At 47.9% G+C, this 144,179-nt stretch overlaps 1 protein-coding gene across 1 annotated transcript; it reads left to right on the top strand.

Annotated features, from left to right (window-relative positions):
* Positions 1-74,797: 74,797 nt before the first annotated feature.
* On the top strand, positions 74,798-136,980 carry LOC144805455 (uncharacterized). The gene is made up of 2 exons (XM_078672006.1): positions 74,798-74,815; positions 132,894-136,980. Exon 2 carries the CDS (start codon positions 133,606-133,608, stop codon positions 134,845-134,847), a length of 1,242 nt encoding a protein of 413 aa, XP_078528132.1. The 5' UTR covers positions 74,798-74,815; positions 132,894-133,605; the 3' UTR covers positions 134,848-136,980.
* The last annotated feature ends 7,199 nt before the right edge of the window (positions 136,981-144,179 follow it).

Raw genomic sequence — 144,179 nt, 5'->3', positions numbered from 1 at the left:
GAGTCTGACCCCGGACCACAGTTTTGTATGCCTCCCATAAAGAAACAGGGGAGGACACCGGCCCTACATTTTCGGCACAGTAGAGATCCATACACTTAACCACTTCCGTACCAATGTTGGGGTTGCGAAGATGCCATGGATTAATTGGAGCGACCCAACCCCCGGACTCTAGCCGCACGTCAACAGTGAGCCAGAGTGGGGAGTGGTCTGAGATCCCTCTAGCCAAATGCCTAATTTCCCTCACAGAGACCATCTGTGCCGCTGGTACAAGTATGTAATCGAGTCTCAAGAGACTACCATGCGCTCCCAAATAGAAGTTATACTGGAGCTGTCCAGGGTGCAGCTGCCTCCAACAATCCGCTAAACCCAACGTGTACAAAAAATTCCCCAGCCATAGCTGCGACGTGGGGAGGGTTCTGCGAGGGCTACGATCCTCTTCCCCACTGACAACTGAATTAAAATCGCCACCCACTACCAACAGACCATCGGGGAGCCCCAGGATCACCCCGCCCAAATCAGAAAACGTGGTGGATTCTAGACCAGGGGGAACATACACAGACAAAATGGAGATCGTCTTCCCCTCCCAACGGCCCACAACAGCGGCATAGCGGCCCCTATCATCCAAAACCATGTAATCTATTTCGAGGGGGAGGGAGTTTCTAACCAGGATGCCCGCCCCCTCGACCCAGTAGTAAAGCCAGAGTGGGCCACCAAACGGTAGCCCCGTCTATTCAACGCATGGCACGTATTTCCTACGAGATGAGTCTCCTGGAGTAAAACGATATCCGGGGAGTGTCGCTTCAAATACTGCAAAACTATCCCCCGTTTTATCCTATCCCGAGACCATTAACGTTCCAGCTCAGCACCCTCAGCCCCCTACCCCCCATCCCAGAAATGAACAAACAGTCCCCCCCCGCCACGAAACAGGCACATAGGATAAAATACCGACCAAATCGTAGCCTCGAAACAAACAAACAAGAAAAGACCCCTCCACCACCCCCCAAGAACCCCTCAACACACATCCCCCCACCCTGCACCCCTGCGGTAGACCAAAAAGCCACCCCAACTTGCAGTGTGCCTGTCGCTCCATTTAACTAACCTACAAGAAGAGAGAGAAAGAAGTCCCCTGAGGAGGAAGAGTCCCAAATCCCCCCCACCATACAAACATAGCTATCACAGAGCCACTGCAGAGCGTCCATAAACTGGCTCGCCGGCGCAGACTCACTACTCCTGTTCTTCCAAGCCGCCCTCGGCGCCCCTCGAACTCTCCGGGCTGGCACGGTGCGTCGTCAAAGTGTCCAACCAGTCACTGGCCACTTCAGGGCGGTCGAAAAAGAATGTACGTTTGTTATGTTCAATCCTCAGGCGGGCCGGAAAAAGCATGGCGTACTTCAATCCCATGTCCCTGAGATGTCTTTTCACCCCCGTAAAGCCCATACGTTGCTTCTTTACCACCTGTGTAAAGTCCGGGTAAAAACTGATCGACACATTCTCAAACTTAGTGGGACCATTGGCACGCGAGGCCTGCAGGATAGCGTCTCTGTCTCGGAAATTAAAAATCCTGGCTATTATAGGCCTCGGAGCGGCTCCAAGCTTGGGCTTCCCACCTGGAATTCTATGAGCACGTTCCACCGCAAAAAGATTACTAAGACCCTTTGGTGCCAAATGGTTCCGAACTAGGTCTTCCACCAGAAGATCCGCAGGCACGTCTGTGGAGTTCTCCGGAACACCTACGATGCGAATGTTGTTGCGCCTGGCCCGGCTCTCGAAATCATCCAGCCGACGGGCAAACAAGTCTCCGGCCGTTCGAAGATTGCGGACCTCGGCTTGGAGATCCGAGACGACCGAAGTCAGGCTTGCGGTCTTGATGTCCAGGGATTTGACCCGCTCATTGGTTTTCCCCAAGTCCGTCCTGATAAGGTTGACCTCGATTGCCACCATGTCTAACTTAGTAGCTAAAGTTTCATACTGCTGGCCCATAGCAGTCCGGACACTGGCAATGGCGCCCATAACATCCTGTAAAGTCGGATCCTCAGTCGCGGGAGGACCGTCACCGGTCTCCTCAGGGATCTTGCTTGCTCGGCCTGGGGATCCCTTCGGGCGAGTAAAGCGATCTATGGTCTGAGAGTGGGCAACCCCTCCTCGGTTCGGGCCTCTGGTGTTGCGCTTCTCGGCATCCGCCCTGCCCGCCATGATGGGCAACGAGCTCCGGCGGGACCTTTGGGATCTGGTCAGAATGATTCCCTCCGTGGCAGGCCTGCAGAGTCGAGAGGTCGAGGATCAACGGCCAGTGTGGGATTGACGACTAGACCAGGGCAGCAGTGTCGATCAGCAGCGAGTCGGCGCCAACAATGACCAAGAGCGAAACCGAAAGTACCACAGGGGCAGCGGAAGTATCTCTCAGCCGTTGTTGTTCACTTGCCACCTGGGTACCTCGGAAACTCAAGCCCCCGGATAGCCTTCGATACAGGCCCCTTCCCCCCTTTCTTGTGAATCACCACAGTTATGGAAGACTTTCATGATTCTGGAACCACACCAAGAGTCATTACGATGGAAAATAACGCTGTTAAAGACCCTGAAGCACTGAACGTCTGAAGTGGCTATCCCTGATCTCCTCTGAATCCATGCAATAACGCTTAGTGAAGGTGTGGAGGAGGGAAGCCCATGTTACCGCACAGTAAATCTCAGCCACAGGAACACCCCTGACAAGTGCTGATGCAGAGGACTCTGCTCTTGGGGACTGAGCGCAGATTCTCTCAGTCAGTTCCTTTGTGAGGCACAAGATGATGCAATGACATAAGGTCCTCTTCTGGGCAGAGGTGCCCTTCTTGCAGCCTCTACAGTCCACACCTAGGGTCAATATAAAAATAGACTTCCTTTTGGGGCTCTTACTGATATGATCATGCCCTTACGTGCCCGCATTGCTGCTCTGCTATTTGTGCTGCTGCCTGGGCCCTTGTTGGGATATTGTGGCACCACCACAGGACTCCGTATTATTTCTTCTCTGCTCCTGAACACGGACCGCGGACTGCCTGGACTCCATCTCCCACAGGGCAGTGCGATCTCGCGTGAGGAGCAGCGCCAGCCAGCCACCGGGTCCATAAAACTCTCTGGGGGGATCCAACAGCGCGGGACGCGCGTGGGCCAAGGGCGGGCCCGTCCTTGCCCGTCGAAGCCCGGAGGAGGCTGGGCTCGGCCCCCCCTCTAACAAGTGGCCCTACATTATACCACCTCTATAACGACCTTCAGGTACAGATTTTAATTATAACTTTCTGTTGATTCGTGTGAAGCGGGATTGGTACTTAACGTCGTGGTGGAGTGATTATCTGACGCATTAATAACGAGGGAAGAATCATTACTATGCCATGAGATAGAACTAACAGGGAGGCGGCTGTCTCTAGACCCCCTATCTCATTCAAGGCGAACGTCATTAGGATTACATAATCCAGCAGGTATCTCCCAAAACTTAACCCAATCCTGCTCATCACCTCATAACTTGGGGACTGTACCAGTGGTCTCGGATTTGTTGGCCCTTGTACATGATGAGCCGCCAGCACTACAAATGGATATCTCTAACGGGCCAAGCATAGCCTCTAGAACCCGGACTTCCAATTCTTCTATTGGGGGCACAAAGGCTAAGCCGAGGGCAAAGGCATCCGTGAACCGTAAGAAGGGTAAGGGTCCATCAAAACAAAAACTTCAAAAGGAATCCGAGTGTGACTCCCAGACCAATACAGCGGTAAAGAGTTGCTCTGTAAGTACTCAGACCATGGATGTTTCATTGTCTACGCAATTCTGCCCAAGGAGGACGGCACAGCCATTAATGCCATTAATATGACAGTATTGGACACTGCCCTTGGTCGGATCAGGGAATCTAGAGACAAAAATGTTGCTTCATTGGGCAGCCGTTTAAAGCTTCTGGAAGGTACATTGATTGATTTGTCTGGGTGCCTGGAGTCTTGTTCCATTTCCGTGATCTCTTTGGTGCCCAGTGAGGGGCAGAGCTCTGGCAATGCCCCATACCATCAACTTTCACTATCGGCCTCGGCCACATCAGAGAAACTGCTGGCAATGACCCTGGCGATCGAGGAACTTTTGAGAAAAATACAGGGTGTAGGCACAAATAACATACCGCCCAGTTGCTTAGGGTGTCTAGGGAGCACATCAAATGGTGGAAATATAGCCAACCCCCATATGGCGGACATCTCACAACCAGCCGTGCAATCTGGGAGGGGTGTTGGACATATGAGTCATTTTAATTTAGATTATAATAAAGCGCCATCTGATATAGCACCCGTTATTAACCAAAGACTGCCCAACCCGGAGATCACATATAGGGTAAGGGGCAGGGTAAATGAAGAAGGCCTGACCTTGAATCTACCTCCAGAAGCCACACCATATACAATAATATTGGCAAATGTACCACAATCCACGTCCAAATCAATTGAATCCTGGGAGACTTTACATAATAAGTCTCTTTGCACGCTCTGGTTTAATTGGCTTAACTGATGCCCTATTTAGCGAACTTAAAATGGCAAGGAGAGTGGGGTGGGTGGGGAAATGTGATAAGAGGCTCCCGGGTGATTGCATAGTCCTCACTTTTAAAACACCAAGTTTAACACAAGAAATTTTGAGCCTACAGGGTTCCCTCTATGTGACCAATCATGGAATAAATGTACTCCCGTTGGGTTACTTGTATCCCCCCACTAACTACCTCCGACACGCAGGACAGGAGATGCAACTCCCAGCCCATTTCATGAATAACATTCACCACACTCAATTTAGCATACCTTTGACTAATAGATTTGAGGCCCTTTCTTCCCTGGATGATAACGATTGACTCAGTAACATTAATAGCAATAGGGTACAATGTCAATCAATAAGAACAATCTCGCAATGTACAGCTTTACTTTTAAATACTGAACAACCCGACATTAGGGCAAGAAACGCCGCTAATCATTGTAACAACTGTAATACTCTGAGTGAAATAACTCAGTCGAAGGCCAGCATTTCTTATAGTGAAACACCAAATAGCTCTGGTGGCCCCAACGTAGTCCCTGCCCCCACTGATTGTATATCACAGTCTGGACCTAGAATGAAAGAAATAGAGATCCTGTTCTGGAATGTGGCAGGTCTATAGGCTAAACTGTCTAATGCTGCCTGGCTGGAATTCATCCATAATTTTGACATTAAAAGTATTTAAGAAACTTGGTCTGATAACATCTTACATATTAATGGTTTTAAGACATTTTCCAGTTCAGCGCTGCCATCAAGTAAGGGAAGGAATAAGGGCGGCCTTTGCATCTATGTGTCTTACAGGTTAAATGCTCACAAGATAGACCTCATGAAGTCTAAAATCTATTATCAGGTGTTAAAAATCAACTTAGATAAAAAGTATTATTTAGTCTTGTCAAATTATTATAATAATATGCCCATTGCGGATACATGACAAATCTTGATGCATTTGCAGAGAGATTTGGACAAGACCCAAAGAAGTTCTGGTAAAGACTACTGTATAATCTGGGGCGGGGATTTTAATTGTGGACCGTGCCCATATATCGAGGGAGATGTTTGTGGTGTAGATCCAGATGATGCAAATGATGCGTCCCATTTCTTGCACACTGCTTCTGGAGATTCATTTAATTTGCTAAAATATTCTATGGATTTGGGATTTGCAAATAGTGTGTGTTCGTCCCTAATTCCTTTTAATAGTCCCTTTAACGGAGGTGGCTTGTTTTCAGCCATAGACCATATACTGGTATCAAATAGATATGCGGACAGAATACACAATTACATCCTGTTGCTTTTAGCGATCATTAACCGATTAGCGTCCTTTTAAAACTCCCTGCCAAAGCATTAACAAGTAAAACATTGGCAACACACCTGGCAGGAGATGTTGCTATTGATAGACAAAATGGTTAGACAGTCAAATGGGCGGCTGTCAACCAATCTGAACTTTGTACGCACCTCTTAACCATCTGCAAAGATGATTTTACAGCTTATCTCGACATAAACACTAACAAAACAGATATTCCTAGTTCTTTTGGGAAAACAATTCAGACTATACAAAACAGACTACGGGCAAAAAGTAAGAAATGGGCTGACAAGAGAAGCGGTTGGTTTGTTGCCAAATGTTCCCAAACCCATGCAGCCTTGATAACCTCCTTACATAAACCCATAAAAGATCGAGCAGATATAAAAAGGGCAAGATTAGCCTATAAGATATCTCTTAAGGAACGCAAGGCAAACATAAAGTCCGAATTATGGCAAGATCTAAAACGAGCATCAGCCTTGAAAGAAACAAAAGGTTTCTGGAAGGCAGTGAATGCCCCTTTCCTTGCCTCGGGTAACCTGCCTATTATCGAAATAGAGGAGGATAAATGGGTGTCCCATTTTTCTGGCCTTTATAATAATCAGGTGGATCCGCAAAACGAGGCGGCCATACGTTTAATCCCTCCAAACCATCTTCCTATTGAAATCGACTTTGATGCCCAGGATGTAATCTTGGCCATCAATGAAAGTATGGAGGGCAAAGCCCTAGGCTCCAATAGCATACCAGTGGACTTATTTAAATCAGATCCACTGCAATGGGGACCCCTGTTAGCCCTGGTCTTAAAAGCTTGCTTGACCCTGGAATTTACAGCCACTTGGACGGAATCGATACTGGTCCCTATTTACAAGAAGGGCAATCGTGACGATCCGTCCTGCAATAGACCAATCTCATTACTAGATTCTTTTGCAAAGGTGGCTGGGCGTGTTGTTTTAAACTGCCTCCAGTTATGGGCAGAGGAAAACTGTATCATTTCAGAATTACAGTATGCCTTCCTGCCAAGGTGTGGGAACCACCGCACAATGCTTAAACCTGAACTTACTGGTTGGAAAGTATTTAAAGGCTAAAAGGGGGAATTTATTTTTATGCTTTGTTGATTTGAGTTCAGCCTTTGACTGTGTTAACCATCAGAAGCTATGGAGCATTTTAGACGCCATGGGGGTTGATCAACTCATTCTTAACTTTTTAAAACAGTCTTATTTACATGCTAGGGCCCGGGTGCTCTATGGAAGGGGTGGTGAACTCAGTAGGACCCTATCGGTAAAGAAGTGGGTGAGGCAGGGGTGCGTGTTGGCACCCCTCCTGTTCACTCTTTATATTAATAACATGGGAGCAAAATTAAGTAATGATTGTCAGGACTTGCCATGCATAAACGGATGGCCAATAAGAGCTTTATTATATGCAGATGATGCCGTCCTATTGGCTCGTACCCCCATTGGCCTACAAAATGTAATTACCAGATTTTCTGCCTATATGCTAGATCTTGACCTTCGTGATGTGGAAAAGTAAATTTTGCCATGTTCTGTGTCCCTACGTGTTCCCCATCTTATGTTATATGTGCATGATTAATATGCATATGTATTCCCTTATGATCGATTAAAGACGCAATTCTAGTTGTGTCCAACTTTAGTATGTCAAGTTTCCAGTTCTCGTGAAAGCTACGAGTATTAGGCCTATGTAAAGCTATGTTGCCACGTTTCACAGTGTGCACGTTAATTCAGAATAAAGTCCCCGTTTCTAGGCCTCAAAAGGGCCCGGACACCAGATTCAGCTCCTGTTTTCTGAACCCTCGCTGAGGAGCGATACAGCCCCCACCTGCATCCCTGACCCTTCACTTACTTCCTGCCTCACAGTGCCCGGCTCGGCCTGGCTCTGCCTGCCAGTCTGCCAAGAGTATGTTATGATTCTAGTTATCAGTCCAGCCCTCCTTCTCTGCATTCCTAAGCTACTGAATCGCATCAATAGTTTCAGTCATGGTCTAGCCTTTACGTCTCCATGTAAGAGAAATACTGTATTAATGGTCATTTAATATTCCTCAACACGCACTACATGTAGAATAATGCATGCACCAGTCTTAGAGTCTGTTAGCCTTTGCCCTGATAACTTTTGGATTCTATCAACATGTTCTCTAAACATCAGATACTAGATAGTGTTTAGGTTCATGTCGCCCTGACACTCCAGACTATAGTCTCCTCTTCTAGCACAGAAGTCATAGCCCCCAGTTCCTCCTAGTAACACGTCATTGCCAGCTTGCGCGCACCACTAGGTCAGAGGTCCCGGCTCCTTAGGTAGCCCCCTCCATGTTTCCGCCCCATTCATGACATATTCTGTTACGTTTACATCACATGTCTATGTACACGCCTCTTGTTACACCTACTTTATGCCTTATCTTTCGCGACTGCTACGAACTCCGCCCACTGCTACGCCTACTGTATTAACTGTAATGCAATTGTTTAGCTATAAATATTGTGCACTGTTATTAAAAGTTAGCGCGCTCATCCCAGATCCTGCCCCGGCAGCTGCCGGGCCCTGCCATCCTATTCCCGTGCAGGTTGTCCTGTTGCTGTCCTTTATGCTGTATTAAAACCTGCAAACTCCAGCTACCTCGAATCTTGACTCTTATTTATTGAGCTATCTGTTATTGTACATCCTGAAAAATAGATCCGGTAATTAATTATTTATTTACCACATAATGGCGCCCGAATAGGGACTTGCCCTTTCCCCACGCGCCGGAGAAGCCACGCAAGCCCCCTGATCCTCTGCAGTCGTGACGGAATCATCCTGCGCAGTGGCAGATATTTCTGCTTCAAGTATCCCTCAGGCCCACGGAGGAGACGGAGGTTGCGGTCCAGCATCCAGATGAGGCGGTGGAGGAACGCGGCGAGTCCCGACCAGAGCCCAAGCCGAGAGTCCAAGGTCCGAGGTATCCGGAGGCCCACCCGTAACTGAAGTCCGAAGTTCGTAGTCCGTCGTCGTAGCAGTCCAGTCCAGTCCGAGGCCTTCCGTTCTTGCTGCCCGGTGAGTACCGTTGCTGGGGTAGTATCTAGACAGGGTCAATTAATTTGTCTCTGGTCCGTGGGTTTGGGTACGCAAATCCAACACGAAGTGTCCACCTAGGTGGATGCGGGTCCTGACGTGTCTCTTTATGAGACCGGTATGTTTCGTACTGTTTCAGCAGTGCATCTAGTAATTCTAGTAAGTTCTAGTCTCGAGAAATTCATGTGTTCCTGTTCTCAAGTATTCCAGGTAATGTTTCTGTCCGAGCTGTTATTTTAAATGTCATTTCAATGTGTTTTCAATGTCGTGGTATGAATGAGTTGTTTCCTCAGTCATTATTGTGTTCATTGTGTATTGTATTGTGTCCAGATCCCAGTTTACGTCATGCCTCTGTTCTCAAAATTACGTCAGTTAAGAACTAGGAAAGGTCTGCTTGAGGAAGCAGTTCCTGTCCCGCCTAGGGACAGTCCAGGTCATTTTATGTATCAAAAGCATGGCATAAGTGCCATATTATATCTAGACTTATGGGTCGAGTACACTAAGGAATTAGAAGAGAAATATAGATGGCCTGTATCAGGCACATGGGATGCCGAGTGCATCATGCGAGTAGAAGAAGCATTATGGAAAAAGAAAGCCAGACAGTCCCAGAAAGATGCCATCGAGTTATGGCGCAAAGAATCTCATAAAAGAACCGAAAAAGAAATCAGAAAGTCAGAATTAAGTAGAGAATCCTCAGAAAGAGCCCAAGAAAGGGAATTAATCGAAATAGGTGAACGAGTTAAAACCGAACAGTCAGACGGACAGAGGAATGCCCTTATTAAGGGTATGTACCCTCTTCTTGCCGAGGGCTTGCCAAAAGCAACCCCGGAGGCATCCAGTAATTTTCCGCCACCCTTAGTTCCGACCAAGCTACGTCACAAACCGACCGCAGCCGATATTTTTCTCTCGTCCTATTTGGACGACACAGTCCCAGAATATGCAAATCCTGTTCCGCCAGCTCCTGTAAATAATGTAAATCCTGCTCCTCCAGTCACCGGGGCACCTGTTACAGCACCTGTTACGGTACCCCAGGTCCAGCCTACATTACAAGTACCCTCTACATCGATCACTCTGCCAGCACGAAGAGTATCAGTCGACGATTCCAGTTTAGGGGCCGCGGGGGGAGGTCCTCCTGGTACCCCGCCGCCACAGAAACGTGTAATATTAGCCGAGTTACATGAACGTGCGTTACAGCGTACGCCCAAACATCAATCCGTTGCAGATATCAGGCGAGCTCTCACTGAATGCCGTTATGATCCAGTCCCAGGTGATGATAGTATGGTTATATATTCATTGCGTGTAAGACGGGTGACCGAGTATTTGGACACCCTACCAAATATGAAAGAAGATCTAGACAGAATATATCGTTTCATTCGTACAGGAACAGACCCAGAAAGTATTGGCGAAATTATGTCTTTAAGGAAAGCTGAGATTCAGTTCATGCTATTAAAGTTTCTAATAAATTGTTTAATAAGGGAACAAGATTACCCGACTAAAGATCCGACCGAAATGAGAGTTCTGACAAAATGGAGTGATCATATAGCCGAGGGAAGACACAAGACACTCAGTAGTATAGAGAGTATGTACAAGAAAATTCGTAAGGAAATAATAAGGTTACACGAACAACGCAAAGAAGCACTAGTAAGCGAGAAAGAAAATGACTCTTCTACCGAAGAGGTAGACGACGAGAATCCTTCCAGAATAGCGTATGTAGGTAGAACTAGACTTTCCGACCGACATTCACGTCTAGACTACAAGAAAACTGTTCCTCCTCCAGCACCAGAACAAGGTTCTCTAGAGCAAGTATTTCAAGCTACCGATCACATTCTGAAATTACGAATCGGTTATAGTGAACTTAGTACCATGCATGAACAAGAACTAGCCCGATCAGCAGTCCGATGGGCTACTGATTCTACCACTTTTCCAGACGAAATAGTGGCACAAATGTTTCTGAAACTGCCCCCAGCCGAGCAACGACTGGTGGGTATGTATATGATCCAGCACCTCATTACACTGTATGAGGGTCAGCATTCTGATCCAGGTCCGTTACATGATGTTCTGAACGAGTTACTCCAGTATAGATGGAAAGGTCTAGGTACCGATTTAATTAGTATCATTCTAGAACAGCGCCACAAATATAGAACGTTTCTAAATCCGTATTTTGTTCACGTCTCACCCCCAGAAAGTAAACCGTTTTACATAGACAGACAGCATCCATTACGAGAAGTGCACCCAGTTAGGACACAGGGTGGTGAAATGCAACAAGTATTTGTTTACACCCCGATTACAAAGATGGAACTCTTAGAGATGAAAAAGTTAATTCCCTGTCACGATAAAGATCCAGCAGGGTTCCACCGTGAATTAAAAGACATGCTCCGTATGGGAGAATACACGTATCCAGATATAATTAAAATGTTAAAAGTCCTGTTGCCTGCGGGCATATATGAAAAACTCAAAGAAAAAGAATGGGAGGTGGGAGAGAAAAAGATAGATTGGGCAGTTCTAGAAGCTGAAGAAAATACACGTGTACCAGGTACCGGTCTAGGAGATAAATGTAAAGAATTACCTGAACTGTTAATACAAGTTTTGCCAAGATTACTAGCCACGAAAAAGGAAGACTGGGATGCAATCTCAGCCTGTAAACAGAAACCAGACGAGGATACTAGTGATTTTTATTCTAGATTCGAGAAATGTTTTAGTATTACCAGTGGTTTGAAGACGAGTAGTGAGTCATACCCTCATCTTTTTGTTACTAAACTAGTCGAGAGTTCAAGTCCACAAGTTAAAAATCGAGTTTTGAAAGTCGAAAGTACCTGGCAAGCTAATACTCCGTCCCAAATGCTTCAGATGCTCCAGTATCACCAGAATAGAATCAGAGAAGAGCAAGAACACGAAAGGAAACGTATGAAAGACACGAAAATGAAAGTATTAGTTGCACAATCTGTTCCTCAAGACAGTCAGAAGAGGGGTCCGAATCAAGCCAGTCATCCTGCAGTTCCCGTTAAAGGGACCTGCAATTATTGTAAACAACCAGGTCATTTTATAAACGAGTGTGCAGTTCTGAAACACAACATAGCTACCGGTAAGACTAAAGAAAGACCACGTCCGCCTAGGCAAGAACAAGTTTCACAGACTTCCCAGTTACCACAGAATGCACAACAGACAGTTACAGTACCGCAGCCTATAGCTGCAACACAGCATGTTACACAGCAAATGTACCAGTATGCACAGTCCGAGTATCCAGAGTATCAGCCGTATTCATGAAACAGCCTAGAGAGGGAGGTAGGCTTGCCTCTCATCGAGATACCTGTAGATCAAGAGGGTCCCTATGTTCACAGTCAAGTATTAGGGAAAGACAGAAAGTTTCTGATTGATACAGGGGCAAGTAGGACTACTATCAGTCATGACGAGGTTCCAGGGGCTCCGCTCTCAGGCTCTAGAAATGTTTCCCTTGGATTTTCAGGAAAGCCTATTGTAAACGAGATATCGAAACTAGTTACTCTAGAAGTAGGTCCATTGTCCCGAACTACTGACCTATTACTTACGAAATCATGTCCAGAAAATCTGTTAGGCATTAAAACACTGAAAGAATTAGGTGCAGTCATTTGCTGCTCCCCAGAAGGAATACGTTTGTTTTTACGTGACTTTAAGGGTCACTATGTATTACGTGATTTTGATCCAAGATTACTGAATGTCCCGCAGCATCTATGGGCACAAGGTCCAACTGATGTTGGTTTTATGCAAATCACACCACATCGTGTGACTCTCAAACCAGGTGTAGTGTTACCACGAATCAGACAGTACAGACTGCCACCTGAGGCTGTAGCAGCCTTATCCAAAATTATTGACGAGCTCATTGTTCAAGGAGTGGTTGTAGAAACTGACTCCAATGTATGTAATTCTCCTATTATTCCAGTCATGAAACGTACTGATCCAAATGCACCTCCAGTATATCGATTAGTGATTGACCTTCGAGAACTTAATAAATGTATCATTCCCCAGTACCCAGTTGTTCCAGATATCTCATCCCTATTGACAGCCATTGATTCTGAAGCTATGTTTTTCACTGTCATAGACCTCAAAAACGCATTTTTCAGTGTCCCCATTCATCCAGATAGCCAGTTCCTTTTCGGATTCTGTTTAAATGGAAGGAGCTATAAATTCACACGAGCTCCTCAAGGTTTCACAGAAAGTCCTAGTATTTACAGTCAAGCACTTAAAAGACAACTAGACAATATTCACATGCCAACTGACACTGCCCTGCTCCAGTATGTCGATGATCTACTGATCACAGCCCGTTCTGAGTGTGACTGCGAGCGTGCGTCACTTACAGTTCTGTATTTCCTAGCCGAGATGGGGCACAAGGTGTCCCCTTCGAAGCTTCAATTCTGTGTCCAGCAAGTGATCTATTTAGGCCACTTACTGTCCAAGAGGGGTAGGCAGTTGACACCTGACCGTATCCAGTTAATAGCGAGTCTTCCTCAGCCCAAGACCCAGAAGGAGGTACGAGCTTTTATCGGCCTCACTTCCTATTGCAGACAATGGATTCCTCAGTATGCATTTCTAGCCAAGCCACTGATACAGTTAACGACACAGGAGGCAGCCGTATCGACTGTCCTCCCTTGGACATCTGAACATACACTTGCTTTTAATGAATTAAAGAAAGCTTTATGCCAAGCACCTGTTCTAGCTACACCGAACTACAGTAAGCCTTTTACACTTTTTGTCACAGAACGTGAAGGTACAGCATTATCTGTTCTCACACAAGATCAAGCAGGACAATACAAGCCTTGTGCTTATTTTTCGAGCACATTAGATCCAGTGGCCCAGGCTCTGCCTGCGTGCCTCAAGTCAGTTGCAGCCACAGCACTAGCTATCAGACAAAGTGATTCCATAGTGTTAGGACACTCTCTGACAGTACAAGTTCCACACTCCGTGGAAGTTCTTTTAAACCGAACACAGACCCAACACTTGACAATTGCACGTTTAACAGGTTATGAATTGACACTGTTCCAGCCACACATAGAAATCAGACGCTGCAACGTTCTAAATCCTGCTACACTGTTACCGTCAGTTTCTTCAAATCCTGCCACACATGACTGTGTGGAAGTTGTTAACACTATGACAAAGCCAAGACAAGACCTGACAGATATTCCGTTACCAGATCCAGACCTGACACTTTATGTGGATGGTTCATGTATGAGAACAAGTACAGGAGAACTAGTAGCCGCGTATGCAGTGACTACTGACACTGAAGTTATAGAGACACACCGTATTGACACCCTGTCCGCTCAAGCAGCAGAGCTAGTCGCTCTGACTCAAGCCTGCATACACGCCAAGAACCTGAAAGTTAATATTTACACAGATTCACGTTATGCATTCGGAGTCGTACACGACTTTGGAGTGCTCTGGCAAGAAAGAGGTTTTATGACTTCTCATGGAACCAAGATTCAGCATGGTCTCCTCATTCAAGCTCTGTTAGAAGCAATACATTTACCGACAGCTATCGCTATCATGAAGTGCAAAGCACATACGAAAGTCACTGACATTATTTCCCAAGGTAATGATCTAGCAGATCGAACAGCCAAGCTCACAGCTCAGACTCCAGACATTCCAGTTAACACGACACAGACACACACTCCAGAACAGACTACATGTATGACAGTTAAGGACCCCACTCAAGATGTCATAGATATCCAGTCACATGCTACTCCCGATGAAATCAAGAAATGGTCCGAACAAGGAGGGGTCCAGACAGATCAGGGATGGTTGACGAAGGGAAAAGCCACATGGTTTCTCCCCGACTCAATGGTTCAAGTCATTATTAATACCGCACATAGTCCTGCACATTTAGGAGAAAAAGCTATGTTAGACAGTATCCAGAACCTTTGGTTTAACAAACACTTACGAGCTGCAGCCAAGCAGAAAGTCCGTACCTGTATGATATGTTGTCAGTTCAATCCAGGTAAAAGTGTCCCGGTGGAACAAGGGGGATTCCAGCCTCCTGACCACCCTTTTGAAGTCCTCCAGATGGATTATATTCAGATGGAGCGATGTCGAGGTTTCAAGTATGTCCTTGTAGTTGTATGCGCTTTGTCCAGGTGGACAGAGGCATATCCAGTTCCAGATTACACAGCCGCGACCACTGCCAAGCAGCTGGTTCGTGAATTTTTCCCTCGTTATGGACTCCCTAGGGTCGTGTATTCAGACAACGGCCAGCCATTCTCATCTGAGTTAATGAAGCATGTTTCCCTTCTGTTAGGGTACCAGTGGAAGTTTCATTGTGTGCGCCATCCTGAAGCAGCAGGTCTCGTAGAGAGACATAACCAGACACTAAAAATCCGCATCGCCAAAGTTTGTAAAGAGAAAGGTGTAGACTGGCTAATAGCTCTGCCAGTCGCCCTATTTTATATGCGCATGGTCGCACATTCCAGATCAGGTCTGTCCCCTTATGAGGTCGTATTCGGCCGCCCCCCGAACATGTGGGGTACACCTAGACCCCGAAGTATTACAGATGTTTCCAGTAATATGCTGACAGATTACCTAGCTTCCTTGATGTCTGCCCTCCACTCTTGTCGTTCACAGGTTGCCGCCGCATTTCCAGACAATACTGAAGTGAAACCGCACAAGGTCATTCCAGGCGACCTCGTGTTGGTTAGGAACTTTGATCGTTCAAGTCCGCTGGAGCCCCGCTGGAAACACCCTCAACTAGTCCTTCTGACCACCCGCACGGCCGTGAAGTTGGAAGGCCGCAAAGGCTGGGTGCACCTGTCTCACGTCAAGAAATTCCATGGATGTCGCATAAAAACATTGGACTGTTCCATTTTTAAGGACTGCCAGAATCTTAAAAACTGCCCTATTCTCAAGGACTGTCCCGCTACAAACTTTGATTCCAAACCTCCCCTGTTAGAGGAAACTCCGCAGCAGGAGTATAAAAGTAAGCTCCGGTCTAGTAAAATAAGTCAGCCAGTTTAATTGTCTAAGTCCCCCTCGGGTGAAACGGTTAGACAGGTTTCTGACATGTATGAGATAGACCCCCATAGTGAGAGAGTTAGTCAAAACTCTATCAGATGTATCGTTATTCTATGTTTTCTTCTATTTTTGAGTTTGATGGTTACCTGCACAAGTTATGCATTGCATTTATGTTTTCCAATTTCTCATGTAAATAAGTTTTCTAATGCTACAGTAGAGCACACATTTAGTGATCTGCCTCCTCACGAGCTATCCTATCGTCTTGCTATGAGAAATAATACGTTTATCCGTATGTTACACTATTCACACCAGACCAGCAATGCCACTAATTGTTGGGTGTGTGGTCGACTCCCCCCTTTCCAGACACCGAAGGGAGTTCTGCCACTCTTTCCTTATCCGTTTTCACATAATGGTTCGTGTGGAGCATGGTCCACGTTAACGTCATCCCCAACAGATATGTCCCTTCTGAATAGTACATGTTTTCCAGACAAGCAAGGTCTCACCCATAGAACAGGGTTAGATCTAGAAAATGAAGTTTATAATTTAGGTAATTATTCTTCGAATTTTATGGTCCTGAATGTTCAGTCTGATACTACTCTAGATTTACCTGCAATTTCAGTACTACCAGTCAAAGGCGAATTATGTGTCCGAAAGAATGGTTCCGCACATGTAGGACATAGTGATTGTACTACTATTGTCAAGTATAGTGACAGTGGGAAATCTATTTTCAAAGCCTCACGTCATTCATATTTTGTTTGTGGTCAGACCGCATATGTTCGTCTGCCCCTCGATTGGGATGGAACCTGTTACATTGCCTTCCTACTGCCACCAGTTTTCCTAGCCCCATCCGATTATCATAGAAACACACATCTAGTACACATTAGACATAGAAGGGAGATCGAGTCCCCAATTGTCGATCAAACTGAAACTGCTCTAGAACAATATCAAGATTTCAATAAAGGATTCTTCTTCTTTATAGGCCCTGTCCAGAATAGTAAGCTAATCCGTAGGTTAACCAGAACCCTTGAAGCAGTAGTGAATGAGACTGCTTCTGCTCTAGGTAACTTAACCGAAGAGCAATCTGCTATGAGATTTGTCGTGCTCCAAAATCGTCTCGTTCTTGACGTCATACTGGCCGATAGAGGAGGAGCATGTAGAGTCATCGGATCTAGTTGCTGCATTTTCATTCCTAATAACGCGCCGTCTGTTTATTCAGCTATAACCAGACTTCATAAAATTGCCCATCAGTTACACCAGAATCCAGGCACCTGGACATGGTCCGGTTGGTTCTGGAGTATAATTTCTGCCTGGGGATGGAAAGTATTGTCATTCCTAGGTATAGCAGTAATGATCGTTTTCAGTTGCTGCCTCTGTTTACAATGTGGCCCTGCGATTTGCGGCATTTGTGCTACATCCTGTATTCCAAGTCCTAGTCCTAAGTCCCGTTCCAAGACAATTCGAGACGAGCAAATGATACTGTATGAAATGATAGATGGTATCATGAATATTGATGTTTCCTGATGGAAACGTAGTGACAAGGAGGGAATGTGGAAAAGTAAATTTTGCCATGTTCTGTGTCCCTACGTGTTCCCCATCTTATGTTATATGTGCATGATTAATATGCATATGTATTCCCTTATGATCGATTAAAGACGCAATTCTAGTTGTGTCCAACTTTAGTATGTCAAGTTTACAGTTCTCGTGAAAGCTACGAGTATTAGGCCTATGTAAAGCTATGTTGCCACGTTTCACAGTGTGCACGTTAATTCAGAATAAAGTCCCCGTTTCTAGGCCTCAAAAGGGCCCGGACACCAGATTCAGCTCCTGTTTTCTGAACCCTCGCTGAGGAGCGATACAGCCCCCACCTGCATCCCTGACCCTTCACTTACTTCCTGCCTCACAGTGCCCGGCTCGGCCTGGCTCTGCCTGCCAGTCTGCCAAGAGTATGTTATGATTCTAGTTATCAGTCCAGCCCTCCTTCTCTGCATTCCTAAGCTACTGAATCGCATCAATAGTTTCAGTCATGGTCTAGCCTTTACGTCTCCATGTAAGAGAAATACTGTAATCATGGTCATTTAATATTCCTCCACACGCACTACATGTAGAATAATGCATGCACCAGTCTTAGAGTCTGTTAGCCTTTGCCCTGATAACTTTTGGATTCTATCAACATGTTCTCTAAACATCAGATACTAGATAGTGTTTAGGTACATGTCGCCCTGACACTCCAGACTATAGTCTCCTCTTCTAGCGCAGAAGTCATAGCCCCCAGTTCCTCCTAGTAACACGTCATTGCCAGCTTGCGCGCACCACTAGGTCAGAGGTCCCGGCTCCTTAGGTAGCCCCCTCCATGTTTCCGCCCCATTCATGACATATTCTGTTACGTTTACATCACATGTCTATGTACACGCCTCTTGTTACACCTACTTTATGCCTTATCTTTCGCGACTGCTACGAACTCCGCCCACTGCTACGCCTACTGTATTAACTGTAATGCAATTGTTTAGCTATAAATATTGTGCACTGTTATTAAAAGTTAGCGCGCTCATCCCAGATCCTGCCCCGGCAGCTGCCGGGCCCTGCCATCCTATTCCCGTGCAGGTTGTCCTGTTGCTGTCCTTTATGCTGTATTAAAACCTGCAAACTCCAGCTACCTCGAATCTTGACTCTTATTTATTGAGCTATCTGTTATTGTATATCCTGAAAAATAGATCCGGTAATTAATTATTTATTTACCACAGTGACAATATAATAAAAAAAAAAAAATGAAATGCTGTAAGCCCAGTACCAAGTGCCTGTGAATTCTTTATTGAAGACAGGAAACTCAAATTCACAGCTCATTTTTCCTACTTGGGCAATGTATTTGAAAAAAGGGGTCTGTGGTCTAAAGCTATTGAATCCAGGAAGTTATTATTTTGTAAAGCCACTGGTGCCATAATTAATTTTGCCAGGAAATTGGGGAGGTGCCCAGTTGCAGATTTAATAACAATCTATAAAGCCAAATGCATTCCTGTTGCCATGTATGGAGCAGGCATCTGGGGTCATGCCAATGCCGAGTGCCTGCAAATAGTTGAAAATAGGTTCCTGAGATATCTTTTAGCTGTACCCAGTAGTACAGCTGCATTCGTATGCCACGCTGAGCTGTGGTTGCCTTATCTCCTAGACTTAATTAAACTGTAGCCCATCTTGTTGTGGCATAAAGTTTGGACTGGCACTTCTACTCGCTTGAACAGGGACCTGATCAATGATTGTCTGTCCCTTGATGGGGCTGATCGAATTTCCTGGTTGACCCATGTTAAACATTTTTTAGAGAGGCAAGGCATTCCTGAATATTTCTCTAACCCTGACAGCTTGAACAATGTTACTAGAAATAGTTTAAAATCACTATGTCTGGACTATTTGGATTCCATTAATCTATCTAGCAACATTGTAAAACCGTCAGTGAGTACACACCAACTACTCTTGACTCAACCAGGAATACAACCATACTTATTAAACACTGCAGGAGCCTATGATAGATTGCTATTGACCTGCCTACGCCTTGGCAGCTTTAACACTAGGGTTACCTTCCCAAAAACTTGTAGTGTAGTTCCTATTATCCCAATAGGCTCTGCGCATTGGAATAATACCTTCAATAGTATAGGCCTAGACCAGACGTTAACTAGGTCTACTACTGTCGATATTAGACTTAAAGTTTTGGGTTTGCCAGCTAGCTCAGAGTTCACTAGAATCTTTCTCGAATAGGCAAGGAGGAGTTGAACCTCCCTGGATAGACAAGAAGGGATTTAGTTTCTGACAACCATAGAACATGACAACTTTGCTCTCCCCTAATCAAGAGTGTATCTCGAGAGTCGTGTGAACAAAAGGCAATTTATTTTACTCAGTCAGTACGTGCATTCTTAGTCTCATCAGATTGTAGAGAAAAGGAAGAGACGGGCGTGTTCAATAAAAGATGTTATTTATTGATCAGTCTCTTTTCTCATACAAGAGAAATGGATCGATATTATTGCAATACTTATAGTTAAGTAAAGTGCATACATTAGAAGCAGAAGTATAAAATAATACTGTAAAAACATTGATATGGTTTCTAAGCCATATGAAGGTTTAAAATGAATAAAATATATTACATACACATATACATTTGACTAAACGTACTCAACTGGTGTTTCTAAATACGCCTACCCCGTGTACCTGACCTAAGCCTAATACGTGGGCGGGAATAGAAAGTTACAGTTTAAGTTAAGTTTGTTTTTGCCAAGTGACTGACTAAAGAATTCTCTGCGAGGGGTTATTCAGTTCTGTACCTGGAATCTTAGGATGAATGAGGGATGGTATCTCTCGTCTCTGGTCTCGATATTCCAGGCTGCCTGCGAGGGCTACCCAGAAACGCCGGAGCTGGATTTCTCGGCAAGAGAAATGGGCAGCTGCTCGTTCTCAGCGCGTCAAGAAGGCGGGGCTGCGCCAGCGGGGTCTGCTCTGCTCTGGGCTTCGGCAAGTCTGGCTGCTCCGTCCTCGTCACCACCACGTGTGTTTGCATAGGGCAATATCGGTAATATTTATACCTTTAAGGTGCCGAGATTGACGTAAGGATGGACATAGATACGTCAATAAAGATGTCATACGACCAGGTCGTTAGCACATTCTTTTGCTGAAGTTCTCGGTGAAATCAAAACAATGGCCGCAGGGTTTTTCCCAGGTTGTCATAGGTTTGATTTGTTATGAGAACTCCGTATGCCTTATCAGGGGCTGGAGGAATATCGCTTGTCTAATTAGATGGCAAGCGTTATGACCTAATCAGATAACACGTTCCTGTGCCGTAGTGTGGCTTTATCAGATAACGGTTCCTGCATCATGGGGGTTTTCTGCCTCATGGGATGACTGCTAGTTAACTTGTTAGTTTGCTAACCAGAATAGGGTCAGGAATAGGGGGATCGATACAGAACCTATAGGAATACATCACACCCACTCCACGCTAACTATGGACATATTTACTAATCTATGCATAGTAAAACATACTGTAGAGTATTGTGTATACCTTACCACCCCAAAATACATAAATGCATTTTGAAATTATCAAATATACGGAAAAATGCAGTCATATGTATAGTATGCACTCAAGCTGTAGAATAATGCTAAAGTAAGCACGCATTTGTATACATTATTGCTATTTGGTATATGAAAATTTACACATGAAATGGCTCTTAATACAGAAAAAAAGTTCGAGACCATTTCATCACAGAATAAAATATTTATGAACATACCAGCGGGCAGCTAATGTCTATAAGCTATCTAAAATTAGAAATCTTAGTTCTCTAAGAATAGTTCTTACTTTAAGCAGAAGATAGTGTCCCGAAAAATATGCAAAAATATTGTGGGGCTGCTGAAAAAACTGCTGTCCGTGAACTGGAGGGAAAATTGTTCATGTGACTTTATTATTAAAGTTGAAGGCCAAATTCAGGGAACGCCGTGTACGAGCTTGCTCAAAAGTCTCTATTTCTGCTCTGGTGAGAACATCATATCATTTAGGCTTTCGAAAAAGTTGTCAACAGCTTCCTGGGAGAGTTCCACTAACTCGGAAATAGGTGTAACCATGCATTCGTGCGCATGATTGTCTCCATTGACATTCTGATTTGGATTTCTGACAGAAGGTCGTACCTGATCGATGCTGCTTTCATCTTGAACTTCACTACCCCTTAATCGTAGTGGTGAAGCTTCCACGAATGCCGTCATCAGGATTGGTAGCCGTTGAGGGCAGCACAAAGCATGAGCCTTTGTTGGACTCAACAATGTTTCTGCATCCATTGGCGCATCCGATTGTAGCGTCAGACAGGTGTCTAACACGCATTCTTCTCCGCATAGCAGGCACCTTAATACAGGTAAAACACATCGTTGCCACATTGGTCGAAATGATAGAAACCAAGTCATGTTCAGGTCTCCAAGCCGGGATAGTCCCAGGATTTTTGATATCCGGTCCCGGTATCCAATGGCTAGGATTGTTTCTTCCCTTGTCGCAGGTGTTCTGTCTGTGACATGGTTTGCCATAACGAAATATAAGGACTAGGAATAGGATTCCTGCAATCAGTCCTAAAATGAGGGGAAGTCCGCCAAAAATCGAATGGACGAAATCTGGAAAAATACCCAGTATGGCTTTGAATGGTGTTAATGCCATCGAAAATACTGTCTTAAATACTTTTGAGACTCCATTGGTATCAGAAATATTTAAGATTTCATTAAGGATTTCTGCGAAATGTATGGGGGAATTAGTTGATAACAATGAATGTATCTCTGCAGTCGTCCTTGCGACTTGGAGATCATACGTTTCTTTTGATGACGTGAGCCTTGTCGGCGTCTGAAGAAGCACTGTTTTCATTCTGCTTAAAGTATCTACTCGAATAGAAGTAATTTTCAAGTTGGGCCATGCCCTTGCCTCCCTGTCTGGAAAGGAGCTGGGTAACAATGAGTGTCCACAGCACTTGACCTTCGCAGTCGTAGTTACGAGATAAGGAGTCCCGGGCATAAGACTACAACATCTGCGATCTACAATTAGAATGTAACTCCCATTATAGAGTCTTTGAAAGAATGGTTCTATCTCTGTTGCAGGTGCGCCTTGCTGGTGACATGAAAGGTTATTTGAGTTCCCTTCACAGGCTCCATGCAAACTAATTCCGTTACACAGAAGTGTACCGCTTAGTGACATTGCACAATTATTGCCACTAAGAAACACTTTCTGTCCTTTATTACTGACACATGCATGTGAATAGGGCAAGTTCCATGTTGTTTTAATGTACCCTTTTCCTAATTGTTCATACATGCCAGCCTGTATATATTTTTGGCAGTATTGAAACCTGAAGGTTGATATTGGAATATTTATTATCCCATGTATTATCCATTCACTGACAGGTCGTTCTGACATTGTCACTGGTAATCTCTCAAGTTTCTCAATGCTCAGGATTGTATAATCAGCCCCCTTCTGTGCCATACTGATTTGTCTATCAGTAAGGTTAAAGATATAGAATAGTGACGTTGTGTTGATTAAACGCCAAGGCACATAGCCTGAACGCAGATTTTGTAACGTCCAGCCAAGCTGTACAATAGAACGCAATTGGGACTGACCGTGTTGTAATAACAGTAAGTCTTGCGATAATATGTCGATTGCTGAAGACACAATGCTGTCCAAAGAAAAAATTCTGGAGGACAGAGTCATTAACCCATTGTCCACTACAGAAAGTGATTTTTCCAAATTAATACGGTCAATTTCCCGTATCCTTTCTGCTGTCTCAGTTTGAGTAACCTTCCAGGCCTCATTGTATGCTGCATATACAGAGGCTGCTATGAAACGCTTCTGACGCTGTTTGCGTGGTCCCATAGTGAAATCACGCAAGTCAGCACCATCAGTAAGTAAAGTTAGGTGTTGCTTAATTTCTGCCAGTGTGGAAGTTTGTAGCCATTGAAGGCATAATTTGCCCACACTGTAGGTGGTTATTATCCCTGGGTGTTTTCTTTGAGGATATCTAGGGTCTGGCCTGGTCATTTTGAACCCCTGTGTTTTGTTCCGGAATCTGTTTTGAAAGTTATTAGTATCTGTGTGCCAGATCAACCACTTTTTCCAATCTGGATGTGTCCTTTTTTAGTTTAATACATAATTTACGTCTATCTCTTAATCCGTAGAGCTATTGCTGTTCATTGTAGGTTTTGGAATAGACGGTTTATTTAAGTTTTTGATTTTGGCTAGGCCAAGACAGGTGGTTTGTTGAACAGTGTCATTTAAAAATATAATTTGTTCTGGGATCATGCAGGCTGTGGTATATAAATAAATAATACCGGATCTAAGTTTTACTGGACATAGCAATAACAGATAGCTCAATAAATAAGAGTCAAGATTCGAGGTAGTAGGAGTTTGCAGGTTTAATACAGCATAAAGGACAGGAACAGGACAACCTGCACGGGAACAGGATGGCAGCGCTGCCGGGGGCAGGATCAGAATCGGCGTAACATTTAATAACAGTGCACAAATATATATACTAAAACAGTTACATTACAATGAATTACAGTAGGCGGAGCAGTGGGTGTGGTCAATAGCAGTCGCGAAAGATAAGGCATAAAAGTGGGTGTAACAGGGGCGTATACATAGACATGTGATGTAAACGTAACAGAATATGTCATAAATGGGGCGGAAACATGGAGGGGGCTACCTAAGGAGCCGGGACCTCTAACCTAATGGTGCGCGCAAACTGACAATGACGTGTCACTAGGAGAAGCTGGGGGCTATGAACTCTGTGCTAGGAGCAGAGACTGAAGTCTTGGAGAGTCAGGGCGACATGTACCTAAACAGTATCTAGTATCTAATGTTTAGAGAACATGTTGATAGAATCCAAAAGTTATCGGGGTAAAGGCTAACAGACTCTAAGACTGGAGCATGCATTATTCTACATGTAGTGCGTGTTGAAGAATATTAAATGACCATTAAATGCAGTATTTCTCTTACATGGAGACGTAAAGGCTAGACAATGACGGAAACTATTGATGCGATTCAGTAGCTTAGGAATGCAGAGAAGGAGGGCTGGACTGATAACTAGAATCATAACATACTCTTGGCAGACTCAGAGGCAGAGCCAGGCTGAGCCGGGCACTGTGAGGCAGGAAGTAAGTGAAGGGTCAGGGATACAGGTGGGGGCTGTATCGCTCCTCAGCGAGGACTCAGAAGACAGGAGCTGAATCTGGTGTCCGGGCCCTTTTGAGGCCTAGAAACGGGGACTTTACAATAAAATAACGTGCACACTGAGAAACGTGGCAACGTAACTTTACATAGGCCTGATACTCGTAGCTTTCACGAGAACTGGAAACTGGCATACTAGTGATGGACACAACTGTAATTGCGTCTTTAATCAAACATGGGGGATACATATGCATATTTAATCATGCACACATAACATAAGATGGAGGACACGTAGGGACACAGAACATGGCAAAATTTACTTTTCCACATTCCCTCCTTGTCACTACGTTTCCATCAGGAAACATCAATATTCATGATACCATCTATCATTTCATACAGTATCATTTGCTCGTCTCGAATTTTCTTGGAACGGGATTTAGGACGGGACTCGGGACTAGGAATACAAGATGTAGCACAAATGCCGCAAATCGCAGGGCCACATTGTAAACAGAGGCAGCAACTGAATATGATCGCTACTGCAATACCTAGAAATGACAATACTTTCCATCCCCAGGCGGAAATTATATTCCAGAACCAACCGGACCATGTCCAGGTGCCTGGATCTTGGTGTAACATATGGGCAATTTTATGGAGTCTGGTAATAGCTGAATAAACAGACGGTGCGTTATTAGGAATGAAAATGCAGCAACTAGATCCGATGACTCTACATGCCCCGCCCCTATCGGCCAGTATGACGTCAAGGACGAGACGATTCTGGAGCACGACAATTCTCATAAAGGATTGTTCTTCGGTTAAGTTACCTAGAGCAGAAGTAGTCTCAATCACTACTGCTTCAAGTGTTCTGGTTAATCTACGTATCAGTTTACTATTCACGACAGTACCTAAGTAGGGGAAGACACCTTTATTGATATCTATGTATTGTTCTAGAGCAGTTTCAGTATAATCGACAATCGGGAGACTTCTCTTGTGTCTAGTATGTACTAGGTGGGAATTCCTATGATAGTCAGGTGGGGCTAGGAAAACTGGTGGCAGTAGGAAGGCAATGTAACATGTACCATCCCAATCAAGGGGCAGACGAACATATGCGGTCTGACCACAAACAAAATAAGATTGACGTGAAGCTTTGAAAATAGATTTCCTACTGTCACTATACTTGACAATAGTAGTACAATCACTATGGCCTACATGTACGGAACCATTATTTCGGACACATAATTCACCTTTGACTGGTAGTACTGACATGGCAGGTAAGTCTGGAGTAGAATCAGACTGAACATTCAGGACCATAAAATTCGAAGAATAATTACCCAAATTATAAACTTCATTTTCTAGATCTAACCCTGTTCTGTGGGGAAGACCTTGCTTGTCTGGGAAACATGTACTGTTCAGAAAAGACATCTGTTGAGGATGACGTTAACGTGGACCATGCTCCACACGAACCATTATGTGAAAATGGATAAGGAAAGAGTGGCAGAACTCCCTTCGGTGTCTGGAAAGGGGGGAGTCGACCACACACCCAACAATTTGTGGCATTGCTGATCTGGTGTGAATAATGTAACATGCGGACAAAAGAATTATTACGCATAGCAAGACGATATGAGAGTTCATGAGGAGGCAGATCACTAAACGTGTGCTCTACTGTAACATTAGCAGACTTATTTACATGAGAAACTGAAAAACACAAATAAAATGCATAACTGGTGCAGGAAATCATAATGCTAAAATATAGCAGAAAACATAAAATAATAGTGCAACTTCTAGAGTTCTCACTAACTCTCTCTCTGTGGGGGTCTATTATATACATGTCAGAAACCGGTCTAACCGTTTCACCTAGGGGAGGACTTAGACAATCAAACTGGCTGACTTATTTTACTAGACCTTAGTTTAAGCTTATACTCCTGTTGCGGAGTTTTCTCTAACAGGGAAGGGTTCGTAGCAATGTCTTTTGCGGGACAGTCCTTAAGAATAGTACTTTGGCAGTCTTTAAGATCCTCGGGAATGTTCTTTGAAACAGGCTTTAGTCCAAAAAATCTTTTCACATGTGACAGGTGGACCCAGCCCTTCCTGCCTTCCAGCTTGACGGCAGTACGGGTGGCCAGGAGGACCTGTCGGGGTTCCTTCCAGCGAGGCTCCAGCGGACTTGAACGATCAAAATTCCGGAAAAGAACCATGGATCCGGGAACGATTTCATGCGGTGCCACCTCGGTATTGTCTGGAAATGCGGCAGCAACCTGTGAACGACAAGAGTTGAGGGCAGACATCAAGGAAGCTAGGTAATCTGTCAGCATATTACTTGAAACATCGGTAATACTTCGAGGTCTAGGTGTACCCCACATGTTAGGGGGGCGGCCGAATACGACCTCATAAGGGGACAGACCTGATCTGGAATGTGCGACCATGCGCATATAAAACAAGGCAACTGGCAGAGCTACTAGCCAGTCCACACCTTTCTCTTTACATACTTTTGCAATTCGGATTTTCAGGGTCTGATTATGTCTCTCTACGAGACCGGCTGCTTCTGGATGGCGTACACAATGGAACTTCCACTGGTACCCTAACAACAGGGAAATATGTTTCATAAGCTCGGATGAGAATGGTTGGCCGTTGTCTGAATACACGACCCTAGGGAGTCCATAACGGGGGAAGAATTCACGAACCAACTGCTTGGCAGTGGTCGCGGCTGTGTAATCTGGGACTGGATATGCTTCTGTCCACCTGGACAAAGCGCATACAACTACGAGGACATACTTGAAACCTCGACATCGCTCCATCTGAATATAATCCATCTGGAGGACTTCAAAAGGGTGGTCAGGAGGCTGGAATCCACCTTGTTCCACCGGAACACTTTTACCTGGGTTAAACTGACAACATATCATACAGGTACGGACTTTCTGCTTGGCTGCAGCTCGTAAATGCTTGTTGAACCAAATGTTCTGGATACTGTCTAACCTAGCTTTTTCTCCTAAATGTGCTGGACTATGTGCGGTATTGATAATGACTTGAACCATAGAATCGGGGAGAAACCATGTGGCTTTACCCTTCGTTACCCATCCCTGATCTGTCTGGACCCCTCCTTGTTCGGACCATTTCTTGATTTCCTCGGGAGTAGCATGTAACTGGATATCTATGACATCTTGAGTGGGGTCCTTAACTGTCATACAGGTAGTCGGATCTGGAGTGTATGTCGGTGTCTTATTAACTGGAATGTCTGGTGTCTGTGCTGTGAGCTTGGCTGTGCGATCTGCTAGATCATTACCTTGGGAAATAGTGTCAGTAGCTTTCGTATGTGCTTTGCATTTCATGATAGCAATAGATGTCGGTAAGTGTATGGCATCTAACAGAGCTTGAATAAGGAGACCATGCTGAATCTTGGTTCCATGAGAAGTCATGAAACCTCTCTCCTGCCAGAGCACTCCGAAGTCGTGTACGACTCCAAATGCGTAACGTGAATCTGTGTAAACATTAACTTTCAGGTTCTTGGCGTGTATGCAGGCTTGTGTCAGAGCAACTAGCTCTGCTGCTTGAGCAGACAAGGTGTCAATACGGTGTGTTTCAATAACTTCAGTGTCAGTAGTCACTGCATACGCGGCTACTAGTTCTCCTGTACTTGTTCTCATACATGAACCATCCACATAAAGTGTCAGGTCGGGATCTGGTAATGGAATATCTGTCAGATCTTGTCTTGGCTTTGTCGTAGTGTTAACTACTTCCACACAGTCATGTGTGGCAGGATTTGAATTAACTGACGGTAACAGTGTAGCAGGATTTAGAACGTTGCAGCGTCTGATTTCTATGTGTGGCTGGAACAGTGTCAATTCATAACCTGTTAAACGTGCAATTGTCAAGTGCTGAGTCTGTGTTCGGTTTAAAAGAACTTCCACGGAGTGTGGAACTTGTACTGTCAAGGAATGTCCTAATACTATGGAATCACTTTGTCTGATAGCTAGTGCTGTGGCTGCAACTGACTTGAGGCACGCAGGCAGAGCCTGGGCTACAGGATCTAGTGTGCTCGAAAAATAAGCACAGGGCTTGTATTGTCCTGCTTGATCTTGTGTGAGAACAGATAATGCTGTACCTTCCCGTTCTGTGACGAAAAGTGTAAAAGGCTTACTGTAGTTCGGTGTAGCTAGAACAGGTGCTTGACATAAAGCTTTCTTTAACTCATTGAAACTAAGTGTATGTTCAGATGTCCAAGGGAGGACAGTCGATACAGCTGCCTCCTGTGTCGTTAACTGTATCAGTGGTTTAGCTAGAAATGCATACTGAGGAATCCATTGTCTGCAATAAGAAGTAAGGCCGATAAAAGCACGTACCTCCTTCTGTGTCTTGGGCTGAGGAAGACTCGCTATTAGCTGGATACGGTCGGGTGTCAACTGCCTACCCCTCTTGGACAGTAAGTGGCCTAAGTAGATCACTTGCTGGACACAGAATTGAAGCTTCGAAGGGGACACCTTGTGCCCCATCTCTGCTAGGAAATACAAGACTGTAAGGGATGCTCGCTCGCAAGCACGTTCAGAACGGGCTGTGATCAGTAGATCATCGACATACTGGAGCAGGGCAGTGTCAGTTGGCATGTGAATATTGTCTAGTTGTCTCTTAAGTGCTTGACTGTAAATACTAGGACTTTCTGTGAAACCTTGAGGAGCTCGTGTAAACATATAGCTCCTTCCATTTAAACAAAATCCGAAAAGGAACTGGCTGTCTGGATGAATGGGGACACTAAAAAATGCGTTCTTGAGGTCTATGACTGAAAAAAATGAGGCTTCAGAATCAATGGCTGTCAATAGGGAAGAGATATCTGGGACAACTGGGTACTGGGGAATAATACATTTGTTAAGCTCTCGAAGGTCAATCACTAATCGATATACTGGGGGTGCATTTGGATCAGTACGTTTCATGACTGGAATGATCGGAGAATTACATACATTGGAGTCAGTTTCTACAACTACTCTTTGAGCGATGAGCTCGTCAATAATTTTGGATAAGGCTGCTACAGCCTCAGGTGGCAATCTGTACTGTCTGATTCGTGGTAACACTACACCTGGCTTGAGAGTCACACGATGGGGTGTGATTTGCATGAAGCCAACATCAGTTGGACCTTGTGCCCATAGATGCTGCGGAACATTAGACAATCTCGGATCAAAATCTCGTAATACATAGTGACCCTTGAAGTCACGTAGGAACAGTCGTATTCCCTCGGGGGAACAGCAAATAACTGCACCTAATTCTTTCAGTGTTTTAATACCTAACAAATTTTCTGGACATGATTTCGTAAGTAACAGATCAGTAGTGCGGGACAATGGACCTACTTCTAGAGTATCTCGTTTACAATAGGCTTTCCTGAAAATCCAAGGGAAACATTTCTAGAGCCTGAGAGCGGAGCCCCTGGAACTTCGGCGTGACTGATGGCGGTCCTACTTGCCCCTGTATCAATCAAAAACTTTCTGTCTTTCCCTAATACTTGACTATGAACATAGGGACCCTCTTGATCTACAGGTATCTCGATGAGAGGCAAGCCTACCTCCCTCTCTAGGCTGTTTCATGAATATGGCTGATACTCTGGATACTCGGACTGTGCATACTGGTACATCTGCTGTGTAACATGCTGTGTTGCAGCAATAGGCTGCGGTGCTGGAACTGTCTGTTGTGCATTCTGTGGCTGAGAAGTCTGTGAAACTTGTTCTTGTCTAGGCGGACGTGGTCTTTCTTTAGTCTTACCGGTAGCTATATTGTGTTTCAGAACTGCACACTCGTTTATAAAATGACCTGGCTGTTTACAATAATTGCAGGTCCCTTTAACGGGAACTGCAGGATGACTGGCTTGATTCGTACCCCTCTTCTGACTGTCTTGAGGAACAGATTGTGCAACCAGTACTTTCATTTTCGTGTCTTTCATACGTTTCCTTTCGTGATCTTGTTCTTCTCTGATTCTATTCTGGTGGTATTGAAGCATCTGTAACATCTGGGACGGGGTATTAGCTTGCCAGGTTCTTTCGACTTTCAAAACTCGATTCTTAACTTGTGGACTTGAATTCTCGACTAATTTAGTAACAAAAAGATGAGGGTATGACTCGCTACTTGTCTTGAGGCCACTGTTGATACTAAAGCATTTCTCGAATCTAGAATAAAAATCACTAGTGTCTTCGTCTTGTTTCTGTTTACAGGCTGAGATTGCATCCCAGTCTTCCTTTTTAGTGGCTAATAATCTTGGCAAAACTTGTATTAACAGTTCTGGTAATTCTTTACATTTCTCTCCTAGACCGGTACCTGGTACTCGTATCTTATCTTCGGCTTCTAGGACTGCCCAATCGATCTTTTTCTCTCCCACCTCCCAATCTTTTTCCTTGAGTTTCTCGTATACCCCTGCGGGCAACAGGACCTTTAACATTTTAATTATATCTGGATACGTGTATTCTCCCATACGGAGCATGTCTTTTAATTCTCGGTGGAACCCTGCTGGATCTTTGTCATGACAGGGAATTAATTTCTTCATCTCTAAGAGTTCCATCTTTGTAATCGGAGTGTAAACAAACACTCATTGCATTTCACCATCTGTTGTCCTAACTGGGTGTACTTCTCGTAACGGATTCTGTCTATCTATGTAAAAGGGTTTACTTTCTGGAGGTGAGACATGAACAAAATGCGGGTTCAAAAACGTTCTATATGTGTGGCGCTGTTCTAGAATGACACTAATTAAATCGGTACCTAAACCTTTCCATCTATACTGGAGTAACTCGTTCAGGACATCGTGTAACGGACCTGGATCAGAATGTTGACCCTCATACAGAGTAATGAGGTGCTGGATCATATACATACCCACCAGTCGTTGCTCGGCTGGGGGCAATTTCAGAAACATTTGTGCCACTATTTCATCTGGAAAAGTGGTAGAATCAGTAATCCATCGGACTGCTGATCGGGCTAGTTCTTGTTCATGCATAGTACTTAACTCACTATAACCGATTCGTGATTTCAGAATGTGATCGGTAGCTTGAAATACTTGTTCCAGAGAACCTTGTTCTGGTGCTGGATGATGTAAAACTGACTTGTGTTCTAGGCGCAAATGGCGATCTGGAAATCTAGATTTTCCTACATACGCTATTCTAGTGGGATTCTCGTCGTCTACCTCTTCAGTAGAGTCATTTTCTTTCTCGCTTACTTGTGCTGCTTTACGTTGTTCGTGTAACTTTAGTATTTCCTTACGAATTTTCTTGTACATACTCTCTATACTACTGATAGTCTTGTGTTTACCCTCGGCTATATTATCACTCCACCTTGTCAGGATTTTCATTTCGGCCGGATCTTTAGTCGGGGAATCTTGTTCTCTTATTAGACAATTAATCAGAAACTTTAATATCATGAGCTGGATCTCAGCTTTCCTTTGAGACATGGCTTCGCCAATACTTTCTGGATCATCCCCTGTACGGATGAAACGATATATTCGGTCTAGATCTCCTTTCATATCTGGTAGGGTGTCTAAATACCCGGTCACCCGTCTTACACGGATGGAATATATTACTGTACTATCATCACCTGCAACTGGATCATAGCGGCATTCAGTGAGAGCTCGTCGGATGTCTGCAACGGACTTATATTTGGGCGTACGCTGTAACGCACATTCATGTAACTCGGCCAACGTTCTACGTTGGTGTGGCGGCGGGGTACCAGGAGGACCTCCTCCTGCGGCCCCTAAACTGGAATCATCGACTGATACTCTTCGTGCTGGCAGAGTGGGAAATTGTAATGTAGGCTGGACCGGGGGTACCGTAGCGGGTACTCCGGTGACTGGAGGAGCAGGATTTACATTATTTACAGGAGCTGGCGGAACAGGATTTGCATATTCTGGGACTGTGTCGTCCAAATAGGACGAGATGAAAATATCAGCTGCGGTCGGTTTGTGACGTAGCTTGGTCGGAACTAATGGTGGCGGAAAATTACTGGATGCCTCCGGGGTCGCTTTTGGCAAGCCCTCGGCAAGAAGAGGATACATACCCTTAATAAGGGCATGCCTCTGTCTGTCTGACTGTTCGGTTTTGACTCGTTCACCTATCTCGATTAGTTCCCTTTCTTGGGCTCGTTCCAAAGATTCTCTACTTAGTTCTGACTTTCTGATTTCTTTTTCGGTTCTTTTATGAGATTCTTTGCGCCATAACTCGATGGCGTCTTTCTGTGACTGTCTGGCTTTCTTTTTCCATAATGCTTCTTCTACTCTCATGATGCACTCGGCATCCCACGTACCTGATACGGGCCATCTATACTTTTCCTCTACCTCTTTGGTATACTCTACCCATAAATCTAGATATAATATGGCACTTATGCCATGCTTTTGATACATAAAATGACCTGGACTGTTCCTAGGCGGGACAGGAACTGCTGCTTCTAGCAGACCTTTTCTGGTTTTTAACTGACGTAGTTTAGAAAATAAGGGCATGACTGAACACGATAATTACTCCACATTCATACCACGACATTAAAATACGTGCAGAACATTTAAAATAACAGTTCGAACAGAATACTACCTGGAATACTGAAAACAGAATACATGAATTTTCTCGAGAAACAGAACTGACTAGAACAGAAACTAGATGCACTGCTAAAACAGTACGAAACTTACCGGTCTCATAAAGAGACACGTCAGGACCCGCATCCACCGAAGTGGACACTTCGTTTTGGGTCTGTGTACCACCAACCCACGGACCAGAGTCAATTAGATTGACCCTGTCTAGATACTACCCCAGCAATGGTACTCACCGGGCAGCAAGAACGGAAGGCCTCGGACTGGACTGGACTGCTTCGACGCCGGACGGACGAACTTCGGACTTCTGTTACGGGTGGGCCTCCGGATACCTCGGACCTTGGACTCTCGGCTTGGGCTCTGGTCGGGACTCGCCGCGTTCCTCCACCGCCTCGTCTGGATGCTGGACCGCCACCTCCGTCTCCTCCGTGGGCCTGAGGGATACTTGAAGCAGAAATATCTGCACGTGCACGGTATGGTTCCGTCACGGCTGCAGAGGGTCAGGGGGCCGGCGTGGCTTCACCGGCGCGTGGGGAAAGGGCAAGTCCCTGTTCGGGCGCCATTATGTGGTATATAAATAAATAATACCGGATCTAAGTTTTACTGGACATATCAATAACAGATAGCTCAATAAATAAGAGTCAAGATTCGAGGTAGTAGGAGTTTGCAGGTTTAATACAGCATAAAGGACAGGAACAGGACAACCTGCACGGGAACAGGATGGCAGCGCTGCCGGGGGCAGGATCAGAATCGGCGTAACATTTAATAACAGTGCACAAATATATATACTAAAACAGTTACATTACAATGAATTACAGTAGGCGGAGCAGTGGGTGTGGTCAATAGCAGTCGCGAAAGATAAGGCATAAAAGTGGGTGTAACAGGGGCGTATACATAGACATGTGATGTAAACGTAACAGAATATGTCATAAATGGGGCGGAAACATGGAGGGGGCTACCTAAGGAGCCGGGACCTCTAACCTAATGGTGCGCGCAAACTGACAATGACGTGTCACTAGGAGAAGCTGGGGGCTATGAACTCTGTGCTAGGAGCAGAGACTGAAGTCTTGGAGAGTCAGGGCGACATGTACCTAAACAGTATCTAGTATCTAATGTTTAGAGAACATGTTGATAGAATCCAAAAGTTATCGGGGTAAAGGCTAACAGACTCTAAGACTGGAGCATGCATTATTCTACATGTAGTGCGTGTTGAAGAATATTAAATGACCATTAAATGCAGTATTTCTCTTACATGGAGACGTAAAGGCTAGACAATGACGGAAACTATTGATGCGATTCAGTAGCTTAGGAATGCAGAGAAGGAGGGCTGGACTGATAACTAGAATCATAACATACTCTTGGCAGACTCAGAGGCAGAGCCAGGCTGAGCCGGGCACTGTGAGGCAGGAAGTAAGTGAAGGGTCAGGGATACAGGTGGGGGCTGTATCGCTCCTCAGCGAGGACTCAGAAGACAGGAGCTGAATCTGGTGTCCGGGCCCTTTTGAGGCCTAGAAACGGGGACTTTACAATAAAATAACGTGCACACTGAGAAACGTGGCAATGTAACTTTACATAGGCCTGATACTCGTAGCTTTCACGAGAACTGGAAACTGGCATACTAGTGATGGACACAACTGTAATTGCGTCTTTAATCAAACATGGGGGATACATATGCATATTTAATCATGCACACATAACATAAGATGGAGGACACGTAGGGACACAGAACATGGCAAAATTTACTTTTCCACAAGGCTCTAAACAAAGATTCTAAGAATGAGTCTGAATATATCAATTTTGTGTTTGTTATAATGGTCTTCGTCCCTGTCTTGTTTGACAATTTGAAATAAAATGTTTCAGCATTACTTATGTTAAAACCAGAAAAGTATGAATATTTGTCGTAAATGGTTCTTGAGCTTCCTTTTGGAGGGGTTGCACAATGTTCCCATTGATTATAATTTAAAACATTTCTAGGTTGTGCAGATCTATGTAAAAAATGGTTACCATAGTGGTTGTAGCAATACATACTATCATAATTTGTAGAACCCTGCAAATAATCATGTTTGGTAAATTTAGCAGACATTAGTAAGTCAGACATCATATTATTAATGCTTTCGAAGTCCCAATCATCAGCAAATGAGCTTGGTTTTACAAAGTCACTCAATGAGATCTTAATTTGGTGTGGATATTTCAGGATTTCAACCGGACCATAGATTTCGTAGTCAGTGTTGTCCCATGCTACCCCACCCGGTATAGGATTGGCTGTGAAGTTGACTGAAGAAGGTTCTCTTTTCTCGACGTGTGAAGATGTGTGTGGTTTGAGGATCAAGTTGATTTTCTGACTTGCTGTGTCCATTTTAGCATATTTTCCCTCAATGAAGCGTCCCAAAGTTAGTATCATGATGAGCCAAAGTATGAGGATAAATGCACCAAAACCCACCCAAAATTCAATCCATGGAGAAATTAGATATGTTTCTTTCAGTTGTTTCAAAAGTTCTTTAGCTTTATCTTTAAAGGTTTTTGATGATGGCTGTGTCTTTGATTCACTGAAGCCTTCAGAGGAATCATCGAAGTTTATGAAGTAGCCGGATGCAGTTCTGTCAATAGTTCCAATTGCTTCAGGATTAATGTTCCTTGCATTATCATTTGGTACTTCATTATAGGTTGGTGTGTCTCTGCTAAATGTTTTTATTTGGGTTTTCAGAGGTCTAAGTTCCATTGCATTGTTGCATAGTCCTTGTTGTTCTTCTGTAGGCGTTTCGAATGTGATTAGCCTCTTTGTTAGGACCTCTGTACTGGTAGCAAACCTTGGTGTTCTGCTACCTATGGGGAGTCCACTTGGCCTACTATTTGTTATCGGCCACATGATTGTGGTTTTACCAGGTCGATGGATACAACTCGGTTCTCCTTTTTACCAGCAAGCGGCGGTAGTACAACTGATCTTGTCCCGTTGACAGACAAGACAGGAACTGCTTTTCTGTAAGAAGGCCCAAATTCCTTCTTTACCGCGATCTTTTCTCTGACTAGATCCCCGACTTTTGGAATCTAGACAGGTCTTGCTGGGACAGGTGGTGGTTCTTCAGTGGTTGTTGGCTGTTGTTTCAACTTTATGTTGCTCAGGTCTTTTCTTGTTTCATTTAAGTCCTGTAAAATAGCCAAACGGTCTTTGATATCAAAGCTTTTTTCCTTCACCACTGAAGTTTGACTGTCAAGGTCAGAGATGAACATCCTAGTTCCAAATAATAATTCGTACGGACTGAATCCCTTCAGAGAATTTCTTGGCAAGTTATTTAGACTACGTTGGACACTTATTAGATGTTTGACCCACCCAGCTCCCGAACCTAATATCCTTTCCGTTATAGATTGCTTTGTGCCTTGGTTTTTTCTTTACACCATCCCGTATCCCTCAGGAAGGAAGTGAGAAGATTCCCGCTGTGCTATGCTCATTTGGCCATGTTTCCCCTCAGGCTGGAAGGCTAGAGTGAAAACAATGATCAAACGTAGCATGCTCTTAGCGTATATGCCATTTAGACTCGCAAATCTTTGTATAACAGTCCAGACGTCAGCCGAGTGCTGGTGATCTACATTATAAGTGGAAACTAGCCTGTATATGTTAATCGCAAGCCTTGCTTTTTACTGTTGATTTTTTCTGGAGTGAAACGACACGGTATTACACCGTTTCTCTCACCACTGCGATTTCTGTTGCAGTTTGGGCAGTTTTTTACAAACATGGTGTGATGCAGGCTCATGCCTGGCCACCAGTACCTTGATTGTAAATCTTCCAGAGAATCTTTTAGTTTGAGGTGTCTGAGACCCTCGCCCATATGTGCGTCTGCGATTAACAAGTTTCTCCTGTCCATGTTTGGAATCACTCTATCCCCCACTCCAGGGATTCGAGCAAAAGGGACGGAGTTTGCATCGATTATGTATGTATAATTGAGTGGATAGTTGATCGGTAGTGCTGAGCAGTCGCCTTTTAATGACGTTTTCACCGCCAGCACTGTTTCACCGTCAATGTATTTTAATGTACGCTTTTTTCGAACTACGGAAGCCGAATTAGTTGCTACCGCTGTGGCTGTTTCAGCCAATGAATTCCCTGCAACGTGAACGCCATCACGCTGATGACTCAGTGAGTGTGTCACGTGAGTCTTTGGTAGTTCTTTTTGTAAAAGAGCTATTTGTTCCCAGAGCAGTTTCTGCTTTATTGTTGCATCTGTGTCATCTTTGTGACCGTTTTGAATCCATGTCTGCAAATCTTTGTTATATGATTTGACGCAGTAATATGAATCGGACACTATAAGTGTCGGGAATTCACGATCCGCATTATCTAGCGCCATTTTCAATGCTATTATTTCAGTCTGTTGTTCTGAATTAGTTTCTACTGAGTGTGTTTTTGTTAATAGAGGTTTTAGTTTACCTCCGCGCCACACTTCTTTTGTAATCTCACATGTGGGGTTGTATGCTTGTTCTCCCCAAACGGAGGGTTGAGCATGTCCGTCTGTATAGAATACACAAGCGTAGTGTCGTAAGGGCAGAATGTCGATTGGATGAGGGAATGTTCTTTCATATTCTAGATTTTTTAATTCCTCTAGTTCTGGATCAAAGTAGTAGTATACTTTGTCCGTTGTGATTGAATTCACCCATTGTATCCATTCCGGATTCAATGTCGTTGTTGGTAAATTACATGGGGTTGTTAATGCCTCAAAGGCTGGTTCTGCTGTTCTGACTGTGATATGTCTACCGTCAGCTTGATCTTTTTCTCTAGCTATTGCGGTTTGAACTGCATGAACAATTTTTTCTTCAATGCTGAATTTCTTTTCAGCTTCTGTGTACAAGTGTGATTTGAATGCAATTGGTACCTTGTCTCCCTCATTAGAGGTCAGGTATGTGAATCCTCATCTCCCTGGGATGACTCGAATCACAAGATTGCGTGTTTCTAATTTTGTTTTAATTAGCATGTCTGTTTGTAAGGATCTAAAAATTTCTGTGTGTATTTGAGTCCAATTGGTTCTTTTAAAATCTGGTTTTATTAGATCATAAAGGGGTTTGACCCTTTCTGCGTAATTTGCAATGTATGTTCTTCCGAAATTTAGGAAGCCTAGAATTGACTGTAGGTTTTTTAGTGTTCTAGGTGCTTGGAGTACGGCACATTTCTCTAGAAAATTGTCTGCCAGGCTTTTGCCTTCACTTGATAATTCGTATCCTAAGAACAGGACTGTCAGATGGGCAATTCTGGATTTTTTAAAGTTGAATTTGTAACCCTCTGCTGCGAACCCAAGTATTATGGTTTTCACTCTCTTCAAGTGAGTCTCCAAGTCATCATCTGTTAGGTATATGTCGTCGACATACGATAATGCTTCGTCGTCATATGTTTGTAGTAATTCTGTTACTCTCGCTGAGAATACCCCCGGGCTGTTCTTGTACCCCTGGGCTAACCGACAGAATTGCTTTTGAGTGCCATTTATTGAGAACGCAGACAAATATCTGCTCTCTGGTGCTATGTTTTGACAAAAGAATCCATTAGAAATGTTGTAGGAAGGTGGCTACCTGACTATGGTTACCCCAGATTTTTTGCCTGTGTTTAGCTGTTTTTTTTTGACTTAGTTGACCTGGTTCCCTGCTAATCAGGGCCCCAGGCCATCTGCTCTCTCTGTAAAATGGATTCCATGTACCCTAGGTACATATCAATTGGAAATGGACTCCTTGTCAGCCCCTGTAGAATGCACTATAGGTGCACAGGGTATAGGGGCCACTAAGGCCTACCAGGGGCTGCAGCATATCTTTTGCCACCCCTGGCTGGTTCTTAAATTGACACAACTGGCTGATCACTCAGCTGGGGTAAGGTGGTGTACACACCCCTTGCTTAGATATAGTATACCTATGTCTAAACCTATATCTGGACACATGTAAACCTGTGAGCCACTCCTATAGTCAGGCCTCATCAATCCTGGAGGCTGAGAGCGTGGTTTTATGTGAGATGGAGCTCTAGCATGAGCTGAGCCTGTCTGCAGCCATCGGGAACAAATCCCTAAGCTGTTTCAGGATAATGCCATACCATATACTATTAAGTGCCTTATAATCCTCGCGGTTATTTAGCAACTTTGGTTTGGCTTTATCAAAACATGTCGTGTAAGGTGTCATACGCTTTGGAATACCATCCCCTCGCCAGTTCTGGCGACGGGGATGGCATTCCACCCCTCTAGAGGGGTAAGACATGTTACTTCACTTTAATGCGGTTGATTTCTCCAAAGGCCTTAAGATCCACAAAATGGATGCCTCTGCCACAGACAAATGTCTGGACCCCTGGAGCTGACCGAAACTCAGTCAAGGGGGTCCTGGACAAAGGGTTTCCTGTCACAGGAGGGTGTCACCGCCCTCCAGACAGGAGATAGTGTATTGTAGCAGGGAGGTTTGAAAGAAACCAGACACTGCCTGGGGCGCACAAGGCTGCCCCTTGCATAATCCGGCCAAACCGGTTCTGGGGCACTCCAGCCCTCGTGCCAGGGCGGCCTGGATCAAAGGAAGGGGGTGTATCCACCCACTTCCTGGGTCCCACCCATAGGAGGGGACCTAGCAGGTAATCACGCCCACCAGATTCGAATAAGAGTGGGAGCAGTGCCAATGCACATCAGATTTCCTGGAAGAAACATTTGAAACGATATTCTGGACCCTTCGCCCTCCATCTCAACGTGGAAGCCCGAAGAATCTCCCTTGTGGTCAAGGAGTGACCACCCTGCAGCAGCAGGCACCATCCAGCCCTCGACGTCTACTTAGTTGCAGTTCCCGCCGGAACTCGAGCGACTGAGATCGACGAGATCAAGCCTGCCCAGCTTCTAACAGCCCGATCCACAGTCCCTGCAAAGCTGAGACCCGTGGAGGCGACCGGAAGCGTGGGGCACGCCATCTTGAAGTGACCACGAGACGCTGACCGTGCAGCCCACGAGTGACCCTCGAAGCTGTACACCGGGGTTTGAGAAGCCCCCACCCTGAGCTACTCCTGAGCCGAAGTTCAGCCCTCCACACTCAACGAGTGCTGCGTGGGGCCCTTTGGCACGATTTGGCTCAACGCGTTGGCCCGGTCACTTGCCAGCTGGCTTGTGGTCCCTGTGCCGACGAACTACCTAAAAAGACTTGTGATTCTGGTTGCTCCAGATCCACACCAGCTCCCCTGAAAAGGAGCCCCGACTCTGACCTTCCTGGTCCGAGTGAGAAGCAATCTTCCGATCCTGCGTGGATTGCTCTTACCAAGGCTTGTTTGCTCCAAACTTAAAGCCGACTGCACCGACGGTGAGAACCTGCGTGGGACAGATCGTGACCTGCTCCTGGACGTCGCAGATGCCCCAGAGCCCACGTGACAGCGGAGAGAAGCTCCTCGACGACCACCTGATTGCGCCCGACATTGCCTGGTTCCGTCCTGGTTCCACCCTGGTCACTGCTGAGTGACCCAGACTCTGTCCCCTCTGCTTTCAGGTACCCTACAACTTGAGTCCACCCTTGGACTCCACCGGACACTTCGTCTTCACCCTGCCTGCAGCCCTTTCAGCTTCAAGCACCAAGAGCCTGCGTGTCAAAACCCGACGCCACTTCGACCCTGTGCACCCACTTCCTGTGGGTGAGGTAACTTTGCTCCGCCGGTGTTCCCACACTGGTGCACACCTCTAGGGTCTGTGTGTTAAGTTTTGTTCCTCTAGGTTCAGCGGAAGTGTCCTTAAACTTTAACTCTTTGACTTTTACGCACCATTGGTTAACATTGGTGCATGCGTGCGCTTTCCGCATATCTCCCGAATCCCGAGGGCCATTCCCGACTTCAGCATTGCTCGTCCTGACTGCTCCCAGCGATTCCCTAGGCCCTAGGCCTAACCACTGCTCGAGTGGCCTTTCTTATACCACTTGTTTAGTATATGGTTTGAGTGGCCACCCGCCCTCATCCATAATTGTGCAACTTGTATGTTTAAACAGTGCTTTTGATTTAACGCTTGTGCCCCTTTATTCATAAAGAATACTGGGGATTGTTTTTAGTAATAAACACATATATTTTTATAATATATGCTTGTGTGGTGTCCTTTCATTTGGTATTACAGGATTGTATGTGGTAAAACAGCTCGCTTAACACGACCTCTTAAGTTAAGCCTTTAGGCTGCTTAGTCCATGCTACCCCTAGGATAGCTTGTCTAATAAGGTTGACTTACAACCAGACACCATAAGGGGATTGTTTGGTCAGGTAGTAGGTGGTTCCAGAATTGGAAACATCCCCTACCAGGCCAACTTCTCACATTGGTGAGCAGCGGTGCGGATTTGAGCTTGCTGTTGTTTTACCATTGCAATCTTTATATCAAATTGAAAGATCACATCAAGTACCTCTAGGTACATATAAAATCAAAAGCTTAGCATATTAAGTTCTACTGAACTTAGTAGTTGTAGGTTGAAGGGAGTAGCACACCCCTGACTACAACTCACTAGCAAGGTCCAGTAGGAAAACACTTAGTGTAGGTAAGTGCACCACTTACACCTCACTAGTAACCATGTCTGACACAGGAAAGGCCTCAGGGTCTAGTCCTGTGACAGTTGACCCTACCCAGGCAACTTTTGGATATGACAAACTAACCCGCAGAGACTTGATGGCCTTGTGCAAAGCAAGAGGGTTAAAAAGGGGCAGAAGCCCCACCTGCCTAATCCTGGTAGAAATCCTAGAACAGGATGACTTAGAGAAGGCAAAAGCAGCTTCCCTAGACACAGGAACTGGAGGGAACCCCCCTGCAGTTGATCCCCCTGAAGAGGAGGATGATGATGACTTGGATGAGGACTCAGAGGTTGAGGACTTAGAAGTACAGGATCAGGGTAGCCAGGTTCCAGTTGGTAGGCTTAGCCAGGCCAACTTGGACCTACTGGGGAATGGAGAGGGCCAGCACCTCCCCAGAACCCAACATGTTATTCTCCCAGGCAACAGAAGAGTGAGATCTCCCTCAGGGGACTCTCATGTTTCTAGTGTCTCCAGAGAATCACAGAGAGGCATGAGTGCTTCTCAAAAGCTAGAGCATAGGGCCAGAATGAGGGCTGTCAAACTCCAGATAGAGAGGGAGGAGGTAGCCTTGGCTCAAGCTAAACTTGCCTTGGCAAGAGAGCAGAAATTGTGTGGCTTAGATGCCACTGGTGGCAGCAATATTCCTAAAGAGAAACCCAGGTCCTATGATAGTAGAAACCTGACAAAGATTGTGCCCCCCTACAAGGAAGGGGATGACATCCACAAATGGATAACTGCTCTTGAGAGAGCCTGCATGGTACAGCAGGTTCCTGAGGAACAGTGGGCAGCAATCTTATGGTACTCCTTTTCAGAGAAAGGGAGAGATAAGCTCCTCACTGTTAGACATGAGGATGCAAACAATTACAAAGTCCTGAAGAGTGTTCTGATAGATGGGTTTGGCTTAACCACTGAACAGTACAGGTTGAAGTTCAGAGACACCCAGAAGACACAGACTCAGGACTGGACTGATTTTGTTGATTGTGCAACTAAGGCTCTGGAGGGTTGGCTACATGGCAGTAAAGTACATGACTTCACAGGATTGTATAATTTGATTATGAGGGAGCAGATCCTAAGTAATTGTCAGAACCAGCTCTTACACCAGCACCTGGTAGACTCTGATCTGACCTCTCCCCAAGAATTGGGAAAGAAGGCAGACAAATGGGTCAGAACCAGGATTAGGCCTAAGAATCAGGACAGTAACCAGAAGAAGGAGTCTACCAAGCCTCAAGATAAGGGTGGGGATAAAAATAAAGAAAAGACTTCCCCAGGGCCCCAAAACTCCAAGGATGGGGGTGGGTCCCAAGACACTTCTTCAACTGAGAAAAAGCCTTATTGTTATGCCTGTAAACAGGTGGGGCATTACAAAACAGACAACTGTTGTCCAAAGAATAACAATAAAGAAAATATACCTCCAAAGCCAGCTTCCACACCTCCTATTACTGTCAGCAGTAATCCCCCAGGAAGTGGAAGCACACCCAGGAATCTGGGTGGGTTTACTGTTGGAGCTCAGGTGGACCCTGGCCTATCCAGGTCCCCATCACCCAATGATCTTGTTTATGAGACTGGCATGGGGTTTGCCAACTTCTCTGCTTGCCCAAATACTTTGAGCAAGTATAGACAAGAACCCATCATCAATGGTTTGAAAGTTGAAGCTTTTAGAGACACAGGGGCTAGCATCACCATGGTGGCTGATGGCATAGTCCCCTCTAAGCAACTTTTACCTGGTGCCACATACCAGGTTACAAACATTGATGGAATCCACACGAATCATCCCATGGCAGTAGTAAGTCTCAGCTGGGGAGGTGTCATTGGCCCAAAGAGAGTGGCAGTGTCACCAAACTTGCCTGTAGACTGCCTACTTGGTAATGATTTGGAAATCTCAGCCTGGGCTGAGGTTGAACAGGAAATCCATTCTAGAATGGTAAATTCCAATGGAAAGGTTAGTGGGGCTGTAATGGCTACAGCCCCAATGCAAGATGTCCTTCCTGAAAAGGTTGGTAGGGCTGAGAAACTCCCTGCCCCATCTTTAGCAAAAGCTCTTCCTGAACAGAATAGCAAAGCTGTTATGATAACAGCAGAAACCCAAACTGAGTCTCCTCCTGAAAATGTTGGTGGGGCTGTGATGGCCACAGCCCAAACTCAAACTGATATGTGTGTTGTGAAGCCTGAAATGATGGATAACTCCACACAAACTGAGAGCATGGAGGAGGAAGAGAAATCTCCCCCTCACCAGACTTTAGGACAGGATCAGCCTCCTCAGGGAACTGATCTTACCCCTGATGAAGGAACTGCCCCAGAGGTTGTTAGGCCTGGCCTGACAGAGCCTCTGATGGCGGTGGACCCTTCTCAGGTGGGACCCAGTCTGGAGCAGGTAACCTGCCCCTCTCTCCCTTGCCTTAGCCAGCCCAGGGCTGCAGAGGACAAGAAGGACAGTGAGACCCAGAGGGCCCCCTGTCAAATAAAGCACCCCCATCAAAAGATTAGGTGCACCAAAACTAGTAGCCCTAGTAAGGTGAAAACTTTAAAAACTCCTGAGGGAGCCCCCTTAAAAACAGTTAGGGACCTCCCACAGGTGGATTCTGTTGGGCACAGCCAAACCTGGGACCCCAAGGGCCCAAACCTGAACTGTCCCTCCAGCAAGCCAAACAGAGGGACCCAGCCTCCAGCTTTAGGTAGCCAGAGGTTGACCCTGAGAGCACAGTGCAACTCAGTTAAAGAAAGAAAGGCACACATGGTGGAAGATAATTGGAGGAAGCCAAGCCCTAAATTAGTAGAGCCTCACTTCAATACTCCATATCCAAACCAGCCTTTAACTTTGCATAAACCCACCCAAGGTAGTGATTCCCTATGGTGGAGACCCTCTGATACCCCAAGGGTGAGGGACTGCTTAGTGGACCATGAGACAGGGGGTACCCATGCTAGTGCAGGTACTTCCTTATATGGCCACTCAGGCAATATAGGCTTACCTGGCCAAGGATAGCCTTATCTCCTTTCGTTTGGGGGGGGGGGGGTTATGTAGGAAGGTGGCTACCTGACTATGGTTACCCCAGATTTTTTGCCTGTGTTTAGCTGTTTTTTTTGACTTAGTTGACCTGGTTCCCTGCTAATCAGGGCCCCAGGCCATCTGCTCTCTCTGTAAAATGGATTCCATGTACCCTAGGTACATATCAATTGGAAATGGACTCCTTGTCAGCCCCTGTAGAATGCACTATAGGTGCACAGGGCATAGGGGCCACTAAGGCCTACCAGGGGCTGCAGCATATCTTTTACCACCCCTGGCTGGTTCTTAAATTGACACAACTGGCTGATCACTCAGCTGGGGTAAGGTGGTGTACACACCCCTTGCTTAGATATAGTATACCTATGTCTAAACCTATATCTGGACACATGTAAACCTGTGAGCCACTCCTATAGTCAGGCCTCATCAATCCTGGAGGCTGAGTGCGTGGTTTTATGTGAGATGGAGCTCTAGCATGAGCTGAGCCTGTCTGCAGCCATCGGGAACAAATCCCTAAGCTGTTTCAGGATAATGCCATACCATATACTATTAAGTGCCTTATAATCCTCGCGGTTATTTAGCAACTTTGGTTTGGCTTTATCAAAACATGTCGTGTAAGGTGTCATACGCTTTGGAATACCATCCCCTCGCCAGTTCTGGCGACGGGGATGGCATTCCACCCCTCTAGAGGGGTAAGACATGTTACTTCACTTTAATGCGGTTGATTTCTCCAAAGGCCTTAAGATCCACAAAATGGATGCCTCTGCCACAGACAAATGTCTGGACCCCTGGAGCTGACCGAAACCCAGTCAAGGGGGTCCTGGACAAAGGGTTTCCTGTCACAGGAGGGTGTCACCGCCCTCCAGACAGGAGATAGTGTATTGTAGCAGGGAGGTTTGAAAGAAACCAGACACTGCCTGGGGCGCACAAGGCTGCCCCTTGCATAATCCGGCCAAACCGGTTCTGGGGCACTCCAGCCCTCGTGCCAGGGCGGCCTGGATCAAAGGAAGGGGGTGTATCCACCCACTTCCTGGGTCCCACCCATAGGAGGGGACCTAGCAGGTAATCACGCCCACCAGATTCGAATAAGAGTGGGAGCAGTGCCAATGCACATCAGATTTCCTGGAAGAAACATTTGAAACGATATTCTGGACCCTTCGCCCTCCATCTCAACGTGGAAGCCCGAAGAATCTCCCTTGTGGTCAAGGAGTGACCACCCTGCAGCAGCAGGCACCATCCAGCCCTCGACGTCTACTTAGTTGCAGTTCACGCCGGAACTCGAGCGACTGAGATCGACGAGATTAAGCCTGCCCAGCTTCTAACAGCCCGATCCACAGTCCATGTAAAGCTGAGACCCGTGGAGGCGACCGGAAGCGTGGGGCACGCCATCTTGAAGTGACCACGAGACGCTGACCGTGCAGCCCACGAGTGACCCTCGAAGCTGTACACCGGGGTTTGAGAAGCCCCCACCCTGAGCTACTCCTGAGCCGAAGTTCAGCCCTCCACACTTAACGAGTGCTGCGTGGGGCCCTTTGGCACGATTTGGCTCAACGCGTTGGCCCGGTCACTTGCCAGCTGGCTTGTGGTCCCTGTGCCGACGAACTACCTAAAAAGACTTGTGATTCTGGTTGCTCCAGATCCACACCAGCTCCCCTGAAAAGGAGCCCCGACTCTGACCTTCCTGGTCCGAGTGAGAAGCAATCTTCCGATCCTGCGTGGATTGCTCTTACCAAGGCTTGTTTGCTCCAAACTTGAAGCCGACTGCACCGACGGTGAGAGCCTGCGTGGGACAGATCGTGACCTGCTCTTGGACGTCGCAGATGCCCCAGAGCCCACGTGACAGCGGAGAGAAGCTCCTCAACGACCACCTGATTGCGCCCGACATTGCCTGGTTCCGTCCTGGTTCCACCCTGGTCACTGCTGAGTGACCCAGACTCTGTCCCCTCTGCTTTCAGGTACCCTACAACTTGAGTCCACCCTTGGACTCCACCGGACACTTCGTCTTCACCCTGCCTGCAGCCCTTTCAGCTTCAAGCACCAAGAGCCTGCGTGTCAAAACCCGACGCCACTTCGACCCTGTGCACCCACTTCCTGTGGGTGAGGTAACTTTGCTCCGCCGGTGTTCCCACACTGGTGCACACCTCTAGGGTCTGTGTGTTAAGTTTTGTTCCTCTAGGTTCAGCGGAAGTGTCCTTAAACTTTAACTCTTTGACTTTTACGCACCATTGGTTAACATTGGTGCATGCGTGCGCTTTCCGCACATCTCCCGAATCCCGAGGGCCATTCCCGACTTCAGCATTGCTCGTCCTGACTGCTCCCAGCGATTCCCTAGGCCCTAGGCCTAACCACTGCTCGAGTGGCCTTTCTTATACCACTTGTTTAGTATATGGTTTGAGTGGCCACCCGCCCTCATCCATAATTGTGCAACTTGTATGTTTAAACAGTGCTTTTGATTTAACGCTTGTGCCCCTTTATTCATAAAGAATACTGGGGATTGTTTTTAGTAATAAACACATATATTTTTATAATATATGCTTGTGTGGTGTCCTTTCATTTGGTATTACAGGATTGTATGTGGTAAAACAGCTCGCTTAACACGACCTCTTAAGTTAAGCCTTTAGGCTGCTTAGTCCATGCTACCCCTAGGATAGCTTGTCTAATAAGGTTGACTTACAACCAGACACCATAAGGGGATTGTTTGGTCAGGTAGTAGGTGGTTCCAGAATTGGAAACATCCCCTACCAGGCCAACTTCTCACAAATGTCTAATGTTGTTTTGTATTTTTTGCGCACTATGTTATTCATTAGTGCAGCACTATGCGAGTTTTGCACTGCAAAAGTTTTGCAACATGAGTTAAGGTGTCGGTAATCGAAAACTAGACGATATGAATTGTCTGGTTTGGAGACCGGAAACAAAGGGTTGTTCATTTGTGAGGTGCAAGTTTCAATCACCCCCTGGTATTCTAGCTGATCTAGGATTTCTTTTACCTGTTTTTTAGATTCTTGCTTAATTGGGTACTGTCTCTGTGCAGTAGGTTGTGATTTTAACTGGATTTTGTGAGGAGGAGAGTTCTCATCCCATCGTACGTGATTTTTATATAAAGCAGGAGCTAGAGCTACTGCCCACTTTCTGGCAAGTGTGTATTTTTTATGAATTGGGATGTGATTTGAGAAGGCAGGCATAATTATTTCTTCGCCATGAGGGCACTCCCTGACAAACTCTGGTGGCCAGTCTTTTTCAGCTAGAAGGATGTCATAGCCCTTGGAGAGATTATCCCAAAATAGTCCTCTTATTTTTCTAGTCTTATCCCCCTCTATACGTAATGTTATTTCATATATTTTGTGAGGTTTGCTAACTCTGGTGTCTGCAGTTTCCACTTGAAGATATTCATTCGTGTCCACTGTCTCCAGATGATTCATAAGGACTTTGCGAGCTATGCTCACTTCTGCTGCGCTGTCTAGCATTGTCTGAGCCCATTCTCCGTTTTTCAGTTGTGTCCTCAGTATTCTCGGCATTGTTAACTACCTTGATACTGGCTACCTTCTTTTTTGGAAATTGTAATTTCTTTTTTAGCTGAGCAGGTTCCTTGTCTTTGGACTTGGCGTGCTCTTCTCTTTGTTCTGATCGTCCTCTTCTTTCCGATTTCTGCGAGGAAGTCTGAAAAGATTGAGAGGGACGTGTATCAATGTGTTGATATCTATCAGGCTTCTTTATATTATCCCTATTTCTAAGGTTATATCTTTTCCCAGAGGGGTCACTCTGGGGTGACCTGTGTCTTTGGTTCGGAGATTTTTCTCTTCGCCTAGGAGACCTTCCTCTGGACTGGAATTTCTTTTCTTTAGGATTGGATTGTTTGTTTCCATCCCAGCTCTTTTCCTGTGATGTTGAATTATTATTAAAAAATATTTTTTCTGGACTTTCAATCACTTGTGGTTTTACTGGTATTCCACCTAAACTATCTCTACCTAGTTCCTCATAGGATTTTTCTATGATTCTGGCAATTTCAGCTGGTTGGTCTGCTATATCTGTCTCTTTTAACCTCTGGTGGATCGCAACGTTTGCTGCTTCTCCCTTTATGTTGGCTAATAATATAGCCGAGACCTGCTTGAAGTCTTTTAGTAATTTCATACCAAGAGTTAAAGCGGGTTCTGGACCATATTCATCTTGAATTTGTTTTAGCACATCTGGTATTACCGAAATGGATGGAACACCGTGCGTTTTTGTGTAGATGGAAGCAAAGACTGTACCCCAAGTGTCACAGTCCTCAATGTGTGGTGCGATTCCCATTGGAAGACAGATAGTCAGAATCCTGTGTTTTTCTAACGGGGTGGTGTCAGGAAACACCGCCTCTATTTGGGTGATTTTTTGTGCCAACCAGAATGGTATTTGTTCCCGTTTAGCCGGTACTTTACCTAGGCAGGATTGTATGTTCTGTGGTGTAATTTTATTTGTGTTCCCCTGGTGAGGGGTCAGCTGTGGAATTTTAATTGCTGGTTGAATTGTTGAAGTCTGCATCACATATTGGACTAATTGTCTATGTATTTTTATTAATTGTTTTAGCTGTGTTAACAGCTCTGCTACAGACATCCCATTGATGTCTGGATGTGGTGTGTATCCGGCTAGGACCGGCCACGTTGCTCCTGGTCTACCTAAAGGACCGAGCCTGGTGATGTGATTATTATGTTTTAGGGCGCCATTAAATAAGAGCAAATGCTCTTGAAATTTAAGTGGTACTTCCACCTCCTCGAAAGGAGTGTACTCTCCAGGAGGTTCTTCTATTTTGTAATAGTGGAAGTACTTTGTTACAGCATTTGCTGCTGTAAAATGTATCCATGAATAGTATACCTCTGTCTGCCGATATTCGTGTGCCTCAATTACGAATATGACTGTGCCACCTCTAGGTGTCAGTCCATTTTCTATAAGTTTTAAGGTTATAGATTTCCTTTTGATGACCGGGATGAGTATTATATCTGGGTCAGCATCTTGTAGTGCAGTATCAGCTGCTGCTATTTCAGCTGCTAATCTAACTGCCTCTCTTTCTCCTTCACTGTCTGACATTGTACTGTCCAGAAGGTTATTTTGTATGTTTGCAGATCAGGTTTCTTATGGAAACAAAAGATTAGATGCACAATATTTTGGAACAGTGTATCCTTCAACGTTGACTAAACCAAGAACCATACATAGGAGTTTCCTCCTGCGAGGTTTTGGAGGATATTACCTTTCACCCACTCCAGACGTCTTTGGAGTATTATGGGAAAAAGGGGTCTGAGTGAGAAAGCACGACTGAGTTACTCTAAATGTCTTACGTTAGTTTTATCGCCCTTCCAAATACGTTGGGCGCCATGTAGTGTAGTTCCTATTATCCCAATAGGCTCTGCGCATTGGAATAATACCTTCAATAGTATAGGCCTAGACCAGACGTTAACTAGGTCTACTACTGTCGATATTAGACTTAAAGTTTTGGGTTTGCCAGCTAGCTCAGAGTTCACTAGAAACTTTCTCGAATAGGCAAGGAGGAGTTGAACCTCCCTGGATGGACAAGAAGGGATTTAGTTTCTGACAACCATAGAACATGACAACTTTGCTCTCCCCTAATCAAGAGTGTATCTCGAGAGTCGTGTGAACAAAAGGCAATTTATTTTACTCAGTCAGTACGTGCATTCTTAGTCTCATCAGATTGTAGAGAAAAGGAAGAGACGGGCGTGTTCAATAAAAGATGTTATTTATTGATCAGTCTCTTTTCTCATACAAGAGAAATGGATCGATATTATTGCAATACTTATAGTTAAGTAAAGTGCATACATTAGAAGCAGAAGTATAAAATAATACTGTAAAAACATTGATATGGTTTCTAAGCCATATGAAGGTTTAAAATGAATAAAATATATTACATACACATATACATTTGACTAAACGTACTCAACTGGTGTTTCTAAATACGCCTACCCCGTGTACCTGACCTAAGCTTAATACGTGGGCGGGAATAGAAAGTTACAGTTTAAGTTAAGTTTGTTTTTGCCAAGTGACTGACTAAAGAATTCTCTGCGAGGGGTTATTCAGTTCTGTACCTGGAATCTTAGGATGAATGAGGGATGGTATCTCTCGTCTCTGGTCTCGATATTCCAGGCTGCCTGCGAGGGCTACCCGGAAACGCCGGAGCTGGATTTCTCGGCAAGAGAAATGGGCAGCTGCTCGTTCTCAGCGCGTCAAGAAGGCGGGGCTGCGCCAGCGGGGTCTGCTCTGCTCTGGGCTTCGGCATGTCTGGCTGCTCCGTCCTCGTCACCACTGCGTGTGTTTGCATAGGGCAATATCGGTAATATTTATACCTTTAAGGTGCCGAGATTGACATAAGGATGGACATAGATACGTCAATAAAGATGTCATACGACCAGGTCGTTAGCACATTCTTTTGCTGAAGTTCTCGGTGAAATCAAAACAATGGCCGCAGGGTTTTTCCCAGGTTGTCATAGGTTTGATTTGTTATGAGAACTCCGTATGCCTTATCAGGGGCTGGAGGAATATCGCTTGTCTAATTAGATGGCAAGCGTTATGACCTAATCAGATAACACGTTCCTGTGCCGTAGTGTGGCTTTATCAGATAACGGTTCCTGCATCATGGGGGTTTTCTGCTTCATGGGATGACTGCTAGTTAACTTGTTAGTTTGCTAACCAGAATAGGGTCAGGAATAGGGGGATCGATACAGAACCTATAGGAATACATCACAAACTAATGACTGGTCACGCACCCTAGGTTTATGCCCGTGTGATAACATCTCTGCTCAGTCGAAGATTCATGTTATGTGTTTTTGCAAGTTTTATTCTATGCCCAGAAAAAAATGGACGCTTCTCCTGAGGCTGCAGGGGGCTCTATGGCGACACGGACTACTCGCCCCAGACACCAGCGGGGCTCTGCGCAGCGAGGCAGCCCCTCCCTCCACCACCAGGATCTTTAAATACTGTTCGCGCCTCCCGCTTCGCGGGAGACGCTTCGCCTGAGGCTGCAGGGGGCTCTTTGGCGACATGGACTATTCGCCCCAGACACCAGCGGAGCTCTGCGCAGTGAGGCAGCCCCTCCCTCCACCACGAAGAGTATTTAACTAATTAACATCTCCCGCCCCACGGGACGTGCGTGGGCGGCGCCAGTCTAAGCCCGGGCAAAGGGCGGGACGCCTGTGGCCGTCCGAGGATGGAAGAGGACGGGCCGGGCTACCCCTCTGACATTTGTTAGCAGCAATGGGTAAGAGAAAAAACCAATGCCCTGGGGTGCATGAGGGTAATCAATCTAAGGTGGCTAGAAAATCAGAGTCAATCATTACATATCTGACATCTGCGTTGGGGGTATTATCGGAGGAAATTGCTGATGCAGAGAAAGAACTGGGCTTGGATATCGCTAATTCACCACCTGCACTAGCAAACAATCAGATCCTCTCTGTACCGTTGGAGCCGAACATCGTAATAACGAATGGCCCCTCTGGGGCGGAGCCCCGGCTAGGCCTGTCAGATACTCTGGTAGTGCCAGAGACATAGGTGAACAATAGCTACGCTGGACCTGTTAGACAATTACCCCCTAAGCACATGACAGCGAAGGCAAAAACCTGTAGACGCGACCCTTTGTTCAGACTCTAGCTCCAGAGAATATCTTGGGAAAATGGTGGAGGAGCTGTACATAGCGCGATAGGAAGCAGCTTTAGAGGCTATCGCTAAAGACATTGTGGACACCTTAAATACATGTGTTGCAGGACTGCTAAAAAAATGAGAAAAAATTGATTTCTTTATTAACCAGCTCACATGTCACGGGGGTGTTCGGTCCAGACACAAGCCTTTAGTGGGAACAGGGATAGGGTCGATATTTCAAACAGGGAGTCCAAGGTTCCACGGGGGAAAAGCCCGGATAAGTTACATGGAAGTTTGTTGCCTGTTACCTTTAAGGAGGGGGGGAATCCCAATCCCGGAGTAAGTAACATCAGGAGTAATATTAGGAGACCGGGTCCAGATAGAAATAGGCAGACCATTCAGCAGGGCCTGACCTTGGAGTTACCACCAGAGGCTGCCCCTTTGGTGGCTGTTTTTACAGGGGTTCCCCCATTAAGGCACAGCGCAAATTAATCTACCCATGATCTTATGAACAAGCCAGTCTCTGGTGTGCACAACATAGTAGCAGAGGCACAGATATAACAGATTCTATTATTATGGCAAGGAGGGTTAGATGGGTTGAGCGGGGCCCAAAAAGTATCTTGGGGGACTGTGTAGTGGTAAATTTCAATAATCGGGCATGTGCGCAAAGATTATTCTGGGATGCCTCAGTGGTTGCTAATAAGGGCATTAGACCACTTCCTTTGGGATATTTTTATCCCCCATCGAAGCCTCTGGTACAATATCCGATTTCAACTCGGGAACGGCATAGTCGACTTAGCACACATACGACCCCATATCCAAGTGATGATACCACACAGCCTAGACTTATAGGGGGATTGCCTCAGAGGGTTGAAAGGGTTTTCATGCCGATAACACCTGCTCCCCCCCCCACAGCATCAGATAAACGCAGATGTGGCTCTTACACATCGCTTCTCCCCTCTGTCTCATATGGAGTCCAATGATTGACAATCCGCCAGTTTTCAAGGGCAAGGTGTCAAAGCGGGAGGGCCTAATCCTATAGCTGCACGTACGTTTTTGAGCTGGAATGTGTCAGGCACCAGAGCTAAACAAACTGATGCTATCTGGGTGGATTTTGTCAGTCAGCATGATATTATTGCCATGCAGGAAACTTGGGACCCTGCAAGCAGTTTTAGCTTTGATGGGTACGTAAGTTTTGTTATTCCAGCGGTTGTAGGGAAGCCGGGGAGAGCAAAGGGGGGGTCTTCTCTTTCTCTTTCCGCTTAACCTTCCAGGTGTTTTCCAAAAACTTGAGGCAGATTCTGGCAACATTTTGATAGTTGAATGGAGCGGTTTTGACCGTAAGAGTTATTTATTAATTAATTGTTATAACTCTATTGACGGATCACAGCACAATGAGCACATATGTGCTTTGGACCTGTTTTTGTCAGATTTTAAGCTGAAACGGAACTCTGCACCAGAAGTGATCCTTCTGGGGGATTTTAACATACATCCTTGTAAATGGGACTGTTCCTTAGGTGAACCTTTTGGGCCGCTAAGTGGTGGGGTTTCCCACTTTGAGCATAGCAGGCAGGGAGAGGCTCTTGAGGAGTTTTTGTCTAACATCAACCTTTTTTAACCCTGTATTGAAAAAGGAGAGGAGAGAGTACCCACTTTTTAGGGCGGGGAGCAGTCTCAGTCATTGACTACATCTTTTCATCCCCCGCAGTTTTGGCTAAAACTACACTATATAGAGTGGAGAATTTTTTCCTTAAAGAATACAGCAAGGTTCTCGCAGAGTTCTTGGGACGGGATGATGGCGTTTTTGGCGCATTCGGGGTTAGTAACACTATTCAGTATATTAAAAATACTTCTAGAATTGTTGGCGGAGTTACAAATCATAGAGGAATAGTATTCAGCTTTTGATGTCTTAATCAGGATCTTATTGTCACGAACCTTGTTTTTCCACACCTCCTTAAAGGTTTCTGTGTAATCACGTCTCCACCTTCTCTCGGCTTGTTTACAGCCCTGCTTTAGATTTTTTAAGGTATCGTTGAACCAGGGAGCAGAGTCATTACCCTTACAGCTGCGAGTTTTTAGAGGAGCGTGAGCGTTAAGAATAGCAGTGATACCAGAGCATAGTGAGGTGTAATTTTCTTCTACTTGCTTGTCCTCATCAAAGAGTTGCTCCACCTGGAACACTTCACCAAGGGAGTGCAGACGGCTAAGGGCTCTCCAGTCTCTGCAACTAAATTTCCTAGTCAACTCAGGCACTTTATAAAGGCCATCATCCCTGTGTATGAACAATTTGACAAGTGAGTGATCTGTCCACACCATAGGCAAGGTTTCCCCCATCGCCACCAGATGGGGGCCGCGAACAGCAGGTCTAAAAGGTGTCCCGCCTTATGGGTTGATCCAGAAACCAACTGGGAGTGGCCGAAGCTTTCGCAGGATTGAGATAAATTACGAAGACCTCAGTCAAGGGCGCCATTGCGCCAAAGATTAAAGTCCCCAAGAATAATCAGCTTGTGATGGGAAAGTGCGATGTTAGTCAGAGTAGCGAATAGCGTTTGTTGTTGCTGAAGGCTAAACGCACCTGGTGGGCGATAGCACAGTACCCCGGTAACAGTAGTCCCGGAGTGGGCCTGAATTGATAAGCCTAAAATTTCAATGCCCTCAGTAGGATCTAAAACAACAACCTTAATGTTACAGGATGCAGTAAAAATCACACCTACCCCCCCACCTCTCCCACTAGTCCTAGGAGTGTGTAAAAATGTTAACCCAGGAGGGCATGCAAAGCCGGGGTCGACCAGGCAGTCAGGATGAGTCCAAGTGTCCGTCATGAATAGAATATCTAATTCATGAGTTTCAATCAATAACTTGATCTCAGTGCTGTGCCTAGGCAAGGACCTCACATTCAGAAGCCCACATTTTAATAAATCGTCGCCCAAAAAATCAGCTCGTGGAAGGGCCGTGTGTAGCAGAGAAAAAGTTCCTTTGTCAGCATGTAGCTTACCAAGTTGTAAGAGCATCTCTCTTGAGTAGGGAGGGCCAGAAGGTAGCTGGTTATAAACAGGTAGGTCGAAACAGGCAGCATAGCTGGCACACGGCGATACCTTGGCGCGGACGGGCGCGGACGGGTGCAGACGGGCTTGCCTTAGGCACTCCTTCGGCGCTCAAACGGCACGCCCGCTGCGCTCATCCGCTGCGCGTCCAAAAGAGGCACATATTTTATGGAAAGAGGACAGGGGCAAGGGGCATGGTCTCAGGAAGGGGCGTGGCCTCTGTGACTGCCGGTGATGGCGGTAAGAATTGTTTAGTGCAGCTTACGCGGCAGCGCTGAAATCGGCTGCGCGGCCTGGTCAGGAGCTAGCAAATGCCCTGAGAGGTGCAGGAGGGGGAGAGGGGTGAGTTAAAATACACAAACAATCATGACTCTCAAATGATTAAAATAGCAAGTCGCGCTCCCGGCTTTCCGCCTCAGGAGATCTGTCAAACAAGCAAGATAAGCAAGTACACAGTCGCCAAGGATGGGCTCCTGTACATGGGTTTCATGGACCTCGCGTCTGCATTCGATTTGGTTAACCGTTCCAAACTATGGCGAATCCTCAGGGAACTAGGCATAGATCCCGCCTTGGTAAACTTCTTAAGTGATTTACAGCAGGACCTCTCAGCTTCAGTTAGGGTCACCAGGGAGGGCCGATGCACCGGCCAATTTAGATCTAGGAGGGGTGTCGGACAAGGGTGCATTCTGGCACCCCTACTTTTTACTATTTACATCAACGCCCTGGAGGAGTGCCTGGGAGTGACCACCTTAGATATTCTATGTGCAGGGGGACTGGGTATCCCGGATGACGCAGTTTTCCTGGCTCGTACAGGGTTGGGCCTACAGAGGCTGCTGGATCATTTCGGTAGCTTCATGGATTCACTAGATTTAAAAGTGAACATTTAAAAATCCCATGTAATGGTGGCCAGAGCAGGAAGCAGGAACATAAAAGCAAAAACATTTACGTGCAATGGAGCAGAATTATCGAAGGTCCCGGTTTTTAGTTATCTGGGGGTCCTTTTTGATGAGAAGGGAAATTGGGGCCCACAACTGAAGCTCAAGGGTAATGTTGTTGCAAGATCCACAAAGAGGTTGGGAGCAAGACCTATGGAGGCAATGTTATAAATCTACAAATCCTAGCGATTGCCTCATATGGGGCGGATCTATGGGGCTATACTGCTCTGAATAAAATCCAAGTCGCAGAAAACAGGTACTTAAGATCACTCCTGTCACTTCCCCAGTCGACTCCGACCTACACCCTACACACTGAACTAGGTATGGGTTATATTTCAGACCACCTAAAAATGGCCCCAATAATATGCTGGGTGAAATCGTGGTTAAATGAAGAAATCACACTAAGCCACTTGATTTAAAAAGATTGTGTAGCCCTGGATAGGGCAAACAGGATTCCATGGCTGAGTTACGTTAGAGCCGCGTGCTTCAGGCTTGGGCGTCCTGAACTGTACATATCACCTGAGGGCCTACAAACAGAGGACATAGGTTGGATTAAACGTAATTTTTTGAATCTGTTAGTGACAGACCGGGAAGAGCAGGAGCTAAGGAAACCAGGGGTTAGAAACAACTATTTGTTAGCCACCTCCCCTGCTATTGAACCGTACTTACAATTTGTAACTAAGCCTTTCCATCGCTTCCTGTGGGTTAGATTCCGGTTCAATCAAATTTATTTAACCTTGGGTACCTTCCCAAGGTAGGGTAAACCGGAAAATTCAGCTCCCTGTTCTTGTGATATGTTTTCCACACAGGACACTCTACATTTCGTGATGTTTTGTGAGCATTATTTAGAGCCAAGGAAAACATTTCTATATCCCTTATTGAGTGAGGTCGGCTTCGTACAAGTGAGGCCGGCCCTGCTCTATCTACAAATGCTCAGTAGTATGCAAGTCACTTATAGTGTAGCGTGCTTTCTGGTGGCGGCTGTCCGGATCCATAATAGAAAGAGAGTGTGTATGTAATCGACTAGTAGGACTTATAGTGGGAAACTTGTTGGTTATTAATTATACTTGATAATAGTATACAATGAGTTTTTGTATTGTAAATAGTCTGTTGCTGAATTGGAATAATCAAACGCATATTAATTCTTTTATATATTTTTATTTGTTTTTAGGATTTATGTGTTTTTATTGCTCTTTTATGATTTTAATTAATCGAAATAAAGAATCTTTGACTGACTGACTCACTGACCAATTTTAATGAGTTATGACTTGAGACAATGCCGCCCGCCCTTCTAAAGCTGCAATATTTGAATGACAGATCTGTGACTGATCACATTGTTAAATCCTTGAAAGGGGTGGTTAGACAACGGCTGACAATGGATTGTCCCACTCCTTCTTAAAATATCATTTGAATTTTTATTTTGTATACATACATGAAATGCATGTTTTTTATTATGCATTGTGCTTTTATGGTTTAACATCTTCTTAAATCAAATAAAGCGTATTCTGATCTGATCTGATCTCACCTCCTTTGGAGGTAGAAGGCGGGAAGGGTGACAGATCGCCTCAGATGGAAAGAGGTCACCACCTTGGGAAGGAGAGGCGATGTAGTTCTGAGGAATAATTCCTCCAGGAAGAAGCATGTGAAGGCCGGCCGCACGCTCAGTGCCTGTAACTCTCTCATATGCTGCAACGAAGTGATGCTATAAAGAGAACAAAGGTATGCCCAAACTGCTAGAGCAGGAACCTGGGGGAACAGTAGATAACAAGTAGCAATGCTTCGCTGTAGACTGATTTCTGAAAAATGCCAACTCGATAACTGTGTGGATGCCGCCGCTCTCCACGAGCGGTCCATTAACCAAAATGTACAGTTTTAACATTTGCTGACATGACTTCGACAATTTGGAAAATACATTTGAAAAACAACGATAGAACAATCACACTTGATTCAATCTATTCACGGAATTTAGCAAATGAAGTCAGCTATAATAGTGAAATAAAGTGCTCAAGATGGGAACAGCTGCTCATGTTAATAAAGAAGTGAGGGGTGCATCGAGACAAAGTGAAGACGTATGACTTGACTCCTCGAGTGACTTCCAGGCACTATAGACACTCCATTTAGTTCTAAGGTTTGTAAACTGTCTTAGTTCATAATAAGTCTACAGTGAAGCATTGTTGTTTGTAAGCATGGGTGAAAAATCCGTTCCGCTCGCGGATTTTGCGGATTTTTGGTAAATTCGCAATCCGCGAGATTCACGAATTCCCCGCAAAATCCGCGAGCGGAACGGATTGGGTCAAATATTTAAAGAAGAAGTTTTTGTAACTATTTTAGAATGGCGCCGGCAAGCTGCCAGAGCCTCTAAAATAGTTACAAAAGTCAGCTTGAACAGGAAGCACTAATAGATAAAGTAAAGCAGGTGCTCGAGTTGAAGCTCAAATTCAGTTACACAATCATTAATCACCCAAAACTTGGGGTGATTAATGACTGTGTAACTTAATTTGACCTTCAACTCGAACACCTGCTTTACTTTATCTATTAGTGCTTCCTGTTCAAGCTGACTTATGGCTGAGGGCAGAAGGGCACAAAGTGGGAAAGAGGGCATGAGTTAGGCAGAGGGCAGAAGGGCACAGAAACCAGTGGGGCAGAGGGCAAAAGGGCACAAACAAGAGTGGGGCAGAGGGCAGAAAAGCACAAAAACAAGTGGTACAGAGGGCAGAAGGGCATAAACAACTTATTCATGCATTGTTGTTGAGGGGATGCTCCCTCAAACTCTCCGCTCCACACTGCATTTAGAAAAGACTTTACACAAAGGAGGAGAAATGTGAATCACTAAGTATGTGGATCTATTACCAATGCATCCTGTATATATATGCACGAGAATTCCATTTAGTATAATCCCAATTTGTATTGTGCGGTTTTGCCCTATGATGGTGCACCCTCCATATATAATGTCACGTGAGTGTCATCCAGCACCATCACATTTAATGATTTTGATTACCTGCTCTGCCACGATATGTGAATCTCTCTAGACTGTTTTTGAATAATAGTCACAGTTTTTTACTTGTTGCTTTGAACACTTTGCATGCGTTAAGATATGCACCCTTTTTTCTCTTTTTTTCTTTCCCCAGGATTGATTATACAATCAATAATTATTTTTAATTACACAAATTCTTGATCTGATAATCCTGATCTCGGTCCCGCTACCATATCGGTTTTTAGTTATTTAAGTTGCGCGCACGATTATTATGTTGGATAACCAGAGCCGGCGCTCTAGTTACCAACATCCGGGACCTGGCAGGCAGAAGGCTATAAATTCACTTCCGGGTGCGGGGACACGTGACCGCACCCGGAACAGAAACACAGACTCGAAAGAGTCACGGCCGAAGCATCCCCGCACTTCGGGTATGTTACGCTTTTGGAGCGATTGCTCCTTGACAGCTACATCCAGGGTTTCCTTTCAATGTCTCAACCCACTAAAAATGCTATCTTAACTTTAGAATGCAGAGCAAAGCCGCCACCTTTTGGGCAAAAGGGTCTTGTATTTTAAAGAGAGACACGAACGCCTCCGTGTAAGCGAACTCGCTTTATTAACGTGAGCCTCGGAGGCATGTCTTTGATAGTGTTTGACTGTGCATCAGACATTAGTAATAGCCTGTGACCGTTAGATTTAATTTGGGCATTTTTTATTTGGGCGTTTTTACATCTAATCCACTACTTTCAACCGACCGTCTTTTAGAGTGACACCTATATCGGGGTTGACGAATCAATTGATTTATTTCCTGTCACCAGTGCCCTAGGGAGTTCCTGATACAAGGATCTTCACGCTAATTGCTCTATCTTTTTTGTCCCCCTTTCAACTCGGATTCCTCCATTTCGGCCTCTTTGTGGATTGTCCCTTTTCTGATGAATTTGGATCCCTACAGGGACCTACTGTCCTATAAGGCCCCTTGCCTTAAACTCTGAAGACACGGAGGTCCGGCTCAGCCTCAATACGCACACTTCGAGAAACCAGGTCTTCCAACTAAGGTGAGCAATATACCCAGTTTCTCCCAGACACTTCCAAGAAAGGTGCTCACTTTGTGATACTCACTTAGGTCTACCACTTATGAGACGTTTTTACCTGTCCACAGGACCATCACAGCACTGCGCGAGAAACATCTCTCCATTTTACGAAACCCGTGTTTTCAACATTACCCGGTCTCGAGCGGAGCCGGGTCGGAATTATCACCGGCACCGCGGTGAGAATTCTTTTCATTCTTTTTCCTTTCATTGTACGTGCCCCTGCCCGGGACACCCGTTCTTACGTAATTTGATCACAACTCTGATCTACGTCAGAACACCCTGTGACGGTACATATATATTTTTTCTCTTTTTTCCTCCCCCCCCCGTATATTTTTTCCTTCCTGGCATTACAGACCTGCTGTTCTTACACCTCTCTCCTACAGGTAGGATGCACACCCCGTTCTCTATTTGTGAGCTGAAACCCCACTCACTTCCCCATTTATGGTACCTTACTTACTTTTTTTCTTCTTGGTGCGTCACTGTTAGTTACGTTTTCATATGCAACTTATAGAACTGTGTTAGACATCACTTTTGTAGGCACTGCCGATCCACCTATTCTACTACACTGTACTCGCTTACTCTCATTCGGTGATTAGGTGGTATTGTGTGCATCCACACTGGAAATGTGAATATTAAACTTCTCACTTCTATCGCTCACATCACAACTCCACACCATATACAGTCACCATTACAACTTGTTTCATGCTGTATCATTGTATACTCCATCCGTTATTTTGTATCCTCCCCAGCCCTGAGGAGTCGCAGAAACAGTGTGGTTTCTTGCGACGAAACACGTGTCGGCTGGCTCATGTACGAACAATAAAAGAAGATTCTTTAATTTGGTGGACAACTTCTTCGCCCTTGAACTTTGCATCTTATGTCCATTGAGACATCGCCTTAACTTTATTTTTCCTATAAGTGTGCTGCAGAATTTGTTTTTCGTGAGCTTGAACAGGAAGCACTAATAGATAAAGTAAAGCAGGTGCTCGAGTTGAAGCTCAAATTCAGTTACACAATCATTAATCACCCAAAACTTGGGGTGATTAATGACTGTGTAACTTAATTTGACCTTCAACTCGAACACCTGCTTTACTTTATCTATTAGTGCTTCCTGTTCAAGCTGACTTATGGCTGAGGGCAGAAGGGCACAAAGTGGGAAAGAGGGCATGAGTTAGGCAGAGGGCAGAAGGGCACAGAAACCAGTGGGGCAGAGGGCAAAAGGGCACAAACAAGAGTGGGGCAGAGGGCAGAAAAGCACAAAAACAAGTGGTACAGAGGGCAGAAGGGCATAAACAACGAGAGGGTGGCAGTGATGAACCAGGCAAAAAAAACCCGCGAACACGCAAAGCGCCCCGCGAACACGCAAAGCGCCCCGCGAACACCCAAAAAAAAGATGCAAATTCGCGAGAGTTCGCGAATTTTGCGGATTGCGAATACGCAAATACGCCATTTCGCAAATTGCAAATTCGCAAAATTCACCCAGGCTTAGTTGTTTGTTGTATATCATCAAAATAATAGCAATAAAAAACGGTGTACAGGATCAGTAACCATAGCTGGTATTTGTGGAAGGGCTCAGAAATGTGAAGACAAGTCCATTGACGGATAAGAAAGGGAATAGAGTACAATGGAAACCTTCTGAAAGGAGAGTCTTCGAAGAGTCCATGTTATCATTAACAGGTCAGAAGATGTATGAGTTTTACCTTCCAGAATAGACTGACTAGGTGGAGGGGCAACAAGCTGATAAAATTATATCGACCACCTCCATTGGGAGCTAGAAGGAGCTCTGATGCCCCTTTCAATCTGCATACTTGAAAGTGGCGGCTCTGCAGGGGTAGGAGCGGGTCCGGCCCCTCTCAGTCTCCAGAAATGAAGGTGGAGGCTCTGGAGAGTGAGGTGCGTATCCTGCCTCTCGTGATCTCCAGACTTTCCAATCTGCCTCTCAGAGTGGACCTTGAGAAAGAAGGTCCACTCTGAGAGGCAGATGTAGAGGGTGACACAAAGAGAGGTGCAGATGGTCCACATACCACAGCCTTTTGACCAGTGATGGGTGGTAAGAATTGCTTTGCACCAGTCATGGTGAATGTTCCTGACAACTGGAGGAATTAAGGATATGGGAAGAAAGGTGTAGTGAAGTGGAAAACTCTACCTCAACCTAAATGTGTCCCCCAACATTTCCCAGTGTAAACTGGAGGACACTCAATTGTGGACAATGGACGTTATAACAAGTTTCAAATCGGTCATCCTGAGGGCGACCCACAGGGCTAACATGTTCTTCACCAGAATCCAAAAGGAGATGCCGCTTGCGGTTGGCAAGATGAAACCAACTCAGGCTGAGAGCTGACCAGATGGTTGGCACCTAGCCAGGTCCCATGCTGGTGCACGTAGAACCCAGAGACTGGCACCTCTGCGCCACCAGAATTTCACTTTTTTGATGTTCCAGTGGCGCAATGTGCCACTGCATATTTCTAAGGCCACGTGAAGCTTTTCATGGCCTTATAGACATGTGCCCCTTCCACGCAGAACACTGCATGAAAGGGGCGTTCCGTGGGTGTTACTGTGGGTGTTCCCACACAACACTCATGGAACCTGACGCATTACCAGATTTACGATACATTGTGAACCTGGGAATACGTCAGAATCTAACGCCACCCCAGGGGTGCATTAGGGAGGCACAACAAGGAGACTTATTTTTATGTCTCCCTGTGCTTTCCTCTTTCTATTAGTACTGCATTCTGCAGCACACATAGATAAAGGAAATCGCCTCTTATGATTGACTTTGTGCAGGAAGGTGTCCCTTCCTTCAAAAAATCAATCAACCTTGCAACGCAGGCACCCTTGCATTGCACCATGGAGAAAGGCTGCCTGTATTGGCGCATGGCAGCCCACTGTGCGCCTGCGCTGGGGAAAAGGACAGGAATGCGCTGTATCACATACATACGGCACATTCCTGCCCTTTTGTTCTGGCGCAGAGCAGTGCAGCAAGATTCCTTGTGGTGCGGCCCTACCCAGAACCTCATAAATGAGGCCCAGAGTCTCTGGGCTTCCCGGCTGAGGAGGAGAGACCGCCAGCAGGAAGGGGTTGGATCGACTGAATCCAGTCAAGCCTGAAGAAGAAAAAGAAGAGATCACATTCTTTGGCCACATTTACACCGACACAAGATGTTTGGAAGCAAGAGCCAGACCACCCATAGGATCATGAGACCAGCATGAGCCAGACCACCTGTAGGATCATGAGACCACCATGAGCCAGACCACCCTTAGGATCATGAGACCACCATGAGCCAGACCACCCGTAGGATCATGAGACCAGCATGAGCCAGACCACCTGTAGGATCATGAGACCACCATGAGCCAGGCCACCTGTAGGATCATGAGACCACCATGAGCCAGACCACCCGTAGGATCATGAGACCACCATGAGCCTGACCACCCGTAGGATCATGAGACCACCATGAGCCAGACCACCCGTAGGATCATGAGACCACCATGAGCAAGACCACCCGCAGGATCATGAGACCACCATGAGCCAGACCACCCCTAGGATCATGAGACCACCGTGAGCCAGACCACCCGTAGGATCATGAGACCACCATGAGCCAGACCACCCCTAGGACCATGAGACCACCATAAGCCAGACCACCCGTAGGATCATGAGACCACCATGAGCCAGACCACCCGTAGGATCATGAGACCACCATGAGCCAGACCACCCGTAGAATCATGAGACCGCCATGAGCCAGACCACCCGTAGGATCATGAGACCACCATAAACCAGACCACCCGTTGGATCATGAGACCACCATGAGCCAGACTACACGTAGGATCATGAGACCACCATGAGCCAGACCACCCGTAGGATCATGAGACCACCATAAACCAGACCACCCGTTGGATCATGAGACCACCATGAGCCAGACCACCCGTAGGATCATGAGACCACCATGAGCCTGACCACCCGTAGGATCATGAGACCACCATGAGCCAGACCACCCGTAGGATCATGAGACCACCATGAGCCAGACCACCCGTAGGATCATGAGACCACCATGAGCCAGACCACCCGTAGGATCATGAGACCACCATGAGCCAGACCACCCGCAGGATCATGAGACCACCATGAGCCAGACCACCCGTAGGATCATGAGACCACCATAAACCAGACCACCCGTTGGATCATGAGACCACCATGAGCCACACTACACGTAGGATCATGAGACCACCATGAACCAGACCACCCGCAGGATCATGAGACCACCATGAGCCAGACCACCCGTAGGATCATGAGACCACCATAAACCAGACCACCCATTGGATCATGAGACCACCATGAGCCAGACCACCCGTAGAATCATGAGACCACCATGAGCCAAACCACCCGTAGGATCATGAGACCACCATGAGCCAGACCACCCGTTGGATCATGAGACCACCATGAGCCAGACTACCCGTAGAATCATGAGACCGCCATGAGCCAGACCACCCGTAGGATCATGAGACCACCATAAACCAGACCACCCGTTGGATCATGAGACCACCAGGAGCCAGACTACACGTAGGATCATGAGACCACCATGAGCCAGACCACCCGTAGGATCATGAGTCCACCATGAGCCAGACCACCCGTAGGATCATGAGACCACCATGAGCCAGACCACCCGTAGGATCATGAGACCACCCTGAGCCAGACCACCCGTAGGATCATGAGACCACCCTGAGCCAGTCCACCCGTAGGATCATGAGACCACCATGAGCCAGACCACCCGTAGGATCATGAGACCACCATGAGCCAGACCACCCGCAGGATCATGAGACCACCATGAGCCAGACCACCCCTAGGATCATGAGACCACCATGAGCCAGACCACCCTAGGATCATGAGACCACCATGAGCCAGACTACCCCTAGGATCAAGAGACCACCATGAGCCAGAGCACCCGTAGGATCATGAGACCACCAAGAGCCAGACCACCCGCAGGATCATGAGACCACCATGAGCCAGACCACCCCTAGGATCATGAGACCACCATGAGCCAGTTCACCCGTAGGATCATGAGACCACCATGAGCCAGACCACCCGTAGGATCATGAGACCACCATGAGCCAGACCACCCCTAGGATCATGAGACCACCATGAGCCAGACTACCCCTAGGATCCTGAGACCACGATGAGCCAGACCACCCGTAGGATCATGAGACCAGTATGAGCCAGACTACCCCTAGAATCATGAGACCACCATGAGCCAGACCATCCACAGGATCATGAGACCACCATGAGCCAGACCACCCGTAGGATCATGAGACCACCATGAGCCAGACCACCCGTAGGATCATGAGACCACCATGAGCCAGACCACCCATAGGATCATGAGACCACCATGAGCCAGACTACCCGTAGGATCATGAGCCCACCATGAGCCAGATCACCCGTAGGCTCATGAGACCACCATGAGCCAGACCACCCTAGGATCATGAGACCACCATGAGCCAGACCACCCGAAGGATCATGAGACCACCATGAGTCAGACCACCCGTAGGATCATGAGACCACCATGAGCCAGACCCCCCGTAGGATCATGAGACCACCCTGAGCCAGACCACCCGTAGGATCATGAGACCACCATGAGCCAGACCACCCGTAGGATCAATGACCACCATGACCCAGACCACCCGTAGGATCATGAGACCACCATGAGCCAGACCACCCGTAGGATCATGAGATCACCATGAGCCAGACCACCCGTAGGATCATGAGACCACCATGAGCCAGACCACCCATAGGATCATGAGACCACCATGAGCCAGACCACCCGTAGGATCAATGACCACCATGACCCAGACCACCCGTAGGATCATGAGACCACCAAGAGCCAGACCACCCGTAGGATCATGAGACCACCATGAGCCAGGCCACCCGTAGGATCATGAGACCACCATGAGCCAGACCACCCGTAGGATCAATGACCACCATGACCCAGACCACCCGTAGGATCATGAGACCACCATGAGCCAGACCACCCGTAGGATCATGAGATCACCATGAGCCAGACCACCCGTAGGATCATGAGACCACCATGAGCCAGACCACCCATAGGATCATGAGACCACCATGAGCCAGACCACCCGTAGGATCAATGACCACCATGACCCAGACCACCCGTAGGATCATGAGACCACCAAGAGCCAGACCACCCGTAGGATCATGAGACCACCATGAGCCAGGCCACCCGTAGGATCATGAGACCACCATGAGCCAGACCACCCGTAGGATCATGAGACCACCGTGAGCCAGACCACCCGTAGGATCATGAGACCACCATGAGCCAGACCACCCGTAGGATCATGAGACCACCATGAGCCAGACCACCCGTAGGATCATGAGACCACCATGAGCCAGGCCACCCGTAGGCTCATGAGACCACCATGAGCCAGACCACCCGTAGGATCATGAGACCACCATGAGCCAGACCACCGGTAGGATCATGAGACCACCATGAGCCAGACCACCCGTAGGATCATGAGACCACCATGAGCCAGGCCACCCGTAGGCTCATGAGACCACCATGAGCCAGACCACCCGTAGGATCATGAGACCACCATGAGCCAGACCACCTGTAGGATCATGAGACCACCATGAGCCAGACCACCCGTAGGATCATGAGACCACCCTGAGCCAGACCACCCGTAGGATCATGAGACCACCCTGAGCCAGACCACCCGTAGGATCATGAGACCACCATGAGCCAGACCACCCCTAGGATCATGAGACCACCATGAGCCAGACCACACTAGGATCATGAGACCACCATGAGACAGACTATCCTAGGATCAAGAGACCACCATGAGCCAGACCACCCCTAGGATCATGAGACCACCATGAGCCAGACTACCCCTAGGATCCTGAGACCACCATGAGCCAGACCACCCGTAGGATCATGAGACCAGTATGAGCCAGACTACCCCTAGGATCATGAGACCACCATGAGCCAGACCACCCGTAGGATCATGAGACCACCATGAGCCAGACCACCCGTAGAATCATGAGACCGCCATGAGCCAGACCACCCGTAGAATCATGAGACCACCATGAGCAAGACCACCCGTAGGATCATGAGACCACCATGAGCCAGACCACCCGTAGGATCAATGACCACCATGACCCAGACCACCCGTAGGATCATGAGACCACCAAGAGCCACACCACCCGTAGGATCATGAGACCACCATGAGCCAGGCCACCCGCAGGATCATGAGACCACCATGAGTCAGACCACCCGTAGGATCATGAGACCACCATGAGCCATACCACCCGCAAGAGCATGAGACCACCATGAGCCAGACCACCCGTAGGATCATGAGACCACCATGAGCCAGACCACCCCTAGGATCATGAGACCACCATGAGCCAGACCACCCCTAGGATCATGAGACCACCATGAGCCAGACCAGCCGTAGGAGCATGAGACCACCATGAGCCAGACCACCCCTAGGATCATGAGACCACCATGAGCCAGACCACCCGTAGGATCATGAGACCGCCATGAGCCAGACCACTCGTAGGATCATGAGACCACCATGAGCCAGACCACCCGTAGGATCATGAGACCACCATGAGCCAGACCCCCCGTAGGATCATGAGACCACCATGAGCCAGACCACCCGTAGGATCATGAGACCACCATGAGCCAGACCACCCGTAGGATCATGAGACCACCATGAGCCAGGCCACCCGCAGGATCAAGAGACCACCATGAGCCAGACCACCCGTAGGATCATGAGACCACCATGAGCCAGACCGCCCGTAGGATCATGAGACCACCATGAGCCAGACCACCCGCAGGATGATGAGACCACCATGAGCCAGACCACCCGTAGGATCACAAGACCACCATGAGCCAGACCACCCCTAGGATCATGAGACCACCATGAGCCGGACCACCCGTAGGATCATGAGAAAACCATGAGCCAGACCACCCGTAGGATCAGGAGACCACCATGAGCCAGACCACCCGTAGGATCATGAGACCACCATGAGCCAGACCACCCCTAGGATCATGAGACCACCATGAGCCGGAACACCCGTAGGATCATGAGACCACCATGAGCCAGACCACCCATAGGATCAGGAGACCACCATGAGCCAGACCACCCGTAGGATCATGAGACCACCATGAGCCAGACCACCCTTAGGAGCATGAGACCACCATTAGCCAGACCACCCGTAGGATGATGAGACCACCATGAGCCAGACCACCCGTAGGATCATGAGACCACCATGAGCCAGACCACCCGTAGGATCATGAGACCACCATGAGCACCACCCGTAGGATCATAAGACCAACATGAGCCAGACCACCGTAGGATCATGAGACCAACATGAGCCAGACCACCCGTAGGATCATGAGACCACCATGAGCCAGACCACCCGTAGGATCATGAGACCACCATGAGCCGGACCACCCGTAGGATCATGAGACCACCATGAGCCAGACCACCCGTAGGAGCATGAGACCACCATGAGCCAGACCACCCGTAGGATCATGAGACCACCATGAGCCAGACCACCCGTAGGATCATGAGACCACCATGAGCCGACCACCCGTAGGATCATGAGACCACCATGAGCCAGACCACCCGTAGGATCATGAGACCACCATGAGCCAGACCATCCGTAGGATGAGGAGACCACCATGAGCCAGACCACCCGTAGGATCATGAGACCACCATGAGCCAGACTACACGTAGGATCATAAGACCACCATGAGCCAGACCACCCATAGGATCATGAGACCACCATAAACCAGACCACCCGTAGGATGAGGAGACCACCATGAGCCAGACCACCCGTAGGATCATGAGACCACCATGAGCCTGACCACCCGTAGGATCATGAGACCACCATGAGCCAGACCACCCGCAGGATCATGAGACCACCATGAGCCAGACCACCCGTAGGATCATGAGACCACCATGAGCCAGACCACCCGTAGGAGCATGAGACCACCATGAGCCAGACCACCCGTAGGATCATGAGACCACCATGAGCAAGACCACCCCTAGGATCATGAGACCACCATGAGCCAGACCACCCATAGGATCATGAGACCACCATGAGCCAGACCACCAGTAGGATCATGAGACCACCATGAGCCAGACCACCCGTAGGATCATGAGACCACCATGAGCCAGACCACCCGTAGGATCATGAGACCACCATGAGCCAGACTACCCGTAGGATCATGAGACCACCATGAGCCAGACCACCCGTAGGATCATGAGATCACCATGAGCCAGAGATCACCATGAGCCAGACCACCCGTAGGATCATGAGACCACCATGAGCCAGACCTCCCGTAGGATCATGAGACCACCATGAGCCAGACCACCCCTAGGATCATGAGACCACCATGAGCCATACCACCCGCAAGAGCATGAGACCACCATGAGCCAGACCACCCGTAGGATCATGAGACCACCATGAGCCAGACCACCCGTAGGCTCATGAGACCACCATGAGCCAGACGACCCGTAGGATCATGAGACCACCATGAGCAGACCACCCGTAGGATCATGAGATCACCATGAGCCAGACGACCCGTAGGATCATGAGACCACCATGAGCCAGACCTCCCGTAGGATCATGAGACCACCATGAGCCAGACCACCCCTAGGATCATGAGACCACCATGAGCCATACCACCCGCAAGAGCATGAGACCACCATGAGCCAGACCACCCGTAGGATCATGAGACCACCATGAGCCAGACCACCCGTAGGATCATGAGACCACCATGAGCCAGACTACCCGTAGGATCATGAGACCACCATGAGCCAGACCACCCGTAGGATCATGAGATCACCATGAGCCAGACCACCCGTAGGATCATGAGACCACCATGAGCCAGACCTCCCGTAGGATCATGAGACCACCATGAGCCAGACCACCCCTAGGATCATGAGACCACCATGAGCCATACCACCCGCAAGAGCATGAGACCACCATGAGCCAGACCACCCGTAGGATCATGAGACCACCATGAGCCAGACCACCCGTAGGATCATGAGACCACCATGAGCCAGACTACCCGTAGGATCATGAGACCACCATGAGCCAGACCACCCGTAGGATCATGAGATCACCATGAGCCACACCACCCGTAGGATCATGAGACCACCATGAGCCAGACCTCCCGTAGGATCATGAGACCACCATGAGCCAGACCACCCCTAGGATCATGAGACCACCATGAGCCATACCACCCGCAAGAGCATGAGACCACCATGAGCCAGACCACCCCTAGGATCATGAGACCACCATGAGCCATACCACCCGCAAGAGCATGAGACCACCATGAGCCAGACCACCCATAGGATCATGAGACCACCATGAGCCAGACCACCCGTAGGCTCATGAGACCACCATGAGCCAGACGACCCGTAGGATCATGAGACCACCATGAGCCAGACCACCCGTAGGATCATGAGACCACCATGAGCCAGACCACCCCTAGGATCATGAGACCACCATGAGCCGGACCACCCGTAGGATCATGAGACCACCATGAGCCAGACCACCCGTAGGATCAGGAGACCACCATGAGCCAGACCACCCGTAGGATCATGAGACCACCATGAGCCAGACCACCCTTAGGAGCATGAGACCACCATTAGCCAGACCACCCGTAGGATGATGAGACCACCATGAGCCAGACCACCCGTAGGATCATGAGACCACCATGAGCCAGACCACCCGTAGGATCATGAGACCACCATGAGCACCACCCGTAGGATCATAAGACCACCATGAGCCAGACCACCGTAGGATCATGAGACCAACATGAGCCAGACCACCCGTAGGATCATGAGACCACCATGAGCCAGACCACCCGTAGGATCATGAGACCACCATGAGCCGGACCACCCGTAGGAGCATGAGACCACCATGAGCCAGACCACCCGTAGGATCATGAGACCACCATGAGCCAGACCATCCGTAGGATGAGGAGACCACCATGAGCCAGACCACCCGTAGGATCATGAGACCACCATGAGCCAGACTACACGTAGGATCATGAGACCACCATGAGCCAGACCACCCGTAGGATCATGAGACCACCATAAACCAGACCACCCGTAGGATGAGGAGACCACCATGAGCCAGACCACCCGTAGGATCATGAGACCACCATGAGCCTGACCACCCGTAGGATTATGAGACCACCATGAGCCAGACCACCCGTAGGATCATGAGACCACCATGAGCCAGACCACCCGTAGGAGCATGAGACCACCATGAGCCAGACCACCCGTAGGATCATGAGACCACCATGAGCCAGACCACCCATAGGATCATGAGACCACCATGAGCCAGACCACCAGTAGGATCATGAGACCACCATGAGCCAGACCACCCGTAGGATCATGAGACCACCATGAGCCAGACCACCCGTAGGATCATGAGACCACCATGAGCCAGACTACCCGTAGGATCATGAGACCACCATGAGCCAGACCACCCGTAGGATCATGAGATCACCATGAGCCAGACCACCCGTAGGATCATGAGACCACCATGAGCCAGACCTCCCGTAGGATCATGAGACCACCATGAGCCAGACCACCCCTAGGATCATGAGACCACCATGAGCCATACCACCCGCAAGAGCATGAGACCACCATGAGCCAGACCACCCGTAGGATCATGAGACCACCATGAGCCAGACCACCCGTAGGCTCATGAGACCACCATGAGCCAGACGACCCGTAGGATCATGAGACCACCATGAGCAGACCACCCGTAGGATCATGAGACCAGCATGAGCCAGACCACCCGTAGGATCATGAGACCACCATGAGCCAGACCACCCGTAGGATCATGAGACCACCATAGCGTCTGAGCAAGAAGCAACAGCTAAGATGCAGACATTCGCTGTATCAGAAGTCCACAGTGCATATGGCCATGTCTGAACTGGGGTGGTGTGGAGTGCAAAAAAACAATGGATTTAGGCCCAGATCTCTGTACTGGGGTGAATGTATGACATTGTTCTGCATTCTGTACATCAAATTGTTGTTTTTGCCCTGCTCTCCACATGCGGCCTGAGCAGAATATTGCTTGTAAGACCTGAACTCTTCTGTTTTTTTAAATGCCAAAACAAAAACTTTTTTTGAAAAGCAGTATGAAGACGGAAATGGAGAAGTGGACCCTTAAAAAAAAACATGCTTGGACGAGGTACAGTTCACATTTAATGCTTCTAAAAATGATTCCTTAATTACCACGATTGATCATCTGTGTGCAATTTATATCCCATGAAGTTTTAAAACATATGCTTACAAAATGCCCTGGTGTAGCCACACTCAGGGCGGAGCATAAGGGAAGGGGAAAAAATAATAAAATATTGAGAAATGACAAGACACAACACAAATGTAACAAACCAAGTGATAGAACAGTGAATATCACCCTGTGACTGGGAATGGTGATAAGACAAAGTGCAGTTAATGTGAAAGTGCTTTAAAACTGATACCAATAAAACCTTTATTTATAGGTTCCACAACCAGGATTAAAAAGAATGAGGATGGGTCGTGTTAGAAGAGAAGACTAGGGGCCAGATGTAGGTAATTCTATTTTACCGACTCATAAATACCGAATTTTACCGATTCGGTATTTATGAATCGGTAAAATAGAAGTACCGAGATGTAGGTAAATCCAGATGTGGATTTACCGAATCTTTAAAAGTCGGTATTTACCGATTCGGTAAATACCGACCGGTAATGCCCCATTCATTCCTATGGGCTTTGAAGCCCATAGGAATGAATGGGGCATTACTGGTCGGTATTTACTGAATCGGTAAATACCGATTTTGACAAGGGTGCAGGGGGTGTCACTTTGACACCCTCTAGCACCCCCAAAAAAGGTTCGGGGGCCATGTGGCAGGCATACCTGCCCTAAGGGCAGGTCTGCCTGTCATATGGCACAGGTGTGCATGCACACATGTGCATGCACACCTGAATCGGTATTTTACCATCAAATTGAATTTGATGGTAAAATACCGAATTTGTAGGGCTTGTGGGACTCAGAAGAGTCCCACCTACATCTCAATTTTACCGATTCTGTAAAAATACCGGACGGTAAATTTACCGACCGGTATATTTACTGAATCAGTAAAATTACCGAAATGGCCTGTTTCCTGCCCCCTACATCTCAAAAGCCAAATACCGGTCGGTAACGGCCGAATTCGGCCGTTACCGACCGGTATTTGGCTACCTACATCTGGCCCTAGGTTCTCAAAACATTATTCGTTTTTCCCCTTCCCTTATGCTCCGCCCTGAGTGTGGCTACACCAGGGCGTTTTGTAAGCAGACCCGATGATGAAGCATGTCACACACTTTTGTGTGTGGGTGAGGGCAGTTTTCAAAACAGATTTCTTTTTTCTGTCTCGTGTTGTTACACGTGTACTCTAATCTCTCCACCCCTTCTTGTGTGTATACTTTGACTTAGGGGGTTCGGGGTGGTGGAGTTGTATAATTTCTTTGACCCTCTCCCCTGTGAATAGTGAGTTTTAAAACATATGCCTTTTGCAGCAGGCCCCCTTCCAGTAACATTCATCTTAGAAAGGGGCTGTAGGTTATTAAGTTTGCAATTCAGGGGCTATGTAGAAGCTTGAACGTCTTTACAAAGCTTATTACTGTTTTAAAGGGCGTAGTAATTTCTGATATTTCGCTTTTGCCATGGACTTATGTGTTTGGTTTTATTTCAGGGGGAAAATGTCTCTGTCATTGAGAGCTGCAGTCATGCTGCTGTCTCCGGTTAGTGCCCTCCTTCCATTTCTGCTGATTTGCTGCAGTTTTAAGACCTTGTTAGAGTTTCTTGTTGCTGAAATGGGGGTATTTTCTGATATTTATCTGTTTCCCTAATCTTCATTACTTGATTTTGCCCGCCACAAGACAGTGTCACTCATAGTCATTAAAATGTCACTCATAATTTCACTGAAATGATGAAAATGTTACCCACAGCAATCTGAAGCCTTGGCAGCTATGATTAAGTTTGGGGATTCACAGCCCTGTCAAATATAAAAAATCACCCCAAGGAACAGGAACATTAGAAACACTGCTCAGCCTCATTGCAGCAGCTGTGTCTACATTGCACACATTGAATGAAATACAAGTCATCATTTAAATTCACTCATGAATGTCATGTCTGTTCCTTTGCAGGCACCAATGTTTGTTTCCCATACAAGATCCTGTCATGGACTGTGAGTGTCCACACCTCCGTGACATTTACAAAACCCAGGTCTTTACAGTCACCAATGCTTGTTTCCCTGCTGGAGCCTGGAGGCGGTGGTTCCGTCAGCGGCCACCAGAGGGCGATCCTCGCCTGCTGATGAAACCCACTGAGCTGCACATTGTATGGAAGGGAGAAGGGTTTCCTCTTCCGGGTCAGCGGCGGCAGAGACAGCACCAGCAGCGGTGATGACATCACTTCCTGTCTCTCCTGGTGTGTCCAGCCTGCAGCAGAGGAGGAAGGAGCCCTGTCTGTCTGTGCAGCGACCTTCATCTTCAGACCCCCTCCCTCACCCCCAGCCCCAGGAGGAGGAGAGAGCCTGGACAGGTTTCTGCTCAGGTAGGAGAGCTGCCAACTCACTTGGCTGCAATGTATGAATCCATGGATCAGATCCCCCCCCCCCCCTGGCATTCAGGCTGAGTGGGGAGCGGAGGTGAGGCCTGTCCAGGGGTGCAGAGGAGGAGAGGCCTGTCCAGGAGGCAGAGGAGGTGAGGCCTGTCCAGGGGTGCAGAGGAGGAGAGGCCTGTCCAGGGGGGCAGAGGAGGAGAGGCCTGTCCAGGGGTCAGATGAGGAGAGGCCTGTCCAGGGGGGCAGAGGAGGTGAGGCCTGTCCAGGGGTGCAGAGGAGGAGAGGCCTGTCCAGGGGTCCAGAGGAGGTGAGGCCTGTCCAGGGGCGCAGAGGAGGAGAGGCCTGTCCAGGGGTGCAGAGGAGGAGAGGCCTGTCCAGGGGTCCAGAGGAGATGAGGCCTGTCCAGGGGGCAGAGGAGGTGAGGCCTGTCCAGGGGTCCAGAGGAGGTGAGGCCTGTCCAGGGGGGCAGAGGAGGAGAGGCCTGTCCAGGAGGCAGAGGAGGTGAGGCCTGTCCAGGGGGGCAGAGGAGGTGAGGCCTGTCCAGGGGGGCAGAGGAGGAGAGGCCTGTCCAGGGGTGCAGAGGAGGTGAGGCCTGTCCAGGGGGGCAGAGGAGGAGAGGCCTGTCCAGGAGGCAGAGGAGGTGAGGCCTGTCCAGGGGAGCAGAGGAGGAAAGGCCTGTCCAGGGGTGCAGAGGAGGTGAGGCCTGTCCAGTTGGGCAGAGGAGGAGAGGCCTATCCAGGGGTAAAGAGGAGGTGAGGCCTGTCCAGGGGAGCAGAGGAGGTGAGGCCTGTCCAGGGGAGCAGAGGAGGAAAGGCCTGTCCAAGGGAGAAGAGGAGGTGAGGCCTGTCCAGAGGGGAGCAGAGGAGGAGAGGCCTATCCAGGGGTGCAGAGGAGGTGAGGCCTGTCCAGTTGGGCAGAGGAGGAGAGGCCTATCCAGGGGTAAAGAGGAGGAGAGGCCTGTCCAGGGGAGCAGAGGAAGTGAGGCATGTCCAGGGGTGCAGAGGAGGAGAGGCCTATCCAGGGGTGCAGAGGAGGTGAGGCCTGTCCAGGGGAGCAGAGGAGGAAAGGCCTGTCCAAGGGAGAAGAGGAGGTGAGGCCTGTCCAGAGGGGTGCAGAGGAGGAGAGGCCTGTCCAGGGTAGAAGAGGAGGTGAGGCCTGTCCAGGGGTGCAGAGGAGGAGAGGCCTGTCCAGGGGTGCAGAGGAGGCGAGGCCTGTCCAGGGGTGCAGAGGAGGAGAGCCCTGTCCAGGGGTGCAGAGGAGGAGAGGCCTGTCCAGGGGTGCAGAGGAGGTGAGACCTGTCCAGGGGGCAGAGGAGGAGAGGCCTATCCAGGGGTGCAGAGGAAATGAGGCCTGTCCAGGGGAGCAGAGGAGGAAAGGCCTGTCCAGGGGTGCAGAGGGGGAGAGGCCTGTCCAGGGGAGAAGAGGAGGTGAGGCCAATCCAGAGGGGTGCAGAGGAGGAGAGGCCTGTCCAGGGGAGCAGAGGAGGAGAGGCCTGTCCAGGGTAGAAGAGGAGGTGAGGCCTGTCCAGGGGTGCAGAGGAGGTGAGGCCTGTCCAGGGGTGCAGAGGAGGTGAGGCCTGTCCAGGGGAGCAGAGGAGGAGAAGCCTGTCCAGGGGTATAGAGGAGGAGACGCCTGTCCAGGGGAGCAGAGGAGGTGAGGCCTGTCCAGGGGTGCAGAGGAGGTGAGGCCTGTCCAGAGGTTGCGGAGGAGGTGAGGCCTGTCCAGGGGTGCAGAGGAGGTGAGGACAATCCGGGGGTACAGAGGAGGTGAGGCCTGTCCAGGGGAGCAGAGGAGGTGAGGCCTGTCCAGGGGTGCAGAGGAGGTGAGGCCTGTCCAGAGGTTGCAGAGGAGGTGAGGCCTGTCCAGGGGTGCAGAGGAGGTGAGGACAGTCCAGGGGTGCAGAGGAGGTGAGGCCTGTCCAGGGGTGCAGAGGAGGAGAGGCCTGTCCAGGGATGTAGAGGAGGCAAGGCCTGTCCATGGGTGCAGAGGAGGCGAGGCCTGTCCAGGGGCAGAGGAGGTGAGGCCTGTCCAGAGGCGTGAGGAGGAGGTGAGGCCTGTCCAGGGGTGCAGAGGAGGCGAGGCCTGTCCAGAGCCGTGAGGAAGAGATGAGACCTGTCCACGGGTGCAGAGGAGGAGAGGCCTGTCCATGGGTGCAGAGGAGGTGAGGCGTGTCCAGGGGTGGAGGGGAGGAGAGTCCTGTCCAGGGGTGTAGAGGAGGTGAGGCCTGTCCAGGGGTGCAGAGGAGAAGTGCCCTGTCCAAGGGTGCAGAGGAGGAGAGGCCTGTCCAGGGGTGCAGAGGAGGAGAGGCCTGTCCAGGGGTGCAGATGAGGTGAGACCTGTCCAGGGGGCAGAGGAGGTGAGGCCTGTCCAGAGGCGTGAGGAGGAGGTGAGGCCTGTCCAGGGGTGCAGAGGAGCTGAGGCATGTCCAGTGAGTGCAGAAGAGGTAAGATCTGTCCAGAGGAGCAGAGGAGGTGAGGCCTGTCCAGGGATGCGTGCAGAGAAGGAGAGGCCTGTCCAGGGGTGCCGAGGAGGAGAGGCTTGTCCAGGGGTGCAGAGGATGCGTGGCCTGTCCAGGGGTGCAGAGGAGACGAGGCCTGTCCAGGGGTGCAGAGGAGGAAAGGCCTGTCCAGGGGGGTGCAGAGGAGGTGAGGCCATTCCAGGGGTGCAGAGGAGGTGAGGCCTGTCCAGGGGTTCAGAGGACGTGAGGCCTGTCTAGGGGTGCAGAGGAGGTGAGGCCTGTCCAGGGGTGCAGAGGAGGCGATGCCTGTCCAGGGGTGCTGAGGAGGAGAGGCCTGTCCAGGGGTGCAGAGGAGGTAAGGCCTGTCCAGGGGGTACAGAGGAGGAGAGGCCTGTCCAGAGGAGTGCAGAGGAGGCGAGGCCAGTCCAGGGGTGTAGAGGAGGAGAGGCCTGTCCAGGGGTGCAGAGGAGGTGAGGCCTCTCCAGGGGTGCAGAGGAGGTGAGGCCTCTCCAGGGGGTGCAGAGGAGGCGAGGCCTGTCCAAGGGGTGCAGAGGAGAAGAGCCCTGTCCAGAGGAGTGCAGAGGAGGCGAGGCCAGTCCTGGGGTGCAGAGGAGATGAGGCCTGTCCTGGGGGCAGAGGATAAGAGGCCTGTCCAGGGGTGCAGAGGAGGCGAGGCTTTTCCAGGGGGAGGAGAGAAGGTGAGGCCTGTCCAGGGGTGCAGAGGAGGTGAGGCCTGTCCAGGGGTGCAGAGGAGGTGAGGCCTGTCCAGGGGTGCAGAGGAGATGAGGTCTGTCCAGGGGTGCAGAGGTGGTGAGGTCTGTCCAGGGGTGCAGAGGAGGTGAGGCCTGTCCAGGGGTGCAGAGGAGGTGAGGTCTGTCCAGGGGTGCAGAGGAGGAGAGGCCTGTCCAGGGGTGCAGAGGAGGATAGGCCTGTCCAGGGGTGCAGAGGAGGTGAGGACTGTCCAGGGGTGCAGAGGAGGTGACGCCTGTCCAGGGGTGCAGAGGAGAGGCCTGTCCAGGGGTGCAGAGGAGGTGAGGCCTATCCAGGAGTGCAGAAGAGCTGAGGCCGGTCCAGGGGTGCAGAAGAGGCGAGGCTTGTCCCGGGGGAGGAGAGGAGGTGACGCCTGTCCAGTGAAGCAGAGGAGGGGAGGCCTGTCCAGGGGTGCAGAGGAGGTGAGGTCTGTCCAGGGGTGTAGGCATAGAGGCCTGTCCTGGCTTGTCATCTGGGTTCTGTGCGTTTAGACAACATAGACTATAGGATTGGTGTCAGACTGATTCTGGACACCTCTGTCTGGTATGTTGGGGTGTATACCAGCTAGCTCACAGTGCCAATGGAAACTCCTCTTACCAAGGAGGGAAGAGTTTCTGGCAACTATCAAACATGACAACTCTGATCCTCTTAGATAGATACAGAGAATAAACGGTTGGGATGTTTTCAATATGTATTTTATGAACAGTCGTTATTCTAGTGTAAAATAGATGTGCTGAGACAATCAATAGACAGTAGAGGATATACATAACTAGAAGCACTAGAAATGTAAAAGGAGTGGGATAGGGGAAACATTTATTAAGGCAATACGTTATATGTTAAACCGGAAACAACAGTTATGATAAATGGTGTGGCATCGGATAATTTTAAAGTGACCAGAGGGAAAAGGCAGGGTTGTCCCTTTTCTCCCCTATTATTTGCCCTATTCATAGATCCGTTTATTCGGAAACTGTAGCAAAATCAAGCTATAAGATCAATGGTGACCCCCAATGGAGCAACTAAAACATTAGCCTATGCTGATGATATTGCTATAACAACAACTAATCCAGAGGAAGCCATTAAATTAATTGAACAAGAGGCCGGGAATTTTGGGGTAGTTCGGGTTATAAACTGAACTCAAATAAAACTCAAATTGTAATTAATAACAACTTAATTATTGTGATAATAGGGTAGTAACTAATGCAGTTTATCTTGGAGTTAATATTACCTCAAATCTTGATAACCTGGTTAAAATTAATCTTAATCCACTGCTGAAACAAACGGATCAAGCTTTGAAGAAACTGCACAACTTACAGCTAACCATTATTGGAAGATGTAATCTTATTAAAATGGTATTTTTTCCAAAATTCCTATACTTTTTTAGATCCATATGCCTAATGTTTGATCAACAAATCTTTAAAGAAATTGATGGAATATTTTCTCGTTTCATTTGGGGATATAGTAAATCTTGTAGAGCCACTAAATTCATCAATCTCCCCAAAGATAGGGGAGGACTTGCCCTTCCAAATTTTAAACTTTATTGGTCGGCGACTATTCTTAATTATAGCAGAGCACTCTTAACCCCAAGCTCGCTATCAGAAGAATTGAGTGGGGTCCCAACTCCACAGGAACTTATTCTAGGTGAAGAGACGCTACATCATCTTTGGCGTTTGATATATGATTGCCACTTTAAAAAGGTTCGGTTTAAAACCCTAAAGGGTGTCTATATTGCATGGGGTAATATACGTAAAATTCTCGGGATTGGTAGATTTTCGCATTTTACAACCATGTATGGAAATCATAACCTTCCTGAGATTTTTTCTGATGCATGCATGAAACGGTGGGTCAGGCTTGGTATCACGACACTTGGTTCATTTTACAACTCTATCGGGTTTTGTACATTTGATCTGTTAAAAAAGAGATTTGGTCTGGATCATCGTGATTTTTTTTAAATACCTACAAATTAGAGATTTTATTTAAAAAAAGTGTGGTGGTAACTCCGCATTTCGAAAAATACAATTAATGGAAACGATTATACAAAATAATACAATTAAAATTGGGGAAATTTATACTAATCTGATTACCATGCTGCCTGATGATTTGGATAAACATATCCAAATTTGGCAGGATCAATTAGAGATTCCCGAATCCGCTATTCAGATGGGTTTCGATCAGTGTCAATCAATCTTAGTCTCAACAAAACTACAGGCACAATACTACAAGACTTCAACTTTATTATACGCTTAAAAAAATAGCTAAGTGGAGTACAGGCAAGGGGACTCAATGTCCGCGATGCTCATCACCAGAAGCGGATTTAATACAAATGTTAGCAACTTGCAGGGAACTTTTTATAATAAAACAGGAGATATCCACTTTTCTTTCTAAAATCTTTCAAGATAAGATAGAGATAACCACCGCCGAAATCGTAATTGGGGCAAGTGTTGACACACGGCCACCGCATGTAAGGGGCTTGATATATGTGGCAATGGCTGTATTTAGAATTTGTCTTGCATCAGCTTGGCTTGCTGCATATCCGCCTACATTCCAACAGTGGCAAACACGCTTACTGGCGATTTATAGCTTGGAAACTGCAATATATAAACGTAAGGGTCGAAACAAGAAGAAGTTAGGATTTGAAATTTGGAACCCCTTAGCACAATGGATTGAATATACGGGTTAAATAAGTATGTATAGGATGTAACTACTTTCTTCTTAGATCTGTACAAACCATATTTTTGTTTAATTTGTGTTCTCATTCTGACCTATGCTTATAATTATGTTTATGTTGTTATATTTATTTAATTTTCATGCCTGTGCTAGGGAGGGGTGGGGGTATGGGTTGCTGGATTAATGTAAAACATCAATAAAGACTGTTTAAAAAAAAAAACATCACAGATAACACTGCTACGTTAAAGAAAATTCTTTAATTTTAAAATTTTGAATGCAAGAATAGGAAATCTACAAGCAGGTGGCTGAATTTTTTTTTCTTTTTGTGGCCTGTGCTTGCAATAAAACAAATAAGAATAATTAATCATCACACCAATTTGCCAAGACAAGATCCGTTGTCTTTACCAGTGCTTGCACAAGATGCGTCATGATAATTTTCTGTGAAGATTATTAATAAAGGTTTAACTTTTGTTGTGATAAAAAAAAAAGAAATGTATAAGGATGATAGATGTCTATCATTCTGCTAAAATAATGAATGCATACCAGCATATAAAATACATTACAGTAAAATGTTTACTCCTACGATGTAATCCTAGCTAGATGTACCTAAGTGTACCAAGCATGTATGTAGGTGTTAAGCCAAGAATCCTCCTAGGATAAGTGAAACCCCATTACCTGAATTGAGAGAGTGTGTGACCCCCGTTCTGGTCTCAAACCGGACAACCCGCAAGGGATGTTCAGACCACTGCGAGCTGGAGTGTCTGAATGCAGGTACCTCAGCGTCTCGCGGCAGTGTGTCGGCATGGAAGTCCTGATCTCCTTGCTCTTAACTCAGTAAGATGTGCTGTATTTATACAAAAATTATCTAGTGTTTCTTTGTCCCTTGTCCCTTGTACTAGCCATTTTTGGATTTGAGCATGACGTAGGGGATGAACCTTATACATAGATATGCAGGTGGTGTAGCTTCTACCTGGTTTCCAAGAACCCTCATGAATATTCATTCATATGGTATGAGTCCATTGATGAAGTTATAGGAGGCTATTGTTCAGGGAAAAACCCTCCTGCTGCACCCAGGACTTGAACTAGGTAAAGGTTCAATCCTAAAAGGTAAAAGTATATGATATTACCCGGACCTATATATGGGTACCTATATGGAACATAACAGGTCCTCACCAGGCCACGGTTCATACGGTTTGCTCATTTCTCCCCTGAGACGGAAGCCGGGGATCTACAATTCTATCCCTGTACTTTGGTAAAGATCATTTTAAAATTTGTATATATTTTAACAGTCCGTTTTAAATTGCCATGCTAACGGGACACTCGAGTGCAAGAATTGCGTTGCACCGAGGCTTGCTGCACACACCTTCCATCCATCCCTGGCGCAGCCGATTACGGCGCTGACGACGAGGGGTAAAGGCTGTGGGCGCCCTCTTGCTGGGAGGAAGGGTTGGCGGTCCAGTTGCAGGACGCCTCCCTCCCTCCCTGATACTTAAGGGGTGGTGTTTACTTGGCACAGGACTTTGCTCATTTCTCCCCTGAGGCGGAAGCCGGGGGATCTACAATTCTATCCCTGTACTTTGGTAAAGATCATTTTAAAATTTGTATATATTTTAACAGTCCGTTTTAAATTGCCATACTAACGGGACACTCGAGTGCAAGAATCGCGTTGCACCGGGGCTTGCTGCACACGCCTTCCATCCATCCCCGGCGCAGCCGATTAGGGCGCTGACGACGCGGGGTAAAGGCAGTGGGCGCCATCTTGCTGGGAGGAAGGGTTGGCGGTCCAGTTGCAGGACGCCTCCCGCCCTCCCTGATACTTAAGGGGTGGTATTTACTTGGCACAGGACTTTGCTCATTTCTCCCCTGAGGCGGAAGCCGGGGAATCTACAATTCTATCTCTGTACTTTGGTAAAGATCATTTTAAAATTTGTATATATTTTAACAGTCCGTTTTAAATTGCCATACTAACGGGACACTCGAGTGCAAGAATCGCGTTGCACCGAGGCTTGCTGCACACGCCTTCCATCCATCCCTGGCGCAGCCGATTAGGGCGCTGACGACGCGGGGTAAAGGCTGTGGGTGCCATCTTGCTGGGAGGAAGGGTTGGCGGTCCAGTTGCAGGACGCCTCCCGCCCTCCCTGATACTTAAGGGGTGGTGTTTACTTGGCACAGGACTTTGCTCATTTCTCCCCTGAGGCGGAAGCCGGGGATCTACAATTCTATCCCTGTACTTTGGTAAAGATCATTTTAAAATTTGTATATATTTTAACAGTCCGTTTTAAATTGCCATACTAACGGGACACTCGAGTGCAAGAATCGCGTTGCACCGAGTCTTGCTGCACACGCCTTCCATCCATCCCCGGCGCAGCCGATTAGGGCGCTGACGACGCAGGGTAAAGGCTGTGGGCACCATCTTGCTTTGAGGAAGGGTTGGCGGTCCAGTTGCAGGACGCCTCCCGCCCTCCCTGATACTTAAGGTGTGGTGTTTACTTGGCACAGGACTTTGCTCATTTCTCCCCTGAGGCGGAAGCCGGGGGATCTACAATTCTATCCCTGTACTTTGGTAAAGATCATTTTAAAATATGTATATATTTTAACAGTCCGTTTTAAATTGCCATACTAACGGGACACTCGAGTGCAAGAATCGCGTTGCACCGAGGCTTGCTGCACACGCCTTCCATCCATCCCCGGCGCAGCCGATTAGGGCGCTGACGATGCGGGGTAAAGGCTGTGGGCGCCATCTTGCTGGGAGGAAGGGTTGGCGGTCCAGTTGCAGGACGCCTCCCACCCTCCTCTATACAGTATAAAAAAACAATGCCCTTCCGTCCGCGCAGCGGGCGCGCCGGCAGCTTGCCAAAGGCAAGTCCGTCTGCGCCCGTCCGCACCGGGCCAAGGGCCACAACCCCTGGACCTCATGGCATAGCTCGCCACCTTCCCTATTCACCTCTAATGTTGACTGACCTTCGTCCATCCCCCACAGATAAATGCACCAAGTATAAACTAGGGTCTACCTCAGATATTCCCGCTCTGGAATGCATGCATTGTGAGGCCACCATACCTTTAATGATTAACACAATTCACCGTATTAAACAGAAACATCCTAAAAGGATGATAATAGCGCTTACTAATGTTCGTTCATTAGGAAAGCATAGACAAGAAATATCAGATTTAGTCATAGATAGGAATATTGACATTTTGTTTATGACTGAGACATGGATGGACAAGTCGTCCGATCCAGACCTCGTGATTGCGGTCCCAAGTGGATTTAGAGTCCATAGATATGATAGACAGGGCAAAAGAGGAGGTGGGATAGCTAAAATAGCTCGAGATACGTATAATATTCGGACCTCACCGATACCCTCGCTCACTTGCGAAGCAATGCAATTTGATATCCATCTATCCCCCACGTACAATTTTAGGGGACTGCTGCTATATAGACGGCCGGGAGCACGCTCCGGATTCCTCTCTGAACTCGGCACTATTTTGGAATCGCTGGCAATTGAGGAGTCATTAACAGTACTCGGGGACTTCAATTTCCATTTAGATAAAATTGATTGTTGGACTTGGGCCTTGTGGCAGGTTCACCCCTTAACTTTTTGCCTTGATTTCTGGTCTTTGCGCACTTTGACACTGTGGCGCAGTGTAAAGTGCGTGCTCTCCCTGAGTGCGTGTGTGAGATTGGCCTGCCCTCCCATAGGAATGCATGGGGAATGTCTGTGTCCCTGGTAGTTCCTGATGCGTGAGGTGTGTATGGTCAAGTTTGGTATGTGTGAACTCGGGGGAGTGAATGCTGCGAGATGGTGTATGCAGCATGTATGTGTCTAGAAGGGAAGTGCTACTTCTGGACATTGAGATATGTGTGCTGTGAGGGTGCTGGAGCGTGATTGCCTGGAGCTGGCTGGCATGCCAGGCTCCAGGAAGTCTGGATGTGTCTGCCCGGTGGTGAGTGTGAGATTAGCATGAGTGATGTGTGGGAGGAGTGTACCTGTGTCCTGGATGGGCTGGGTTTTCCCCACACAATGCTGGCTCCACCCCACTGTGGTGTGTCTAACGACCCTAGCCTCCCCAGTGAATGAAATGGGTGGTTGGGCCATCAAGAGTGTTCCAGAACCAGCTGCGACTGGTTTCTCCCCCCACCCTGCACCTACAGACAAAGGATTGCTCTGTATAAAAAGAGGCTGTCACCTCTTGAAAAATGTTCTTGTTGGGGGGCGTGGCTACGCGGGCGAACGAAATGGCCGCCTGATCGTAGAGCTCCGCCGGGCGAGAAATGACCGGGGCCGTTCGCCACTGATCCGGCGCTGCGCTGAGGACGAATTACGCCTGCAGCCGATCCTTGGAGCCTACTGATGCAGCCTGCCTAATCTGGAGGACGGGGGACAACGTGGAAGGTCGGAACAGCTGAGTGGTGCTGCGGCCGGCTGCGCCTCGCCGGCCGTTACGTTGCAGCTGCGGAGCGCCTGGTGAGTCTCCTGATTGCCCTCTTGCTGTCCCCCTCGGCCCTAGGGCCGCTGTAGTTCTCTCCCGGGTCCGCTGCTCGGCCCCGGTGGTCTCCGTGGGTGGAGGTGCGGCCCCTCGGTGCGTGACCGGCACTTGCGGCCTGGTCCGGCCTTGGGAGCCGGGGCCTCGAGTTTTGGGGACCGCCGGGTGGGGCGGCGGCGAGCGGGGAGCGCGGGCGGCGGGCTTCGGGGCTGAGGGGCGCTTGGCGAGGGGTGTGGCCGGCGGGCTTCAGGGCGCTCTGCGAACGGCCTGGCGTCGCTGCACTCGGTGGGGGCCTACCTCCATTGCCCCACCGCTACCGTGCACCCAAGACCTGCGCCTGTCCCCCTGCGGAACTTGGCCTCCTGCGCTCCTGCTGATGCGGTGGCCCTGTTTGTCTGTAGCCTGTACAGCTTCTTGTGACCGACGCTGGCTACCTGACCTGCGAGACCTGGCCCAGCTGAGTTGCCTTTGCCTCGAGGCCTTGCCTACTTGGTCCCCCCACCACACCACCTTTGGCTGCCTGTCTTGGTGGGCCCCTTGATCCGCCGGCTGCTGCCGGGTGGCTGCCGCAGCCGCCTGCTGACCCTACTTCTTGGCCTCTGGCGCACTCCTCCAGCCAGATTCATGCCCTGCTGTCCTGTGGGCAGCCGCCTTGGCGACTCGTGGGCTCCCGCAGCGTGAGTCAGCCCTGGGACGGTGGACCGACGAGTACCCCTGCTCTGGTCCCGTCCTACCCGCCTTGCTACTGGGGTGCCTGGACACTGTGCTTGACTCTCTGGGTGCCGCTGTTGTCATAGAGTCCTGTGCCACTGGCGATTTGCCCGCCACTGCTTCCAACATGGTGAAGAAGGATGTTACCCAGAAGCGACTTACCTTCAGTTCAGCACCCGTACGTGCTTCTGCAGCTTCACCGGCGGCGGAGGTAGACACTGGGGGCCAGTTGGCAGCGAAAGACACTGCGGGTATGGTTGCTGAGATGATGGGTGAGATGAGGGCTGGATTCAAGGCCTTGGATTCTCGTTTTGATACCCTCGAAAAGAAAATGGCGGACATGGGCGCGACGATCCAACTGCACGATAGGCGTCTGGACCTGGCGGAATCCAGAGTTTCCGACCTCGAGGATGGTGCGGCGTCGACGCTGAAAAGGTTGGAACGAGTGGAGAAGATCCTTAAAGACGTCGCAATTAAGAACGAGGATTTAGAGGCGCGCAGCAGGCGCAATAATATCCGAATTATCGGCGTGGCGGAGACGACAGCTACCGGACGCTTTGACACTTTTGTGGAACACCTCCTGATCGAACTTTTTGGCCGAGACACGTTTACCGCTGGCTTCGTGGTTGAGCGCGCTCACAGATCGCTGGGGCCCCGACCTAACCCTGGCCTGCCGCCCCGGCCCATTATCGCCAGGCTTATGAACTTCAGGGACAGAGATGCGGCGCTGAAGGCTGCCAGGGAGGCGGGCGAGGTTCGGTGGCAGGGAGATGTGCTCTCTTTCTACCCGGACTTCACCATCATGGTCCAAGATGCACGCCGTAAATACACTGGTGTCAAAGCTGCCTTGCGCAAAATGGGATTGCGCTATGGTATGCTGTATCCTGCCAGGCTCCGGGTGGACGTGGGCGGCAGGTTTCGCATTTTTGACTCTCCTGCGGAGGCACAGGAATTTTGTCGAGCCTACAAAAACAGGGGGTCCCCTCGACAATCTGATGTTGCTCAACAGTCTCCGCCGCACACTGACTCGCAGGCTAGTGCTGACCTGTTTACCGAAACCGGACAGGGTTGACTTAGCACCTTTCCATCTCCTCGATCCGGAGTGTTTGCCCCAGTAATCTGCATCTGATACTACTGTTCCTATTTTTTTTACTTTTGCAGTGCTTTTTTCATACTTGCTGACATTTGAACGTTGCCCCGGTTGTGGTTCTTGCATGGCGGAGCGTCGCCTACCCCCATGGCGCGAGCCGCATTGTTTTTTTCTCTAACATTGTCTTTATTTTACAGGTACATTAGTGGACAACTGTTGTTGTTTGTTGCTCTAGGTTGTTTCCGGAAGGGTGGGTTTAGCCTCCTTGGGCTTGAGGAGTGGCTGGGTGGTGGGTGGTTGGGATGGGCTTGTTTATGCTTTGGTCTTGTTGTTTGTGCATTCGCACTGTTTTTCTATCTAAGTGATGCCTTTTTTGCGATAGGGAATGGCAGGTCCGTACACGCATGTTTTCTTCCGATTCCACCGAGTTTGAATGGCTAAGTTAGGGCAGCAGTCTGGTCCTTCCAGGCTTACCTCCATGTCTTGGAACGTCCGAGGTTTAAATGATACGAGGAAAAGGCGACAGGTTCTAAACTATGCAGCGCGGCATGGGGTGGATGTCCTATTTTTGCAGGAGACACACCTAGTGGATGCTGACTCTTCCTCCTTTGCAAAAAGCTGGGGCGCGCACAGATTTTTTTCTAGCTATAGCAGATATGCAAGGGGGGTTGCAATCCTGATACATCGACGTGTTCCATTCGTGCTCTCAGACAGCATATTGGATGTAGATGGCAGATATGTTGTGGTTACGGGGGTGCTTCTGGGCTTTAAGGTCACCTTTGTTGGAATATATGGCCCCAACTCGGACTCCCCTGCCTTCTTCCGGGGACTTCAGGATGTTTTGCTGAGATTAGACACTGATATGATGATACTGGGGGGTGACTTTAACCTGCTCATGACCCCTGCCAGGGACAGCACCTCCTCTTCCCCGGATTGTAAGCCCCGCTCCCGTGCTGTGCTGGCGGATGTATGCGCTCATTACTCACTGATTGACATTGAGGCCCGTTTGCATTCCACCTCACCCGTCTACACCCACCACTCGGGGTATCACAACACTAGCACCAGAATAGACTACTGGCTCCTTTCCCCGGGGGTAGCTGGTTGGGTGAGTGACCATTTGACACTCCCGCGCACTCTGTCTGACCACTCTCCCATAGTGCTGACCCTGCTCATCCCCAGGTTGGGAGGGTACGAGAAACAAAGGCGTTTTCCTGGCAGGGCGTTAGCTGACCCGGTCTTCAAGGAGGACATTCGCATTGCCATAGAGGAGTACTTTGAGTTCAACGAGGGCACAGTGGACGCTTGGGCTACATTGTGGGAGGGTTTCAAGGCCACCATTAGGGGGGTTTGCATCAACAAACATGTAGGGGCTTTGCGCGACATCCGTGCCTCTCTGACCCGTATTGAGAAGGACATTGCCGCTTTGGACACTAACACGCTCACTGACACGGATGGTGGGGTGGAGGCAAAAAGGTTGGCACTGCTGCAAGAGTTCAGAGACACTGCAGACAGAGAACTGACATATCTCTGCACACAACACTCGGCTAGGCAGTATGGTGAAGGAGACAGGCCTGGCAAGCTCTTGGCCCATCTGCTTCGTCCCCCCCGCCAGGCTTCATTTATCTCGGACATGGTAGATGATCAGGGAGCTCGTCATCAGACCACCCCTGCCATCTGCGATGCCTTCCTATCCTACTACAAGGACTTGTACACCTCGGGACTATCGGCTGACTGTCGCGACCCTGGCCCCTATATTAATGAAATCTCTATGGTCTTCCTGGAAAAACACATGCAGGACTTTCTGGCGATGCCTATTGAACCGGACCGCGTTGTGGAAGCCATTGATGCATTGAAAGGCTCGTCGGCGCCGGGGCTAGATGGCTTTTCAGCTGACTTCTATAAGGAGTACAAGGAGGAACTGGTACCTCGCCTGATTGAGGTGTATGCGGAGTCACTCGAGACGGGGATTCTGTCACCCACATTGCGGGAGGCCGTTATCACTTTACTTCCCAAACCGGATCGGGACCCCACTAGGTGCGGTTCCTACAGGCCCCTTTCCCTGCTCAATCTTGACTATAAAATTTTGGCGAAAGTCCTTGCCACCCGACTATCTTTACTTATGGAGTCTATCATTTCGCCAGCCCAGTCCGGGTTCGTTCCCCATAGATCCACCTCCTTTAATCTGCGGACGCTGTTTTCTGTTCTTCACAAAATTGAGCCGACTACGCCGGCAGCTGCGGTGTTTTTAGACGCCGAGAAGGCATTTGACACCTTAGAATGGTCGTTCTTTCTATCTGTCATGCACCGCATGGGCATGCCGTCCTTGTTTGTCTCCACAGTCGAGCTGCTTTATACTGCCCCCAGAGCGAGACTGCGCCTTAATGGCACGCTCTCTGATAGCTTCCCTCTTTCCCGGGGAACCAGGCAGGGATGCCCCCTGTCCCCCCTGTTATATATTCTAGCCATGGACCCTTTGGTACGTCATTTTCAGGAGCGCCACCTGCACCGCGGGCTCCAGTTCCGGACAGGCCCGTTACTCGTCTCCCTCTACGCTGATGATACCATTCTGTATGTCAGGTCTCCGGAGACCAACCTGTCGCCTTTGCTGCTTGAGGTGGAACGCTTTGGGAGGTACTCCGGTCTTCGTATTAATTGGCATAAATCTGAGATCTTTCCGCTCACCCCCTCCACTGCTCGCTGGGACTGCCCGTTCCCGCTGGAATGGAATACAGACTCGGTGAAATATCTGGGTATCCACATTCATCTAGAAACGGTATCCATGATTCGTCTTAACTATGGGCAGGCGTTGGACTTTCTGGAGGATAATATTGCACGTTGGATTCACCTCCCTATCTCTATGGCCGGCCGTATCGCCATAATTAAAATGATCATTCTTCCCCGCTTTCTGTACTTATTTAATAACATACCGGTCCCGCTCACTCGGATTTTCTTCACGCAGCTCCGCTCATTGTTGTTGCGGTTAGTGTGGGGGGATAAAAGGCCGCGAGTTTCTTGGCGCATTTTAACGCTGCCTTATGAGCGAGGTGGCTTTGGAGTGCCGGACTTTTATATTTATTACCTGGTCGCGCAGTGCGCATATGCACACCCTTGGTTTCACCCGGACGCTCGGATCCCGTATTTGAGACCTGAAGCAGACTTGGTGCTGCCACTTACCCTCAACTCGATCTTGCCCGGAGGCTTTCCGCGTGACCCCCTTGACATACAAACTGTGTCCACTACATCGTGGGCCTGGATGCAGGTGCGTAGACTGCTCCAGCTGGACGTACTGTATTCCCCGGCTCTTCCATTACCTAACCCTCACTGGCTCCCCATCACTGCGGAAGCGGTGGTCTGCAGAACGCTGGCCAAATACCAGCTCACCACAATAGGAGATCTGTTTCCGGACGGACATGTTTTCTCTGTGTCCGAGGATCCACGGTTCACGGAACGGACATTTATGGATTCCTTTGTCCTGACCAGACTGAGGTCCCTGCTTAGAGCGCAGTTTCCGTCGTTCCCATTGCCGCCGGATGAAATGACAGCACTGACTTTTCTACTCCAGTCGCAAACGGGAGCCCATATGGTCTCCAGGTTGTATGGACTTTGTGTGGCGGCCCTCCCGTCTTCGGATGCGAGGGTTCGGGCGGCGTGGGAGCTTGATTTGGGCGGCCCCATCACAGATGCCCAATGGGATGCCTGTTGCCGCTCCACTAAAGAGGTCTCTATTAACAGTAGACATAAACTAATTCATTTCAAATTTTTGAGGCGACTATACTTCACTCCGGCGCTGGCCCACAGAATCGATCCAAACAGACCTCATCACTGCCCTAAATGCAAAGCTCCCCATGCCGATTTTGCACATCTCACATGGACCTGTCCGAAACTGCACACTTACTGGCTACAGGTACACCACATTTTGGGAGACATTCTAGAGTGCGAACTGCAACATAAGCCGGAAATTGCACTGCTTGGCTATGTCGCGGAGTTCCCCCGGGCCACGCGTAAGCTTGCCGCCATAGGTTTCTTGCTGGCGAAAAGGGAAATTGCTTTACTTTGGGGGTCCAGGCGAATCCCTACTTCCGTGAATTGGATGCGCAGCCTTGCCCAATGTAACACCAATAGTGTGGAATATTCCACCCAGATTCCTACAGCCTCACGCCCACTTGACATTTGGGGCCCATACCGACAGTATCTTAGCAAGATTACACGGGATACACACTCCCAGGCTGCTAGCTCAATTGTCCCAGAGGGGGTGTGTGAGAAGTTGGCCTGGTAGGGGATGTTTCCAATTCTGGAACCACCTACTACCTGACCAAACAATCCCCTTATGGTGTCTGGTTGTAAGTCAACCTTATTAGACAAGCTATCCTAGTGGTAGCATGGACTAAGCAGCCTAAAGGCTTAACTTAAGAGGTCGTGTTAAGCGAGCTGTTTTACCACATACAATCCTGTAATACCAAATGAAAGGACACCACACAAGTATATATTATAAAAATATATGTGTTTATTACTAAAAACAATCCCCAGTATTCTTTATGAATAAAGGGGCACAAGCGTTAAATCAAAAGCACTGTTTAAACATACAAGTTGCACAATTATGGATGAGGGCAGGGGGCCACTCAAACCATATACTAAACAAGTGGTATAAGAGAGGCCACTCGAACAGTGGTTAGGCCTAGGGCCTAGGGAATCGCTGGGAGCAGTCAGGACAAGCAATGCTGAAGTCGGGAATGGCCCTCGGGATTCGGGAGATGTGCGGAAAGCGCACGCATGCACCAATGTTAACCAATGGTGCGTAAAAGTCAAATAGTTAAAGTTTAAGGACACTTCCGCTGAACCTAGAGGAACAAAACTTAACACACAGACCCTAGAGGTGTGCACCAGTGTGGGAACACCGGCGGAGCAAAGTTACCTCACCCACAGGAAGTGGGTGCACAGGGTCGAAGTGGCGTCGGGTTTTGACACGCAGGCTCTTGGGGCTTGAAGCTGAAAGGGCTGCAGGCAGGGTGAAGACAAAGTGTCCGGTGGAGTCCAAGGGTGGACTCAAGTTGTAGAGTACCTGAAAGCAGAGGGGACAGAGTCTGGGTCACTCAGCAGTGACCAGGGTGGAACCAGGACGGAACCAGGCAATGTCGGGCGCAATCAGGTGGTCGTCGAGGCGCTTCTCTTCGCTGTCACGTGGGCTCTGGGGCATCTGCGACGTCCAGGAGCAGGTCACGATCTGTCCCACGCAGGCTCTCACCGTCGGTGCAGTCGGCTTCCGGTTTGGAGCAAACAAGCCTTGGTAAGAGCAATCCACGCGGGATTGGAAGATGGCGTCTCACTCGGACCAGGAAGGTCAGAGTCGGGGCTCCCTTTCAGGGGAGCTGGTGTGGATCTGGAGCAACCAGAATCACGAGTCTTCTTTTGTAGTTCGTCGGCACAGGGACCACAAGCCAGCTGGCAAGTGACCGGGCCAACGCGTTGAGCCAAATCGTGCCAAAGGGCCCCACGCAGCACTCGTCGAGTGTGGAGGGCTGAACTTCGGCTCAGGAGTAGCTCAGGGTGGGGGCTTCTCAAACCCCGGTGTACAGCTTCGAGGGTCACTCGTGGGCTGCACGGTCAGCGTCTCGTGGTCACTTCAAGATGGCGTGCCCCACGCTTCCGGTCGCCTCCACGGGTCTCAGCTTTGCAGGGACTGTGGATCGGGCTGTTAGAAGCTGGGCAGGCTTGATCTCGTCGATCTCAGTCGCTCGAGTTCCGGCGGGAACTGCAACTAAGTAGACGTCGAGGGCTGGATGGTGCCTGCTGCTGCAGGGTGGTCACTCCTTGACCACAAGGGAGATTCTTCGGGCTTCCACGTTGAGATGGAGGGCGAAGGGTCCAGAATATCGTTTCAAATGTTTCTTCCAGGAAATCTGATGTGCATTGGCACTGCTCCCACTCTTATTCGAATCTGGTGGGCGTGATTACCTGCTAGGTCCCCTCCTATGGGTGGGACCCAGGAAGTGGGTGGATACACCCCCTTCCTTTGATCCAGGCTGCCCTGGCACGAGGGCTGGAGTGCCCCAGAACCGGTTTGGCCGGATTATGCAAGGGGCAGCCTTGTGCGCCCCAGGCAGTGTCTGGTTTCTTTCAAACCTCCCTGCTACAATACACTATCTCCTGTCTGGAGGGCGGTGACACCCTCCTGTGACAGGAAACCCTTTGTCCAGGACCCCCTCGACTGGGTTTCGGTCAGCTCCAGGGGTCCAGACATTTGTCTGTGGCAGAGGCATCCATTTTGTGGATCTTAAGGCCTTTGGAGAAATCAACCGCATTAAAGTGAAGTAACATGTCTTACCCCTCTAGAGGGGTGGAATGCCATCCCCGTCGCCAGAACTGGCGAGGGGATGGTATTCCAAAGCGTATGACACCTTACACGACATGTTTTGATAAAGCCAAACCAGAGTTGCTAAATAACCGCGAGGATTATAAGGCACTTAATAGTATATGGTATGGCATTATCCTGAAACAGCTTAGGGATTTGTTCCCGACGGCTGCAGACAGGCTCAGCTCATGCTAGAGCTCCATCTCACATAAAAACCATGCACCCAGCCTCCAGGATTGGTGAGGCCTGTCTATAGGAGTGGCTCACAGGTTTACATGTGTCCAGATATAGGTTTAGACATAGGTATACTATATCTAAGCAAGGGGTGTGTACACCACCTTACCCCAGCTGAGTGATCAGCCAGTTGTGTCAATTTAAGAACCAGCCAGGGGTGGCAAAAGATATGCTGCAGCCCCTGGTAGGCCTTAGTGGCTCCTGTGCCCTGTGCACCTATAGTGCATTCTACAGGGGCTGACAAGGAGTCCATTTCCAATTGGTATGTGCCTATAGCACATGTGTCATTAATTTAGTGAGAGAACAGCAGGCTGGGGGTCTGATCAGCAGGCCCACAGCCTCAGTAGTCGAAAACCAGTGAAGCAAAAAGCAAAAATTTGGGGTGACCATAGGATAGCAGACCCTACTCTCCTACACAACCCCCCCCCAAACGCAGGGACATTAAACTAACCTTGACCAGATAAGTCTTCATGTTCTAAGTGGAAGTACCTGGAGAGACCATCTGCATTACCATGGTCAGTCCCTGGGCGGTGCTCCACTGTAAAGTCCATCCCCTGTAGGGAAATGGACCACCTGAGCAGTTTGGGATTTTCACCCTTCATCTGATTAAGCCATAAGAGGGGCTTATGGTCTGTTTGCACCAGGAAGTGAGTTCCAAACAAGTAGGACCTCAACTTCTTTAATGCCCAAACCACAGCAAAGGCCTCCCTCTCAATGGCTGACCAACGTTTTTCTCTTGGGGTTAGCCTCCTGCTAATGAAAGCAATTGGCTGGTCTTGACCATCTTGATTAAGTTGTGAGAGTACAGCTCCCACCCCCAACTCAGAAGCATCTGTCTGAACAATGAACTGTTTGGAGTAGTCAGGACTCTTTAGGATAGGTGCAGAGCACATGGCCTTCTTCAGGTCTTCAAATGCCTTCTGACAGCTAACTGTCCACTGAACCTTTTTTGGCATCTTCTTGGATGTCAAGTCATTTAATGGTGTCACTATAGACCCATAGTTTTTCACAAACTTTCTGTAATACCCAGTCAGGCCCAAGAAGGCTCTGACTTGTGTCTGGGTAACTGGAGGAGCCCAGTCCTGTATGGCCTGGATTTTGCTTTCCAGTGGCTGAACCTGGCCTCCACCTACTAGGTGGCCCAGGTATACAACCTTACTCTGCCCTATCTGGCACTTTGTGGCCTTGATAGTTAGGCCTGCCTTTTGCAGGGCCTCCAAAACTTTCTTCAGGTGGATCAGGTGATCCTCCCAGGTGGAGCTAAGGACAGCAATATCATCCAGATAAGCTGCACAAAAGTCATCCAACCCAGTAAGGACTTGGTTCACCAACCTTTGAAAAGTGGCAGGTGCATTCTTCAAACCAAAGGGCATTACCACAAACTGATAATGTCCACTAGGGGTAGAGAATGCTGTCTTGGCCTTTGACTCCTCAGCTAGTCTGATTTGCCAGTAGCCAGCTGTCAGATCAAATGTGCTCAGAAACTTGGCAGAAGCCAATCTGTCAATGAGCTCATCTGCTCTTGGAATGGGGTGAGCATCTGTCCTAGTGACAGCATTGAGACCCCTGTAATCCACGCAAAACCTCATTTCTCTCTTACCATCTTGGGTATGAGGTTTTGGCACCAGGACTACTGGGCTGGCCCATGGGCTCTCTGATGGCTCAATCACTCCAAGCTCCAACATCTTTTGCACCTCAGCCTTGATGCAATCCCTGACATGATCAGGTTGCCTGTAGATCTTATTCTTGACAGGCAGACTGTCACCAGTGTCCACAACATGGGTACACCAGTCAGTTTGGCTGGGTGTGAGTGAAAACATTTGCCTGTGAGCCTGCAAAACTTGTCTGCAGTCCCTCTGTTGCTGGTCAGTGAGGCTGCCTGCCAAGGCTACTCCATCAACTGAACCATCATCAGGGTTCTGGGAAAGCAGGTCTGGGAGAGGGTCACTCTCTTCCTCCTGTTCCCCATCTGTGGCCATGAGCAAGCCCATGTCCTCCCTGTCTACAAATGCTTTCAAGCGATTCACATGGATTACCCTGTGAGGGCTCCTGGGTGTTCCAAAGTCTACCAAGTAGGTGACTTCCCCTTTCTTCTCAATAATAGGATAGGGTCCACTCCATTTGTCTTGGAGTGCTGCTGGAGCCACTGGCTCCAGTACCCATACCTTCTGTCCTGGTTGGAACTCTACCAGTACAGCCTTTTGGTCATGCCAAGCTTTCTGCAATTCTTGGCTGGCCTCCAGGTTTTTGGATGCTCTTTCCATGTACTCAGCCATCCTGGAGCGGAGACCAAGTACATAGTCCACTATGTCCAGTTTGGGCTTTTTGAGAGGTAACTCCCATCCTTCCTTCACCAAACACAATGGACCTCTCACAGGGTGGCCAAACAAAAGTTCAAAAGGGCTGTAGCCAACCCCCTTCTGTGGGACCTCTCTGTAAGCAAAGAGCAGGCAGGGTAAAAGAATGTCCCATTTCCGCCTGAGCTTCTCTGGTAATCCTTTTATCATGCCTTTAAGGGTCTTGTTAAATCTCTCCACAAGCCCATTGCATTGTGGATGATATGGGGTGGTAAACTTATAGTTTACTCCACATTCCTTCCACATTGCTTTTAGATAGCTGGACATAAAATTTGTCCCTCTATCTGATAGTACCTCCTTAGGAAAGCCCACTCTTGAGAAAACTGCAATGAGGGCTTTTGCCACCACAGGTGCTGTGGTGGTCCTTAGGGGAATAGCCTCTGGGTACCTGGTGGCATGATCCACTACCACCAGTATGAATCTGTTCCCAGATGCTGTTTGGGGGTCCATTGGACCCACAATATCAATTCCAACTCTCTCAAAGGGGACCCCCACCACAGGTAGTGGTATTAGGGGGGCCTTTGTTGTGCCACCTGACTTACCACTGGCTTGGCAAGTGACACAGGAGCGACAAAACTCCTTGACATCCTCTGACATGTGAGGCCAGTGAAAGTGTGGAACAAGCCTGTCCCACGTCTTGTTCTGGCCTAAGTGTCCTGCAAGGGGAATATCATGGGCCAAGGTAAGGAGGAATCCCCTAAACTGCAGAGGTATCACCAACCTCCTGGTCATGCCAGGCTTGGGGGCTCTAGCCTCTGAGTAAAGGAGTCCCTCATCCCAATACACAGTATGGGTACCTTGGGCATCCCCAGCAGCCTCAGCAGCAGCCTGCTGTCTGAGGGGTTCAAGGGAAGGGCAATCTAATTGAGCCTGCCTCAGGTCTGCCCTTGAGGGTCCCCCTGTCCCCAGAAACTCAACCTGGTCAGGTTCAAGCTCCTCAGAGACAGTCTCCTCTTGGACTGCAGAATCAGTTTCCTCTGAAACCTGATCCTCAACCTGGGGCAAGGTGGAAGGCGAGGCCTTTCCTCTCTTGCTCCTTCTCTTGGGTTGTGGCTGGTCTATTGTCTCAAGATCCACCACTGGTTCAGGAAGGCACTTCTTAGCCTGAGCCCTTGTCATGGCAAGGACATGCTCTGAAATCCCTAGCATTTCTGCATGAGTCCTGTACTCCACTTCTGACCATGCTGAGCTTTCAAGGTCATTGCCTAACAGACAGTCTACTGGTAGGTCTGCACTCACCACAACTTTCTTTAGGCCATCAACCCCTCCCCAGGAGAAGTTCACAACTGCCACACTATGGGAGGTAGTGGAGTTGCTTGCATTGGTTACTAGGTAGCTCTCTCCTAGTACAATCTGTCCAGGGTCCACAAAGCCAGGGGTCACCATGGTGACACTAGCACATGTGTCCCTGTAAGCTTGAGCCAGTTTCTCATTTATTAAGGGAGTCTGCCTGTATTTGCCCAGGTTAGTGGGGCTTACTGCAGTGGGCAACTCAATGTCCACATCATACAGGAGAACTGCCTGTGTAGGGACTCTGACTAGGCCAGATCCTACTTCAATACCCAGGGTCAACCCAGCTACACCCTTGGACTGTGTTCCACCACTGCTTACTGTACTTGGGGTTGCAGTTGCTTTAGGAGCTGTAGTGGTGGGAACTGGATTGGCCTTGGTGCACTCACTGCCCCAGTGTGAAACTGATTTGCAGGTATTACACCAAGGTGTCTTTGGACCTTTGTTCTTCTTCTTCTTGTTACCATTTTGGGAACCACCCTCCTTACTATTAGTTTGGGGGCCTGAAGACTTCTGGTCTTTTTCTTTATCTTTCTGATTCTGATTACCACCCTTCTGGTCTGTTTTCTTCTGGTCACCACCTTGGTTCTGGGGTTTCTGCTTAATCCTTGTTCTGACCCATTTGTCTGCCTTCTTTCCCAATTCTTGGGGAGAGGTCAGATCAGAGTCAATAAGGTATTGATGCAACAGCTGGTTTGTACAGTTATTAAGGATCTGTTCTCTCATCATAAGATTGTACAATCCTGTATAGTCTGAAACTTTACTTCCCTGTAACCAACCCTCCAAAGCCTTAGTGGCACACTCCACAAAATCAGTCCAGTCTTGAGTCTGTGCTTTCTGGGTGTCTCTGAACAACAACCTGTATTGCTCAGTGGTTAGGCCATACCCTTCAATGAGAGCACTCTTCAAAACAGAGTAGTTTTTGGCATCCTCAGGTCTAACTGTGAGGAGCCTGTCCCTCCCTTTCTCAGAAAAGGAGTACCACAAAATTGCAGCCCACTGATTCTCAGGAACCTGCTGTACCATGCAGGCTCTCTCAAGAGCAGTCATCCATTTGTGGATGTCATCCCCTTCTTTAAAGGGGGGCACAATCTTGGTCAGGTTTCTATTATCATAGGCCCTGTCTTTTTCTCTTGGAAAATTGCTGCCACCAGTGACATCTAAGCCACTTAATTTCTGCTCTCTTGCCAAGGCAAGTTTAGCTTGAGCTAAGGTAAGCTTAGCTTGACTCAGGGCTACCTCCTCTCTCTCTATCTGGAGTCTGACAGCCCTCATTCTAGCCCTATGCTCAGCTTTCTGAGAAGCACTCATGCCTCTCTCTGATTCTCTGGAGGCACTAGAAAGATGAGAGTCCCCTGAGGGAGATCTCACTCTTCTGTTGCCTGGGAGAATCACATGTTGGGTTCTGGGGAGGTGCTGGCCCTCTCCATTCCCCAGTAGGTCCAAGTTGGCCTGGCTAAGCCTACCAACTGGAACCTGGCTACCCTGATCCTGTACTTGTGAGTCCCCACCATCTGAGTCCTCATCCAAGTCATCATCATCCTCCTCTTCAGGGGGATCAACTACAGGGGGGTTCCCTCCAGTTCCTGTATCTAGGGAAGCTGCTTTTGCCTTCTCTAAGTCATCCTGTTCTAGGATTTCTACCAGGATTAGGCAGGTGGGGCTTCTGCCCCTTTTTAACCCTCTTGCTTTGCACAAGGCAATCAAGTCTCTGCGGGTTAGTTTGTCATATCCAAAAGTTGCCTGGGTAGGGTCAACTGTCACAGGAGCAGACCCTGAGGCTTTTCCTGTGTCAGACATGGTTACTAGTGAGGTGTAAGTGGTGCACTTACCTACACTAAGTGTTTTCCTACTGGACCTTGCTAGTGAGTTGTAGTCAGGGGTGTGCTACTCCCTTCAACCTACAACTACTAAGTTCAGTAGAACTTAATATGCTAAGCTTTTGATTTTATATGTACCTAGAGGTACTTGATGTGATCTTTCAATTTGATATAAAGATTGCAATGGTAAAACAACAGCAAGCTCAAATCCGCACCGCTGCTCACCAATGTGAGAAGTTGGCCTGGTAGGGGATGTTTCCAATTCTGGAACCACCTACTACCTGACCAAACAATCCCCTTATGGTGTCTGGTTGTAAGTCAACCTTATTAGACAAGCTATCCTAGTGGTAGCATGGACTAAGCAGCCTAAAGGCTTAACTTAAGAGGTCGTGTTAAGCGAGCTGTTTTACCACATACAATCCTGTAATACCAAATGAAAGGACACCACACAAGTATATATTATAAAAATATATGTGTTTATTACTAAAAACAATCCCCAGTATTCTTTATGAATAAAGGGGCACAAGCGTTAAATCAAAAGCACTGTTTAAACATACAAGTTGCACAATTATGGATGAGGGCAGGGGGCCACTCAAACCATATACTAAACAAGTGGTATAAGAGAGGCCACTCGAACAGTGGTTAGGCCTAGGGCCTAGGGAATCGCTGGGAGCAGTCAGGACAAGCAATGCTGAAGTCGGGAATGGCCCTCGGGATTCGGGAGATGTGCGGAAAGCGCACGCATGCACCAATGTTAACCAATGGTGCGTAAAAGTCAAATAGTTAAAGTTTAAGGACACTTCCGCTGAACCTAGAGGAACAAAACTTAACACACAGACCCTAGAGGTGTGCACCAGTGTGGGAACACCGGCGGAGCAAAGTTACCTCACCCACAGGAAGTGGGTGCACAGGGTCGAAGTGGCGTCGGGTTTTGACACGCAGGCTCTTGGGGCTTGAAGCTGAAAGGGCTGCAGGCAGGGTGAAGACAAAGTGTCCGGTGGAGTCCAAGGGTGGACTCAAGTTGTAGAGTACCTGAAAGCAGAGGGGACAGAGTCTGGGTCACTCAGCAGTGACCAGGGTGGAACCAGGACGGAACCAGGCAATGTCGGGCGCAATCAGGTGGTCGTCGAGGCGCTTCTCTTCGCTGTCACGTGGGCTCTGGGGCATCTGCGACGTCCAGGAGCAGGTCACGATCTGTCCCACGCAGGCTCTCACCGTCGGTGCAGTCGGCTTCCGGTTTGGAGCAAACAAGCCTTGGTAAGAGCAATCCACGCGGGATTGGAAGATGGCGTCTCACTCGGACCAGGAAGGTCAGAGTCGGGGCTCCCTTTCAGGGGAGCTGGTGTGGATCTGGAGCAACCAGAATCACGAGTCTTCTTTTGTAGTTCGTCGGCACAGGGACCACAAGCCAGCTGGCAAGTGACCGGGCCAACGCGTTGAGCCAAATCGTGCCAAAGGGCCCCACGCAGCACTCGTCGAGTGTGGAGGGCTGAACTTCGGCTCAGGAGTAGCTCAGGGTGGGGGCTTCTCAAACCCCGGTGTACAGCTTCGAGGGTCACTCGTGGGCTGCACGGTCAGCGTCTCGTGGTCACTTCAAGATGGCGTGCCCCACGCTTCCGGTCGCCTCCACGGGTCTCAGCTTTGCAGGGACTGTGGATCGGGCTGTTAGAAGCTGGGCAGGCTTGATCTCGTCGATCTCAGTCGCTCGAGTTCCGGCGGGAACTGCAACTAAGTAGACGTCGAGGGCTGGATGGTGCCTGCTGCTGCAGGGTGGTCACTCCTTGACCACAAGGGAGATTCTTCGGGCTTCCACGTTGAGATGGAGGGCGAAGGGTCCAGAATATCGTTTCAAATGTTTCTTCCAGGAAATCTGATGTGCATTGGCACTGCTCCCACTCTTATTCGAATCTGGTGGGCGTGATTACCTGCTAGGTCCCCTCCTATGGGTGGGACCCAGGAAGTGGGTGGATACACCCCCTTCCTTTGATCCAGGCCGCCCTGGCACGAGGGCTGGAGTGCCCCAGAACCGGTTTGGCCGGATTATGCAAGGGGCAGCCTTGTGCGCCCCAGGCAGTGTCTGGTTTCTTTCAAACCTCCCTGCTACAATACACTATCTCCTGTCTGGAGGGCGGTGACACCCTCCTGTGACAGGAAACCCTTTGTCCAGGACCCCCTCGACTGGGTTTCGGTCAGCTCCAGGGGTCCAGACATTTGTCTGTGGCAGAGGCATCCATTTTGTGGATCTTAAGGCCTTTGGAGAAATCAACCGCATTAAAGTGAAGTAACATGTCTTACCCCTCTAGAGGGGTGGAATGCCATCCCCGTCGCCAGAACTGGCGAGGGGATGGTATTCCAAAGCGTATGACACCTTACACGACATGTTTTGATAAAGCCAAACCAGAGTTGCTAAATAACCGCGAGGATTATAAGGCACTTAATAGTATATGGTATGGCATTATCCTGAAACAGCTTAGGGATTTGTTCCCGACGGCTGCAGACAGGCTCAGCTCATGCTAGAGCTCCATCTCACATAAAAACCATGCACCCAGCCTCCAGGATTGGTGAGGCCTGTCTATAGGAGTGGCTCACAGGTTTACATGTGTCCAGATATAGGTTTAGACATAGGTATACTATATCTAAGCAAGGGGTGTGTACACCACCTTACCCCAGCTGAGTGATCAGCCAGTTGTGTCAATTTAAGAACCAGCCAGGGGTGGCAAAAGATATGCTGCAGCCCCTGGTAGGCCTTAGTGGCTCCTGTGCCCTGTGCACCTATAGTGCATTCTACAGGGGCTGACAAGGAGTCCATTTCCAATTGGTATGTGCCTATAGCACATGTGTCATTAATTTAGTGAGAGAACAGCAGGCTGGGGGTCTGATCAGCAGGCCCACAGCCTCAGTAGTCGAAAACCAGTGAAGCAAAAAGCAAAAATTTGGGGTGACCATAGGATAGCAGACCCTACTCTCCTACAGGGTGGGCTAGGTGATTGTAGCTGCACCACCAGTGCGCTGCCTATTGGGGTCTGCAGGGCTTCATGTCCACACACTACTGGAGTGGGTTATGAGTGAGCTGCTGATTTTGGACTGTGTGCTGATTGGGGCCGGGGCGTCTCCCTCTTCAGTTCCCTTGCACGCCTTGCCCCGGATGGGGTGGTTGCTTCGCCCTAGTCCTTACGCTTGTCGTTTTAATTACCCTCGTCTGCCTATGCCTCTGGTTATGCCATCTTACTAGTCACTAGGTGTATTGCTTGCCGCTCTGTCTGTCATGAAGGCTCACTTGTTTTCGTTTTGTTTGTGAAAAGTTGTATCTCTTTATACCGCGTGTGCAATTTTCCTTCAGGTATGGAAAAGTGAAAATAAGAATCTAGAATGTGCTACACTACCTGTAATGTCATTGGTCTAGTCATCCATGTACTTCTTTTGTATAACGATCATTAACGTTTTTATTGTCGACAATTTCTTGTGTATTTGTATGCTTGCACGGACCAATCTGATGCTAATAAAGAGATTTAAAAAAAAAAAAAAAAAAAAATGTTCTTGTTTGCCAACTTGAAACTACCAGGGGCGTGTTGCTGCTTGGGCCCAGGGGGAAGACTTGCCTCCCCTGGGCCCTGCCCAGCCCCTGGATGCCTTCTCCCTCTGGGGTCTTTCTGCCTTGCCTTGATGCCCTGGAGGACTTTTCTCTGCTGTGCTTGTCCCTGGACTTGTGGGGCTTCTTTGCCCTGCCCAGCTCCTGGATGCCAGAGGTACTTTTGCTGGACTTCTGGGCTTCCAAGTGCCTGGAAGCGCTTGATTTCTCCTGCAGCGCTGGGAGCGCTTTATTTTGACATATAGCGCTAGGAGCGCTTCACTTTTCACCTAGCGCCTGGAAGCGCTGTAATTCCTGCTAAAGCGCTGGGAGCGCTTTCCTTTTCCTTAGCGGCTGCCCACACCGCAAATAACCGTTTATTTTGCCCCTAGCGCACCTTGGCGCTTTGTCGCCCTTGTCGCGCCCTGAGCACTTCATGCTCGTCAGCCGGTGCCCACCCGGTATGGTCCCCGGATCACCGCCGCAGCCGTGGGTCGAGGAGAAGCCGGGGAAAGCAGCCGCCCGCCCGGGCCACGCTGTGATTGGTCCAGCAGGCCGAGCCTCCTGATGATGCCTTCCCGGGGCCGCGCCGTGATTGGCTGGCCGGCCCGGGATTCCCTGATGACGATTTCCCCAGGCCGCGCCCTGATTGGCTGCCGGCCCGAGGGGATTCCCCTGTCCCGCCCCCGCCGGGGAGCGAGGCGGAATCAGCCAGTGGTGCGAGCGTTGCGGGGCTCCCGTGACCAGGAGGGAGCCCCGGATACTGATTTATCCAGGAGCCACGAAGGCTCCATGTCGAGGCCCGGTCCCGAGATGGGGGACCGGGTGAGGCAGAGACCGGCGCGTCTAAAGCCCCGGTGGAGGAGGAGAACCGCCGCCAAGCGCCAGAGTCCGGTGAGTGCCTTACAGGGGAGGAGGGGCGTCGGGGCACATTGTCGGTGCCCGCCCCTCCCCTCCAGAGCGAGCCTTGTGGTGTGAAGAGGCCCGTGAGGCCTCCGGTGATGCTAAGTCCCCCGAGAGGAACTCCGCCCGTTTTGCCCACGAGCCCCGAGAGGCTCCCCTGGCTCCACATTGTTACCCGAGCCCTGGGAGGTTCTTGACCCATTTGGCCATATCGAGTCCCCAGAGGGGGGACTCCAGCGAAGGCCCCCCACCCTATTCACGAGTCCTGAGAGGCTCAGGGGGCATATTCGTTCTCGGGTCCCCCGTGAGGGACCCCAACAGCCCAGTGAGGCTGCATCTTTTTGTTTTAGAGCCAGAGGGCTCAGTTGGGCACAGTCCTTGTCCTGAGGGGCCAGTGAGGGCCCCTGTCGCAGTTCTGTTTCCAGCTGCCCAGCAATTAGTGGGCAGCTGCACCTTGTAGGTCTTTCTTCCTCCCTAGGGACATGTTCTGGACTTTAGGAGTGAGGCGCACTCCTTCATCCCTGGCCTTTCCCCAGCTGCGCAGCACTTAGTGCCAGCTGCAGCGTTTAGGCCCCCTTGTCCTGTCCCTCAGCTGCCCAGCAAGTAGTGGGCAGCTGCTACGTTTAGGTTCTGGCGCAAGTGGCGCAACCTGGACCCTGGCCTTTGATGTAAGTTCAGGTTACTGTGATTTCTGCAAAGTGCTCTTTGCTGCACCTCTGAATGTGTTGTTGATACATTATGTGCCCTGTTCCCTACACCGCTGAACGTGTGTTGATGCGTCATGTGTCCCTTACACCGCTGAATGTAGGTTCTGCATCATGTGTTTTGTCCCCAGGTCTATGCCCCTACTTGTATTGTGATACTGAGGTGGTTGTTCTTGCTAGTGCAGGTGGTGCTAGTAAGGTCCTGGTTCCCTGCGTGATCTGTTCCTAGGGTGGTTAGGATTGCGTAGGGGGGACTTACCAGTTACCAGTGGGTACTGGTTGTGTGCTTTATGTCCTATTTTGTGTTACAGTGATGTTCTGTTATGTACTAAGTGATATTCCAAGGGCTTGATACTGAGCTTGCCCCCTGACCAGAGTCCCAGGACCAGTGGACTCTATGGTGCCTTCCCTGCCAAATTGCTGGGACTTGTCTGATCTCCCTGGGCCCCTGGGGCCTCGCTGAAGTGTGCCTCGCTCGTTCCCCTCGGCAGCTCGTGCCGGCCGCCCGTCCAAGCCTCGAGCCGCGCCGCTCTCCCCTGAGCCGCGCCGCTTCGCTGGGCCGCCCGCATCCTGCCTCCCCCTCCTCTTCTGAGCCGCACACATTGGTCGCCCCAGAGAAACGCTTGTACCTTGGCGGCCGCCCGTCCAAGCCTCGAGCTGCACCACTCTCCCCTGAGTCATGCCGCTTCGCTGGGCCGCCCGCTCAAGTTTACTAAGGAGGTCACTCGCATTATCCCACGCAACCAAGATGGGAGGTACTGTCCGTTAGGCTCTATGTTCTAAGTTCTAGGCCTACAAGTATTGTATTCTACGTTCAGAAAGTGCTATTCCTGACAGTGGTCCAGGTGGCCCTGTCTTGTAAATAATCCCTTGTAAATTCTGCCCGTGCCTCTGGCACATTGTAAAGTGTGTTTTATCTAATGTGTTTTGGTGTAATACAAAGGCTATTTTTATATAACCTTGTGTGGAGTTTCCTTTGTGGTGGGCCTTTGGGTGTTGTTGCTGGGGTGCGTGCGCAAATACTTAACTTACATCGCCTCCAAGTTTAGCCTTGCTGCTCGCGCCACGTTACCTAGAGGGTGAGCAGGGGTTATCTTGGCGTGTAACTCCCTTGCCCTGACTTGGGAGTGGTGGTCTCTGACTGACTTTGGCGAAAGCCCTGGCCAGCCAGGGATCCCATTTCCAACATTGATGATAATGACACACTTTCTCTTTTGTCTGATATGGAAATCTTGGGGCTTACTCAATTGGTAAACTGGCCCACTCATGATGCAGGGCATACGTTGGACGGTATCTTCTCCAACCTAGAAGATATCCAGATAACCAATATCCTCCCGATACCCTGGTCTGACCATCATGTAGTCCTAGGTTCAATTATAACTAATGAGACTCCCATTACTAGGACACTTCCTCTTAGTCGTGAACCATTTAAGGCTTGGAAAGATATTAACAACCCAAGCCTTAAACTTCTACTTGACAGTACTAAACCGACTCTGTCTAAGGATCCTGATATCGCTACTAAGCAATACCATGACTGGTTAGGTCAGGCTACTAACGAACTGGTTCCGCTCAAATCGATAACCTGAAACAGGAAGGCCCCCTCAGCCCCATGGTTTTCTGAGGAATTAAGGAAGCAGAAACAACTCTGCAGAAATAGGGAACGGCATTGGAGAAAAAATTATGATGAAGAAAGTAAAAATCATTATAAAGAGATGTTAGTTCAGTACAAATCCATGATTACAGATGCCAAAAAGAAATATTTTAGTGAGCAAATAGAGAGTGCCATAAACTCCAATAAGAAGTTATACGACATCACTAAGCAGTTAGTAGGAAACGCCCCCAACCTTAATCCCCCCGCTTCACCACTCTTTTGTGATGCATTAGCATTATTCTTTTTCACAAAGGTGAATGACATTTACTCAGCCTTTTCCTCCAATGCTAGTCACAGTACAAACATTGCACACCTTTTTTCCCCTAGCAGTGCATTTACTCAGTTTGCTGATATCACAGAGACCCAAACCAGAGATATTGTAAGCACCATTAAATCTGGATCAGCTTTGGATCCATGTCCATTGAAAACCCTTTCCCCGATCATGGATTCTTTGATTCCGGCTATCACACAAATCTGTAACTCCATGTTCAGCACAGGAATCTATCATAGCTTGTTAAAAAAAAAACCTCCTGAAGCCCCTTTTAAAAAAACCATGCCTAGATAAAACAGAGTTGAAAAACTACAGGCCTATTGCCAATCTTCGATTTCTGGCAAAGGTTGCAGAAAAGGCAATGAATACCCAGTTAGCAGCTTTTATTGAGGAATATCACCAACTTGACGAGACCCGATTTGGGTTACGCAAGTTCCATGGAACAGAAACCGCTCTGATTAAGGCTGCCGATGACATTAGAGTCATCCGAGACCAAGGAGGCTCAGCACTACTGGTGTTACTGGACCTCTCTGCAGCTTTCGACACGGTTGACCATCAGATCTTGGTCGACCGTGTCGAAAAAATGGGTATTCAAGGGACAGCCAAGAACCTACTGGCCTCTTTTCTGATCGATAGATCTCAGGCGGTGACACTGGGACCGTACCAATCGGCTAATTTGTCCTTGCCGTGTGGGGTACCTCAAGGTTCATCCCTCAGTCCGACACTATTTAACATCTATGTGTCAGACCTAGCTAAAACCATCAAAGCACACGGGATGAACCTTACCTCATACGCAGATGACACACAGCTGCTTCTGGCTATCAAAAATGATGGAGAAAAAGTGGCCGAGGGTTTCAAAACAAGCATGTTGGCAATTGGACAATGGATGTCCGTAAACTGTTTAAAACTTAACTCCGAAAAAACGGAGGTGGTAACCTTTGGACATCTATCTCCTAGTTGGTCCCCATGTCTGGTGGCCATCGTCTTTTGGAACTTTGGCGAAACCAGCTTCCAAGGTAAGGAACCTGGGGGTTGTCTTTGATAACGACCTTAATTTTGTTGCCCATGCCAATCAGACTGCTGCCACAGCGTTCCATAAATTACGATTGGTGAAAAAAATTCTTCCTTTTCTTCCGAAGAGTGTAGACAAAACTTTGGTAAGTTTCTTAGTCTTATCTTCGTTAGATTACTGCAATGGCTTATTCGCCAATGCCCAGATTAGGGTCATTAAGAAAATGCAGACTGTACAGAATGCGGCGGCCAGACTTCTCTCGGGAACCCCCAGGTATAAACCCATAGCCGATACAATCAGAAGTTATCACTGGCTCCACACTGGAATCCGTATTAAATTCAAGACACTATGCATAGTCTACAAATCACTGCACCAACAAGCACCTCAGTTTCTGAGAGATCAGTTAATACCATACTGCCCCTCAAGACCACTTCGCTCCTCTACTCTTAACGAACTGGTGGTGCCACGTACCAAGTCGGTCACTTGGGGAGATCGCCGCTTTTAGGTTGCGGCCCCAAAACTATGGAATACACTCCCCCAGTTCATCAGGACCAGCCCCTCTCTTATGTCATTTCGAAAAAAACTGAAAACGTGGTTGTTTAATCAGTAATTGCCAGAAGTTTGCAGTAGTAACAGCGCCGAGACGCCCACGGGCAATTGTTCGCGCTTTATTAAATATTATTAATAAATAATAAATAAATAAATAAATCCTGGTCCTTACAAGGCCCTGGTCCACCAGGCCCGGCTCAAGTCCTGGTCCTCACAAGGCCCTGGTTCACGTCCTGGTCCACCAGACCCCGGCTCACGTCCTGGTCCTCACAAGGCCCTGGCTCACGTCCTGGTCCTCGCAAGGCCCCAGCTCACGTCCTGGTCCACCAGGTTCCGGCTCACGTCCTGGTCCTCACAAGGCGCTGGCTAACATCCTGGTCCTCACAAGGCCCTGGCTCACGTCCTGGTCCTCACAAGACCCCAGCTAACGTCTAGGTCCTCACAAGGCCCCGGCTCATGTCTAGGTCCAGACAAGGCCCTGGCTCACATCCTGGTCCCCACCAGGACCCGGCTCACGTCCTGGTCCTCACAAGGCCCAGATTCACGTCCTGGTCCTCACAAGACCCTGACTCACGACCTGGTCCTCACTAGGCCCTGGCTCACGTCCTGGTCCTCACTAGACCCAGGCTCACATCCTGGTCCTCACCAGGCCCTGGCTCACGTCCTGGTCCCCACAAGGCCCTGGCTCACGTCCTGGTCCTCACAAGGCCCTGGCTCACATCCTGGTCCTCACCAGGCCCTGGCTCCCGTCCTGGTCCCCACAAGGCCCTGGCTCACGTCCTGGTCCTCACAAGGCCCTGGCTCACATCCTGGTCCTCACCAGGCCCTGGCTCGCGTCCTGGTCCCCACAAGGCCCTGGCTCACGACCTGGTCCTCACTAGGCCCTGGCTCACGTCCTGGTCCTCACTAGACCCAGGCTCACTTCCTGGTGCTCAGCAGGCCCTGGCTCACGTCCTGGGCTTTACAAGGCCCTGGCTCACGTCCTCGTCTTCACAAGGCCCCAGCTCACATCCTGGTCTTCTCAAGGCCCCAGCTCACGTTCTGGTCCTCACAATGCCCTGGCATATATCCTGAGCTTCTCAAGCCCCTGACTCACGCCCTGGTCCTCACCAGGCACTTATCACATCCTCATCCTCACTAGACTCCGGCTCACGTCCAGGTCCTCCCCAGGCCAAGCAGAAGAGGGAGATCAATTGGTTGTTGACCCACAATGCCACCTCAAACAGGAAGCACCATATGCAAATCAGCTTTAGACTCCTTACAATAGAAGCAGTCCAGCCTGAAGAGCCAATGCAGATCTTTTCTGAACCGGAACTCAACCAACCCAAGACCGGTTTCACCCTATCTGGGCCTTGACTGTAGGGTGCGGCTTGATTCCAGCGGTGCAGCGAGCACTGAACCCACATCTGGGTCCTGACTGTAGGGTGCGGCTTCATTCCAGTGGTGCACCGAGCACGGGACCCACATCTGGGCCTTGACTGTAGGGTGCGGCTTGATTCCAGCGGTGCAGCGAGCACTGAACCCACATCTGGGTCCTGACTGTAGGGTGCGGCTTCATTCCAGTGGTGCAGCGAGCACTGAACCCACATCTGGGTCCTGACTGTAGGGTGCAGCTTGATTCCAGCATTGCAGCGAGCACGGGACCCACATCTGGGCACAACTGGCATATTTATGAATATGGAAAATGATGGGTGGAACATTTGAGTTCATCTCTGCCACTGGTAATTACTCTGGGACACATCCAAGCTCAACCTTCTTGTTCTTGCCCTCCGTTGCACCTCAGCATGCAGCCGATTTAAGATCCACAAAGGCAGCATAAAGGCTACCCTTGTTCAAGATCACAGTCTTCCAGTAGAGCATAATAAAACGAAATACCTGATCAATGGTACTAGTACACGCCCTAAAGCCTGCCTGTAGAGGAGATAAGCTGTCTGTCTCTCCCACCCAATCCTGCAGTTTGTTCAAAACTAGATGCAGAATTATCTTTTGGAGTGAGTCTATCAGGTTGATGAGCCCGTAGTTGCCTGGCAGGGATTTTTCCCCTTTTTAAAAAATGTGGATAATCTCCGCCCCTATCCACGAATCAGTAACTGGGGCACCCTGCGCAATTGCGTTAGCCACCATCGCGTTGTAGTGGCACCATTTAGATTTTTCATACAGAAATATGTCCGGCAGAATGCCATCTGGGCCCGGTGCTTTACCTCCTGTTACTGCCCCAGGGCCAGACTAACTTCAGCAACTACAAAAACTGTGCCTGTTTAGTACCGGCACGGGGGCTTCTCTTACGTCCCTTCCCCTGAGCTACGTGCACATTGAGGCTTAAAGTGAGTGACCCAATGCTCCTGTGAAACGTGGTTTTGCGGCTGGGTTGGCAGACCACCCCTGTCCCACTTAGCTGTGATCCAAAACTGTTTGGGATTTTTGTTTACTCGTGCTAATTTGAGTTCCTGCCATCTATCCTCATCCCAGGATTTTTGTGCTCTTCGGTAATTATACCTTAGTTGCCGTACAGCACTGGGATTTCACTCTTTAATTGCAGCTCCTAGTTGTCTACGCACCTCTTTACATTCCATATTGAACCATTGTCGGCCTTTCCTAGGATAGACTCCCTTGGCCTTATGGCATCTAATGAAATAAGTGCGTAGCTTGGCAAAAAAGCTAACATGGGTACCGATCATTGGGTCTAGAGCAGCTGAGTTTAGCATGCATACTTCCAACTCTGAAATCGCTCCTTTAACGTCTAGGGATATTGAAGCTAAAGCTTCGGGGTGCTTGAGTATATTTGCCCATTTTAGGCGTCTCATGTCGTTTGATGGAACCACATCCTTGTGAGCAAATTACTCTCTGATCGCGTGTGTTCCCGTTGTGGTAACAAATCAAGAGTTGCACACAGGGGGTTGTGGTCACTCTCAGGCCGCTCTCTTACTACCATATCCCTTAAGGGATGCCACAGTCGCAGATTGATTAATAAGTAGTCTATGCGACTGGCACAATTGCCATTGTTGAAAGTATTTGCTCCATGCCTATCGGATGTGGATCTGACATTCGCCGCCCGTGGTCCCTTCTCTAGATAAGTGGCATTGATTTGGATTGCCAATTCAGACCATTTTTTAATTGGTGGCAGTTCTAAATTTAAGATCCCCCATTGCTCATCAGCATCTGCAATAAAATCACAATATTGTATTGTATTGTATTGTAATTGCATTTGTATAGCGCTTACTACCCCTGACGAGGCGTTGAAGCGCTTTTTCGGCGAGTAGCAAGCTACTCCGGGACCTATTGAGGATTAGTGTCGAATTAGTATAGTAAAACATGCAAGTAACTTTTAAGTGGTGGATATGTTAGTCAGTTATTTGGATTCGGAAGGATAGCAGAAGGATAGAAGAGGAAAGAAGGTTTGTATTTATATAGCGCTTCTAACCCCTGATGGGGGTGTTGAAGCGCTTGTTTTGGCGGGTAGCATGCTATTCCGGAAACCCATAAAGGATTAGTGGTGAATTAGTATGGTGAAACATGAAAGTAATTTGAGTGGTGGATATTAGTCAGTTATTTGGAGTGTGAAGGATAGCGGAGGGATAGAAGGGAAAGAAAGGGTTGCATTCATATAGTGCCTGTTACCCCTGATGGGGTGTTAAAGCGCTTTTCTGGCGAGTAGCAGGCTACTTAGGAACCCATAAAGGATTAGTGTTGAAAATTAATATAGTGAAATATGAAGTAATTTGAGTGGTGGATATGTTAGTCAGTTATTTGGATTGAGAAGAGTTGGGGAGAGGTAAAAAAGGAAAAAAGGTTTGCATTTATATAGCGCTTGTAAGCCTGATGAGGTGTTGAAACGCTTTAATGGCCAGTAGCACGCTACTCTGGAACCCATAAAGGATTAGTGGTGAATTAATATGGTGGAATATGGAATTAGAGAAATGAACATGTTAGTCTGTTATTTTGATTGAAAAGGATAGTGGAGGGATAGAAAAGTGAAGGATTTCTTTTTTTAGGTCATAGCAGTAGGAGGAGGCTTTTGGATGAGTAAAAAGTGTTTTTGGAGGGGAAGAGTCAGAGGGGAGAGTTTAAAAAGGTTTCTTTTGGGGGATCGGTATAGTAAAAGAGATGTCTGATGATACAAGGTGGGACAGAGTAGGAGAGAGGATTATTTTGTGAAACATAGTGGTATGGGGTTTGGGATAAAAGAGAGTGGGTGTAGAGGATATATTGATAGATATATAGGGTGAGACATAGGGTAGTGAATTGGAAAAAGTAGTAGAAAGAAGTTTGAAATGAGTCAGAAAGTTGGGCTAGAAGATATATTGAGAGAAGTATAGGCTGAGAAATAGGGTAGTGCATTGAAAATGCTAAATTAGAAGAAAGTGATAAATATATAGATACATAAGTAAATTGAAAGTATATAGATGCATAAAGGAGGTAAGTATATGCAGATTAAAGATATTGATAGAGGTATAGGATGAGAAATAGGATAGTGCATTGGATATGCTTTTTAAGGAGAAAAGTAACAGACACATAGATCCAAGTACATGGCGGTACATAGATGCACAATGGAAGCAAGTACATGTAGACCAAAGATGATTTTTGTCTTTTTTGTTGTTTTATAACATAAGTATTGTACATGTTTATACAAAGCAATACACAAAGATAGGCCCATATCTATAGTGAAAATAAATGTATATATACAGAGTGACAAATACGTAGGGTGGGTATTAATGAATGGCCAGCATTCCTGGCACTGGTCCCGGCCAGTCTCCAACACGTTTAAACAGGCACTCACCCATGTCCTCTCCACCCTTAGCTCCGACTCCCAAGCGGAGATGCCCTAAGCCTTGGCTGTTTATGGCCCTAGTAGTCAGGTGACCCCTTCAGCCATTGGGAACCCTAGCCAAAACACTATCTAATCACAACACTAACCCTAAACTCTAGAACCAATTGGAACCAGGACCTTACAGCCAATCATGACCCTAGTCCAAGCACCCAATCAGTTTAGAAAACCCTGATCTCTACGTCCAATAGAGGCCCTAGCCCTACCAGTAGTCTCAACCCTAGTCCAAGCAACAAATGGCACAGGAAGCCCTAGTTCCTATTTTCAATAGAAAGCCTAACCCTACTCTTAGTCCCACACCTAGTCCAGGAACCAATCATACCAGAAGCTCTAATCGCTACTTCCAATTAAAGGCCTAACCCTAGCCCTAGTCCCACCCTAGTCCCAACAAACAATAACACAGGAAGCCCTAGTCCCTACTTCCAAAAGAAATCCTAACCCTAGCCCCAACCCTACATTGATTGAATCACAGACCCAGAAACCAATCAGAACCCTCAAATACCCAACCAATGAAGACACTAACCCTAATCCAATAGAAACATCAGATACAACCACCAATCAGTGTACACATGTATCAAACATTATCAGACTATATTAGGTCCCAGATACCTCAGACAAGGTTTGCTGACCAGGGAGTTAGAAGCTGCTCCTCTATTCAGAAATCTCCTAGGAGACAGACAGGCTCAATCCACACTTTGTACTTCTGCAGGTAAGGCCCTAACAGACGTGTCCTCTAACAACATTATTTGTATAAAACTTTACTCCCTCTCCTGGCCAAAAAACGAAGTGCACAGTCCCTATTAAACACAGTTTAAACAGCTTACAACAGATGATTGCTGTCTCAGGGGGAAGGGGGGCTGGTTTCACTTACTTGTTATCACAAAATGGTCACTGGGGGTGCACTGCTTAACATACAGGTCTTAGCACAGAGCAAAGGAGACATTTGGAGGGTAAAACTGATAGTCACGGGGAATGAAGGGAAAAGCTACAGAGTTTGGACTGCAAATCCCACAATTCAACAGGTTAAATGCTTCCAGTCATAGGCAGGAAAAACCACAAGCATTGAGGGACACCTGGGTCACAAGCACCCTCACAGACATGCTGGATCTGCCTATGTCGCGCGGATCGGTCACAAGACACTAAAGAACACTACAAGATGACATGCCAAAAATTATTTTGATGGTGAGGCAGAAATGAGGAAGGGACTATAGTTGTAATTCACAGATACAAGTGGGACACTGCCCTCAAACATGTTATGATTTCACTGCATTAATGGCACACTCAAAATGATACACAGGACTGACCCAGGAAAGACAAACATGTGGCGAAATCATGCTTTGGCATGGGCTATGTTCGTCTATACAGTATGGTCATGTCCACAGATAATGAAGTACTGGGAAAACGCATCTGACAGCTAAATAACCTGTTGATTTCATAACGTAGCTTCCAAACAAAACGAAATCCTGCCTTTTTTATTCGGGAACTTGTATTCTGTGCCCTAATATAAGAGGGTATAACTTTTATGTGATAAATATACTTTGTTTTGGGGTATCGGAAACGCACAATCTGTTGATTACTCATCTGAAGCAAAACACAAGCCGTTGAATGAATTACATTATTTATTTAAAACAACAATACTATGCGGTGAGAGTTGCCTATTTAATGCACTTCGAGAAATCCAATTCTTAACACAATCAAATTGTAATTGTTTTAGACACTCAACTTGGAATGGCCCACCACAAAGGCCACTGCAACTAGAAATTATATACAAAACCAAGGAATATCTTGTATTGAAAATGAAATCTATCAAAAGTCATATGTAGACATAATTAATTCAACAGTAAAAGAAACTCTTTACAGCAGGCTTGCTTCTTTTCGTTTTTTCTTTTTCTTTTTCCACTTCAAGTGTTATTTTTCAAAGATGCTTCAAAATAAATGATGATCAAATACATCCAGTTCAATTGATCATCAAATACATCAAAATACAGCCTACGCGTTTCGTCCTCAAAGGGACATCATCAGGGCTGTAGAAGTAAAGAAAAAAAGAAAAAATATAACTAACCATTCATATATACTTTCGTTATCGATCTTGCATTCCATAGTTCATTTACTAATAATTCCTCTTGATTCTGCCTATATAACAATCTAAAACAATTTAAAACAATGCCTGCCTATTTAACATTCTGCCAAATAATGTCATTTAATTGAGAATTTTAAACAGAACAACTCCTCCTGAGTGTGACCAATATATGAAACCTTTAACCCTTCTTTTTAAGATTTTTCCGCGACAAAAACATTTTAAAACAGAATGATTCATTTCGTATCTATGTGCACCATTTAAATTACAATTATCCCCTGCTTGTAAACAAGTGAATGGTAAATGATTGCTCACCTAGATTTATAAAGAAAACAGGAAAATTCTTCCGTTTAAATCAAGTAGTTTTCACAGAAGCGGTTGAGAAGTCTCCAATTTTAAGAACACGGTATCTCTTATGGTCCACTAGTATAAGAAAAGAAATTGTATATATTTGAAAATAGAATACGTCCTGATCTTCTCAAAAGTCCATGTTTGGGAAAAAGAGAATTATTCTCAATCCCTTTAAATTCACCAAGCTCTATTTAATACAGGTATGGTATCACTACCTAAAGAAAATGTACAGTCACCTAAGATCCAGTACAGGGTAACGAATCCTAGGATCTTTATGAAACACTATGTCTATTCTACCAACAACTCAAGTTTAAATGGCTCCTACCCTTCGAATCTTGCTCGTGCTGTCTGTTCGGTCAATATGCCAAAAAGTTATCTTCCATACGATATTTCACAATTCCAAAAATTCCTAAGAAAAGAATCACAAAGGCAAACAAGGAGACAAAGTAAATGAATTGTCCCCTTTCAAATAACCATGTTGTCTCTATTCTAAGCAAAAATATCTGCCATGTAAGGCTCGAGTCGGCCATACACCTACCTCCGTCAATAATGATCAGCTTCTCCCGCATCTTACATCCTCGACGACTCGCTTGGTAAAGAGTCGACAATTCCTAGTTAGTTCCTGCCTCTATTTAAATGCTCTATCATCCAATCGGAATGTTTAAAAAACACGCCAACAACCGCCTCTATTATAGGGTCTGTGTTCCCTAATACGTCCGCTCACCGGTGTAACCGGAAATGTTATATAAAGCCCATTATTTCAATCTGTATTGCGTCTGTACGGGTCACGGTATGCACAAACGGAAATCGATGAAGTGTTTCCGGTTAGTCTCAAATGTTCAGGGATTGGTTCAAATGCAAATCGTCTATTGGCCAATCATTGTTAGTGAACCGAGACATGATATCGTAAGTTGACTATTCACTGTTCGTTCCTGCACATGAGCATGCGCGCCAACTACAGCCTCTATTTTTGATCCATGTTCCCTCATAGGTCCGCACGTCGATATGGCAGGAAATACTTACTGAAACCATGGCATAGACAAACGGAAATCTTTAAGATATATCCGGTTTGTCTCAAGTAATCAGATATTGGTTAAAACAACTGTCGTGTCTTGACCATTCACTTTTAGAATAATATTAACAAAAACGCGCCTTAGTTTATTGTTTACACCGGAAATAATACACGTTTATCCGGTCGAGTTTCTATGTCTCATCGATGTGTATAATCTATCACTTTTTAAACAGTGCTTACGTACCGTGACACTGCAACGCACAAATTTATCTATTAGTAAATTGTTCTGACTTAATTTACTCATAACAAAAATCCAGGCAACTAGTATTACATGTGCAATTTCAGATAAAGAGTATAGTCCAATGTGTGTTTATTGAACTAAACTCAACAAAGACCGCAATTATTCCACCTTCTGTTTTTAAATATTTATATGCTCCGTTGGGAATATCTTGAATTCTAAATTATTAAGATTAAGGCCAATAAACGACCTTATGCATAACTAAGCATACTCAAAAATACTGTGTACATATCCTGTATGTGATCAGAGTGATCACAAAAAATGGAGGAAAAAAATCAAAATAAATGAATGTAAAAATCATAACCATGGTATTATTTATTTAACTTGACTCCCCAAGCCAAGAGACAAATACACTGCACTCCCAAGTCCAATTGAAAAGAAATCCCATTCAGTATTATTATGAAATAAAGAAAGGGAAACACCTAAACACATGTGCATTATATGTTGTTTTAATTATCAAATGAATGGAAGGTGCCTGTTAGAGGAGGCTGTTTGCAGGGTGGGTGTTTTTGTTGTTGTTATTAATAATCAGTCTCGGCTGGTTTAAAATCATATGCAGACCGTGTGCTCTATTGTTCGCCCCCCTTTCAGAGACCATGCCTATTCCATTGTCTAGCCTAGGGTTGTTGTCTAAACAACACAAATATCCATGGGTCTGATAAGCAAGATAAATGTAAGAAACTAGCAACAGGACTAATCTGGTTTCTACAACTCAGTGAAAGAAAAATCTATTAAAAGTACGGATTCCCAGAACTCACTAGTGGTGACATGCTTCATCATCTGTGTCTCCTTCTAATGCCACACTAGTGGCACTAAGGGCTGCAACCCTTGCTTCAGGAAAGGGGAGCTCGTAGATGTTTTGACCTATTTTGATAAAACACGCTGTATTTGGACCTCTAGATGCGAGTACTCGATTATGTGGGAATCGTGAATGCAGTGCAGTAGTGTGTATGTGATGTGAGTTAAAATTACCAATGGGAAGCAAAATTATTTATTCGTGCCTCTCAGAGATCAAGACATAAAAAACAGTGCAAAACGGCAGTAAACAAGTAACTGTCTAGATGTGAAGGGTCAACATGTTTCAGCAATTAATGGATAACGTGTCCTATGCCTTCGTCAGGACCTTAAGTATTGCTACTGCAAGTGAGTGTTATAAATACACAATATATAATGTGTGTAAAGAGTTGAAACTGATACAACCTCTTTATCTGTAAATAAGGATAACAGTTCCTCTGTAAATGACGATTTCCCGTTTTTTGAGAGGATAAGACCTCTCCTCACCTGGCCACTGATCAGGACATAGGAGGCACCGCTCTCTCCGTCAGTACCTCTGGCGGTTCCAAAAGCCCCAGACGGCTTTTGGAACCGCCAGAGGTACTGACGGAGAGCAGTAGCAATACTTAAGGTCCTGATGAAGCCATAGGATAAGTTATCCATTAATTGGGCAATGGTGCCCGCTTGTTTGCATTTGCAGCGGGCCCTGCACGCTCCCACTGCAAGAACAGCCCCCGCCCCACACAGCACTTGCAGGACACGCATGCTGTGTGGGGCGGCAGCCGCTCCCAAAGTGAGATCCTGCATGGCGCTGCAAATACAAACAAGCGGCGTCTCACGAATGCTGTGTGGGCTGCATTTCAAATAAGCGACAGGCGTTATTAAAGTGGAAAGGCTCATGGCACGCTGCTGCAAATACAAAGGAGAAGGGCGCCAATGCTGTGCACTTTGTCGTGCCTGCTTTAGTAAGACTTGAATTAATATTTGAGAAGTTGGCCTGGCATATGCTGTCCACTATTCTAGTGGGCACCTTGCACCAGTCCAAACAACCCTTATTGATGATAGGTTCCATGCAACCTTTATTGAAAGCTATCCTTGTGGTAACTATGGAGCAGCCTTCAGGCTATGTATTGGAGGAATGTGAAGCAGCTTGTTTTACCAGTCTATAATCTCGTGAATGACCAAATGAAAGGAGAACCACTCAAGGAATATATATAAAATATATGTATTTATTCTAAACACATCTCTCTAGTCCCTTTATGAGGCTAGAGGCAAAAGTACATACAGAAAACGTAATAGCACACAGTAAATTACCACAATATATGCTGAGCCCTAGGGGCGTACCAAACCATATATCAATAAAGTCGTATAAGAACCACGACTTTGATAGACACAAGGACTAGAGCCTGTAGAAGTGCTGGGGCCACCAGGAACCACCCAAGTGTCTGAACACAGCCGCGGATTTATTTATTTATTTATTTATTTTGCATACTTATATAGCGCTGTTCTGTCACCCAGAGGGCATCCTGGCGCTTTGACTCAGTAGGCCGAACCACCGATGCGGAGCTTAGGCTACTCTAGGGAACAAATGAGTTTTCAGCCCTTTTTTAAAAGCTGGGAATTCACCCTGACTCCTTAACAAGAGCGGGAGAGAGTTCCAGAGTCTGGCGGCCGCAAAACTAAACGACCGCCCTCCCATCCTTACCCTCTGGACTCTGGGGACCGACACCAGACATGCAGAAGAGGAGCGAAGGCTCCGAGATGTAGAGTACCAGGAGAAAAGATTCTGTAACAAAACTGGGCCCTGCCCATGTATAGCTCTGAAAACCAGACAGGATGCTTTAAAAAGGATCCGCTGATGAACCGGCAGCTAGTGTAAATCCTGTAGTGCCAAGGTAGATGAGGCAGTGCGCGGTCGAGAAAGTGCCAGCTTGGCTGCCATATTCTGGACCCGCTGCAGCCTGCCCACCAGCGTTCTAGGCGCCTCCAGGAGCAGTGCTTTGCAGTAGTCCAATCTGCTTAGGATCAAACCCCGCCCTACCTCTGGCCTAGCCTGCGCTGGGAGTAGTGGTAGGACCTTCCGCAACATCCGAAGCAACATCATACAAGTGGCTACGGTTTTGTTAACGAAAAGGTCCAGGTGCAGCAGTCACTGTCCCAGAAAAAGAAGGAGGCCAGACATCATCCGGAAGAGCACACGGTACACGGTCATTGGAGCAGTAGAGTACCTCCGTCTTAGATCCATTAAACTGGAGGGGGTTGGAACACAACCAGTTCGATGTGACAGTCAGGCAGCGGTGGAAAGTCTCTAAAGAGACAGCGTCTTTGCCCTCCAAGGAAAAGACCAGTTGTTTATCGCCGGCGTAATTAAACACCGAGATACCGAAAGATTTTATCAATTGGATCAAAGGATGGAGGTACAGATTGAATAATATGGGGCTGATGGCCGAGCCCTGCGGTACTCCCTGCCCAACTTTCCGCACGTCCGACTTAAAAGGTGGCAAAGCCACTACCTGCTGTCTGTTGTTAAGGTAAGAGACTAACCAGTCCCTTGCCAACCCCGTAACTCCGATCTCCTCCAGTCTCTTAATGAGGGTGGAGTGGCTGACCGTGTCGAACGCGGCCGACATGTCGACCAGCACTAAAAAGGCTGCCCGTCCTGTGTCGACCCGCGAACGAAGATTTTCTAACACGGCCACCAGCGCCGATTCCGTCCCGTGCGCTGGCCGAAACCCAAACTGGGCCACATCCAGCCAGGTGTCATCCTCTAGGAAACTGGATAGAGAGCGGGTAATCAACTTCTCCAAGATCTTAACCAGAAAAGGAAGCAGGGAAATAGGCCTATAATTTGACAAACAGGTCGGGTCAAGTGTGGGTTTTTTCAGGAGGGGGGAAACCACCGCCAGCTTCCAGCTCTCCGGGACAGTCGCAGTAGCAAGCGACTGCTGACAGATGGAGTACAGAGGGTGGAAGAGTTCGTCCTGGAATAATTTCCAGAATTTATGCGGAAGAGGATCCAGCGCCGAGCCTGATGATACAGTCTGTGCCAGTTTACAGAACTCCTCAAAAGATGGCAAAGAGAAACAACTCAGCTGAGGATGATTGGGAGGTTCGTCCAGGGTTCCCAGACTGAGAGGAAGACAGTTCCGCCGGGGATGGCTGGGAGATTCCTCCGAGACCTCCCAACTAGAGGGAGGGCAACTCAGCAGGCGACCATCGGATGGTACTCCCGGCGCAGCTGGGCCAGGAGGAAAATCATTCAGTTGGAAAGAGCTGAAAGGTTCCTCCGGAGCTCCCAGGCTGAGAGGCCAACAGCTCTGTCAGGGTCGACTAGAAGGCTCTTCCGGAGCTCCTACGCCGAGAGAAAAACAGCTCGGCGGGGGTCGACTGGAAGATTCGTCCGGAGCTCCCGGACTAAAAGAGGGATGGCTCAGCTGGGGTCGGCTGGAGGAGCTCCCAGGCCGAGGTGCAAGCGGCTCGGCCGGGGTCGACTGGAGGACTCCTCCGGAGCTCCCAGGCCGAGGTGCAAGCAGCTCGGCCGGGGTCGACTGGAGGATTCTTCCGGAGCTCCCAGGCCGGAATGCAAGCAACTAGGCCGGGGTCGACTGGAAGGTTCTTCCGGAACTCCCAAGGTAGACTGACTAGGTAGACTGTCCAAAGGGGTCAACAGAGACAAAGCCTCCCCAGCAAGTCCACTCAGAATCGTGGCGATCTTATCCTCAAAGGCGGCTGCCAGGGAATCACACAAGGCCTGTGAGATTGGAATAGTATTCATGGCACCAGCCGGATGGGAAAGATCATTCCCAATCTTAAATAGGGACTGAGACTTATTAGTCACCTAGTTTAATGTATCCTCCAAATATACTGCTTTGGCACACTTAATCTGTGCTTTGTATTCCTGTAGTGTCAATCTAAAAGTAGTTTTTGCAGCCTCCAGATAGTGCCTCCTCCACACCCTCTCTGCCCATCTGCATCTCAACCTCAGCTGCAAGAGGTCAGGAGTGAACCAAGGCATGGCGCGGTTCTGTCTATTCCTTGAGCAGCGCAATGGGGCCACCTTATCCAGGGAGTCGGAAATCTGCCGACATCGACATTGTTTCCAAGTGCAAAACCTTCAGGGAGAAGGGTGGGCAGGACTGAAGATTTTAAAAGTCTAGACCAAGATCTACCCATTTTGATATTGCTCTGCCCTGTATCACTCGGACTGCAGGTAGGCAAAGATGGAATGAAACAAGCGCATGATCCGTCCAGCATTGAGGCATGATGTCATTCACCACTACATGCTGGGCGTCAGCAAACACCAGGTCCAGAGCATGGCCTTTCTGGTGGGTCGCAGAGAGAACCAGCTGCTGCAGCTGAATATTATTACAGGCCTGGCAGAGGTCATGGTAGGCAGAGTCTAAAGGCCCGTTTAGCCATAGGTTAAAATCTCCCAGAACTAGCAGTCTATTGTGGGAGTTGGAAAGATCATAAATAAGATCAATAAAATCCAGTAGAGTAGAAGGGGCATTGCCCGGTGGTCTATAGCAAAGCACCCCTGAATATAGCGTTTTCTCCTGCCCTTTAAGGGAGAAGCCAATAAGCTCAAAGCCCGGCACCTCCTTGATCTGTAGCTGCGAAAGAGCTAGAGTTTCCCGAAAAATGAAGCCTATACCACCACCTCTGTTCTTCAAGCGAGGAGTGTGCCTGATTGTATAGCCCTGGGGGCACGCCAGACCCAATTCTACCTCACAGTCCGCCCGAGTCCATGTTTCCGTGAGGAAAAGCACATCGAGTCCACAGGACTCAATAAGAAAAACAATCTCCATATGGTGCTTACAGAGGGACCGGACGTTAAGTAGTCCACATAACAGCTGCTCTGGTTTGACCGAAGGAGCAGCCTGCTGGGGTCTAAGCTGCAAAAGATCTGTCCTGGAGAATACTATGCGTGGGCTAGTCGAAGAGACAGAGTGTTCGGCCCTAGGCGCCCGTAGCGCGAACGGGCGCAAACGGGCTTACCTCTGGCGCACCTCCGGCGCGCCTACGTCGCGCCCGCTGCGCGCCAACGCTGCACGCTAAGGGGGTGGCCATCTTATGTACCGAAGTATCGCGAAATTCCTGTGAGGGCAAGCCACTGGCCCCTCACACAAGATGGCTCCTAAAGATGGTATTGACCTTCGTGAACCCAACCCAATATGGCGGCCAAAAGCGGCGAGTTCCTGATGAGCCCCCAGCTATCCCTCTATCCCAGCAAGGGTGCCAAACAATTAATATGCGGGTAAGTCCTAGCTGAAGAGCCCCACACACAAGAAGAGAGCGACGGCGTTCTAGCGCTAACAGCGCAAGTGCGAAACAAAATAGTGCAAAAACAGATTTAAGCCTAACAAGTTATTTAAAATATTTAAAACAGCAGGTAATAGCGGCGTGCGTCGCGCGTCGCGTAGCAGGCAAATAAGTCTACCTGACTACGGGGAGGCGGCTCGCTTAAGTAGGCTCCTCCTCCAATACAAAAGTCCTGTGAGGGCTAGCCACTGGCCCCTCACACAAGATGGCACCTAAAGATGGTATTGACCTTCGTGAGCCCAACCCAATATGGCGGCCAAAAGCGGCGAGTTCCTGATGAGCCCCCAGCTATCCCTCTATCCCAGCAAGGGTGCCAAACAATTAATATGCGGGTAAGTCCTAGCTGAAGAGCCCCACACACAAGAAGAGAGCAACAACGTTCTAGCGCTAACAGCGCAAGCGCGAAACAAAATAGTGCAAAAACAGATTTAAGCCTAACAAGTTATTTAAAATATTTAAAACAGCAGGTAATAGCGGCGTGCGTCGCGCGTCGCGTAGCAGGCAAATAAGTCTACCTGACTACGGGGAGGCGGCTCGCTTAAGTAGGCTCCTCCTCCAATACAAAAGTCCTGTGAGGGCAAGCCACTGGCCCCTCACACAAGAAGGCTCCTAAAGATGGTATTGACCTTCGTGAGCCCAACCCAATATGGCGGCCAAAAGCGGCGAGTTCCTGATGAGCCCCCCCAGCTATCCCTCTATCCCAGCAAGTGTGGGTGCCAAACAATTAATATGCGGGTAAGTCCTAGCTGAAGAGCCCCACACACAAGAAGAGAGCAACGGCGTTCTAGCGCTAACAGCGCAAGCGCGAAACAAAATAGTGCAAAAACAGATTTAAGCCTAACAAGTTATTTAAAATGATTAAAACAGCAGGTAATAGCGGCGCGTAGCAGGCAAATAAGTCTGATCACCGTTAAACTTCAAATGGGAATGTCGCGGTTGGAAATGTAAAGAAAATGGACACTTAGAGGAGGACTTTGAGCAAACCCCTTTAGACTTAAGGAGTTCTAGAGCCAACACCCACAGGAGCAATATAGTACTCGAGTTACCTCACCCAGGGAAGCCGGGTGCATAGGTGTCTTTTGGTGTTGGGAATCTTCGCTGTTTCCAATGGCGATCTGCTGCAAAGTGCTACTGCTGTCAGAGTGGAAAGTGTCCACAGTGATCCAAGTCAGGATCGAAGATGAGAAGAACCTGAAAGAAGAGGGGACAGAGTCTGGGTCACTTGCCAGTGACCAGGGACACGATAGGCAGATGCCCACCGATGTCGGGTGATTTCAGGTGAAGGAGGTGAAGATTGACTCTTCAGCCACAAGGACCAGGAGGCGTCGACGACAACCAGTTGCTAGATACGAGCTGACCCACGAAGTATGTAGAGTGCTGCAGTATCGGTGCCTGGATTGGACCCAACAAGCCTTGGCAACAGCAACCCACGCAGAAAAGAGAAAGATGCTTCAGTGTGGGCCAGCAAGGTCCGAGGGACTCCCCACTTGGTGGGGAGTCAGGGCACATCTAAAGCAAGAGGTGTCGAGAAGTCAATGCACTTGCAAATGTGCAGGGTGTCCAGGAGTTCTAGTTCCACGTCACTCACGAGGGCTGTGGGTCTCAGCTTAGCTGGGGACTCGTGTCAGCCTCTGAGAAGTCTGGAAATCCTCTTCCTGGGCTGCAGATACTTCAGAGTCCGTCTGGAGCTTGGGAGATGCAGACCGGCACATGCTTTGTTGGTGCCTGCCAAGCAGGGGAGTTACTCCTTGACCCCAAAGGAGATTTCTTTAGTCCTCTAGTCTTGAGTAGAGCGTCAAAGTTCCAGGATTCAGTTGCAGAGTTTCCTCCAGGGATATCTAAAGTCCTGTTGCCAGGGGTTCCTTACTTATACCTAAGAAAGGGGTTGGACTAACTCTGGGGACCCACCTATGGGAGGGTTTGGAAAGAGGGATGGCTACACCCATTTCCTTTGTCCAGTTTCGTGCCAGAGCAGGGGCTGGTAGCCCCTGCAACTGGTTTGAGCTGGACTATGCACAGGGACACCAAATGTGCCCCCAGTGCAGACTTCAAAGCACTCCGGGAGTGTAACCACCCAGCCCTAATCCACCATGGCCTGTCTGGGAGGTGGTTACGCCTCCCTGTGACAGGAAACCTATTGTCCAGGCCTCCCCTGCCGGAGTTTCGGTCAGCAGCAGTAGGCCAGACTTGTGTCTGTGGCTGCAGCATCCATTTTGTGATGCCATAGCTCTTTAAACTGGTTACCGGGTAGACCGGTGTGTAAATGTCTCTCCCTCAAGAAGGGTGGAATTCTACCCCGCCGCCAGGACTGGCGGGGAGTAAGATTCCAAAGTGTTTGACACCAAACACAACATGTTTCCGTGCAGCCATCCCAAAGTTAGCATTTACCGCGAGGATATAATGCAGAGTATATGGTCAGGCTGCATCTCAGAGCAGCCCCAGAGAATGGTTCCGAAAGCTGCAGAGGGGCTCTGCTCATGCATGGGCACCCTCTCACATGAAACCAAGCACCCTGCCTTCAAGATTGATAAGGCCTGCCATAGGGGTGACTGATAGGTCTCTATGTGTAGTGATTTAAAGTAGATATACGTAACCTATATCTCAGTAAGGGGTGCATGTCATTTTGGAAGGCTTCCCAGGGGTGGCATAATACATGCTGCAGCCCCTGGTAGGCCTCTGGGGTACCTATGCCCTTAGTACCTAGTGTACCATGTACTAGGGACTCAAAAGGGTATCCCAGTAACCAAACTGGAGTATATCCATAGTACATGGAATCAATTTTAGGGAGAAGGCAGATAGGCTGGGGTCCTGAATAGCAGGATCACAGCCAAACTAAGTCGAAAACCAGCAAAACACCAGGAAAAAAGTGGGGGCAACCATGCAGTCAGATGACACCTTCCTACAATAATGTTCAAGAGTGAGGGGCTCAAAAGTCACAATAAAATCCCCCGCAATCAGAATGTTTGAACCACGGTAGATCTAATAAGTTGTCTAAAGCCGCTATAACTTTAGACTTCTTCCCCTTTGAGCCCCTGGCATAAACGTTAGAAACGTCCACAGCCCCTTTTTGGCCCCACTTCAACCTGATCGCAACAATATCATTACTCTGTGTTTCAAGGACCCAATATTAAAACCGCCAACTTGGCGCACACAGATTACCAATTCACCTGAGGGTCGACCCTTACCCCCACATGTTGCAGGGGTATAGTAATTTAAGCAACCTAAGCAGTATAGGGGGTCTATTTCCCAGGTTTCTTGAAAACAACAGACATCAAACTGATCAATAAAAGCGAACCAATCAGGGGAGACGGTCTTCGTCTTCAATCCTGCTACATTCCAGGATAACATGGATGTCCCATGGGTAGCAGGTGAATGTCCGCTTGGAACATCAATAAGTACATCATTTGGGCCCGATACTCCTACAGGTAAGGAGGGTGCTTCCCGAGAGGCAGTAGCCTCCCTTCCTGGATGAAGACAAGGAAGTTGAGTACCAGCTAAGGGTAAGAGAGTGGATTCCTTAATCATATGGGGAGCAAAAAGACCATCTAGTTTGTTCTGGGTATTACAAAGCAGTCAATCATTAGCCTCAAGAGAGGAAAAGCCTCTTAACCCAGGCAGTGTATATTCGAGTGTTTGGTGGACACACTGCTTGGTAATTCCGCGCCTGCGTTGAGCGTTCTATTGAGCGGGGCGGGCCGTGACGGAACCGCTCCATCACGAGCACAGCTCAACCGACGCTGGTGACGGAGCGGTTCCGTCACCAGCATGCGGCCGCCCCGCCCCCTTAGCACTGCGGCGGAATAGCCGCCGCAGTGAAGGGGTTAAATTACTGTTTTCCAACCTACACTCCCCCGTTATTTATGTCCCGCTTTCCCATAACAAAAAAAATTATAACAAACAAGCATGAGAACAGGCAGGAAAAAGTTGCAAGCAGTGCAAGTACAAAAAAGTAGAAGACATTTTTTATGTTAAAATCTTTTTTATCAGGTTTTCAGTTGTATATAATGTTGTCTTCGTTTGTATAAACGTAACAAAAATGCTTAACACTTTTTATTATAACTTTTCAACAAAATTCACAGCAGCCACAATGCTCTACAACATAGCCAAAAGTTCTGGCTAAAACATAAGGTCCCAAAGACGAGACCCATTGGCTATGACAACGCTTGTTTTAGTGGGTTATGAAACATAGCTGGAATAGCTCATTGGCGGGCCCTACTAGGGTTGTTTAAACTAGCTGGTTGGGTAGAGCGTTGTGGGGATTTAGTATTTGCTACATGGGTGGTTGTATCTGTCACTAATATGTCCTCGCACTCGCTAATGCGGGTGTCTATCCTATCCAGTACACAATTACTCCCTGCATGTTTCTGTATCTTCCTAGCCTTTTTCCCTTTACTATCCCTCCCGCCCCTCCCCCACTGCCCTCCATAGTTTTCCCTTTCCCCATGCTACCTCTATAGTGCAAGTTAAGTCTAAAGCAACCTGTCTACACAATCAGCAATGAACAGGCCTCTTGGCCCCGTGGACAATGAGAACCCTCAGGCCACCCTTATACCGGCCCCACAAACCCCTCAGGAGAGAGAGCGTAATTATTTAGAATCAAAGAGAGTAGTTTGGACAATGCTGGGAGATAACCGCGTTAACAGTACCTTGACTAGTCCACGACAGTTCTTGAATGTCCAGCGAATCTGAGAAGGCAAGATGCCTAATGCCAGTGGAAAGGGGTGTAGCCCTGCCCTGCCTCTTCCTGGCAATGAGGGCAAGGACGGGACAGCCCTTGGCCCGGGCTTCGCCCGCGCGGGTCCCGCACTGTGGGGGGAGAGGCAGCGGTATAAGCGCGGTGACATCAAGGGATGCTGGGGCAGGCAGTCCTCACACTGAGGTTGAGCGCCTGGATGGGCTGATGGCACTAGCGGCGTTTCCGACCAGGGCCCTGGGACTCCTGTGCCACCAGGGTGCTGCGCAGAGCTTGTGGTGTCCCTTGCTGGTGATAAGATAGCTTGCTCCCCTAGTGCCTGGCCTGTGTTATTGCATTGTTTGCGTTCCGTTTTCCTAGTGCCTGGCCTGTGTTATTATATTGTTTGCATCAGATTCTCCTAATGCCTGGCCTGTGATATTGCATTGTTTGAGTCCCGTTTTCCTAGTACCTGGCCTGTGTTATTGCACTGATTCTGTCATATTCTTCCAATGCCTGGCTTGTGTTATTGCATTGTTTGCATCACGTTTTTCTAGTACCTGGTCTGTGTTATTGCACTGTATGTGCGGCTTTTGGTATGTTATTATTCCAATAGTTGTAGCTTTTCTACCAAACATGGTACCTTTTATCCCAATCAAGTGCATCTGACTGCAAGGAGACTTCCTGCAGTAACGTTCGTTCGTTAATCTTTATTTCAGCAATTTTGCCATAAAAGATTCAGCATAAAATCAATACAGTAAAAAAAATAGAATACAGACATCATTACTCCATCGATTACAAGATAGCACACAAATAGCGGCAGTTAGTTCTCGAAGCAAGCCCCACTGTACCAAAATCATAATATTAAACGATATAATGATTCAGAACTAATTCATATTTAAAACAATCTGTGCTGTTACAGAAAATAAATATATAAAAACCATTAATGCTGACACTAAAAATCAGGCATAACGTAACATAATACATTAAAATTATTATCTCACTAGTGCGTAGTCTGAATCAAGGTAGAGGTGCCTTAGAAATTAAAAAGGATCTCTTGTGCCACACTGCTTTGAGAAATGTGGCCACCGCAAAGACAGTTGCGCTTGAGAGGTCAGTCTTGAGTATTCTAAAGGCCTCTGAGCAGTTAGCAAACCCTAGATTTTTGCAAAGTGGAATTACCCAAAACCTTCTAGCAGCAATGTAGGCAGGACAAAAGAAAACTAGATGCAATTCGTCCTCTAACATACAATTGCAGCCAGGGCAGTTTTCCAAGGAGTGCTGTTTCCATTTGCTGGTAAAGGCTCTTAACGGCAGGGTGCCATAGCGCCATTGCAGGTATAATTTCCTGGCAAGATTCGGGAAAATGTAATCTAGAACAGTCTCAAACTTATAGCAATCTTTAACCCCAAAGAAAATGTCAGTTATGGAATCTGGGCGTCTACCCTGTATGTGGGATGCAAGATTGCATGCATGGAAGGTTGCCACCAGATGTTTGCGGGATAGTGCTGGGCACGCCACTTCAGGGTCACTCCAAAGGGTCGGAAGACCCAGCCGGGTAAACTCAGTTTTTAGATATTTAAACCATGAGATGTTCCCTATAGTAGGAAGAGCGAGAATTTCCCGCAATTCCTGCCTATAGTTGGCTAACTCAGGAGTGGTCCATAATCTTTGCCAAAAGGTTAAAGGCTTTACACCCAGTACTTCATCCAGTGGTTTCAGGCCCAGATCCAATCGGAGGGGCAGGAGGGGAGTGCTAGCCGGTAACTTTAGGAGTTGTCTGAGAAACTTATTTTCAACAATAACTAGATCTTTTTTACAGACATGACCCCAAAGTTCGCTACCATAAAGGATCGCACCTCTGGCCTGGAGTCTATAAATCTCCAGCGGGGGACCTATCGGTCTAGCAGATGATTTGTTAGAATTGACTAACCTGATTATTCCCCCTGCTATTTGTGCTAGTTTGAGCTGGGACTTAGCTTGATGATCACCCCATTCCAGTTTATCATTCATGGTCACACCCAGATACTCAAACATATACACCCTCTCTAACCTGTTCAGGCCTATAAAAGGGTTAGGGCGAGTTTTTTTAGGGGGGTTAAAAATCATATACTTGGTTTTGAGGGCATTAATTTCGAGACCATGCTCTCCACAAAATGCCTCAAAACCCTCCAAGATGCGCTGTATCCCCATTGGGGATTTCGACAGCAGCAGGGTGTCACCCGCAAACATAATTGCGGGCACCCTGCTGCCGCCTAGCCTTGGAGCGTCTGTATTGGGGATCTTGTTGAGATAATCGATTACGCCGTTGACAAAGAGGCAGAACAGGGTGGGTGCTAAGACACATTCCTGCCTTACCCCTCTGCCAATGGGAAATCTTTTTGAGAGGCTGCCCATCCTCCCGCACCTGACCTGTGCATAGTTGTGTGTGTGCAGACGAATAATAATATCTAAAAGATCGGAGGGGATACCCAAGTTTGAGAGTACCGTCCATAGTTTACTCCGCGGAACCAAATCAAAGGCTGCGCGGAGATCAACAAAGACGGTATGTAGCGTGCCACCCGCCACCCGCACGTCTTCCAGAAGAGGAGGGCCAAACGGAAAATTTGGTCCGTGGTTGAAACCTTACTCCGAAACCCAGCCTGAAACGTACTTAGAATTGAGTGGTCTGTCATCCACTCCTGCAGGCGGTCAAGAATCAGTCTGGCAAAGATTTTTTGTGAAACGTCAATAAGGCTGATCGGCCTATAATTGGCAGGGAGCAGAGGAGAGCCCTTCTTAAATATGGGGACAATCTCTGCCCCCAGCCAAGTACTAGGGACCGCCATTCCCCCAAGGATTGCATTAAACACTTCTAGTAGGTAGGGGGCCCAGACCCTGGGTTGGTGCTTAAATAAATCTCTCGTGGAGTCTTGTAGTGTGTGCTGGATGCCGTAGAACTGTCTTAATGTTCCACAGAGCTCAGAAAATCCAGACTCTCCTTCATCTCAGAGCATGACCTCTGTGGCTTGACCAGTTAAACGGCAATAAAGAAGATGACCTAGACCAGTTCTACCTCTCCTAACCTTTGAACTGATCATTGAGGAAAGCAGATCTACACAAGGTGCAGCTGACAGAAGCCCTGCCTGGAAGGAAGATCTGCACGAGGCACAGCTGACTGACGTCCTGACTGAAATGAAGATCTGCACAAAACTCAGCTGACAGAAGTCCTGCCTCGAAGGAAGATCTGCACGAGGACGACTGACAGAAGTCCATCCTGGAAAGAAGATCTGCACAAGGCGCAGCTGAAAGAAGCCCCTGCCTGGAAGTAAGATCTGCACAAGGCACGGCGGGCAGAAGTCGCAGCCTGAAAGGAAGATCTGCACGAGGCACAGCTGACAGAAGGTCTGCCTGGCGGTGACCTCAAAGCAGTGATAGACCCACAAACCACAAGATCCGTCAAGCCCATTTAGCCAGACTGAATGCAATGTACACCAAAGGCCTGATTTAGATTTCAGCAGATGGTTTATTCCATCACAAATGTGACAGGTATCCTGCCTGGCCCACTAAAAATGCATTACATCCTGTGGCAATTATAATAAGGCAGACAGGATATCTGTCACGTTTTGATAATGCCTTGGTGCAGTTTGCAGAGTTTTACTCCCCTGAACTCCACAAAGTGCCAGGGAGACTTCCACAAGTGGCAGAGTTTAAGTTGCATTGCACTCACTGATTTTTAGTGCCAGGAGTTTAACCCCCACTGTTTAATCAGCACGAACAGCACTACGCGTCATGCCAGAGGGCGCTGCTGCCTCTGCCGCTCTAATTGATATTCTAATCGAATGGTAGCTTCATCAACAAGAATGGCAGATTTTAACACTCGAGTGGTCGCGACCTGCTGTGACCTCCCGCAATGAGAAATCTCTCCAGTAGGAGGTCTAGCGCGTTATATTTTCTCACAAGTGCTCGCCACTTTACCGTTGGCGAACCGCTGGAGAAAAAAACTCCGTTCTGCATGGAGTTTTTTGGACCAGAGTGGGCAAAACTTCACGAGCTCCGCCGGCAGAGCGGAATTCTTCACCCACCCATAGTTTTGAGGCAATAATCTGTTGGACAAACTCCTAACTAGGCCCTATGTCTGCAATAAGTGTTGTAAAAGAAGTGAGATCCTTGTCTCTGTGAGCATGAGGCAGTTATCTGACTTCTGATGAACCCCACAGAGTGAGTGTGCAGCCAGAGGGCAGTAGGGGGGCCGAAGGCCATGAAATTAAGTACACTTGATTATGAGAAATATGGAAAGCTAGAAATGCCGCATCACCTGTGGATAACTGACACCTCCTCCCGCTCTTCCAAATGCCCATCCGGTCACAAATGGCATCCTGGGCCCCAAAAGGACAACATCATGCCAGATGCCATGTAATGTTGGAAAAGGGGGTAAACAGAGTAATAGGCCCACATCTGCTGCAGGGATATGTCAGGTAAATTATTGGTTGTGATGGATTCTCTATAAGTACTAAATGACTGATATCGTTGAATATTAAATTATATGAATCAATATTTGTTTACCTTAACCGCGCTTAAAATGTAAAGGATGGGCCTTACAGTGAACCCCTCGTTCTGTTTGACACAAAAGCCCTGGAAAGAGCTGCATCTTACAGAACTTTATCTACTTTAGGAAGAACCAAAGACTTGCTTTTTAAAGTTGTCTTTCAGGGCCAGAACAGGGTGCTGTAAGCTGCACTAGTTTCAGGACGATGGACAGATGTTATGGTGATAGGAAACCCCCCTCAACTCACAATAATGTTCCAGTCTTCCAGGTTAGAATAAACCAGAAATGCTTGAACCAAGGGAGCTGTTGAAAGTGTCAAAGGTGACTTATGAACAGCGAGGTAAAGACAGGAGTTGGTATTTGAGATGATCTTAAGTGAGTAGGGAAGAACGAGAAGAAGTGTGTGAATGGAGTTACTTTTGTTGTATACTTCGTTACTGGAAATTTTGCAGCCCAGCCTGATCCATCTCTTTTTCTAAACTCTATTGTTGTTTAAATGAAATCTTCACCATATGCCTCTATCTTAAGCTATACCTCAAGCACATGGGTGCTCCGTGAGCGCCCTTACTCTGTAAATGTAATAAGATGTGACCTGATCAACCGAACTTTTAGTTAAATACCTGTGTATGATGAAATATTCCTTGCTAAGTTTCAAAAGCGATAAAGAAGAAGGGGGAGATTTACTAAGTATTTGCGCTGTATTTGCGGCACAAAAGTGGCACAAAATGGTGCAAAATCTTTTTCTCCTAATTTACTTTCCAGCGCTAAACTTGTTTAGCGCTGGAAATAACGTTAAAGTAATGTGACACTGCGCATAGCATTGTTTCGCATTACTTTGTGCCATTGGTGCCTGCCAAGGGTGGTGCAAGGGCGCTACCGTGCAACCACAAAACTAGGTGCAAGGAAGGAGAAATGCTTTCATTTCTCCTTCCCTTTCTGACTTTGCATGCGTGCTGCACTGTGCAACATGTATACAATATGGTAAAAGCTTTCCTTCGTCTAGGCATAGTAATTTGTACAGGAACGGTGTCCTTCCTGTACAGAACCTATGCTGGACTCACACACACACCCTAGCGCTCTTGTGCTAAGGTGTGTGCATGGCGCAGGGCCGCTGTAATCAGTGCCGGCGCAAGGGAAAGGGAAGGAGAGAGCCATATCTTTGAAAATATGGTGCTTTCCTGTTCCCTCTTTGTTGCGCAGTGCAGCCTCGCGGGGGGAGGGCTGCGCTGCATTGTGTGGAGATTTGGTAAATCGCCCCGAAATGTCTTTTACAACCAGTTAAACATTGTGAATTCTCATTCCATTATGTTTCAATTTAGTAATTTTCAATATCTTTACATCCAACAGAAAACAAGCCTTGAATGTATGAAATGACCATCAATAATGAAGCGAATGCTGTAAATCTTCAATAATAGCAGAAATAATGAGCTACAGTATTCAGGAAAACATCAGCGCAGTCGGCGACAGGGGAACCTGCACACAAACTGACAGATCCTGGATGAAGCATCAAGGGCAGGTCAGCGATTGTAAGACGCTGAGCTGTGCACCTCCACGCCACAAGACGAAGAAATGACCTTCGGAAAATTAAGGCAACAACAATAACAAACCGCATCTTGTATAAACAAGTGTCCAACACCAGATTTGATCATGGGATCGGTATAGTGTGATTACCGCAGTGCTCTGTTTTCTAAAATGACGACAAGCCATCATTCAGTGCTTTAGGTGAATTTTAAACTCTGGCCAAACCACAGCAACCAGAGAAAAGCACAACAGAGCGGAGCCAGACAATTGACAGGTAAATGAAAGAGGAGTTCTTCTATCTAAAATACAGCAGACTGTCCCTATTTGCACCGGCCAGAAGGAAGATACATTTTTACCCACAAGTGTGCATAGCCATAATCAAATCTAAAGGCACAATCGCCTACAAAGGCACCTTCTACATATTAGGAGTGTGGCAAATATTTGGTGGCTATCGCATTTTGTTAAAACAGAAATCAAACGTGCAAAATACTGCACACATATAAAATGTGTGAGAAAAAACACAAGCGCTTTATCAGCCATGTCGGCCCATCAGGAAATGCAGTCATGGGATGTAGACAAATATATACCCGACCCACAGACACTAAACAAGAAAGAAGAATCATACACATGCAGCACGAGCTTTAGTTTGTCATCACTACTCAAGCTTCATCAGCACACGTACACAAGAGAAAAACCATTCAGGTGCAGTGAATGTGTCAAGAGCTTTAGTCACTTATCAAGCCTTCAAAGTCATCAGCGAACACACACAGGGGAAAAGCTATATCATTGCATTGAATGTGCAAAGTGCTTTAGTCACTTATCACACCTCCAAAAACATAAGCTAATACACACAGGGGAAAAACCATTCAAGTGCAGTGAATGTGAAAAGTGCTTTAATCGGTTATCAAGCCTTCAAAGACATCAGCGAAAACACACAGGGGAAAATCCATTCAAGTGCAGTGAATGTGTAAAGAGCTTTAGTCAGTTATCACACCTTCAAAGACATCAGCGAATACACACAGGGGAAAAACCATTCAAGTGTAGTGAATGTGCAAAGTGCTTTAGTCACTTATCAGAACTACAAAGACACCAGCGAACACACACAGGGGAAAAACGTAATCATTGTAGTGAATGTGACAGTAGTTTTCGCGGCTCTTCAACTTTAAGGAATCATCAGCGAACTCACACAGGAGAAAAACCATTCAAGTGCAATGAATGTGTAAAGAGCTTTAGTCAATTATCAGTACTACAAAGACATCTGCGAGTACACACAGGAGAAAACCCCTATCATTGCAGTGAATGTGACAGTAGTTTTCGCTCCTCTTCAGCATTAAGGTATCATCAGCGAACTCACACAGGAGAAAAACCATTCAAGTGCAATGAATGTGTAAAGAGCTTTAGTCGATTATCAGTACTACAAAGTCATCAGCGAGTACACACGGGAGAAAAACCCTATAATTGTAGTGAATGTGACAGTAGTTTTCGCAGCTCTTCAGGATTAATGTATCATCAGCGAACTCACACAGGAGAAAAACCATTCAACTGCAATGAATGTGGGAAGAGCTTTAGTCAATTATCAAACCTACAAAGACATCAGCGAATACACACAGGAGAAAAACCATTCAAGTGCAATGAATGTGGGACGAGCTTTAGTCAATTATCAGTCCTACAAAGACATCAGCGAATACACACAGGAGAAAAACCATTCAAGTTCAATGAATGTGGGAAGAGCTTTAGTCAGTTATTACACCTTCAAAGTCATCAGCGAACACACACATGAGAAAAACCATTCAAGTGCAATGAATGTGGGAAGAGCTTTAGTCAGTTATTACACCCTCAAAGTCATCAGCGAACACACACATGAGAAAAACGCTATCATTGTAGTGAATGTGACAGTAGTTTTCGCAGCTCTTCAACTTTAAGGAATCATCAGCGAACTCACACAGGAGAAAAACCATTCAAGTGCAGTGAATGTGTAAAGAGCTTTAGTCAATTATCAGTACTACAAAGACATCAGCGAATACACACAGGAGAAAAACCCTATCATTGTAATGAATGTGACAGTAGTTTTCGCTCCTCTTCAGCATTAATGTATCATCAGCGAACTCACACAGGAGAAAAACCATTCAAGTGCAATGAATGTGCAAAGTGCTTTAGTCAGTTATCAACCCTACGAAAACATCAACAAACACACACAGGGCTAAAGCCACTCAAGTCCAATGAATGTGGGAAGAGTTTAGTCTACTATTAGAGCTACAAAGTCATCAGTGAACACACAGGGAGAAAACATATAAGGGCACTGAAAGTGAGAAAAGCTTTTGTCAATTTTCGATCCCACACAGCCCTCAGTGAATACACTCCTTCATTTAACACACATGGAAATAATGCTAGAGATGCAGAGATTGCGAAAGAACTTAAGAACATCAAAAATAATATTGACCCATCTGAGGACATAGACAAGAGCTGAACAGTGCAGTTATTGTGAGAGGAATGAATTACGGAAAAAGATAAAATTGAAATTATGTGGAACATTGAAATACCAGATGATAAAAGACAAAAATGGCAGTAAAGAAGAAAAACAGATAACAGTGTTTGCAGAATTATAAAAGTGTTTGTTTCCAGTGATTGTTCACTTCCGTACACATAGCAGAGTGTCATGATGTACTAGGATACACAGTGGGAGATAAGCACAATGTGGACTATAAGAAAAGAAACATTGTTGATTTTTATTTGGTGAAGAAGAGATACAAAGAAAAAAATTAAATTGCACCTGATCACACTACCTGTAAAAGCAACACTGAACAATACTGGGACTAACAGCGGTATTTTCAGCTAACTTGCCGGATTAGTGATAAAACGTATAAACCCAACACACCGAGAGTGGACATGTTGTCAGGGCTCTGGAGATGGGAAGCTTCATTGGAAAAATGCATGTATTACTATTAACAAATGCCACTGCAGTATACGTGATGAACTAAAGCAAAGCACAGGTGTTCAAGAAATAACCTGTTTTGAGATATAAAAGAGCATATACTTTGTTTTTAAGTAATGTTTGCTGCATCTTTTACACTCTGTTATCGGTTGATGGATCAGTTCATGCCTCGGGCCTTATAACTAAGTGTGACCCGTGGCTCCTTTCCGACTTGGCTCTCCCTATTCATTTTGTGACTTGCCAAACTCTTCTTTTTTTACCATAATTGAGCCACTGTAAGCAGCAGACTCTGTTTGAAGAATGTGGTGAAATAGTGAAATCTCACATCAAGAGCATATATGTGCCAGGACAAGCGTTTGTACTCCTAGCAAATCGTCTTCCACACTTTATTGTCCTTTGGTCTCAAATGTTCTGAAGGATTTGTGGTATGATTGCCAGAAATGGCTGTGACATTCATGAAGCTAACGCTAACAGGAGTGTGTGGAAGATAGAGAGGGGGAGAGATAAAGAGAGCGAGAGAGACAGAGATGGGGGAGAAAAAGAGAGAAATGGAAGGAGGGGGAACGGCAGCAGATATGTACTCACCTAATAATAGAAGAAGCAGCCAAATACATGTCAATGTGTGACATTACCAGAGAAACAGACTGAATACCTTGAATTTATATATTTATTTTCAATACCTATAGACCCATGTCATGCCAATAAACAGGGCACAAGGAAGGAAAATAGTGACGGAGCACATTATCATATGCAAATCATAATGACGTCACATGTAGTGATGTCACAAGAAGTGATGTCAGGCCCTCATAATAATTTCACGTGAAAGGTTGACAGCATGTTTTAAAACCAAAAAACAAGAAACATAAAATAATGTAAAAATACGTTTTTGATTTCAGTTTTAATACAGCATGTGTTTTTCCCACTATCAGTTTGTAACTAAACTCAGAATTGACTGAAAGTGTAAATATTTTTTAACAGATATGTGGAACTTAGAAATTAAATTTTTAAACAGTTTTCAGCGAATAAATAAAATTTGCTTTTAATTTGCGTTTGTTTCCTGACATTATTCTTTATCCAGCCCCTAAGCCCCAAACTGTTTCACATTTACAATTTATTAAGCAATAGAGGGGCTAATTTTGTCAAGTTCTTTGTTCCTCTCTTGTGCCACTCACACAAACAAACACTCAGAGGCATGTGCCTGCAGTGCTGGGGCCCAAAGTAACAATTACAATTACCAGTTGCAGGCTAAGGATCTAGGTGAAACTGAGTCCCATTTCTAGATAATTTTAGGGGGGCACCTTCAAACTGTGGCTAACCCCGACTTGTGCCGTGCTGATAAAGCAATAGTGAAATTGAGTAATTTGCTATGAATTGAAATGAGAGAAAGAGAAGACAAGAGCGAGGTGCAGGATATATTAAAGAAAATGAAAAAAAGAGACACAAGACTTTACCCTGTTCTGTGTACTACGTAAAGAAGTTGTGCTGTGCGTTGTGAACAGGCTGTCACCCCCTTTGTATGTAAATAAGCTTCTGTGACCAGACACCCCAGGCTCCCATCTTTTCTAGCGCGGATGATAACGTGAGCACTGTAGGGTAATCACAAACTGGGGCTTTATTGAGAAACAATCGGCTTCCAGGTCACACAGCTGTGGTTATGTAGTTCTTTATTAGTTTTTTTTGTTTACTTTAATTTGCAGCAATTCTCCAGGTTACTCTTTCTCAGTATTACGCTTCAGGTCGCTCATAGCTCTCCATCAGTTAAACGTGAGGTTTGATGTAGGATTTGTTGTTAGTGTCCCTAGACCATGTCCCAATCCCTTTGTCCATGATTTGTCGGCATGGGTGTTGGACTGTGGTGGAAGGCTATGGAGATTGAATACCCATCCTGAATGTGGCCGGCAACCTGACTAAAGTGTGTTGGAATGTGGTGGAAGGCTATGGAGATTGAATACCCATCCTGAATGTGGCCTGCGGCCTGGCTTAAGTGTGTTGGACTGTGGTGGAAGGCTCTGGAGATTGAATGGACATCCTGAATGTGGCCGACTGCCTGGATCAAGTGTGTTGGACTATTGGTGGAAGGCTCTTGAGATTGAATGCCCATCCTGAACGTGGCCGGTGGCCTCGCTCAAGTGTGTTGGACTGTGGTGGAAGGCTCTGGAGATTGAATGCCCATCTTGAATGTGGCCGGCGGCCTGACTCAAGTGTGTTGGACTGTGGTGGAAAGTTCTGGTGATTGAATGCCCATCCTGAATGTGGCCGGCGGCCTGACTCAAGTGTGTTGGACTGTGGTGGAAGGCTCCAGAGATTGAATGCCCATCCTGAATGTGGCCAGCGGCCTGGCTCAAGTGTGTTGGACTGTGGTGGAAGGCTCCAGAGATTGAATGCCCATCCTGAATGTGGCCGGCGGCCTGGCTCAAGTGTATTGGACTGTTGTGGAAGGCTCTGGAGATTGAATGCCCATCCTGAATGTGGCCGGCGTCCTGCATCAAGTGTGTTGGACTGTTGTGGAAGCTTCTGCAAATTGAATGCCCATCCTGAATGTGACCGGCGGCCTGACTCACGTGTGTTGGACTGTGGTGGAAGGTTCTGGAGACTGATGCCCGTCCTGAATGTGGCCGGCAGCCTGCCTCAAATTTGTTGGACTGTGGTGGAAGGTTCTGGAGATTGAATGCCCATCCTGAATGTGGCCGGAGGCCTGACTCTAGTGTGTTTGACTGTGGTGGAAGGTTCTGGAGATTGAATGCCCATCCTGAATGTGGCCGACGGCCTGGCTCAGGTGTGTTGGACTGTGGTGGAAGTCTCTGGAGATTGATGCCCATCCTGAATGTGGCCGGCAGCCTGCCTCAAATGTGTTGGACTGTGGTGGAAGGCTCTGGAGATTGAATGACTGTCCTGAATGTGGCCGGCGGGCTGACTCAAGTGTGTTTAGGACTGTGGTGGAAGGCTCCGGAGATTGAATGCCCATCCTGAATGTGGCCGGCGGCCTAGCTCAAGTGTGTTGGACTGTGGTGGAAGGCTCTGGAGATTGAATGCCCGTCCTGAATGTGGCCGGCGGCCTGACTAAAGTGTGTTGGACTGTGGTGGAAGGTTCTGGAGATTGAATGCCCATCCTGAAATTGGTCGGCGGCCTGGCTCAAGTGTGTTGGACTGTGGTGGAAGGCTCTGGAGATTGAATGCCCATCCTGAATGTGGCCGGCGGCCTGACTAAAGTGTGTTGGACTGTGGTGGAAGGCTCTGGAGATTGAATGCCCGTCCTGAATGTGGCCGGCAACCTGACTAAAGTGTGTTGGAATGTGGTGGAAGGCTCTGGAGATTGAATGCCCATCCTGAATGTTGCCGGCGGCCTGGCTCAAGTGTGTTGGACTGTGGTGGAAGGGTCTGGAGATTGAATGCCCATCCTGAATGTGGCCGACGGCCTGACTAAAGTTTGTTGGACTGTGGTGGAAGGCTCTGGAGATTGAATGCCCATCCTGAATGTGGCCTGCGGCCTGGCTTAAGTGTGTTGGACTGTGGTGGAAGGTTCTGGAGATTGAATGGCCATCCTGAATGTGGCCGACGGCCTGGATCAAGTGTGTTGGACTATTGGTGGAAGGCTCTTGAGATTGAATGCCCATCCTGAACGTGGCCGGCGGCCTCGCTCAAGTGTGTTGGACTGTGGTGGAAGGCTCTGGAGATTGAATGCCCATCCTGAATGTGGCCGGCGGCCTGGCTCAAGTGTGTTGGACTGAGGTGGAAGGCTCTGGAGATTGAATGCCCATCCTGAATGTGGCCGGCAACCTGACTCAAGTGTGTTGGACTGTGGTGGAAAGTTCTGGTGATTGAATGCCCATCCTGAATGTGGCCGGCGGCCTAGCTCAAGTGTGTTGAACTGTGGTGGAAGGCTCTGGAGATTGAATGCCTGTCCTGAATGTAGCAGGCGGCCTGACTCAAGTGTGTTGGACTGTGGTGGAAGGCTCCAGAGACTGAATGCCCATCCTGAATGTGGCCGGCGGCCTGGCTCAAGTGTGTTGGACTGTGGTGGAAGGCTCCAGAGATTGAATGCCCATCCTGAATGTGGCCGGCGGCCTGGCTCAAGTGTATTGGACTGTTGTGGAAGGCTCTGGAGATTGAATGCCCATCCTGAATGTGGCCGGCGGCCTGACTCAAGTGTGTTGGACTGTGGTGGAAAGTTCTGGAGATTGAATGCCCATCCTGAATGTGGCCGGAGGCCTGACTCAAGTGTGTTGGACTGTGGTGGAAGGTTCTGGAGATTGAATGCCCATCCTGAATGTGGCCGGCAGCCTGCCTCAAATGTGTTGGACTCTGCTTCTCTCTGTTGGCCCAGAGAGCCCACTGATGCCTGCTGCAGTGCCATCTCCAGGCCCCGCTGCTCTCTGTTGGCCCAGAGAGCCCATTGAATCCTGCTGCAGCGCCATCCCCAGGCCTCTGCTTCTCTCTGTTGGCCCAGAGAGCCCATCGATGCCTGCTGCAGCGCCATCCCCAGGCCTCCGCTTCTCTCTGTTGGCCCAGAGAGCCCATCGATGCCTGCTGCAGCGCCATCCCCAGGCCTCCGCTTCTCTCTGTTGGCCCAGAGATCCCATTGATGTAACTCTGCAGCGCCATCCCCAGGCCTCCGCTTCTCTCTGTTGGTGTAGAGAACTAGAGCTGCTGGTAATTAAGGGGATAAAAACTCAGTGACCCGAAACTTCAGAGGGAGTGTGAGTGCCCAGAATCTTAAAAATGAAGGCCCTGGTGCCTGCTTATGTACTCGGGAAAACCACAACCTTGGGAAAGTTGTGATTTTCAACTTCCTCCGCTCTCATGCACGTTTAACAGGCAGGGATGAACTATAGTGGGATCCAGCCCTAGAAGGTAATATTTAGCCAGGACCGAGGGCAGGGTTCTCAGCTAATCTTATTTTTATCCCGATACTTATTGTTTCAGAGAGGAGCAGTGTAAAAAACACTGAGGCAAATGCTGCAACGCCAGCAGGGGGTGATGTACAGCTCAACACCTTTAAAGCTGGCGCACTTACGGAGCAATCAGCAGCTCACTGACCACACAGGGCACAGTTACATATCAAAGGCTCACATCGAGGATATAACACCTTGATTGAAAACACAGACAGACAGACGTCCATCCGCGCAAGGGCATAGACAGGCAGCTCACCACCGCAGTCCAAAGGAAGGAGAAACAATAGATTAGCTGCCTTTCCCTCACTGAAAAAACCAGCGAAAAAGACAAAAAAAATTCACTTCTATTGAGCAACAAATCAGGCAATATATTTTAAACAATGCACACCTGGCAAATTACCAGCAATTTGCAGGTGTCATGCGAAATTGGGTTTAAACATCAACCAAATGTGCATCCGACCCGCAGGTGCACTGTCAGGCCGGCCTCTCAGTGTATGAGAAATACCTACGGCTGTGAGAAGAGTTGTTCCTCGCACAGCACCGAGTTAGCGAACTGTCACTCATTTTCATTTTATTTGTAACACCACCAAGCGACAGGGTGACACAGTACTGATGCCACAGCACACCAGTACAGAGAGTAGGTTTGTGGAGCAGTCTTGCACTTGCAGGCTTCACAGTACTGATGCCACAGCACACCAGTACAGTGGGTAGGTTTGTGTCGCAGTGTTGCACTTGCAGGCTTCACAGTACTGATGCCACAGCACACCAGTACAGTGAGTAGGTTTGTGTAGCAGTGTTGCACTTGCAGGCTTCACAGTACTGATGCCACAGCACACCAGTACAGTGAGTAGGTTTGTGTAGCAGTGTTGCACTTGCAGGCTTCACAGTACTGATGCCACAGCACACCAGTGCAGTGAGTAGGTTTGTGTCGCAGTGTTGCACTTGCAGGCTTCACAGTACTGATGCCACAGCACACCAGTACAGTGAGTAGGTTTGTGTTGCAGTGTTGCACTTGCAGGCTTCACAGTACTGATGCCACAGCACACCAGTACAGTGAGTAGGTTTGTGTCGCAGTGTTGCACTTGCAGGCTTCACAGTACTGATGCCACAGCACACCAGTACAGGGAGTAGGTTTGTGTAGCAGTGTTGCATTTGCAGGCTTCACAGTACTGATGCCACAGCACACCAGTACAGTGAGTAGGTTTGTGTAGCAGTGTTGCACTTGCAGGCTTCACAGTACTGATGCCACAGCACACCAGTACAGAGAGTAGGTTTGTGTCGCAGTGTTGCACTTGCAGGCTTCACAGTACTGATGCCACAGCACACCAGTACAGTGAGTAGGTTTGTGTAGCAGGGTTGCACTTGCAGGCTTCACAGTACTGATGCCACAGCACACCAGTACAGTGAGTAGGTTTGTGTAGCAGTGTTGCACTTGCAGGCTTCACAGTACTGATGCCACAGCACACCAGTACAGTGAGTAGGTTTGTGTAGCAGTGTTGCACTTGCAGGCTTCACAGTACTGATGCCACAGCACACCAGTACAGTGAGTAGGTTTGTGTAGCAGTGTTGCACTTGCAGGCTTCACAGTACTGATGCCACAGCACAACAGTACAGTGAGTAGGTTTGTGTAGCAGTGTTGCACTTGCAGGCTTCACAGTACTGATGCCACAGCACACCAGTACAGTGAGTAGGTTTGTGTAGCAGTGTTGCACTTGCAGGCTTCACAGTACTGATGCCACAGCACACCAGTACAGTGAGTAGGTTTGTGTAGCAGTGTTGCACTTGCAGGCTTCACAGTACTGATGCCACAGCACACCAGTACAGTGAGTAGGTTTGTGTAGCAGTGTTGAACTTGCAGGCTTCACAGTACTGATGCCACAGCACACCAGTACAGTGAGTAGGTTTGTGTCGCAGTGTTGCACTTGCAGGCTTCACAGTACTGATGGCACAGCACACCAGTACAGTGAGTAGGTTTGTGTCGCAGTGTTGCACTTGCAGGCTTCACAGTACTGATGCCACAGCACACCAGTACAGAGAGTAGGTTTGTGTAGCAGTGTTGCACTTGCAGGCTTCACAGTACTGATGCCACAGCACACCAGTACAGAGAGTAGGTTTGTGTCGCAGTGTTGCACTTGCAGGCTTCACATTACTGATGCCACAGCACACCAGTACAGTGAGTAGGTTTGTGTCGCAGTGTTGCACTTGCAGGCTTCACAGTACTGATGCCACAGCACACCAGTACAGAGAGTAGGTTTGTGTCGCAGTGTTGCACTTGCAGGCTTCACAGTACTGATGCCACAGCACACCAGTACAGAGAGTAGGTTTGTGTCGCAGTGTTGCACTTGCAGGCTTCACAGTACTGATGCCACAGCACACCAGTACAGTGAGTAGGTTTGTGTGGCAGTGTTGCACTTGCAGGCTTCACAGTACTGATGCCACAGCACACCAGTACAGTGAGTAGGTTTGTGTCGCAGTGTTGCACTTGCAGGCTTCACAGTACTGATGCCACAGCACACCAGTACAGAGAGTAGGTTTGTGTCGCAGTGTTGCATTTGCAGGCTTCACAGTACTGATGCCACAGCACACCAGTACAGAGAGTAGGTTTGTGTAGCAGTGTTGCACTTGCAGGCTTCACAGTACTGATGCCACAGCACACCAGTACAGAGAGTAGGTTTGTGTAGCAATGTTGCACTTGCAGGCTTCACAGTACTGATGCCACAGCACACCAGTACAGAGAGTAGGTTTGTGTAGCAGTGTTGCACTTGCAGGCTTCACAGTACTGATGCCACAGCACACCAGTACAGAGAGTAGGTTTGTGTAGCAGTGTTGCACTTGCAGGCTTCACAGTACTGATGCCACAGCACACCGGTTTGTGGAGCAGTGTTGCACTTGCAGGCTTCACAGTACTGATGCTACAGCACAACAGTACAGAGAGTAGGTTTGTGTAGCAGTGTTGCACTTGCAGGCTTCACAGTACTGATGCCACAGCACACCAGTACAGACAGTAGGTTTGTGGAGCAGTGTTGCACTTGCAGGCTTCACAGTACTGATGCCACAGCACACCAGTACAGAGAGTAGGTTTGTGTGGCAGTGTTGCACTTGCAGGCTTCACAGTACTGATGCCACAGCACACCAGTACAGAGAGTAGGTTTGTGTAGCAGTGTTGCACTTGCAGGCTTCCTAGTACTGATGCCACAGCACACCAGTACAGAGAGTAGGTTTGTGTAGCAGTGTTGCACTTGCAGGCTTCACAGTCCTGATACCACAGCACACCAGTACAGAGAGTGG

The sequence above is a fragment of the Lissotriton helveticus genome (assembly GCF_964261635.1).
Source record: "Lissotriton helveticus chromosome 1_1 unlocalized genomic scaffold, aLisHel1.1 SUPER_1_unloc_10, whole genome shotgun sequence".
Classification (NCBI taxonomy): domain Eukaryota; kingdom Metazoa; phylum Chordata; class Amphibia; order Caudata; family Salamandridae; genus Lissotriton; species Lissotriton helveticus.
This window is presented reverse-complemented; position numbering and strand designations above follow the sequence as displayed.

Excerpts from the sequence above, each read along its gene's own strand:
- LOC144805455 (XM_078672006.1), top strand. The coding sequence starts at position 133,606 with ATGTCGGCCCATCAGGAAATGCAGTCATGGGATGTAGACAAATATATA.